Source organism: Lemur catta, chromosome 1 (genome assembly GCF_020740605.2).
Source record: "Lemur catta isolate mLemCat1 chromosome 1, mLemCat1.pri, whole genome shotgun sequence".
NCBI classification, from domain to species: Eukaryota; Metazoa; Chordata; class Mammalia; order Primates; family Lemuridae; genus Lemur; species Lemur catta.
In genome coordinates, this window is record NC_059128.1 from 274,533,522 (window position 1) to 274,635,066 (window position 101,545).

A 101,545-nucleotide genomic window follows, 5' to 3' on the forward strand; every position below is an offset into this window, starting at 1 on the left:
GAGCGCCCTAACGGTGTCGCTTGAAGAACTTGATTCACACCCAACAGGATTGGATACTTTGCCAATCCTGGGCCCAGCGGATCGGCGGGAAGGGTGGATTCCCCCTGGCTAAATGTCAGGCAGGCTTATTGCCGGAAGGTCCTCCCTCCAGCACCTGTGCCGAGGGCCGTGTGGGTGCCCCAACCCGGACCCTTAGCTTATGTCACAACCCGATTCAGACCGGCTTGTCTCCTGGGATGTCGTCCCAGACTGTCCACCCAGGCTTCTCCTAACTGATGGATGAGAGCGCTTGCACTCTGTGCCCTGCAGGGTGGGAGGAGAGGGTCAAACGACGTCTGTGAAAACCCTTCCTGGACAGCGTAGGGCCTCCACATCTAAGTTCCCGTCATTAAAATGGAGACAGCAAAGCCAGCCCTACCCAATCCTTGGGGCTGTTATGAACAGCAAATGATGGAATGTATGAAAAACTGCTTCGACCGGGAAAAAAATACAGCGTGGTTTTGTAAGATGTTATTAATGGACTTGTGAGTTGCATTAAATGATTTGAAATAAAATGGAGATAAAAATGAATACAAGCTGGTTCATTTTTTTAATACAGCTTCAATCAATACTTGAGTATGTGTTCAAATAAATCATGAACCAGCTCATTAGATGACTGATTTGGTGATTCCTGGAATTCTCCACGTTATTATCTAGTGTGATGAAATACTGTCAGGTTTTCTGTAAGCAGATGTATTTTGAGCATCTGAGGACTTCGGTCTTTTGTGGCCTGTTAGGGTCTCAGAGTTTCTAGCAGGAAAAGCACATTGTGTTCACCCTGAGTCTCTGGCCTGGTGAGAGGATTGTGCCTGTGGAAATGCCTTTGATGTAGAGAGTTCACACAGGAGTTGCCCCAGCAGATTTGAGCTGATGTGGAAATATTAAGAGAAGCGGATATGCTCAAGATTCAGGCTGTAAAGGGCAATGCTCTTATTAGTAAAGACAGACTTAATTTTGACTAATTGTCCACATTGGTCCTCTTTGGTTAACTGCCAACCACCAACTTTGTTTTCTGCTGTGGTGGGCCCAACCAAAGAGGCAGAAGAGAGAGTTAGGAAAGAGTCAAAAGCCCTGAGTTCAGTTTCTGTTTGTGTGGCTTTGGGCAAATTACCATCTCCCTGGACTGGTTTGCTTTACAAAGGATTAGAGAGGTTGAAGAACTAGCCAAGATTACCCAGCTAATAATTAGTAGAATCAGGACTCATCCAGTGTATTCTAGCCCCAAATTAAAGCAACAGAAGTTGGCATTGCCCATCCCAGCCTTAGCCAGAGGCATAACTGATGGCAAGTGTGGCTCAAAGTGCAAATGGATGCTACAGGCTAACTTAACCCAATGCCATGAATCGCTGATGCCAGGTCACTAGCCCCTAATTCAGATACCAGTCTCACCAACCAACCTCTGGATAGTGACTAGGCTTTCCATATCAAAAGTCTCCATTATTCGCCTCCAGGAGCATTCCGGTCTGTTGAAAACTGAGCTCCACTGTTCCTAGGACAGTCTAAGCTGAAATCCACCTCAGGGCTTTTGCACTTGGTCCTTGAAAATCTTTGCCCTGAACTCGAGTGGCTCAGACTCTCACTTCATGTGAGCTCTTCCCATCCATCCCTCACTCTCTGTCTTCTTACCTTCCTCTATTTTCCCTTATTGCTCTTATCACCTACTGGTGATGTTAGATATTCATTTGTTTGTTAAACTCCTCTACTAAAATGCATGCTAGATAATGGCACAAAACAAAGTCCAGTGCTACATTTGGATTACCTAGAACATGATCATAGGGCATATCATAGGGCTCAATAAATGTTGAATAAATAAATGCCTATATATATGAATATGGTTAAATACATAGATCCTGGTCTTGAGCTTGGTTAATGTTGGTCTATCCTAAAAGATAGGTTCACTCTTAGAATGCTGTCAAAAGTCCTCACGATGCAGGTTTCTGAGCATACAAACTTGAGAACTGGCCTCTGGACTATGGTGAATTAGCCACGGAAAGCATCCAGCCTCTAAAAGCCAACCAGTTCATCACCAGTGGCCACGTTTCTTATTCACACCTGTTAAATGTACATGTTTGTTTATTACCCATTTTAATCTTGCAAGGTTAAATTCAAGTTCTGGAAAGGGGTAAAAAGAAGCTTAATCAGAACTCACATCAAATTCGTATTAAAGCATGTTTATCATAGACGTTCAGAATGTGAGAAGTATACATTATTGTACAGAAAAAGAAGTTATTTGATGGTTTAGTTTGTGTTATTTCATCTAGATAAAAGCTCATTAATGCAATCACATTCCAAAGTGGAGAGGTATGGAATTCTTTTCTCTCTTTTCATACAAGTTTTAATCCCTATATCAATGAGTATTCTAGCGTGTCATTTACTGAGATCAAGACAGTTCCATTATTTGCTTGCTTAGCAGGAAGAATAAAGCATTATTTCAAAGACAGTCACTGTGAACCCCAGTGAAGGACATAGTTTCCATGCAAAGAGAAATCTCTGACTTCTCCTCAGTTCAAGCCAACAAAACACCAATATCCACCAATATCTTCTCTGTACACTGCATTTTACAATCAGCCACAGCAAACTCAAAAAGTGTAACACAGAATACCTACCCCCAAGGGACTTGGAGTATCATTGGGAATATGACACACCTGATAAATTCCATGGCAACAAAGAATTTAACCAAGACTCCAAGATGATATGAGATGTTACAAGTCCAAGTGATAATTAAATGAATTATTTGGGTGATAAGAGCATTGTGTTAGTATAATCCAGTTACATTGCTGTGGGCTTCTTACTGAAATAATAGTAAAGTGGATGAAGAAAAACAGAAACATGAGCTTGTCTTTTGTTTTTTCCCTTCTCTGAGGCAAAATCGAAGAAGTAGAAAATATTCCCCTCTTGTCCAATATGAAATAAAATAGTCATAAATGTGAAGCCAATCTCCATAAGAATCATGACACAGATGAAATGTGTCATCTTAAATCTCCCCAAATCCACTCTCTGCTCACTCACCTCCCCACACACATACGTAGCGCTTTCTCATTGCCCCCATCTTCCCAAAGCCCCAATTGCTGTAACCTTCCCAGAATGAATCTCCCTGGAAAATGCCTGCCCTAGAATTATTCCTTTTCCACCTCCCTCCCTATGCTAACCTCCCCTTCTTTCCCCTTTTCCTCCATAACCTGTTCCTTACAAAAGTGCTTTTCTTATGTAGCCATAAGAAAATGAAGAAATTTGACACATTTACCATAAGGTGTTGAAGCACAGCAATTTTCAGCCTACTCATGAACATTTTTACACTTTAAAAGAGGACATTTGGGGATCACAACTCCCAAAATGAATTTCTAATCACTGTGGCACTGAATGTGGGAGTGAGCAGGCAGGTCATTGGTCAAGGGAGAAGAGGAACTTCTGAACTTTGTGCATAAATCTGCCTGTGAATCCCAGCCATAATTCCATATATTAGTTTATAATTTGGGGACATGACTCAATTTTTAAAAATATACTTTCAAATCCATTCTGAGAAGTACATGTGTTTTGCTGATGACCAGAGTCTCAGAGTGGATGACTCAAAAATGCTACATTGCTGAGTTGATGATCCTGCTCTTTAAACAGAAAAGTGTCCAGGCTGAGCTCAGTGGCTCACACCTGTAATCCTAGCACTCTGGGAGGCCGAGATGGGAGGATCTCTTGAGGCCTGGAGTTCGAGACCAGGCTGAGCAAGAGCAAGACCCCAACTCTACAAAAAATAGAAAAAATTATCTGGGCATGGTGGCGCATGCCGATAGTCCCAGCTATTGAAGCTAAGGCAGGAGGATCACTTAAGCCCAGAGTTTGAGGTGGCAGTGGGCTATGATCACACCACTGCACTCTAGCAGGGACGACAGAATGAGACTCTGTCTCAACAAAAAAAAAAAAGAAAGGAAGAAAGAAAAAAGAAAAGTGTACCAAAATTCATGCCCAATTTAGAGATTAAAATATCAAATGATAAATTTCAAAGCTATTGTGAAGAATGATCTAACATCTTAATCATTAGACAGAATATAAGAAAATGAGGAAAATTTGTATAAAAATGTACGTGAATTAGTAGATAATAGGACAACTTTATGCCCACAAACACAAAGACAAGTTCTTTTTAAGTCAGTAAGGAACAGTCATAAAAATTGACCATACTCTAGGCCATAAAAGAGGCTCCAATCAATTCCAAAAAATCAACATCATACAGACCATGTTCTCTTATTATAAAGCAATAATAGACTTTGGTCATAAACAGATAGGGTTTCTTTTTAAATCCCATAGATCTAGGGGGGGAAGTTTTCTACTAAATAATCCTTGGAAAGCATAAGAGAACTTATGAAGACTTGGAATGCAACAAAATGAACACTTTATGTAGCAAAACCTGTGGGACACAGTGCTTACAGGAAAATTTATTGCTTTGAATACATTTACCAGAAAGCAAGAAATATTGAAAACAAATGAGCTAATAATAAATGTTCAAATCAAGAAATTGGAAAAAATACAGTGGAAACAGCCCCCCAAAATCATAAGGATTAAGAAACAAAGAACAGAAATCAATTACAAAAAGAATGAAAAAATCACTAGAGAATATTCACAAATCAAAAGCTGGTTATTTCTGTTTTTCAGATTAAACATTCTGACTGAGGACCATAGAAAAGACAGAGATGCCCACTACGCCGCTATTACCAGAGGTCTTAGCTAGTGACAGAAAGCAAGACAAAGAAATAAGAGATAAGTCTGTCATCTATTAATACTTAGAAAATTCAACAGAAATACAAACTAAATAAAAGTTTAACAAGGTTGTCAGATATAAGATCAAGTTACCAAAATCAGTAGGATTACCTCTACTTTAGCAATAGCTATTTAAAAATATAATAGAAAACAAAACGCCATTTTTTAAAGGAAAAAACCCCACAAATTATCTCAGAATTAAACTAAAAAAGACTGCACAACACCCTTAAGGAGAAAATTGAAAAAGAAGATCCGACTAAATGAAAAGTCATACATGTTCATGGAAGAATGTCTTCCCATTGCAAAATTGTTAATGCTTCCTAAATTGAGCTGTAAAATCATTGCCACGCCAATAAAAATTAAGAAACTCCAAAAAATCATGATACATTTATATGGAAAAATAAAGGTCCATGAATGGCTCAGTCAGCCTGACAAGACTAAAGGGGGTCTTGTCTTATGCATGAAGACACACCTCAAAGTTACAATAATCGAATTAGAATGGCAGTGATGAAAGAATAGATAAATAGCCCAGTGGGATGGAACTCAGACCCCCAAACAGACCTGTGTCATGGAGGTATGGGTTTACAAGTCTGAAACTGCTTTTCATGTAACCTGAGGTTGAAAAATAAGTAAACAGATGAGGGAAGGTAAGAGCCATCTCACTATTGGAGAGGGAAGTTACATCTAAGCAAGAGGGTAAGACTAGAATGAACCGTGTGGTACTGGATTAGAGTTAGAACCATCAGTATGATCTCATGTTTAGCTTAATATGGATAGAGATGGACAGATACAGAAATAAGTGTAGGTATGTATTCTACCTGGGTTTGTACACATGCGTGTATTTCTTAGCTATGTTCACGGACAGGATCTAGAAGCAGTGACATGCCAGTAGCAGTTAGCATGCCCAGTGTCCAGATCTTGGTTTCTAATACGATTATTGAAAGAATCAGGCTCCTTGGAGAAATGGCTGATTCTGGGGCTGAGACAAGGAACACATAATATGAGTTTGGAGCATCTTATAGTACCAGAAAGTAAGAAAAACTTCAAAAACAAAAGAATGAAGGTATGGCAAAGGGACACAGGAACCAACTCGAAAGAACTCCCAATGGAACAATCTGAGTGACAAAATAACCAACATAGTATTGGATTATAAACTGAGGTATAAAATAAATATACATAAGTCTATACTGATATAAAAATGATTGCATAAATAAATAGAGGAAAAGAGATAACTCTTCTTTACAAAATTAATCCAAATAATATAGGTACATACTCCCTGCTTCCAGAGTTGGAGCTTAATTTTCACACTCCCTCCCTGCTTCCCCAGCATAGGTTCAGTGACCTACTACCAACGATTATAATATGAAAAAGGAAAACTAGTAACTTTATAGTCGAGAAACATGGCAAATGCTCCTTTATCCAAGCGATCAAGGTTAACGTCACGCACATGCCGTTACATGTATGTAAGTCATGTTGCACCCCTGATGTGATGGGATGAGAACACGTCACTTCTGTATGTCCTTCCCAAAACCCATAAACCCACACCAATCACGGGAAAAGCACCAGATAAACCTGAATGGAGGGACCTAAAAAATATGTAAGTACTCTTTAAAACTGTCAAAGCCACGACAAACAAGGAAGGACTGCAAAATTGTCGTAGACTCAGGGGAGACACGAAAACTAAATGCACTGTAGTGCCCTGGAACAGAAAAAGACCACTGGGGGAAAACTGGTGAAATTCGAATAAAGTCTGGAGTTTAGTTAATTGTGATGTGCCAATGCTGGTTTTTCAGTTTTAACGAATGTATCATACAACCACGAAAAATGTAAAACATTAGATGAAACTGGGTGAGAGTGTACTGAATTTTTTAAACTCTTCTGTAAATCTAGAAATATCCCAAAATAAAGTGTAGTCAAAACAAAACAAAGACCTATGCATAGATAGGAACTTTTTATTTATTTTTTTAAAACAACTGTATTGAGCCAAAACTGATCTACAATAAACTACACACAATGTACAATTTGATGAGCTTGAACATATGCACACACCTGTGAAACCATCACCACAATCAAGATAACAGACATACTCATCACCTCCCAGGGTTTCCTTGTGTCCATCTGTGGTGTGGTTTGTTTTGTGTTGTAGTAAGAACACTTAACATGCTATTTATCCTCTTAACAAATTTTTAAGTACATAATATAATATATAATAGGCACTATACTATATGGAAGATCTCTAGAACTAATTCTTCTTTGCAAAACTGAAACTTTGTACCAAGTGAACAACAATTCCCCATGTTCCCCTCCCCCTGGCTCCTGGTAATCACCTTTCTAGTCTCTGCTTCTGTGAGTTTGACTATTTTAGGTACTTATTATTATTATTAATACTTATAAGTGGAGTCATGTCCTTCTGTGACTGGCTTATTTCAATCAGCACATACCTAAAAGAATTGAAATCAGGGTCTTGAAGGGATATTTGCACTGTCATGTTCATTGCGGCATTATTCACAACAGCCGACTTACAGAAATAACCCATTGACGGATGAATGAATAAAGAAAATGTGGTATGTACATACAATGGAATACTATTCAGCCTTTAAAAAGCAGGAAATTAGCAGGGGTGGTCATTCAAGTTTGTAATCCCAGCACTTTGAGATGCTGGGATGGGAGGATCGCTTGAGTCTAGGAGTTCCAGACTAGCCTGGGCAACATAGTGAGACCTCATCTTTAAAAAAAATTTTTTTTTAAGTCATCCAAGTGTGGTGGCACATGTCTGTATTCCCAGCTACCCTGGAGGCTGAGGCAGGAGGATCTCTTTAGCCCAAGAGTTCGAGGATGTAGTGATCTATTATAGCGGCACTGCACTCCAGCCAAGGTGATAGAGTGAGATCCCATCTCTAAAAAAAAAAAAAAAAAGGCAGAAAATCCTGCCATTTTCAGCAACATGGATGAACCTGGAAGACATTATAGGAACTTGATAGAGGATAAAGATAGCACCAAAAATCAACGGGAAAAGGATAGTATGGTAGATTGCAAAATATGGCCACAAATTCCTCCCATGCTGATACGCATGCCCCTTTGCAATTTGACTTTGTAGTTTGCAGTTCTTCCCATCAGGAGGTGAAGTTGTTTCTTCCCTTGTCAGTGAGCAATTTGGATTATTGGGTCTCCAGGAGTAACTGAGTGCCAGTGTCACTATGTTGTCATCATTTCTTCATTTAACGTCTTCCCTCAGAGTATTCCTGGCTTGCTAGTTTAAATTGTGACAATTTCATGAATTTGCATGATTTTATTTACTTCTTTTGGTCTTTACTACTCAGTTTGCTTCCTTTTTGTGCATTCACATTTAAATTACATCAACTCTGTACTTTTGTTTTGTTGCTATTAAAGTAATCCTGGAATACTAATTTCAAATGTAGTTATGTTTTCAGAGAGGCTTGTTTTGGGCAAATCACCCCTGAAGGTGCAGGAAGACTGATAGAATGGCAGGCGGGTCACCACTCTGCAGATGAGTAAAGTGGGTAAGTGTACCTGGGGAGGGCAGGGGCCAGCAGGCACCCCAATGAGTTAGGGAGGAAAACCAAGGCAACCTGTGGGGAAAGAACGTTCCAAGTAGAAGCTACAGCAGATGCAAAGGCGCTGAGGTGGGACATGAGCAGAGTGGACAAGGGACAGCAAAAGGGCCAGTGTGTCTGGAGGTGAAGGAGTGAAAGAGCCATGGTTCGTGTAGTGCCTGGTTGGCCAAGGTAAGGTGTTGGTGACATTTGAATTGTCTGGATTTTCAGTTCCCAAACTGGGCACCAAAATGCCCAGAGCACTGCAAGAAACTCACAATTTACCTTGGAATATTTTTACAAGTTGAGGGAAATGCAGCAATTCTTGACATCTATTGATACCAGGCAAACTACCAGCTAGAAGTAGTTCACATTTTCACCATTACTTCCCTTTAGGTGATGCCACAGCTTTGCAAAGCTGGGTTTCCAGTGGTTACCATGATAAAAAGCAAGTCCCAAGTAAAGGGGGAGGAAGTGAGGGTGGTGGTGTCCAATCTGATTTCAAGGTTGAAGAAATAGTGACATGGCCAACAGGTGTACACAGCCCATTAGTAAATAACTGTGCTTATTTAAAAATAAAATGAATCCTATTCCTGCAGCTGTAATTTAAAAAAGGAAAAAAGTTTTTTAAAGTAATAATAAAAATAAAATCAAGGCTGGGTGAGGTGGCTCACGCCTGTAATCCCAGCACTTTAGGAGGCTGAGGCTGGAGGATTGCTTGAGGCCAGGAATTTGAGATCACCCTGGGCAACATAGCAAGACCCATCTCTACAAACAATTTAAAAAATTAACCAGGTGTGGTGGCTGGTTCCTGTATTCCTAGCTGCTTGGGAGGCTGAGGCCGGAGGATCACTTGAGCCCAGGAGATCAAGGCTACAGTGAGCTATGATCACACCACTGTACTCCAGCCTGGGTGACAGAGTGAGACTCTGTCTCAAAAAAAATGTATTTTTAAATAAATTAAATGAAAATATTTTTTCTTTCAATTTATGTGTATTTTTTCAATCTGCTACTTAATTATTAGAATATAAATACTTATTAATTTTTTGCATCTAGCTATTTAATAAACATAATAGTTTAGATTTTTTGTTTTCATTTTGTCCTGGGGCACTGCAAAAAATGATTGAGACACTAAGGATGCCATGAGCTGAGGAAGTTTGAGAACCTCTGGTCTAGACCCTTAATCAGAGCTCACTTTTATTAATTCTAAATTTTCTTTTATGGACTTTGATTCATTTTCTTTTCAATAGCTTTAACCTTTCCCTTGAGAATGGTCATTTAAAATTTTTCATTTGTTTGTACACTCATGTTCATAGCAGCACTATTCACAACAGCCAAAGGGAGAAGCAACCCAAGTGTCCATCAATGGAGGAAGGGATAAACGAAATGTGGTGTACACATACAACGGACTATTTTCCAGCCTTCAAATGGAACGAAATTCTGACACATACTCCAACCTTAAAGACAATACCCTAAGTAAAATAAACTAGTCACAAAAGGACAAATATGGTATGATTTCACTGAAATGAGTTGACCTAGAGTAGTCAAATTCATAGAGACAAAAAGTAGAATGTTGGTCACCAGAGGCCGGGGGAAGGGAGGATGTGGAGTTAGTATCTAGTGGGTATAGTGTTTCAGTTTGGGAAGATGAAGAGTTCTGGGGATGGATGGTGGTGATGGTTGCACAACAATGTGAATGTACTTAATGCCACTGAACTGTACACTTAAAAATGGTTAAAATGGGCCAGGAATGGTGGCTCATGCCTGTAATCCCAGCACTTTGGGTGTCCGAGGAGAATCACTTGAGGCCAGGAGTTTGAGACCAGCCTAGGCAACATAGCTAGACCCTGTATCTCCAAAAAAATGGTTAATATGATAAATTTCATGTTATATAAAATTGTTTCGTTATGTCATATAAAATTGTATTGTTTTGCCACAATAAAAAATTTATTTTTGATAGTCATAGGCCGTTGTCACTTTTCGTAAGACATAAATTAAGATTCCCACCTACAGAGGGCGCCATTGACAGTTCCCAGTGGCATTTAGGGGTTGGGTGGGCAGGACCTGTAACTGCCTGAAGCTCCAAGCTTCCCCTTCTGTAGTCGCCCGCCTGTGCAACAGTCCTCAGCCTCCAGCCTCTCCCTCGCCTTCCTGTGACTTTTGTTGAGGGGATTTCACTGCTGCTAACCAAGGGGAAGCCAACTGGGCATATACGTGGCTACTCTTCTCTTTTCTTCCTTTCAGGAGAGATGAAATCACTAGAGGGGCTAACGTGGTATCGACATACAGCAGAATATCATTTGCCTTGGACAGGGAGGAAATTCTGACAGATGCTATAACAGGGATGAACCTTGAGACATTATACTAAGTGAAAGAAGCCAGCCTAAAACGACAAATACTGTACGATTCCACTCACACGAGGCACCCAAAGTAGTTAAATCCATAGAAGCAGAATTAGAATGGTGGCTGCGGGGGGCTGGGGAAGAGGAGAATGAGGAGTTGAATGGGGACAGAGTTTCAGTTTTGCAAGACAAAAAGGGTTCTGTGGACACATGGAGGTGATGGTTGCACAATAATGTGAATGTGCTTAATACCACTGAACGGTAACCTTAAAAATGGTTAGAACAGTAAAATTTATGTAAATTTTACCGCAATAAAAAATAATTTTAAAAAGAAAAATAATTTTTGAAAAGATGTGTGTGTGTGTATGTGTGTGTGTGTTTGTGTGTGGACTTGAAGAGCTCAAGTGAGATTTGGCTGGCATTTCAGAGGAAAGCCAGGTCCCAAAAACTTAGGTATGTCACAGGGGCTGGGGCAAGGGACATCGCTGGGCAGAGGAAGCTGATGAGGAGGTGACCCAGGCCTGTGGGGACCAACAGAGTGGACCAGGGGTGGGGAGGGAAGCAGGTATTCAGAAAGCAGTGCTGGGGAGAATGTCCCAGACAGTTCATAGAAGAAGAGAAATACAGAAGTCCGGTGGAAATCCACATTGCAATGTCCCACCAGAGGATCAGGGCCGCTGTCATTCAGAGAAACAAGCTGAAAGCTGCTCCCATCAATACCTAAGAAGGCAAAGTGTATTTGATCACAGAGACATTTCTAGGGGTTCGAATTAAAGCCAAACACCATCTTATGCTCAGTGAAAAATAACAAGCGAAGTCCATAAAATGATTGCATTTACCGTCATAGCTATGTATGTCCGAAACGTCTACTCTGACCAGCTCTTCAAGCTCTGATCTCCACCACAATCCACAATCCACGTACCAGACTTGGCAGAACTGGGATTTGGACCTTGAGCTCTGACCACAGAGCCCATACTGTTAACCACTGACTGCCCTGTGCTATGCCTGCGTGCAGGGCAAGCTTGGTTTTCTAGAACCAGAGCTGCCACTTCCCAACATACTGGGGTGCTTCCTTCCGCCAGCACACTTTCCTTTCAGATGGCAGAGAACTCGGTAGGAAGAATGCCTGGTCCCCCAGTGGAAAAGAAGGTGGAAAGAGGGAATAGGAGTTTCTGGAGACAAACTGCTCCTTGCTCTCAGACAGGGCCAGGACAGCCCCGCTCCCTGGAGGCAGCAGGTCACCGGCAGCAGCCTCAGGACTTCTGTTAGAACCAACACCTTCCAGCCTTGGAGGGGACAATGCTGGTGCTCCCTCCAGGACGGAGTCCATGCTGTCCTCCAGAAACTTTGAAAACTTGGGAACTCCCACACTGAAAAATTCCCACGAATCAGAATTCAATCATTCACAATGCTCTGAGAACCTCCAAAGGTTTGCTTGTGCTGAATTCTTCTTTTCCAAAGAGAAAACTATGATTAACATATAAACAAATTGATAGCATGTGCAAAAGTAAGTGCAAATATTTATTTAAGAAAAAATTATGGAATTTCAAGGAATCAGTATAGATTTAACCCAATTTTCTGAAATCCTACATCTATTTTAAACGGGTTATGAGCTTCTAGAGCCAAAGTGGACTTTAGAATTCAGCCTTCTCATTTTGCAGATGTGAAAAAGTGAGTGGCAGAGAGGTCAAGTGCCCTTGTGGGTGGCTCTCTCTCAGTGGGAGAGCTTGGGCTTGACCTGAGGTCTCCTGAGTGGATGTTGAGTATGAGTAGACACTATTGGACTTGATGCCTTTGACCTTCAATGCTACAGACATCAGTTGACAGCTGGGTACATGTTCTTAAAGGCCTCCCTTGTAGGCTTTGGGGCCAAATCTTCCTCATACAACCTTTCTAGTGCATCCCCGGCTTTTGCAGTCCTCACCGAACAGGCTCCTTGCTATTGATGTGGCTCCGTGGTGCCAGCTCTATAAACAAACCACCATTTGTTGCTTTCTAAAAATAAGCCTTTTTAGTTCTGGACAGCATTCAGCCTTGCTCTTCCTGAGCTGAAAGGTTGGTTTCTTTGAGGCTGACCGATGATGGCTTATGTCTTCTCAGAATGGCTACAGCTCATCTGTTGGAAGCCAAAAGCCTTACCTTGATGGCCCAGGTGAGAGGGCATGCTCAGGGCTGGAGTTTGAGCACAAAGTACACAAACCTATTTCAAAATAGGCTTGAATATTTGAGGAGGGCAATAGCCAGGGTCTCAAGGAAGAAGGAAAACAGAGTTGTCACTTGGAGCTGGAAAGGAGCAAGGATTGCTTTAGAAGAAAACAAGAGGCAGGAAATAAGACCTGTAACTGACAATGTCCTGTAAGTGTGCCTCTCGCATATAGAATGAACGCAGCGGACACAGAAGAACTTTTTAAACTCATGCAAGAAAGGACAAGATTGCCCAACAGTGCCATCACATAAAAGGGAACACTTTCATTTTACCTCCACTTCAGTGTCCATCCCATAATTGCTATGTCTTTGCAGTATAAGAGGGCATCAAATCCTGGTCTGGATGGTCCATGTGAGTTTGTGTCCTCAGTTTCTCCATCTGAGAAATGGAGAAGCTGGTAGTACCTAGGCCATCTTCATGTGACCTGGGCAATTGCTCAGGGGCCAGTGCTCAAAGAGCCCATGCTTGGTTTAATGCTCTGCTGTTACCATCTTGGAATTCTTAATGATTTTTGAACAAGGGGACCTGCATTTTCATTTTGCACTGGGCCAGTAAATGATGTAGTCACTCTTGGTTAGTATCTCTCTTAATGGTTGTTATGAGTATTAATGTTCTGGGAACACTTTACTATCTGGCTCACCCTTCATCAGACTGAATTTAGTTCAATTCCAGCTCCTGTAACTGTGCTGAATAACCAAATGGTTATGTCTTTTATTATTCACATTCCATCACAGAAGAAAGAGTTTAGGGGAAAACTGCCTTGGTGGAAAAGATCATCCCTTTTCAGTTCCCAGATTGATTTTACAAGAGTCCCCCTGCTTTGCAGCATATAGTCCCATCCCCATTTTCCTGGCCTATGAGTTGTCATAGAGCCTCAGGGTTTAGGTATTTGAATCTGTAATATTTAGAGAGAAGGAGATAGGGTAGGGGGTATTGGTTTCCATTTGGTTGGGAGCACAAAAGCACTCAGAAGTGTGGGGAGCACAGAGGAAGATAATGGAGTAACTTGGTTTTCTTGCAAAATACCAAAATTCTTAAAGAGATAAAATTAGGACTAAAATCTCCTGATTTAAAAGCAAAGGGCCATGGGGCAGAGCAGAGGGAAGCCAGGGAATTGTCCTTCATGCTTCTCTCTCTTATGCCCACAACCACTGGGTCACATCGGGCTGTCCACCCATCTCCTACACGTCCCTCCAATGTGGCCACTTCTTCCCTTCTCAGCAAGCCTGCTGCACCCACACAAAGCCCGGCCATACACTCTTGACTGCACCCCCGTCTCCCCACATCCACTCTTTGTTGTCCGATTTTTTTTAAACTGCTTTATTGAGAGATAATGAACATACCATACAACTTAGCCACTTAAAGCATACAATTCAATGGTTTGTGGTATATTACATTACTAATTCTTTTAAGTGGTGGTAAACGTATATAACATAAAATTTGCCATTTAACCATTTTTAAGTGTATGATTTACTGGTGATAATTACCTTCACAATGTAATATAATCATTGCCATTATTTCCCGAACTTTTTCACCACCCCAAACAGAAACTCGGTACCCATTAAGCAATAACTCTCCACCCCCTCCTTCCCAACTCCTGGTAACTTCTATTCTACTCTCTGCCTCTATAAATTTGCCTATTCTAGATATTTCGTATAAGTGGAATCATACAATATTTGTCCTTTTGTGTCTGATTTATTTCACTTGGTATAATGTTTTCAAGGTTCATCCATGTTTTAGTATGTATCAGAACTTCATTCCTTTTTCCAGCTAAATAATGTTCCATATTTTGTTTATCCACTTGTCCGTGGATGGACACTTGGGTTTCTTCTGTCTTTGGGCTATTGTGAATATTAGCATACACATATTTGTTGGAGCCCCATTCTTTGGGGTATGAACTTCCAGGACCCCCTTCTGACTCCTCCAGTCCATGTGCACTCAGCAGTCAGAGTAACTTTTCGTCAGCACACCTCCAATCATATCAGTTCGCTACTCACGATTCTTTGCCAGCTGAAGATAAAGATGGAAATGCTCAGCAAGGTCTCCAGGGCCCTGAACTTGGCCTGCCGAATTTTCCAAGTCTCCTTGCGCTGCACTTTGCTCTGCTCCCGCCACCTCAGACTTGTCTCCATCCTTCTACGGAGACAGACTCCTTTTGGATTTCAACATGCTGGCCCCTTTTTCTAGAATGTTCATCCTCCCCAAACACCCAGCTTTTGCTAGCTCTTGCTAGGCCAATTCTTCCTGTCTTTCACATCCATCTTGCCTTAAAATTTTCGCTAATGTCTCCCTTCCTTCCTCGGGCTTAGCTTCTCCACTACCCTCTTTTGCTCCTATGGCCCTTTGTCTCTCGTGACGCTCTGTTCACTCGGCATTGTTGATCGCTGTCTTCCTCCCTGCTGTAATATGACCCATATGGACTGAGCACTACCTTGGTCCAGGCCCTGTCCTGTGCACATCTCCGGTATCAACTTACCGAATCCTCACATGTCTGAGGACTTTGCCAGAATCAGTCCTCATCATCTTTACAGGCAAGGAAACCTGGGGATGCCGTCACCGTTAGTAGCAGTGCCCACTCTGGCGTCTGGAAGCCAGCGCGGACCCATGGGGCGCTGCTGCCAGCCCCTAGCGCTCGGCGAGCCAGACTCTCTCCCTGTGCTGGAACCCCGGGGCCCTCGCTCGGAACCTGGCACACGCTAGTACCCAGTTCATATCTAAGCTGGCTGAGTAAACAGATAGAATGGGAAGTACAGGACAGACCTGCATTTTGAGCAAACATTACTTACCGAGTGGCTCCTAAGTGCTGGGCATCCTTGCCTACCCTCCTAGCCTCAGTTTCCCCAACCTAGAGAGAGCACTCTAATACATGGTTTATTGAGAAGGTTGGGTTTTTATTTTAATGCAGATTTTTAAAATCTTTGTGTCTGGCCGACTGGGTCCCTCTTGACAAACACTGGTGTTTTAGCATTTGCCACTCCATCCCCAGACTGGGAAGACGGGGCTGGGAATCCAGCCCCCACGGAGCACCAGTAGGACTCAGTGTCATCCACCTCTCCGGGATCTCAGCGGCCCACCTCTAAGAGGGTCCCGCGGGAGGCCAGCGCGTTCACGTTTTCTTTCTCCAGGCCTCCGGGCCACACTCTGGGCAGTTCACAGCCCTGGAGCCCCGCCCTTGGGTCTCATTATCTACGTTTCCGCGTCACGCCCGCAGCGAACTTGGCAGGCCCTCCCCGCGGTGTCAGGAACACTTTGTGCCTAGCGCCCGCCTGCCGGGCCCCCCTCCCTCCCGCCGGCCCCGCCTGGCCCGGTCACGCCGCGCGGTGGAAGGAACCCGCACCAGGCGCTCAGCCACCGGTACCCCCAAGCACTTGACCTCCATACCCTCTAGTTGGGGCCACATAGGCCGATCCTCGCCCACGGGCTGGGCGTCCAAACGTGGGTCATAACCGCGCGTAATCTAGAGGTTCAGAAAGATGCTATGGCCCAATTTAAAACAAAGCCCAATTATTAGCGCTCGGTGGCTATTTATGCAGGTCCAGTGTCAGCTCCACTAGCGCTGCGGACGACCAAAGGAAATGTAGTCCGCGCGAAAAGAAACCGGTTCTGGAGCCACCTGACCCGTTTGAGACCTCCAGGTCGTTGCCATCCTGGCTGCGTGAGCTTGGGCAAAGTGCCAGCACTCAGTCTCCTCTTCTGTGAAATGGCGAGAACTGTGCATGCTTGGTGACTCTGCACGTGGCTCGAGGCGGGTGGCAGGGACGGCAGTGCTGCGATCCACGCCTCCAGGACCCCACCTTCCCGCGGTCCCGGCTCGGCCCCGCCCCGGGGGCGCCCCAGCCTCACGCTCGGCGCTGGCTCCAAAGTGCGTCACGGGCACCGGGCGCGCTCCTCCTGCGGCCAGGGCGAAGCTGGCAAGCGGCCAGCGCGGGCAGGGCCGGGGGTGTCGGGCCCTCTTCGGGGCTGGGACCCGGGCGTGGAAGGCGCTCAAGTTGCGGCCCCAGGCACGCTGTTGGGGGCGCCCTCCGCAGCGGGCAGCGCGCCAGGTACCGGCCTCGGCAGCCTCCGGGCGCGCGAAGGCTACGCTTTCCCTCCTGCCCCCCTCGCTTCCTCCTGCGCGGCGACAGCGGAGATTTCCTCTCGGGGAAACTACGCGGATCCTTCCCGGGGCTCCTCGCCCCGCCCCAGCTCTCCGCCCCCTCCCCTTTGCTGGGGAGTCTGGGCTGGCCCGCGCCGGGGAGTAGGCTCCGGCTGCCTGGGCCGGGAGGCGGCGGGGGGCCGCGGAGACGCTGGCCACAGACTCGCCCCGCCATGTGACGCAGCCCTCTGCCCGGCGACCCCCAGCGTTCCCCCGGCCCGTGTCCGCGCCCTGCCGCGCGGCGCACCATGCTCCTGCCGGGACACGCGCGCCCGCCGCCCGCGCCCCAACCCGCGCAGCATCCCGGCCTCCGCAGGCAGGTAGAGCCGCCGGGGCAGCTCCTGCGCCTCTTCTACTGCACTGTCCTGGTCTGCTCCAAAGAGATCGCAGCGCTCACGGACTTCTCCGGTAAGAGCGCCCTCCCTGGCCGTGCGCCCCCGGCACCGCGGTGCGCCCAGGTGAGCCCTGGGCTGGGGACAGCAGCCCCTGCCGGCGCGGCCAAGTTGGATCAAAGTTGAGGCTTGCTCATAGCCACTTTTCTTGTCTTGTGTGAGCCGTTGGCATATAGGTACTGCGTGCCGGTGGCGGCAGGGGAGCCCCCCACCCCCAGAAGGAAGGGTGTATGATATATTTAGAGTTTCTCTCCATGCTGTTGACCTCGTAGGTTTCCCAGCATAAGGGACCCAGCCTGACGCACGCGCGTGCTCGCCGGAGGCTCCTAAAGCTGAGTCCTGTGCCGCGCCCAGTGCTGTTAAAATACACGTGTTGTGGTCGGAGGAGTTGCACTTGGTTTGCCACCGCGTAGTCTCGGTGCCCATGTAAGGAGAGTAGCCAAGCGGACACCTGTCCTGAAGTCTGCGTCAGCAGGCAGGAAGGGAAGCCCTCGGGGACTGCAGGTCTGGTGAAAAGGCGGTAAGAGATGACGAGAAGCTTACAGTACAGAGGAGACTCAGGGGCGTGACTTTATCGCCAAAAGGTATTAATACCAGCCTCACCCCTCTTCAATCTCAGTTTCCTTCTCTCTCTCTCTCTTCTCCCTCTCTCTCTCTCTGTCTCACACACATACACACACTGACTCCCTCTTCTCCAGTAAACGATGAGGTTTTTCTTTTTGGGAACTTGAACCCAGGCTCTTGCAGCGAATTTCAGGTAGTTTGAGGTTGCAGGGTGTGCCGCTGCAAAGTGAAAAAAGTTTAGGTTGATGATGGGCTATAGGAGTGCATGCTTGTATCAGTGCTGCACTTGCTTAAGATCACAAACCTCCTTACAACTGTAACAGCCCAGAGTCTCCCTCTAGCAAGGCTGGAGGCTCTCATCCTTTCCCAGCCCAGCCCAGGAAGCAGCTCTGAGCCTCCACTCCTCCGCCAGGGATCTTCTGCCAAGCCCAAGCTTTGCATAGTCCCTGTAGGGCCCTGAAGTGCAAGGTGTTTTGCAGTATAATTGTGGTAAACTGAGTCACTTCTCAGTCCCGTTTGTGCAGTAGACTAGTATTAAAACATGGCAAAGGTCAGGGGCAAACCAGTTGAATTGAGTTTCTAGTTTACTTAAAGAGAATGTCATTGTTAGTTGAGAGCCCTTAGGTCAGAGGTTCTTAGCTTTGAATATTTAATATCAAGGCAGTATTCCTGCCTAGCAAAGGAAACCAAGATATGGCTATTTGGCAAGCAAACCGTGGCCCTTAAAATCAAGCACCACAGGATCAGGACTATGTGGTAAATGTTCTGGGGAAATGCATCGAGCTTTTCAAGTGCTATTGACTTTTTTTTTTAAATAGAAATTTCTTGGCTGCTAGAAAAGTTCTGTATTTTCTGATTTAAGCTATGGAGAGCAGGTCTGAGTTCAGCCACAGTCTAGCTCTGAATCTAAAGAAAGAATTAAAAGCTGACAAGCCCTTTTATTTTGTGACATCATTGCAACTGAACAAATATTGCTTTAGGCAATTTGTGGTGTAACCATTAGATTGTTTTCACAGATTATAGACACTCAAGAGTTTTGTTTCTTTAGGGAAGCAGTTGCAATACTTGTAACATTCTAGAGGTTACCACCCAAATTTGGAATTGTCTGTGTGTAGCAACTGTTACATACAGTGGACTTGAGCTATCAAACAAGCCAGCTATATCCTTAGGAAAATGAATGCTCTGATACAGGTTCTTCTAAATAATGTAATGATAAAAGCATTTCCTTCTGCTTTCTGTGCAAACTTGAGTTCCCGGGTTTAAAACTCTCGGAGCCAGCGGCAGGTGGTGATATTGCCACCCACAGCCAGTCCTCATGCTCCCTCTGATCAGTGATGCTCTCCAGAGATCTGAAGAGTAGGGAGACAGTGTCAGGGAGCCTTTTGGGGAGAAGAAAAGAAATACAATGTCTTCCCAAACCACAGATACATTCAAGTTTAAACCTTAATTCTATACAGGGTGAGATCAGGGGAACATTAGGAAACTCTCAGGGAGAAAGAGAGATGAAGTCTTCCAAAGTTAGCTAGTTTGACTTGAAACTTAACGAACCTTCAGGGACCCCCAACCATGTGATATACAGCATGGAGGAAAATTCCTAAACTCCAAAGATGACACTGTGAGTGTTCAGTTCAGTGTTTTAGTTGAAGCAGTGGGTGCTAATCACGTAACTCCAAACCACCTGGGGCCTCAAAGCTTGCTGCCCGCCTTCCTGGGGACAGTCGGTCCTGTTCCTTTTTATGAACTTGGAGGAGTGTATAGAAACCAAAGGAGAGCTGTATAAAGAGACAGTGGATCCTCCCCCGCGGAGCCTTACAACAATAGCCAGGCTAGAGAGCAGCGTTTGACAATGCAGATACTTGCTTGTGTTTCTAAATAAGGGAAACACATCAAAAACTAGTAGAGGATGAAGGGAACTTGGGACTCCTTTGCCCTGTGGAAAAGGAGGGAGGATGGTGTGTCCATGTGGAAGAAAGTACCAGAATGTCAGGGGTCGAAGCCATTGTCTGCATAGTATAGGGCCTCCCAGGAGATTAGCAGTGCAGAGTTTTGAAAAGTTACTTAAGCCTTTCTCTTCTTTGCAACTCTTCTTCGAGCCTTTTGCTGAGGCTGTCAGCTGGTATAGTTTTCCTGGGTCATTGATTTTTTTGCCCCGGGGATTCCAGCATCAGTCTTACTCTTAATAACCCTGAGGCTGTATCGTGGCCTCCTCCTCCTCCTCCCTCTCCACACTCACGACTTGTTCTAATCACCCCCAATCCTGCTGGTAAACAGGCTCCCCAATCACCCCCTTCTGTCTCATCCCTGGAGACATTGAGATGCTGCCAGCAGCCACTGGAAGGCTATCATCACTGCATTAAAAATGTATCCCAGCGAAGGCAAGAGCATTTCATGCAAAATTAGTGCCTCTGATCCTTAATCTTGTACTCAAATGTGCTTGGCTTTAATCCATTTTTGTCTTTGGGATGGAGTTCCGTTCTTTTGACTGCATTCTCAAATTGAGGATTTGGGCTGAGATGTCCAAATTGATCGTTGATTTAAAAAACAAAACTAAACAAACCCCAGAAGTATAATGTCACGACTATGGTCTTTGTTCAGAGAGCAAGACAGGGAGCTAGAGCTTGAAGTTGAGAGGAGGGAGGGAGGGGTGCCCTCTTAAGTTCCAGTTGTAAAAAGCAAGGGATCCTTTACATGTTGCCTTGCCACAAGAGTGACATTTCAGTGTGTCTCTCAGACTTAGTGTGCAGTGGTCCCGCAGTACTTGATTTTTTTGGTGCTGTTACTCTGTGTAGTTTCTCTGCTGAGGACAAGCTGGGCCTTCTTTTCCCTTCCTACTTCTTTTCTTTCTCTCCTTTTCTTCTTCTTCCTTTTCTTTTTTCTCAAAGAAAGTCAAGAGATTGATGGACTTATGGGTAGGGGTGTGAGGGAGGAAGGGAAGGAAAGGGTGGAAAATTGTTCTAGTTCCCCCCTGGAATTCCTGGAGAACTCTTGCCTTTGGACAAAATCGTCATGTTTGTATGTGTCCACACTCGGTTTTGCCCTAAGGCACATAGTGGTGAGTGTGGGAAGCGGGTAGGGCAGGCTTTAAAGTCTTCCTTGTACCCAAATGTCTCCAGACCTCAAAGAAAGGTCACTATATGGAGGAAGTTTTTTGTTTTTTTTTTTAAGGATGAGATCTTGTTAAGCTTGTCAGCCAGAAGTGCAGTGGCTATTCCCAGGTGCGATTATAGCTCACTGCAGCCTTGAACTCCTGGCCTCAAGTGTTCCTCCTGCCTCAGCCTCCTGAGTAGTTGGGACTACAGGTGACAGTACAGATACTTGCTTGTTTTTCTAAATAAGGGCCTGGGCCAATGTTCTGATCCCTGCTGTTGGTTGCCCAAGTGTGCAATAAGTGGTACTTGGTACCAGACTGTATTAGTTTGCTAGAACTGCCACAATAATGTACCACAGAAGGTTGCTTTTAAACAATAGAAATTTATTTTATTGCAGTTCTAGGGGCCAGAATTCCAAGATCAAGGTGTTGGCAGGGTTGGCAAGCCTCTCTCCTTGGCTTGTGGATGGCCGTCTCCATCCCCACCCCATGTATAAATATGGTAATTCAATTGATCTTGGAGGCCTGGGGGTGGGGACTCAGTCCTGGTGGACACAGTTGTCCATTTTTGGAGAGGTTGAACCTTGCGATTCTGCCTTCAGATAAGCACTGGGTCTCAGCCTGGCGCCACAATAGAATCACTTGGGGGTGAGCAAAAAACGTGTGGACGTTCAAGCTGCACCCCAGGACTTCCGATTTAATTGGCCCTGGGAGACCCAGACACTGACTACTTTTTAAAGGTCCCCAGGTGATTCCAATGCGCAGCCAGAGTTGCGAACCACTGCTCTGGTATTCAGAGGGGAGGGTGACCTCCTGCCCATGCGGCAGTTCATCCAGGGGCACAGAAGCGTGGCTGGGTGTCCCCCTCCCCCACTCCCCAGGGCTCATCACCAGGGAGACCAGGACTAGATTTTCCTAGCCTGTCACTACATCCCAACACATACACACGTGCAGGCACACACGCAAACACACATGTACACACGCACACACTTCCCTTGGCATTGTATCATGCCTCAGTCACATCATCTTTTTATTCAGGAGTTATCTTCACTTTAAAAAAATTTTATGGAGTAAAGGCGAGCTTGTAAGCAAAGAAAAACAAACTGAATGTCTGAGCTGAATGTTCATCTGCCACAGAAGAAGGGAGATGAAGAGCAAGCGTCTGAATCCGCTCGTCTGTTTCCATGGAAAGTCGCTGCATCTGAAAAATGTCCCAGCAGCTCTTTCTGCAGCAGAGGGGAGTCCCGGCTGGCAAGTGGTTCCGTTATTGATGGCTTTGGTCTCCCAGGTGCTTTATTGGAAAGGCAGCATAGCAGCAGTTTCAGGGAAAGAACAGAAAGGAAGGAATAAAAATTAATTGGGCTCAGTGTTGTCTGATTTCATCCTCATAGCAACCCTGTGAGGTGAGGATTAGTCTCCTGTGCAGACTCAGCCTCAGAGAGGGTAACTAACTTGCCCAAGACCACCCAGCTGGGGAGCAGAGGCAGAGGTGGAGCCAGGCTGGGGGACTCAGCCTGCGGGGTATTGAATGGGGAGCAAGGCCATAGTTCATGGAGTGACCACTGCTGTTTCAGGTGTCCTTGGAGTGGACTGACCCTTCCCACCCTTTCATCAGCATCTTCTCATCACAGTCATTACAAAGTGGGTGCCCTCCAAAGTGATCCAGTGGGAGAAGAGAAAAATGTTAGACCTTCTGTTTGTCTATTTGCTTTTCCATCTTAAAAAAAAAAGTTCAGTTTTGATTATAATTAACATGTAAATTGACAGCGAACAGCATATCATTTATCAATTTTTGTTTTTTTTAAGAGAGAGGGTCTCACTTTGTCACCCAGGCTGGAGTGCAGTGGCATGATCATACCTCACTGTAACCTCGAACTCATGGGCTCAAGCGATCCTCCTGCCTCAGCCTCCCAAAGCGCTAGGATTACAGGTCTGAGCCACCACACCTGGCCCAGAACAGTATATAATTTATAAATAAATGTACATATATTGGAGATGTGTTCTCAAAATGTTTTTTCTGATGGGGAGGTCACTGGTCTTCACAGCCATCTTGTCGGCTTAGTACTTTAAAAATTCTTAAGAAGGCACTGCTTTGAGGATGATGTACACTGAAAGAACAACTGCTTCCCTGTTACCCACCCCCGCCACCTGCCTTGCCTACTCCTCTCCCCAGCTCCATAACTGCTAGTAAGATTTAGAGGCAGGATTTGAACCCAGTACCTGTCTGGTTTCAAAAATCCATACTCTTTGCATTCAAGCTGAGCAGTGGACCAAGAAAGTAGGGGTGTGGGTGCTCTGACATTTTATTGTATTCTGTCACTATTTTAATGAGGCTGGTATGTTTGCATCTTTCTGTAAGGAAATAGCTTCTCATAATATTAATAACACAAATCCTAAAGTTACCACGATTTTAGCACTGGAAGGAGAATCTCAGATTGCAAGGATGGCTGACCAAGTGAGTTGGGTCTGGTCTGGTCTGAGTTTTCCCTTGCCCCTTAGGGATACCTCATTCTGCCACCTTTTAGCTGTCCTCTGCGTGTGTACAATCTCTAGTTAAAACTCTGCCCAGCACAGGCAGTAACTTCCTTACTTGGTGTTCCTAAGTGCAAGTAGGAGAAGTTGGTTAAATTAAAAATACTATTAGTTTATCAAGAACATAAAGCTCTCTGTGCCAGACACTGTTCTAGGAACTTCCTGTTAACTTATTTAACCCTCACAATCGTAGCTATGAAAGAGATGCTATTATAAAAAGTTGAAGAGGAAGGTTATCAGCTGCTTCAAGATGAAGCTGAATATCTCCTTCCCAGCCACTGGCTGCCAGAAACTCACTGAAGTGGATGGTGAACACAGACGTTGTCCCTGGGAAGTATATGGCCACAGAAGTTGCTGCTGACACTCTGGGTGAAGAACAGAAGGGTTATGTGGTCCCGATCAGTGGTGAAACAGCAAGTAAGGTTTCCCCATGAAGCAGGGTGTCTTGACCCATGGCCGTGTCCACCTGCTTCTGAGTATGGGGCATTCCTGTTATAGACTGAAGAGAACTGGAGAGCGAAAGCCCAAATCCGTTCAGAGTTGCATTGTGGGTGCCAGGCTGAGCATACTCAACTTGGTTATCATGAAAAAGGAGAGAAGGGTATTCCTGGACTGACTGATACTCCAGTACCTCATTGCGTGGAGCCCAAAAGACCTAGCAGAATCTGCAAACTTTTCAATCTCTCTAAAGAAGATGATGTTTGCCAATATGTTGTAAGGAAGCCTTTAAACAAAGAAGGTGAGAAACCTAGGACCAAAGCACCCGCGATGCAGCGTCTCGTTACTCCACGTGTGCTGCAACACAAATGCTGGCACATTGCTCTGAAGAAACAGCGTGCTGAGAAAAATAAGGAAGAAGTTGCAGAATATACTAAACTTTTGGTTAAGAGAATGAAGGAGGCCAAAGAAAAACACCGGGAACAGAGTGCCAAGAGAGGTAGGCCGTCTTCTCTGAGAGCGTCCACTTCTCAGTGCAATCAAAAATAAGAGTTTTTGAGTAGCAAATAAATAAAATCAGACCCCTCCTCAAAAAAACTTGAAGAAACTGAGGCAAAGGGAAGTTAACTTTGGGGGACTTGAATCCAGGCAGCTTTTCTAATACTAAGGTTAAAATAAAAAAGTAAATAAATAAATTATAATAAGTTAAAGCAATCTCACTTCTGTCATTTTTTTTTTTTTTAAGATAGAGTCTCACTCTGTTGCCTGAGCTAAAGTGCAGTGGTGTTGTCATAGCTCATGGCAACCTCAAACTCCTGGGCTCAAGCAATTCTCCTACCTCAGCCTCCCCAGTAGCTAGGACTACAGGTACACACCACCACACCTGGCTAATTTTTTTATTTTTTGTAGAGACAGGGTCTGGCTCTTGCTCAGGCTGGTCTGTCATATATTTTTTTTTTATCTTAACATATCAGAGCCAAATCTTTCCCAGAACTTACCTGGTGTTGTCCGTTCCATGTCCTGTCTAAAGATAGTACCATCCAACCCCTAAGAACTGATTATAGACTTATATCTATAATCTATTTCTGGGAATATGGTGAAACTGGTGTTCTGAAATTATTTCCCTGACAAAACACTTAGAAATGCTGAATAAAATATAACAGACAACCTTTAAGTGCATAGGCAAGTGATTAAATATAAGAACTATCCAGGGAACAAAGATGAAGAGAGAGAACCAGAGAAGTTAGTTGGCACTGACACTATGGCTACACTGGGTCTGTTCTGTGGTCTTGACAACCAGAATTTAATAGGTACACGTGGACAGGAGATAAGGCATTAGACCAATGTAAAGTGGGGAGGTGGAATAAAGATCTCTATGTAAAGCCAGAATCTTAAAGGGCTAAACCTTCAGAAAAAGGCAGATGAAACAAATCAGCCTTCTTGCAAGGAAAGGTGACAAGATAACTTGTCTCAGTCTGGGCTCAGGATTGGAGAAAAAAATAATTTCCCTTGAGAATGTGTAACCAGAGGCCTGCCTTTTTGAGAGTCGGTTTTGAATTCATGTTACCTTTTACTGGGAAACTCAAGCTGAGAAACTAATAAAGTTGTCCCATGGTACCTGTCAAAAATAAATGCACAGATACTGCCTGCATGGAAACATTATCAACACAGGCCCCTCAAGAATCCTGTAGATGAAATTCTGCTCATTATAAACACACAGTCCAAAATTATATTATATGAGTAGTAGTCAGCAGCAACAATAGAGTTCTTAAGAAATAAAAAAGGGAATCTAAAACATAAAAAGAAATAAGAGAGGGAATATAAGGAACAAAAAGGCTATCAAGAAAGAGTATGCATATTTGTAAAAGAACCAAATAAATCTACTAATATGAAAAATATATTCATCAAAATTAAAAGCTTAATGGATAGGTTAAAGAGCAGATTAGATATAGCTGAAGAGAGAAACAGTGAGCTGGGAAAATAAGCTGGAGAAATTCTCCAGAATGAAGCAGAAGAGAACAAGACATGGAAAACGTGGAAGAAAATTTATAAGACCTGGAGGATGGAATGAAGACTGAACATACATCTGATCAGTCAGCATTCTAGAAAGAAAGGATAGGGGAAATGAGGAAAAGGTAACACTCAAACTAATAGTATCCTAAAATTAATTTTTAAGAATTGATGAAAGATGCAGATTCAAGCATCCCAAGGAAGATAAATAAAATAAATTTATACCTAGATGTATCATACTGAAACTATAAAATACTAAAGACAAAGTGACAGTCCTAAAAACAGTCAGAGAGAAAAAAAAATACTGTCTATAAAGTCTTTGCAACAACAACAGTGGGAGCCAGAAGATAGTAAAATAATATTTTCCAGATTCTGAGAAACAAACAACAAACAGACAAACAAACAAACAGGAAACAACTGTCATCCCAGGACTATATACCCAACTAAACTATTTTCAAGAGTAAGTGTGAAATAAAGACAAATTTACCACTAATAAATCTTTACTGAAAGAACTACTAAAGGATGTACTTCATGAAGAAGGATACTGAGTCTAGAATAAATGCATAGGATAGAAGGGAAAAAATTATGGGCAAAAGAATGGTACAACTTCTAATGCACTTTACCTACATGCCTTGCTCTGTCTTCCTACTTAGGGAGTGTCATCTCCTTGCATTGAGAGGGATGTTCTCTAAGATACTTTGCTCTTTTGGTGGTTAAAGTCACCTGATGCTTTCTGGACCCCCACTTGAGCTCTTACACTGACTTGTGACTTCTAACCTGAGATATTCAAGGCCCTCCCGAAGTAGGCCTCAGTTCTATGGTGATTACACACTGGTAGTTCAGTGGGGAAGAATGGAAAACATTCTTGAGTTTCTAGGCACCAAATGCTGTGCTAGGTATGGTAGAGGGCTCCTCCAAAGAGTCAGTGTTGACCTGGGGAAGCTTGCTTTCTAGTGGGTTTACAGACACACAAATAACAAAGGAGTATGAGGAACAAATGATAGATTTGGCAGGTCACATTCTCCAAAACTAGTAACTAAACCACAGAGCCAGGAACTGAGGGTTTATTCATATGTCTGCAGGCCTTCCAGACAACTCTGCCCATGTGTAGGTTTTACATTTCCACATGTGAATTTCTAACCCTTATGTTCTCTCTGCACAGGTTATGACACCTGTATCACTTGCTCACTCAGGCCCCTGAAATTGAATTTCTCCTGTGTTAACAAGTTAGAGAATGAAGCGATGCTTGGGGTTGGTTTTGACCTGAGAGGCAAGTTTTCCACATACAGAAAACCAGGGAACATTAAAATTCAAAACTCAGCCCAACTGAGACTGAAACGTGTGTTTGCGAACAGTCTGATTTCATGTCTGCCTCAGATGTCCTGTGAATACAAATCGCCTCATTTGGGATTGGAGGAACAGGGAGGACGAAACCTAAGAATGATCTCCAAAGCAAATCTTTAATTCGGATGAGTATAATAGAGTGTAATCCCATTTCAAGTCTGTCAGCATTCCTTTGATGATTACAAATGAGTCCCTTTTCCCCAGCAATGTGGGGGAATAACTGGATAAAATAACTCTTTTTGTCTGCGAGGGCCCGTGCGATGCATACTCGTGACAGTTTTCAGAGTCGTGTTTCAGTCTGAGAAGAGCACACTGTGCTACCAAGTCATCTCCTTTCTTTTCTCTTGACTTGGAAGATTTTTCACTCTTTTCATGTTCCGTGGCTTCCCAAATTCTCAGGCTTAGAAATCATAAATCATCGTACTGTAACGAGGAACAAGAGAGACCCAGGTCGCCCGGTCCCTTTTCCTCCCTGCCTGTGTGACAGGGGACAGGTGGAAATGAGAATGTATGATCTTATCTTGAAGGCCAATTTGTACAGCTTTTGAGGGATATACTTTAAGGAATGCATGCAATTTTATGGTCCTTTTTTTCATTAAAAAAAAAATGCACACTGAACCCAAGTTCAGGCTGACATACTTCTTTTTATCAAGTTGGCTGTAAAATTAAGGGACATCATTTTTACATACCTCCCTCTATTTTCTGAGGCCTGAATGACTAAACGCTCCTTCCAAAGCTAACAACGTGGAAGGCTGTGTGGCCAGGTCAGACTGTACACAAAGACTCAGCCCCGTCCACAGCCTCAGAATGCAAAGAGGCTTCAAAGACCCCGGAGCTGCATGTCCTGAGTGTGGAATTGTCACGGCAGGAGATCCACATTGAGCGTATCTTGTGGTCTTGCCTGTTCTGCTTTTTTAAAACCCGGAGTTCAAGTGCAAATGTTCCTATTATCTGATTTCCCCTTTTTTCTTAAAGTTAGGTACCCCAGGATTATTTTAAAATAGTGTGATTGCTTCTGAAAGCCATACATCAGCACTTTGAGTCAAAAGTGCTGTCTTGGACATCTTTGTTTCTCTGTAGCTATTCAAGGTAGGTTATTTGGTTTTGTTAACATGGACCAAAAATGCCACTTGGTCTTTACAGTTGCTGGGTATCTTTACCCAGTGAAAATTTAGTTTTTCCAAATGTTCAGTTGAAACCAATGATTCTTGGTCCAGGGCAATCTTGTCCCTCAGGAACATTTTCCAATGTCTGGAGGCCCTTTTAATTGTCACCACTGTGGGAGTGCTGCTGGCGTCTGGTGGGTCAAAGCCCAGATGCTGCTAAACATCTTACAACGCACAGGATAGCCCCCCACAGCACAGAACCTCCCATCCTTGTGCTTAGGTTCAGGAACCCTGGGCTAGACTTGTCCTTGTTTTATTTTTGGCACTTTTTGGAACCCAAAGAAAGTGAAAGCATTTTTTAAAACCCAGAGTTGAGTCTGGAGTCCCCGGACTCCAGCTCTAAGGCCCTCGTCCTCAAGTCCAGCTTGCCCGCCACAGCCCAGAAAGGAAATGAAAAGCCTCCCATTGCACTGCTTCTCCACATTCTCTAGCCTGGTGGGCTTTTTTCCTCCTCTTCCTTTTCGCTAAGGAACTTGCCTGTGACTTTGGCCCTTTTGCTCTTCTCATCTCAGGCTACACTATTTGCCATCGTTAATGTCAAACTGAAACATTACTCCAGAGAGGTGTTCAGACTTGAAGTCGCTTGCTCGCTCGCGGTGCAAGGATGCATTTGCAACACATCTCAATTATTTCGAAATCCCAATTAAGCAATTGCCAATTGCTTCGGGGGTGGGTAATTGGATTTGAACTTTAAAAAGGGAGAGAGTGAAAGTCATGAAGACTGTGCAGGAATCTGCTTTCCCTTGGTGTCTCCCAGGCCCTCTGCTCCCTCCTGTGACTCTGTCTACCGCCCGCCGGGCCCCACCTGCCTCCGTGCACCCTCGCGCAGACGGCTGGCGCGGTGCTTGTGCAGGAGTGCGCTCAGCTCTGTGCGCTGTCATGCACGCCTTGGGACACATGTGGGCGTGGGGTGAGTGTCACTGTGGGGCCCACACTGAGCAGAGGGAGAACCCCATCAGTGGACTCCTCTGACATGGTGACTGCCACCCCTGCCCGGAGGCCACGAGGCCGTGGGAGGGTCCCCACTTTCAGAGCACGCCCTCCCCTCAGTCACCCCTCTTTCAGACAAGTCGCAACTCTACTTAAAATATTTCTCTCCTTCTGCCAAACAGAGAGAAAATGTAGTATTGTTTCCAGGAGAGCAAGCAGGGGCACCAGCGGGAATGGGTGTGCAGTATTTGTACAGTTTTGTGACTCAGTCCATTTGAATTTCCAAGCATTTTAAGAGCTTTGTCCAAAAAAAAAAGGTCTATTGTGTGGCTCTTGGCACTGAAGAAAATAGCAGGCCTGTCAGAACTCTGTTTCAGATCTAATTTTCAAGTGGGTGATGTAAGAATGCCGTCCAGCGGGAGGGCTCTGCTCATTTTCTCGTTCCTGCTCACTTGGGTGCTGTAGGACTTCAGTTTTCAGGATCAGCTCGCGTTAAGAAACCGAAGCATCTTATCCCTGGATGCCCTTTTAATTAAAAGGCATCATGTTCTTAAGCCAAGATTAGTATGTCTTTTAAATGAATACGGCTTCCTGCAATACAAGTAAAAACATTTCTGACTATGTATGTATTATATATGTAATATAATGTAATACACTATATACTTATTTTTGCAGGGCATCTTCTTGCAAGACCTTACTACCCTTTTTTTCAATACAGTTTTGAAAATGCCTAAGAGACATCATTGATCTTCTCAAATGCCTCACGCACTCAGTATTTGCTGCTGGGTACAGATGGTATAAAAAATAAGCAGGAAAAACTTGCTTTTGAAGATGCTTTTGCCTAGTTGTTTTCTTTCCTGGACATTGAAACAGTGAACAGTGATTTTTCTCATCACATGTATATTTTATGTAGAGTACACATTTTGTGCTGACTCTGCCTTCTCTGGTTAATAAAGATTATGTATTACATTAAAAAAAAAAAAGAACTGAAGCATCATATTTAACCCCTGGATCCCTCTGAACCGTGAATAGATGATAGGTTTCTAGGCTGGGAAGTTTTTCCACAGTGTGGCCAAGTGTCAGTCCATGTTGTGGAGGCGACTTTCTACTCAAACCACTCATTTGGGTCCTGTGGCCAGTGTCATCCATCCTCAGCAAAACAGCCTCTGTTTTCTTCTTCCTGGTTTGCAGAAAGTTACCCGAGAACCCTGGGGAGTCACTGAGTGTAAGGAGCTTTTTTCGTAACAGAAAACTTAACATGGAGACCCCATGCACACACCAGGCTGGGTCCAAGGTAAAACCAGACTGTGGACAACAGAACACACATAAAACCCCCCTGACTCGCCACTGCAGCAGTCTGTTGCGCTAAGGGAGATCTGACCACAAGGAATGTCTCAGTTCCTTGCTGCCGTGTGCGTGACTAAAACACCAGCCAGGGGCCTTCATCTTCACAAGGCGTCAGATGGGGACTTGCAAACCGGCCCTAAACTGCAGCCTTCTGTGGGACCTTCAGGAACCTTCTGGAATGCGACTCATTTCTGTCAAAGGGTCTTAGATGAAAGTCTACTCTGCCATTTATCTTCATTACCTACATACTCTCTTTCCGTGGGGAGGCAAATTATTAGGTAGAGTTTATGCAGTCTGATATACTAATTGAGAGCTTTAAAGAATGTCAAATGTTTGTGATTCGGTCTCACAGGCTGGATTAAAATTGCAGTGTTGAGTGTTGTAAATTAGTATAATTACCGTTGTTATTATTGAAGCAAGCTGTGAGAAATGAACGTTATCTGACAATATCTGCATTTCACTGTAGGGAAGAGGGAATTTGCTGGAATTACAGAAGCCTGAGAACCACAGAGGAATTCTCACTGCAGGGTATTTGGGGCCCAGAGTTGATTCCATTGCATACTAAATCCTTCCTCAATTTAATTTTAATAAAATCATTACCAGGGAAATAAGTCACAAAAGGACAATATGCAGACTTTAGAACAGAGCTGTCCAATAAAAATATAATGTAATCCGCATATGTAATATTAAACATTCTAGTAGCCACATTAGAAAAAGTGAAAGAAAGGTGAAATGAATTTTCATAGTCAATTTTATTTCACTCAGTATATCCAAAATATTATCATTTCAACATTAATCACTATTAAACAATGATTAATGAGATATTTTACATTCTTTTTTGCTTATGGAGACTTGGAAGTCTAGTGTGTGTGTATTTTACATTTGCAACACATCTCAGTTCAGACTGGCCACGTGTCCAGTGCTCAGTAGCCACATGTGGCCTGTGGCCACCATTCCGGGCAGTGCAGCTTTGGGTGAGTCTAGAGTAGGGCAGAGGTTGGCGTCTGGGATCAGGGTGGAGCCTGAGCCTTGTTTAGCACTGCTGGGTGAGGGCACCTGCTTCCCACGGAACCCGGGCCAAGTGTGCCTCACGAAGGAGCCAGTGGTGGTGCCTCAGTTACCCTTGGGAGCTTGGCCTCCCTTTTGCAAGAACCCACCCAGAATGCAGTCCTTGTGAAGGGACCAGGGGTGCAGGGAGTCACCCCATGGGACCTGTCAGTAATAACAGAAATCGGTCAGCCCTACTCTTCCAAATCCCTTTCTGCCACCAGATGTCACAAGATTTCAGGCAGTCATCCTGTGTAAACCCTGCATTGGGGTCCAGTTAGGAGCTGTGGGTCCTCCTAGAATGCTCCTTAGCCTCGGAGGCAATTCTTGGTCAGCCTCATTCTACGGCCGAGAAAACCCAGGCTTGGCACAGGCAAGGATTTGACCCAATGTCTCCCAGCTTATCAATGGTAGGACCAAGACTGGACCCACAACTGTGCTGCTATTTGGAGTCACCATGCTGCCCCCAAGATCAGGTCTCCAAACAAGCAGATGTGGGGTGCTCAAAGAGTCCCAGCCTAGAACTCTCCTCCCAACTGACCATACCAAGGGCTGAACTGACTGTTCATTATTCTTCTGGGTTCACACTAGCATCACCTTGGGGTGTGTTTCAAATACACTGATGTCTGGAGCTCCACCCCCAGCTAATTGAATCTGAATCTCTGGGTTGGGGCCTAGACATGGATATTTTTTAAAAGCTCCCAAGGTAATTCTAATATACAGCGAAAGTTGAGATCTGCTAGAAAACATGGCATATTTTCCATCTATTTATTAAATACTAAATATTAATTATTATTTTCCCAGACACCAGAAAGTGACAAGAATAGTATAAAGACATCCTTTGTAATCTTTGTCCAGATTCCCAGTGTTGCCATTTTACCACACTTGCTTTATTCTTTTCTAAGTGGCAGAGAGGTATCCTTTACTCCTAAATATTCCTGTGTGTTCCTTAAGAACAAGGACGTTCTCCCACATGACCACGACGATGAACAAAATCAGGAAATTTACCCTGCTATAACACTGTTTTCTAATCTATAGCCTTCATTCAGGTTTTACCAGTTGTCCCCATAATTTAATTAGAGAAAAAGAAGATCCTAGCTAGGTGTGATGGTTCATGACTGTAATCTCAGCACGCTGGGAGGCTGGGATGGGAGGATTGCTGGAAGCCAGGAGTTTGAGACCAGCCTGGGCAACACAATGAGACTCCATTTATTAAAAAAAATTTTTTTTAATTAGTCATGGTGACTCACACCTGTAGTCCCAGCTACTCAGGAGGCTGAGGCAGGAGGATTGCGTGCACCCAGGAGTTTCAGTCTGCAGTAAGCTATGATTTTGCCGCTGCACTCCTGCCTGGGTGACAGAGCAAGACCTTGTCTCTAAAAAAAAAAAAGAAGAAGAAGAAGAAAAAAGAAAATCCCAGATCACGCATTATTTTTCAGTTGTCATGTCTTTTTAGGCTCATTTCCTGATATTGTCATTCTTGAAGAATGCAAGACAGTTATTTTAGAGAATGCCCCTTCGTTTGGATTTGTCTGATGTTTCTTCATGGTCATGTTCTTATGCATTTGGGACAGGACTGTCACGGCTGTGGTGCTGTGTTCTTGGTGCATCACATCAGGAGGAACCTGAGGCTGGTTCACTTCATTACAGTGAGGTGAACGTTGCTCATTTGGTGAAGGTGTGCATGGGCCTCTTTTGCATCACAGAAGCCATCATCAGCCATGCTTGCTCAGATTAAGGGATCACCTTGCTTAATTATTTATCCCGCAAGGCTGTCAGGGTCTTGAACTCGCGGGACAAGCAAGTGTTAAAGCAGAAGAGGAGAAAGGAGGGAAGGTTCTGGAAGCTGGAGTTTTGGCAAGGGGGGCTGGTCCAGGGACAGCACCTCCAACATTGCTCCTAGTGTTAGGAGGAAGCGGCAGGAGAGTGCTCAGCCCGGAAAGGGCTTCCGCTTAGGGAAGGGAGGCGTGGAAGAGTCAGACTGCTCACCTGTGGCTTTGTTGCGGGCCACACTGCTGCCAGGGGGTCTTTCATTGCTGCATTTTTTAAAAATTTCCTCTTCAGTATTCCATCTGAAACAGAGCAAACTCCTGTTTTCTAAACTTTGGCCCGCCCTCTATCTGTCTGTTTGTCGGGGATCGATGTCTTCGAACTTAGCCCCAGGAATAACTTCTGTTAAGGTGATGCCCAACCTGTAACTCCATTCGTTTATTCTCTGTTGCCGTCTCCAGATGAGGGGCGGTGCTTGCCATTTCAGAGAGCACCAGAACGGGTCGGCTTGAGCGCATCCCCTGTGCTGCTGCCAAAGACCTCTCTACCCCACAGCTTAAACCTGTTATTTGTTGTCACAGATGGTCAATACGTGGTTTGCCTTCTGTGTGTCTGTGTTGGCTGAGGCTGAGAAGGGCTGGGGTTTGTTCTGTCCACCTGGGGCTCAGGGCTCCCGCCGGCCCCAAACACAAGTGGGAGGACAGAGCCGGGAGCTGTTCTCCCTGTCTGCCTTGGTCAGTCTCTGCCTGTGGCTCTTTGGCTCCTTATCAGAGTGTCATTCCTTCTTCTTTGTTCCCTCTCCTGACTTCATGTGTTTACCCTCACCTGGGCTGCTGGAGGAACATCCCGTTGCTGTGGAGATTGTGGCCACAACAAATTAGGTTCCTCAAACTCAGGCTGTCCCTTGCTGGTCTCTTCCTCATACCTTTGAAGAAAACGACAACTAACGGAGGTAACAATAACAAAGACGGATGTTTATGCAGAGCTCACGCCGGGCGGAGCAGTTGTCAGGGATTACATGTGTCCCCCCCAAAAAAGGGTATGTTGGGGTCCCAACTCCAGTGCCTCAGAATGTGACCTCACTGGAGCCAGGGTCTTCACAGAGGTAACCAAGTTAAGAAGGGGCCACTAGAATGGGCCTCACCCAACATGACTAGTGTCCTTATCGAAAGGGGAACTTTGGACACAGATGCACACAGGGAGAAGGCGCCGTGAGGACTGGACTTAGCTGCCACGAGCCGAGGGACTACGAGAATCTGGGCGGGAGGCCTGGAACAGATCCTTCCCTGGTCACTTCAGAGGGAGCGTGGCCCTGCCGATATCTTCGTCTCAGACTTCTGGCCTCCAGAAGTGTGAAACAATACATTCCTGTCATGCTAAGCCACCCGGTTTGTGGCACCTTGTTACGACACCCTAGGAAATGAATACAGCCGAGTTCTGAGCACCTGCCCTGTAATCACTCATTTAATCTTCCCCACAGCCCCTGAGCTGGGCGCTGTTGTTATTATCTTCATTTTGTAGGTGATCATAGGGAGCTTGAACAGTTTGCTCGAGGTCACTTGAGCTAAGAAAAGCCCACTCTAGGCAACCCCCTAACACCTGCCTCTGGCTGTTGCCTTAGTTCTCCTCTTGTCTCCTGTCCCCTTCCTCTCAGTCTCCTTTACGGGACCTTCTTTGTTGCCTCATCTCTCCAATGTCTGCCTTCCCCAGTGCCTCCCTGGCCTCAGCCCGTCCAGAACGGAGTCACAAACCCTGCTCCAAACCGCAGCCACCCCAAGTCCTCCCTCTCCCTACGCCTCGTGTCCCCACCACCTACCCCTACTGATTCTATGGCTAAATCGCTGTCTCTAAAGTCAGGGCTGGCAGCATAATCTGTAAGGCCCAGTGGGACATGAAAATGTGGGCCCCTTGTTCAAAAAGTGGAAGAAAAGTGCTGTTAAAGATGCTAACATATAAAGCACTTTCCCTTCTTCTGTGGTCTCTCTGTCTCTCAACTTGCCATGATGTTTTTCACTTGCTATTTAATGCCCTTCTAAATAAAGAAAAATTACCATTTTAAATTATTAGCATGGATTCTACTGTTCCTCTTTATATTGTGCAATGCCAGTTTTAAGTGCAAATATAAGAACATTGAACTCGCACGTGGAATCACAGAAATGACATAATTTGTATTTTGCATGTTTTTTTTCCTTGTGAGAACAATGAGAACTCCGCTGGAAACTATTAATAATTCAGCTGTTTTTTATTTCACTGTTTCATACCTGCACCTTCTACCACTGCTCTCTACCTTTGGCTGGCTGACGTGGAAAGGACTGAAAGGAAACAGATCTATGGATTCCCCTACCTTTCCCTCTCCTGCCTCACCATGCCCAGTGGAAGTGGTTGGCTGCTTACAGGGAAATCACACAAGAAAGAAAGGCAAGCATGGGGCTCCGTGGTTGTTCTTCTTTTTTTCTTTCTTTTCTTTTTTTGTTGTTGTATTGTTTTGGAGACAGGGTCTTACTCTGTCACCTGGGCTAGAATTCAGTGGCATCATCATAGCTCACTGCAGCCTCGAACTCCTGAGCTCAAGCGATCCTCCTGCCTCAGCCTCCTGAGTAGCTGGGACTACAGGCGCTCACCACCACACCTGGCTAATTTTTGGTTTTTTTGTAGAGACGGGGTCTCGCCCTTACTCAGACATGTCTCGAACTCCGGGCCCCAAGTGATCCCCCCTCCTCAGCCTCCCAGAGTGCCAGGGTTACAGGCATGAGCCACCATGCCCAGCCAGTTGTTCCTGTTTCTTTAGTGCCATTGCCTTTGCTTTGCATTTAAAGCAGATTCTGACTCTAACAGAAAGTGTGGCCTCTTGGTGCCGTCAGCATCTCCTGTGTACACAGTTGTGGGCGTGGCACGCTCTCCTTCTGCTCACTCGGAGTCTTGCTGGGCCCCCATGCACCGTGGCCCACCAGGGTTCTATGCTCAGGCATGGAGAACACTCCATGGGAGTGCGGTGGCAAGGAACGGGGGGATCTCACATTGTGGGTGTCTTGTCTGCCAGCAAGTTCTAATGTCCCGTTGGATTATAAAACATAGGTTCAAATATAGGATGATGAAGAGTTTCGAGAGAGGGACAGGGGAACATTAAGCCAAGCTTGGGGCCCTTCTCAGTGTGGGGCACCATGGGACTGCGCAGGCTGCATACTCATGGATTCGTCCGAATTTCCAACCCTCCCGCCTCTCCCACCCCATTCCCCACTGCCACTGTCTCAGTTGGACCCTTCCTCATTTCTCACCCCCACACCCAGGACTGCATCTACCCTGCTTTTTCCAAGGGTCTCCCCAGTCCCTCCCACACAGGCCACCCCAGGATTTCTCTGCGTTGCGAGTCCGACCGGCGTCACAGCCCTGCACTAGCTCCCACCTGCCTTCAGGTTAAAATTTGGACTCCTTAGCAAGGCACTGCTTATTTCTCCAGCCTCAGCGCCAAGCGCACACCCAAGCTCCTCAGAGCCTTTGCACATCTGTCCCTGCTGCCCAAGGGTCATGTCCACCTGGTTACCTCCTGGCTTCACCTCCCAGCAGCACTTACCTGATGACGTACAAGAAGCAATTGGCTGTCTTATCGTCAAGGCCAGCTCCACACCTGGTCTTCTTTGTGTTTAATGAGAGAACAGTGAGCGCTTTAGCCCTCTAATGGCATTTGCGGATCACTAGTCAAGAGCCCTTAGGACTCCAACAGCCAGGCTATACAAGGGCTAAAAATAACATCACATGCCCCCAGTCTTTCCTGTTTCCTTCTCACATCTATGGAGAAGGCAAGGCTGGTTTTTGAGGCCCTGCTCCCTTCCCACTGCCTTGCTCACCCCCACCCTGCCTGGCCTCCAAACTCGGAGCCTGGACTTCCTGTAAATGCAGTTTCTCTTCAACTCCACTTTATTCATTCACACAAAGTCCTGGGTCCTTATTTCTCTCCTCTCTTTTTCTTTCTCTTTCTCCCCCACCCTCCAATTCTTCTCTTTCTTTTACATTTACAATAACCCCAAGCGCACTATTATAACAACCTGCATAGAGAGAGGTGGTAAACGTTCCCTCCTTTATTTGGACATCCTGGACCCAGGGCTTAGAGAGGAGCCCTTGAACCTGGAAAGAGACTGGACAGGAAGTTGGGGTTCACTAGAACTCGTGCCTGAGCCAAGTGTCTCTAACACATCAGGTGTATCATTGTTTTCTTGTGCTTGGGAACCTTTGACAGCACTTCAGCACTACGCACAGGGGCCATTTTAAACAGTGAAATTACCACCAAAACCCCCCACAAAATGTGGAAAAAATGGCACTAAATAGACCGTGAAAAGGGCACTTATGTTTGATGTGAGAGCTGAAACCAGAAGGCAGAGTGTCACCTTGTTGGATCTCATTTAGGACCATGAATTTCAGGTGACTCAACTTCTTCCCCACTCTGCACATGTCCAGGAGAGCCCCCAAGTATGGATTTTGGGGTTATGAATAAACGTTCGTGAGTAGGCGGATTTGCAAAGACCGAATCGGCAAATAAGGAGGCCTGACAGTATGTATATACACCAACTTAACCATTCCAAAGATGGCCGGGAACCCAGAACTAGAAAAAAATGTTCTTGGATGGTGGTGAATAAATTAGATGCCCTGGGAGCTCAGAGATGCGGGATGTTGTCCCTCAGCTGTCCCCAGGCTGTGGTGTATGAAAGGAGGCAGCAGATTAAGAACAGTGAGCGTGAGACGAGGGTGGTCGGAAGGAAGAGCTGTCAGCAAGGGAAGGACAGGAAGAGTGAGCAAAGGGCCCAGGGGAGGACTGAGGACGTGTGGGCCCCCGGGGCCAGTCTGTGCAGTGGAGCCAGGTCACCCTGAGCGTGCCAGGGAACCAATTAAGGCTGAATATAAAGCCCGAGGCCAGGCCAGCCTAATTGCTGCTGGGGCGCCTGTATTCCTTTACATTTGCCGACTATCAGTCCAGCCTCCCCTGTTTCTGTGAAATACAAGGGAAGAAATGCCGTGACTTCCCCTTATTCCAAGGCGAAACCAAAGAAGGGGAAGTTAAATGACCTGTCCAAAATCCTCCGCCAAGCCAATGAGGAGGCTGAAATGGATATAGCCAAGTCACCCAACCTGTTTTCTGTGCCTAGCCTTTTGGATACGCTGTTTACATCTGTTTCCAGTTTTAGAAACTCCCAGGCTCTAGCTTTTTAACTGCTTAGGGAACAAAGTGTGTTGGGTCAGGAGTACAGCAAACCTGTCCCGCTCCTAAATCCAGTCCTTTTCACCTTCAAAATAGATTTTTGGGGTTTATAGTGCTACTCTCCAAACATTGTCATCCCTGAAGTGAGAAAAAAAAGGTTTTATTATTTTGAGCAGTGAAATTACTATGTAATCTTCCAATTAACTGAATAAAGCACGAAATAAATGCCCTCCAGTCCTAATTTCTACCTTGAATGTATCATGTCTACCTTGATCGTCCTACACATGCTACAAGTGGGCAGAGTTGAAAGGCTGTCGTCAGCGGGTGGGTGGAGAGGCAGGGCCTTCCCGCCTCCATGTCTGTGTGCCGGGCTCCGTGGGTCCTGCTGATTGGTCCATGACCCTGAGTGTTTCTGAAAGCCTTTTGTTGTCCATGTGGAGAGAGCCACTAATTTGGCCAATTCCAATCAGAAAAGATCAAGGATAGATTTCATATCTGAGTTTTAAGTGCTAGTAAAAAGTTGCATTAGGTTATCAAATGCACCATGCTCCCGGCTTCATCGCCAAGTGGCTCTGGAGTTTGGGCTTTACTCTGCATCCCAAAGAAAAGAAAAAGTGTTCCGTTTAAATGCTTGGGGTAAATGGGAATTGATCCAGTTACTTTTAAACTAATCTAACCCAGATGGTGTTTGATGTATAACTTTCTGGGGTTGGTACCTGGTCGCTGAACAAGGTGTTCATTTTTATAGGACTTGAAACCTTTGGATGAAAAGGCAGAAAGGAACTCCTTCCAGACCTGTTCGAAATAAAATAGTAGCATAATCTAAAGATAGTAATTTAAGCCCAATGCAGCACAGCACATTTAGAGTAACTTTTTAAATCGTTTGATATCCTCTTTCTCTATACACACAGACACGCACATACACACACACACACACACACACACACACACAGCATATAATATAGAGAAATCTATAAGTCCTAGGTGATGTTGGTTACTGATGAGGATTAATGAGAATCTACTAGTCGCTCATTCACCTTTGCTCTGGCTTTGCTGGTCTTCCTCACTCATTCATTCAAAAACTATTTGTTGCCCTATATGATGACATATTATTAATACTATATGACAAACTCTAGGTGCCAGGGATATAGCAATAAATAAAAGTCCCTGCTCACATTCAAAAGGGAAGAAACAGGCAATATGTCTCTGGTAGGGCAGGAGGAGTGCCATCTTACAGAGCCACCAGCAAAGGGGCAGAAAGAAGGGAGGGAAGGAGGGGGCAGATATCCGGAGGATGAATGCTTCAGGCCAAGAGAACAGTCAAAGCAAAGGTCCTGAGGCCAGAGTAGACTTGGCATTTTTGAGAAACAAGAAGATCACTGTGGCTGGAGACAAGGGGGAGAATGGATGAATTAGAAGGACTCTGATGGCATAAGGACTTTGGATTTTTGTTTGAGTGAGCTGGGGGGGCCATATAGTGGCTTGATATGTGTGGACCAATGTCTAGACAGGCACAAGGATCTGAAATCCATACACGTAAATACACACGTGGCATCTACACAGAGAGATCCACTTAAAATATATATGAATGTGTAGGGGAAAGTACAGTACTTGATGAATCAGTGGGTGTACAGAAAGGGAAAAGTAGGAGATGCTGGGAGAAAAAGCAACATGGTAATTGGTTAAGTGACCATCAGATGTCAATGCTAAGTACAAGAATTGAAAGCCCAGGGGAAATGGAAAACAGTTTCCTGTATGTGTGTAGGAAAAGGCAGCTGGGTGCCAGGTGGTACTCCCAAAAGATGTAAAAATGTTCATTTCTCAAGGCGGAAGAGCCGCAGAGCCAGGAACTGTTGTCACTCTACTTGTCAAATGTTAGCAGCCAATTTCCAGGATGATTTTTCCATTATTGAGAAATTTGGAAGTATGTTAATCACATATACTTTGGAATTGATTCTTTTAAATGTTTTTGAAATGGCGTGTATAGAAGGCTTAGCAGTATTATTTTGTTTTATGCCTTTGGAAGTGGTATTATTATTTGGCTTTAAGAAAACCAAGCTGTTTTATTCTCAAAGAGAATAACTGAGTTTTTTGAGAAGGAGTGCTCAGAAACTGGATTTCAAGAGTTTGTAGGCTCAAAAGCAGCACATCAGCAAGAAGCCAGCAAACTTATCCAAGTGCACAGTTAGCTGGATTTTTTCCGTCAGCATTGTGCTCTTGTCCGTGAAAAATGCCTCCGTGACATCCTCAAACCTGGGGGCAAATGATTAATGGTATAAGCCCCTGTGAAGATGAGCCCTGCTTTGGGGGCAGTTCTACAGACTGTGAAAGCAGGCATTATCTACTCTTTTTCCGGACGTCTTCATCCTAAGGCCAAAACCAAGACTGAGCTGGGAAGCAATGGATTTGGGGCGCTCCTGTCTTGGGCTCCCTTTTCTACAGAGACTGGATGTCCGATCTCTTTGTCTTCTAGTGCCCTCCTGGGCTCCCCAGGGAGTGAAATTGATGCACCTAGCCTCTGCTTAAGGTGCTGTGCTTATGCTGTTTGTTCCTTATCACCTACACGTTAACTCTGTAAGGTAGGCAGAAATCCCCCACTTTATAGAGGAGGAAAGTGAGAGCTAAAGAGGTTACACTGAGCATGCCCCAGTAAGCAGCCGACCTGAGGGATTCCAGAGCCCGAATTCCCTCTGAGGCCTCCACCTGCCTGCCCGGGGAACTTCTCCATCACCTCTCCCACACGCGGTGATATCTCCAAACTTGCCTGTCCCTCCAGCCTCGGCTTTGCACTTTTGCTCGTGCAGTTTTTAACTGTGAAGAGTGATGACTGGTAGGCTAATGAATGAGGCCTCTGATCCCTTTTATCTCCTTAGTAATTTAACTCACTTTAATTGTAGCTTTTCGGTAGCAAGGTCTTAACTCAAAGAAATGATTCTCCCAGTGAGAGAGAATCACCACCATTGCAAACCTGTCAAATGTTTGGGGTACTTTCCAAAGTCCTACCATCTTTCTATATAACATATAAGCACCAGTTGACAGAATGCTGGAGTGTTAGTCACCGTGGGCTTGCTGCTGAAACAAAAACTCCCAAATCTCCATGGTACGTAGAACAGAATGAAGGATCATTTCTTGCTCATGCCAAAGTCCAGTGCTATTGGACAAGGCGGGAGGCTCTACTCCATGCAGTCATTCAGGGACCCAGGTTCCTTCTATCGGGTGTCTCCACCATCTTCTGGGGCCTCAGACTCTGTCCTTGTCCCTCCCATCATCCACATGTGACAGCAGGCAGGGGAGAGAGGGTGTGGAGGATCACACAGGGTCCCAAGGGCCACACCTGCAGGAGACAAACATCACTTCTGTCCTCTTTCCATTGCCCAGAACTTTCCACTGGCCCACTAAACTGCAAGGTGGTACAAGGTGGGTGGTGGGTGGGGGGGCTGGATAATATACCTGTCCCATGTGTTTGGGAAGACAATGTGTCATCTCTGCCCTTGACACTCAGTTCCCCTTCATTCCTCTTCTAGTTTTTTTCAGGACCAGGACCTGGGCTTATCACTTAAGAGCAGTCATGGCTACCCTTTGGCCATCTCTGCATCTTGGGGTTCCCCCTCAGATATCTAAGGAACAGGCTGATGGTTCTAGTTTTCTTTATAATTAGCCTCAGGTTCACCTTTCTGGTGCCACACCTGGGACCAGAGGAAGGACTTCAACTCAGGCTTAAACTTACTTTGTGATCCCAACGCTCCTGGGTGTGTGGTGCCCAGTCCTGGCCCCTTTATCTGTTGTGGGGCCTTTGCTGCCCCCTCAGGAACCCTGACTCATGGCTGCACCCCAACCCCACACTTTTTTTAGTTCTCTAAACACACTTACATACAAAAGAAAAGAACACCCTTTTCTGGAAGAGGACTTCAAACATGTAGAAACAACTTTGAGTATTTGTGAATAAAAGGGTGTGGTCTCTTATCTAAAGCATTAACCTTGTGGAAGGTGCCACTTGATTTAAAAAATGAGTGGAGGAGAGGCAAGGCCGTAACAATGGAATTCCATTCCCTTCCCAGAAGTAAGGTTGTGAAACTGGCCCCTGGTGATTAGGGGACTTTAGCACTCGGAAGTGTGGGGCCGGTGACTGATGTTCTTATATCCTGTGCTCAGGGCAACTCAGGCCATGTCAGCCTTCAGGAAGCCTGGACCCCGTGGGAGAGGCTCTGGCTTCAGAAAAGAAAGAGTGGACAGACAAATTTATAGCCCCTTTGGCCTCTTCTAAATATTAGTAACTTTTTAGACCTTAATTATTAGGAAGGAAGGAAGGAAGGAAGGAAGGAAGGAAGGAAGGAAGGAAGGAAGGAAGGAAGGAAGGAAGGAAGGAAGGGAAGGAGGGAGGGAGGAAGAGGGGGAGGAAAAATCATGTTTTCCTCCCAGCTCGGCAGGACATTCTGGGCTGTGTGCTTGTCTCTGGGTTGCCACCTTATACCAGGATGTTCAGAGCCGAGAGGCCAATTGGGAGTGTAATTGATTAGATGGGTTGTTCAGCGTTTCACCAATGGGAGCTCTGTGTTAATTAGTGTTCTTCAAGATTCACAGTACAGTAGTAATACCTTACGGTTGTGCAGGGGTTTATGGTAGACAAAATATGCTTATGCCCATTGTATCATTTGATCCCCACAGCAAAACATGAGGACGCCAATTCTGAGAGGTGACTGTCACAGTCACGCCCCTGATCCCAGGTTGAACCTTAGTCTTGGGACTTTGAATCTTCTGCTCCCCCGTCTTCCTCCCATTCCACCTCTGGCCTTCCCATGATGAGGAGACATATGGGATCCTGAAATGCCTTCTAGAATCATCCAGGCTAGATGTAGCTCTTGGCGCTGACCCCATGGTTTATGAAGCTCAAGTGAATCTTCCCTTGAGAGTGATGTGCTTAACACCAACCCTCAGAGGCCCCATGCAAAAAAAGGGGGGGCTGGTCAAATGTCTGGGGGACAGACACTCTGCCTGTTCCATCCACTACTGGAGAATCCCAGTGCACCTTGGCGTGGCTGGGGCTCTGAGGAGCCTGGGGGGAAGAACTGTGTTGATCTTGGTTAACTGATGACGTCCCAGGCTCATTTTGTCATTGATCCTCTTTTTGCCCTGTCCCCTGCATAACACCTGTTACTGCTGCCCCTGTCTTCAAACCTGGATTCCTTCCTTCAAAAGGATGTACAACTGAAAAGATACTGCCACGTTACTAGAATCCCATCCAGTTGTTAATAATTAGTCCAGTCCTTCATCATATTGTATACATGTCTCCCAGGGTGAGGCCGTTGAGGTTTGTGGGCTTCCATCTTGTCAGGCTCCAAAAGCAGAAGTGGTTTCTATAGCTTCACCCTGTCAGGCATCTGGGATAATTGAGCTAAGAGACAATGTCTCTGTCTCTTTTGCTGGCAGACATCTCTTGCTCTGAACCTCTTTCAAGGTGTTCTTATAATATTGTATTTCCCATTTATGTATTCCTTTACCCTACTACCCTACTATTCTTCCTTCTCTTTAATTAACAACCTCTGGAACGGGGGCATTAGAATTGCCACTGTGCTGGTCCAGATGGTCAGCAGCAATACTAGGCTAGCAAGTACCTCCTCCTCAGTCCTCTCCTATTCAGATAGGAGAAAGTCACGTAGGTGCCAGATTAGTGGGCCATTTTTGCCATCAGGCTATAAAACTGTTTTCACTGTTAACCCCAGTTTTGCACAACCCACCTCCATCAGGGCCTTAGAAATTCCAGCATAAGGCTTAAACACACAATTACAGTTTCTTGCATAGGAATCATCCGTGTTTCCAGTGCTTGTAGTTGCAGCCCTGGTCCTAGAACCACTACATCAGGTAGGGGAGAGGAAAAAAAAAGTTGAGGTGATGTGGGAAAAGAAGAAAGGAAAAAGAATAATCATTGTACCAGTGTACTCCTCCCTTGGCAAGATTTACCTAGTCACATCAGCATCCTCCCCCAGCCCCTCTTCCCCACGTCAACCAGAAAAATGGAGAAAAATCTAGTGGGACGCTCCTTTAGTCCAACTCATGTTGAGTGTGAGCACACACTCATGAAGGTGTGTGAGTACCCTTCATGCTTTTCTCTCCCCCTGTCTTAGACAACCAATGTTGTAATGGTATCAAACTATTGCTCTAAGGAGGGTATCTCCCTTCCATTGGTGGACATTGTGGGCTATACAGTGTGTTGCTTGTTCTGAAGAAGTGATGGTTGGCCGTCCAAATCTGTGCAATAGCTTCTGTCCTATTTTTTTTTCTTTTCTTTTTTTTTTTTTTTTTATGGCACTCTGAGCATTTGCATCTTCCACATGGCAAGCAAAGCCCAGTCCACAATTGGTGTCTATTCCTGTGAAGACCCCTCTATTGGCCCCCAGGACTACCAGCATCAGCCTCACTGGCCAGCTACATCCAGGGCAGTCTCTGTCTCTTTTGCAGGCACATAGAGCAGTTCTTACTGGCATTTTGTGCCTGAGAGGATGCAAGGGGAACACGTCTAGATTCAGCCATCTCTGCACTGCAACAGTTCCAATGTCCACTCATTTCATGGACCAGGTGGCCAACCCAAAGGAGTGCACCAAAGTTCCACTTGGTGGTCTCAATCACCTTCCAAGCCTGGAAGGGAGATCTGATGGGCGTGGACATGTCCTACTTCAGCCACCCCTCAAATTTCCGTAGGGCTGTGTCCCACGTGGGCGTCCCTTTAATAAGCCAGGTTTCCACTGCCCTCGTGCCTGAGTGTATGGCCAGCCCATTGGTCACTGCCCACAAGTCAGTAAAATCCCAAACACAGGGGCTTTTACCACTATTCAGTTCTTCCATCACTGCTAGCAAAATAGCATGCAAATCAACCCATAGAGCTGATTTATTTTTACCTTCTTCAGTGAGAGTAGCAGCCTTCCAGAATGGGATGTTTTCCATTGCCCTTGGAACTGCCATCCACAAACCCAACAACTCTTTGTTGCCTAGTTGAGAGCTATTTCTAAGGCACTGTCCGAGTATTGATAGGATCCAGCAGCATCTCACGCAGTTCCAGAGTCAGTCCTAGGGGAGGAGAGGCTCCCTGCTTGAGAGTATCTCCTCCTTGCACTCCCCAGGTAACGCGATCCTGTATAAACCATTTCCATTTTATTGTGAAACTCTTCTGGGCACTGCCATCCCCATTAGCGTGTTTCTCTGACATCACCTGAGACACTATGGCTATTACGGGTGTCAAGATCATACTATGTCCTTCAGTCATGGGGTATCTTCAGTTAATGCCCATAACAAGGCAGTAAATGCCCCTCAAGTGGAAATTCTCATCTAAGTCCCATAGTCATCGCTGGGGGCCACTCCTAGGCCTTTGCCATAAACACTCCACAGAGAGCTATCAGGTGGAGAGCCCGTCCCCACCGCACTCCAGCTTCTACTCTGCACATGGGCTCCAGCAATGTACCCGTTCCCCTATGGAATGTCCAGTTCATATTGCTTGAGGGGCAGATTTACACACCTTCTGTTTTACAATACTAGGTCAGGGGAATGTCTTCCAGTCAGATACAATGTCCTTTCCTATAAAATAGTCAGGAAAAAGAGACACAACCACTTCACATGAGGCGTATTCAAAGGCACCAACTTTCATAATCCCACCAACCCTCACATTTTTATGTTCTAGTCCCAGGAACTTCTCCTCTCCACCCCCAGACCATTTAACCATCTCTTTGGGACCCCAGCAGGGAGTTGAGCCAGGGGACCCTGACCCTTTTGTCAGTCTTTATTGTGATTAACCTACCCCAACTTGGTCAGCTTTCTCATTGTAATCTCTGCCTTCTGACCCTTGAACTTTCTCCAAATGCGGGTAAATCCAGCAAACTTATTTGGAACTCCTTAATGCTGGGGGACCAGCAGGGGCTCCCTTTGGTCCACCCAGCCTTTGATAGTGTTGTACTGACTTTTGTTTTAACCCCACCAATGTGTATTCCCGTTTCTTAATAATCATCTGAAGATTTCCACCCTCCTGGAACAAGCCCCAGGATTCTCCTCTTTCTTTTTCCTCTTAGTTTCACTTTATCAATATTTTCTTTATTTACCTTATTTCTTAATAGCTGTTTAAAGATTTCCACCTTCCTGGGATGAGTCCTGTATTAGTCCATTTTGCATTGCTATAAAGGAATACTTGAGACTGGGTGATTTATAAAGAAAAGAGGTTTATTTGCCTGGCAGTTCTGCTTCTGTTCAAGGAGCATGGTGCCAGCATCTGCTTCTGCTGAGTGCTTCAGGAAGCATCCAATCAAATTGGAAGGTGAATGGGGAGCAAGTGTCACATGGCCAGAGCAGGAGCAAGAGAGGGAGGACGTGGTGTCAGGCCCCTTTAAACAACCAGCTCTCCCGTGAACCAATAGAAAGGGAGAACTCACTCATCATCTTCGGGAGGGCACCTAGCTGTTCTTGAGGGATCTGCCCCCATATCCCAAACACCTCCCACTCAGCTCCCCTCCAACACTGGGGATGGAATTTCAACATGAGATTTGGAGTATCCAAGCATCCAAACTGTACCACGTCCTTTGACTCTCCCCTCTGCCTTTCTGCATGCTCTTGTTAATTACCCTAATGTTTTTATTAGCATCTGCAAGACCCATGAGAGGAAGCTAAGGCAGAAAATTTGATAAGGCTTCTCTGACCATAGCTTGATTTTGCAGCAGGAAGATTAAATGAGATGCCCATGCAAATGGGGCCCCCATAACCGCGGCACATACTATGACCTGGGTAACAGGCACATTCAGTGGGTGAATATCCCAGCCACCGTAAAGCCAGTCCTGCATAGTTTGTGTACGAAGCATATCAGCTGTTGCATCAGGGGCACTCACTTGGCATTTTATAGGCGGAGTTGGGCATTCCCCCTTCTCAGGGTAAACAGATCTTACAGTGGCTTTTATCCAGTTTCCTGGTTGGCTGTTCCCTGAGGAATAACCTCCTGTGTATCTGGATCATGCATAGCCATTTGTCATTGCTCCATAGTGAGCTGTGTATCCTGCAGCAACCCAGACATGCTTTTCCACTCTGCAGCATTTAAAGCCAAAGATACTGCCCCTATATTAGTTACTCTCACAGTCCATTTTATTAATACTAATAGCAAAGTTTCCTCAGGGAGCTGCTGAAATGGGTTTACAAAATGAAACAATTCCTTTACATTATACCCTCTGGTTTCAATAGTTACTTGGTTTTTCCTTTCCCCCACATTGACTGTGTTCTTGGTAACCACAGGTCTTAGAGGTATTTGTTGTCTCTTGCAAGCTTTCCCTTGGGGGTCAGCTTTGAGGCTAGGGGCCAAAGCTCTGACTCACTGAAATCTAAGCTTAGTGTAACATCAAGGTTGGACTCAGGATTCTCTTTTAATTTCATTTTAGTTATTACAGATAACAAAAACCAAGAGATTGAATATTTTGCTTCTTTATTATTATTAATAGTTTGTATTTCCTTATGCATCCAGTGAACCAACTCCCTGGGAGTTGGATCCTTCTCTAAATTCCACTGGTATCTGAGCTTGGCACAGCTGTGGCTTCATACCATGGGTGACCACGTGGCCATCCAGGAATCAAAGGTTTCTCACCCCCCACCCTTTCATCCTTTTTCATCTCAAAGCAGTATATCTGTAAGCCATGGCTGTTCTAGCAAATCCCACTCTGACACCAATTGTGTGGGGGAAAACCACATTCAAACTCAAAGTGCTTTTTCTATTCTCTCACTTGACCATGACAATCAACACAGAAGACTTGTGTGACCAAAGGTGTGGGGCTTTCTCCCCACCAACAAGCAAGCAATCAGTTCTGCAGCAGACACTAGCTGGGTATCCTCCAATTCAATTCTGACACTATCTACATGGAGATGTACCAGATCCCACAGGGTGAGGGCTCAGTCCCCAGCGCTGCCCTCTCTTGCCAGTCGGAAGTCTGGGCCTCCGGAACTTCTGACTGACCAGCTCCAAGTTGGGGTTACCATGGTCCCCTCTTTGGGTTCAATTAATTTGCTAGATCGGTTCACAGAACTCATTGAAACGTACTTAAATTTACCAGTTTATTATGAAGGACATTGCAAAGGATACTGATGAAGATATGCACAGGGCAAGGTATGGGGAAAGGAGCATGGAGCTTCTGTGCCCTCCTAGGGTGCACCACCCTCTGGGAACTTCCCCGTGTTCAGCTATCCGGAAGCTCTCTGAACCCAGTCCTTTTGGTTGTTTATGGAAACTTCATTACCTCATATGATTGATTAAACCATTGACCACTGGCCATCAACTTAACCTTCAGCCCCTCCTCCCTCCCTGGAGGTTGGGGGTTGGGCTGAAAGTCCTAACCCTCTAATCCTGCCTTGATCTTTCAGGAGGTCAGCTGCCATCCTGAAGCTACCTAGGGGCTGCTAGTCATCAGTCGACTCATTAGTGTACAAAAAGATGTCACTTTGGAGATTCTAAGAATGCCAGGAGTTATATGCCAGAAAACAGGGTTGAAGATCAAAGCTATATTTCACAATATCACACTCCTATAGAACACTTTGGGGCACACTCCCTGAATCTTTGAACATCGGTTATTTACGTCATTCTGGTCATTATCTAGTCACTGGATTATTTGTATATAAATGGATTTTCATTGTAAAGATGATGGGGCTGGTGACACCAGGAATGGCTTCCCTGGTCTTTCTCAAGACAGAGGAGAGCTCCTGCCACTCTGAGGGGTTCATTTCCCATGAACTCGTTATCTACATTTTAAAAAGGAAAATGTAAAAAAGCTTTATCTGAACTATTCTAAGATTTGCTCAACCCAAGCCTTTCAGACATTCCTTTGAGGAAGGTTCTAGCCATGGTGGTAGCTGCAGGAGCCTTGCCTGATACGATGGGTTTGTCCACCAGGGAAGAGGGTGTCTTGAAGTTAAACATGAGCTGTATCAAGGCCACTGAGCTACATGAAGCTGATGAAGAGGGTCTACGCCCTCCCATATCCCCTCCCCACCAGTTTAACAAGGATGAACAGAGTGTCTCCAGGCTCTACTGGACTCCAAGGACTAATTTCTTAACAGAGTGTACATTTCTGTCTTCTCAAAGGATAGTGATTACTTGGCCACAAATTGAGTTAGACTGTAAAAGCTCTGGCTGAGACCGTTAAGAAATAAGGCATTGTTGACTGGTCCAACGTGATGGAGAATTTGATCCAGAGAGAACCATTAATAAAAAGCTGCATTAGTAGTTGGTTTTTAAAAAGGATCTCTTTTGAACCAGCCAAAAAACCAAGGTGTGGGGAAGCTGAGTGCTGTGTTCACCTCCCCCGACACATTGGGAAGCCTGTGCTTGCCCACCAGGACGAGGGTGCTGGGAAGGGCATTAGACTGGGAGCGGCTCATCTGTCGTCTGCCTTTTGTTCAAGGACACTTTGGCAGTAGCCTCCTGCTCCAGCCACTCCTACCTTCTTCCTGGGAGATGCCTGGCCCAGAGGGCATCTTCACTCTCAGTCCTGGCATCCTCATTTCCGGCAACCTTCCCCACCTACTCCTTATACCCTCTTCCATGGCCACTCTTGGACATTTCCATCACCTGCAACTGTTCCACCTTGAAATCCCTATTCAGACAACTCACAGGCACAGCCTCCTGCCTCTCCAGGCTGCCATGTGATCGCCCCAGTCAGACCTTGCTGCTCTCAGCAGGACCTGTAGTCCCGGGGGCCTTTCCCACTCCTGCACTCATATGTTTCCTTATATTTAGCTTGGATCCCATGATCCATCATTTTGAGCAGCCTCTTGGCAGTACCCACTTTCAAATTTGTTGGACCACAAACCACCGTAGGAAATATACTTTGTGTATGACCTAGGGCTCATCTGCATATATGTTTATATATACATATATGTATGTGCATAGACCTCTCCCACCTTTAACCCAATCATAATTATTTAAAAACCTCTCCCTGAACATCAGCTCTTACAACGCTAGCCCCATTTCTCTCATCTTCATCAGGGTGTTGCAGAATCATCTGTGTCAGTCAACTGTATTGGTTTCCTATCGCTGCTGCAACAAATCACCACAAACTTAGTGACTTAAAACAGCACAAATGTATTGTCTCATAGTCCTGGCAGTCAGAGGTCAAAAGCTAAGTGTGGGCAGGGCTGCATTTCTTCTGGAGGCCTCAGGGCAGAATCTGTTTCTTTGCCTTTTCCAGTTTCTGAAGGCCGCCTGCATTCTTGGGCTCAGGCTGAATGGCTCCAGTGGCTGGCTCCGTTGTCACACCTCCCTTCTCTGACTTTGAATCTCTTGCCTCCTTGATTATATCAGGCCTCCCAGATAATCCCCGAGAGCCGCCCCATCTCAAAATCCCTAATCACATCTGCAGAGCCCCTTTTGCAGCATAAGGTAACATAATCATGAGTCAAGGGGATTAAGGCCTGTGGACATCTTTAGCGGTCATTATGCTGCCTGCCACACGAACCATCTTTGATTTCTCAACTTCCACTCACTTTCCAACGTTTTACTGGCTTCTGTCCTCACCCACCATCCCAAATGGCCTCCAAGTGGTCCTTGCTGACCTCCATGTTGCTGACACCAATGGGTAGTTTTAGTGTCCTTCTTCCTGAACTTTTGACACTGTAGACCAAGAAGAATGAGGCACAAGAGGAGGGCACCTGCGGAGGACCAGAGCACGCGGGGTGACTCTGGGGCCTGTCCCAGTGGCACTGTGGCTGGCTGCAGAAGAAAGCGTTCCACACTCCCCTTGCTCCACAAATCGCCCAAGGCTCTGCGGTGTCTAGACTTTCTTTATTTGTTTAAAACTATCGGTCAGATAACTTCAGGTGGAGTTCTTTTAAACAAACACTTTTACTTACAAATCCCAAGTGGGTAGCTGGGCGAACTTTGACAAAGTAAAGCATGTGTCCACCATGCAGATGAAGGACCAGAGCATTGCCTGCTCACCTGAACGCCCCCAGGTCTAAGGACAGGGGTAGCAGCCTGGGGCACTTCTGAGTGGGAGCTGGCTTAGGGGTAGCATCACGGTGACCCTGATTTTCCTGGGGCAGAGTGTCACTCGGGACGGGTGCTGAGATCCCACAAAGGAGGCCGGAATCTCCAGTGTTCGTGGCTTTATCAGGGCCCTTCTGTGTGCCCTGCAGGAAGACGATGACCCACAGCTCTGGGCCATGGAGGGGTCTCAGGCCGGCCTCGCTCGGAGCCCGGCGGGCACAGTGTGACAGTGATGATGCCCCAACAGCAGGACCCTGCCCCACACTCCTGGTGTCTGATGTCCCTTTTGCCGCTCGCGTCAGATTTTGCTTCTCTCAGTGAACTTAGGGTAGCTGGTTTCTTGGCCATTCTTCCGGTGGTTTCCAAAGATGAAAAAGAAGGCGTTTCGGCAAAAGTCCAGCAGAGGCGTGCAGGGGAGCACGAGCAATCCTCGCCCTCGGAACACTGAGTGGAGAGTGTGAGGCCCCCGGCCGCCCTCTCGGTCCCTCTGACCGCAAGTTTCAGGGAAGCCCAGGGAGCAGGACTGGGCACTTTTTTCCGTGTGAGAGGATTTTGAAACCCAAACGGGATGAACTCAAGCACAGACCGGCGTGTGGGAACTGGGGAGCCCTGAAGCCTCCCCCTTCCTGCCACCCCCTCCATCTCTGAAGCCGAGGCTGCCAAACCCGCCCCCGCTCCCCTCAGCAGAAAGGCGCTGGCGGCCCTCCCAGCCGCTCCCCGTGACCTCGTGAGGTGTGAGGAGGAGGAAGGGAGCCTACATTCGGGGCGAGCCTTCCTTTCTCCTCTCTGAGGAGCAGCAGGGCGGCCCCGAGCTTCTCAGAGCCGGGCGGTGACACTCCTCCAACCTGCCTGAGAAGTGGCCGGGAGCCTGGGACCGGGGGCCTGACTTATTTCCTGTGGCTGCTGCCACAAATTCCCAAAACCTGCGCGGCTGAAAACAGCAGAAAGTCATTCTCTCGCGGTTCTGGAGGCCAGAAAGCTGAAATCAAGGTGTCGGCAGGGCCTTGCTGGCTCTGAGGGTTCCGGGGAGGAATCCTTCCTTGCCTGGCCCGGCGTCTGGTGTGGCCGGCAGTCTCGGCTTCCCGGGCTCCCTCGTAGCTGCGTCGCCCCGTCTGCACCTGGGTGTCTTCCCTGTGTCTCTTCTCTTCTCTGAAGGACACCGGTCATATGGTGTTAAGGATCTACTTTACTCCAGTGTGACCTCATCGTAACTAATGACATCCGCAAATAATGAGGTCACATTCTGGGGTTCCTGGTGAGCAGAAGTTAGCGGGGGACACTGTTCAACCCACCACAAAGCCCCCCCGTCTCCCCCCAACCACACACACACACACACACACACACACACACTTCAGAGCCCGCGTCTACTCAGCACAGGGGGCCCCGCCTGGCTTTCCTTTCCAGGGTGAGGCAGGCCAGGGGGGTTTCCTGAATAAAACTGCATCTCCGCACTGCAGGAGGGCATGGCCTCACTAGCGGGAGGTCAGCGAACGCAAGTCTCCCTCCGGGCAGGCACGCACACGCCCAGCGGACACCCACTCACAATTCTTTCCTCTTTAGAGAGGCACTTCAGGACTCCTTGGCTCCTGGCCCATCCCCTAGTGCAACCTGAAGGGGAACGAGCCCCCCGAACCTCCCAGTGGGCCACCCGAGACCCGGGGTTCTGGCACCTTCTCCTGCAGCCCCCTCTCAGGGCCTGGTTTGGTGACCTCTCCACCAGAGCTGCCAGGAAGGCCCCACCCGCACTGTCCCGCCTGAGCGGCCCCCGCCCCTGAACCTGTGAAGGAGCGGTGGGTTCCTGGGCCTCTTGTAACCAGGCTGAATATTTTCCAGGTTACCTAACCAAACTCCTGCAAAACCACACCGCCTATGCCTGTGACGGGGACCATTTGAACCTACAGTGCCCTCGGCATTCTACGATAAGTGTCCAATCGGCATTTTATGGGCAAGATTACCAAATGTGTAATTCCCAGCAGCCTGCCTCCCAGAGGGAAGACAGCTTAACCTGTGTGGCGCCCACCACCTTCCAGGTATTGCCTTTTGTAGATGTGCTAAGATGATAAAATGGTTTCCACACTCTCTTTCTCTCTCTCTCTGGATATACATTTGTGATTATATATAGTTTGCTCCAAGCAAAACTGATCCATGAAAATGCCCATTTATGCAACCGTTGGTTTTGCAGATGACCTATTATTTGCTTTTCAAAAGGATTCTCTACCAAACAAGTTTAAATAGAGTTGCTTCCTATTGGAGGGCTCCCTTAGTGCACCTGCACTATGAATTTCTTCATGAGCGAACTTCTTACTGCAGTCAAAGTACAGTCATGTTGGGCTTCAACCTCTGGGCCCACATCTCCCATAAATGCCCCAGTAGGAGAGAAAGGCTGTGGATTCTTTAATGGAAACCGCAAGTATCTCTATGAGGCAGACGTCTGAGGTCATGACCCACTTCTTAGAAAATGTACTTGAGCAAGGGAAATATCTATAATGGTCTTTTGCTTTTTTATGGTTTGCTTCTCCAATTGTAGATGATCACATTTTTTATTCTTGCTTGGAGCTATTTTGGGTGGCCTCTGCTGAATTCATCTTTCTACTGCATAATACCAGCAATGAGGTGAGAGGGAGAGGCTTTTAAGTCATTCTTTTTGTGGTTGGCATATTTAGGGAAAGATTTGGCATATTTAGGTTAGTATTTCAGTGATGGTTTTAGACTCTTCATGGCTTTCAGTTATGTAAGCAACTTCTACTCCACCATCCCCGGCCCCCTGACATTTATAACTAGCTGGTCACGATGAATGACCGAGTCACTTGGCCTTGGACTTGTTTTAATGCCTCCCTGGTTTCATGTGAATGTGTGGCAGGCAGGGAGTGTGGAGCAGGAGGCACATTAGAAGTCAGTTTGATTTTGTCAGCCATAGGCATGTGGACAAAGATATTATAGAGAAAAAGGGTTGAATTTTTTAAAAATGATAAATTTACTAAGGAAGACTAAGGACACATAGAATTAGCTTTAGTGCTATGTAGCTCTCCCTAAGGCCCAAAAAGGAGAAACAAAAATAAGATGATGATGTCAGGATTTTTCTGTTTCTCACACCATTTATTGCTTCCATTCCGAGCATTGTCGTATCTGAATAGCCATGTGATTGGTAAACACCGGCTGAGTAGCCAAAAAGAATGTGTTTGAATAAATTCCCTGGACGTGGTTTCCAGCCCTGAGGAGAGACAGCATGTTTCTTGGGGAGGCAAGGAGTTGCTTTCCTCGTGTGCCCCACTGTCTTAGGATGTTTCGTGTTGCTATTACGGAATACCTGAGACTGGGTAGTTTATAAAGAATAGAAGTTTATTTCTCATGGTTCTGGAGGATGGGAAGTCCAAGATGAAGGTGCTGTTTGGTGTTTGGTGAGGGTCCCATCTCAGCTTCCGGGGTGGCAACTTGAATGCTGCTGCATCCTTCTGGGGGGCAGTGGGGTGGGGGGAGTACCAGTCCTCATGTGGCAGAAGGAGGGGGGCCAAACTTGCCCTTTTATAGCGAGCCTATGCCCACTATAACAACCTACCCCGCAATAACAGCATTAATCCATCCAAAAGAGTGGAGCCCTCAGGGCCCAATCATCTCTTAAAGTCCCTACCTCCTAATACTGTTACAGTGGCAATTAAATTTCAACGTGAGTTTTGGAGAGGACAAACATTCCAACCACAGCACCCACCCCACCCCCAATTCTCCCCCTTGGTGCCATGTCCCTCTTAGGCCACCCCCCATCCTCACCCACCCACTCTGCCCACCCATCCCTGGTTCCCAGGGCATCTGCTGCCCTCCTAGGCTCATGAAAAGAACATTGCCCAGTGCCAAAAGGGCAGAAGTGCCTACTTTGTGCAAGTATGAACTCTTGGCACACTGGAGTCCCAAAGCATGGGCACCACCCACACCCTTACTCTGGTGCCTGCCTCTACCAGGCACCCCTGAGGGATGTTCCCTAGCCAGACTGACAAGTTAGCATTTGTGAACACAGTTCTGATGTTGTTCAGAGGGTTTGTTTGCCAGAAACATCCCCATGCCCAGCTCTTTCAGCCAGAGATCAAGAGATCCTTCACTTTGTGTCTTTTAAGCTGCCCTGGGAACTGAGGCAAGGTGCTTCCTTGGAGGGAGGTTGCTTAAGGCAGGGAGACTACAGCTGACCCAGCCTCTGACTAAATGCCAACAGGAAATCCCCTCTCTGCATCTTTCTGCTCTTAACACAGTTTGGAAATAGCCCTGCCCTGGAGCCTGCAGTGACATCTGAGAGCTGAGTCATTTCACCATGACCTTGGCCACACCAATGTGCTCAGTCATCTGAAAACTGCACCTGGGGGGAGTGGTTCAAGAGGTTTACCTGGACATTTTTCCTGATTGATGCATTTCTGCCAGGCCCCTGCGGTGACAGGTGACATCTGGTGGGGCCGGCATTGTGCACGGAAGTATTCCATGAGGAGAACGTGGCCACTCAGAGAGGCTCGTGAACCTGCACTAAAGTCTAAATTCAGGCCTAAAGTAACAAGTAGATTCTTGGGACCTTTTTTTTTTTTTTTTACTGTGCTTGGTGTCCTTGTTACCAGAACCAAGTCCAGGACCTCAGTGTTTCTCACAGGCAGGGCTCGTTCCATTTGGGAACTGAGACTTGAAAGTACAACAACAAAATGGGGGCCTTCCCCCACCCCGCCATCCCCCCCAACCACACCCCAGCCTAGGAGAGGGTGTTCTGTGAGCTTTGCCGGGGCAGATTCATTAACAAATCAGGAAGTTGCCCAGAAAAACATTGGGGTTGGAGGGAGAGAAAGAGAGAGAGAGACTGAGATTTGGAGGGAAGCAGAAAGTGTGAGTATTCCGCTAAGAAAATTGCTGACCGAGGGAGAAGGGGGCCCTGTACTCTTGAGTTTTGTGAGGGTAGGAATCAGCTTTTTAATTTTTATTTGTTGGCCTGGATAATGGGTCCCCCCAAGGCTTCCCCAAATGCCCATCTCTCCTGTGGCCTGTCTAGGGCTGTTTCTAAGGATGAGGGGCCAGGACTGTGATTTCTGATGGCCGAGGCTGTCAGCTAGAAGCGAGGGGACGCCTTCTCGAAGGGGGACCTCGAAGGCCCCTGTAGCCCAAGATGCAAGGACACTCTGGAGCCTCAGCAATGTGGCTTTGCTGAAAGTGTGAGCAGCGGTGCCGGTCATGGTGGATCGGAGGCTGGTTTTCTGATGGGCCCTCGTGCTGTTGGGTCAGTTTTCTCCTTTGGGAAAGAGGAGACGACCAGGAAGCCAACCGATCACCCGCCTGCCTGTGCTTTGGCCTAAGACATGGTGCAGGCCAACACGCACCCCGGCCAGGCCCTCACAAAGCCCAGAGCAGCTCAGGTTCAGGGTCTGGCGGACACTGAGTGCGGTTTTCAAGCCTATCCCTTTTCTACCCCCTCATTCTAGAAGGTGCTGGACGAATGCCAGAACCAGCGGGCCTGCCACCTCCTGGTCAATAGCCGTGTTTTTGGACCTGACCTTTGTCCAGGAAGCAGTAAATACCTCCTGGTCTCCTTTAAATGCCAACCTAGTAAGTAACTTCTGAGGGGAACCGTGTGTTTGGGGTGCGGTTCCCTGTGTCATTCACGCTCGAGGTGAAAATTCCCTGTGGTCTGCGTTTGTCTGACTTTGAAATTCTCGTTAATAGGAATGTCCAGCCTCGTAGAGAGAATGTGTGTGCCCGCATATGTGTGAGTTCTTATAAATGCCCGGATTTTAAAAATCCTTCCTAATATAAAAAACTCAGTTGTACTGATGCTGAAAATATCAGGGGTGGTGAGAGACTGCGATTTCTGTTCCTTAAAATTGTGCTGGTCAGAGGCCGTCCTGTGCAGAGGCAGAAAGAATACCCTTCCTGAGGAGGCCCTCGTTCAAGGTGCTCACAATCAGAGAACCTAGATGGTGGGAATGTGACTGGTTATTGTGATATTCTTTCACATTTTCTATATATTTGAATTTTTCATTTTTCATAATAGAAAGTTGGGAAAAACCAGCCCTAAGAGAAATCAAATGGCCTTTGTAAAATTGGCCCACCCTGGCTTAAGTCAGGGACACAGCGTCAATACTACAGTGTGCTATTTGGTCTGCTGATTAATTTCATTTTAGCAAGCACTTAATCAGCGCCTGCCGTGTGCAGCGTTGGGCCAGGAGTTGGATATAAGGAGAACTCACATCCTGGAGAGGCTTCCCCCGGATGGCGGTTCCATCTCGGGCAGTTGCCACACCCCTTCCAGGGCAGCTTCCAACCTTCCTTCACCCAACAAGCCTTTAGTGGAGTCTTCACAGAGCCCGTTCCTTCTCCGCGGTCAGGCTCCAGCCCAGATGGCGCCTTTCCAGAGAGACCCTCTCTATCCAAGGAATCTAAGGCAGCGCCCACTTCCTCACGCCCGCCATGCCTCTAGCACACCATCCTATTTCATCTTCTCACAGCACCAGCATGACCTGGGCTTACCTTATTTGTGACTTATGTCTTATTTACACACATGCTTACAACGTGAGCATGACTCTGTGTTGTTCACTCTTGTAACCCCAGATCAGTGGGTGCTCTATACATATTCATGGAACAAGTGTACACCCAAGGTGGGTCCGGTGGCTCACACCTGTAATCCCAGCACTTTGGGAGGCCGAGGCAGGAAGATTGCCTGGGGCCAGGAGTTCAAGACCAGCCTGGGCGATAGCACAACTCTATCTCTACAAAAATTTTTTAAAAAAATTAGCGGGGTGTGGTGGTACTTGCCTGTAGTCCCAGCTACTCAGGAGGCTGAGGCAAGAGGATCACTCAAGCCCAGGAGTTCGAGGCTGCAGTGAGCTGTGATCCGGCCACTGCATTCCAGCCTGGACAACAGAGAAAGACCCTGTCTCTATTTACAAACAAAGACAAATAAACAAAATAAAAGCCAGTGTTCACCCAGCAGGAGCTAGGTACCGTGCTTAGCGCTGGGGAAACACAGGTGAGCACTTCCTAAGTAACCCGATCGTGCAGTCCAGTGGGGGCCGGATAGCCATGTGGATCACACAAATGTGCAAGATTCCAAGCGGGGCCGGGGCTTCCATGGGGAGGCCCTGGGAACCGTGTAAGTAGCTCCCGTACTATGTAAGTAGCATCGCCCTCAGTGGGGTTCAGGAGCGGCTCTTCTGAGCAGGTGATGATGGAGCTGAGAGCTGCAGGGGTGGGGGACAGAGAGCGCTCCATGCAGTAGCCTGTGGCTGGGGGTGCAGGGGCGTTGGCGCAGCCAGTGAGGGGGCCAGGTTGGGGAGTGGCCTCAAGGGAGTACCATCCGGAGAGCTGGAGCAGGGTCCAGGGCCCTCGCGGCCAGGGAAGGAGTTGTGCTCTACCTGTAGGGCAGCGTCTAAGCAGGGAGGGTGCTTGAGAAGGTCAGAAAGCCCCTAGGGCTGCTGTCCCATGAACAGATCAAGGGGTAGACCCTTGTGTCACCTGGACCCTGGTAACCCGAGGCACTGCCCTGTGGGAAGTGGTAGAAGTGAGATTGTCTCCACACCTTGCTGCCTCTTTTCCTGCAGCTCTCCCACCTCCCGAGGTTCTTCTCCTCCATTTTCCCAGAGGCAGCGCCTGCGTGACACCCTGATTGTCTGTCGGCACCACGGCTGCCCCTGTGGGTGTGGGAGCCGAGTCTCATCGTGGGAGCCGGTCACGTGCGTCTCTCCCCAGCTCTGTGCTCTGTGAAATCTGCCATGTGGGAGAGCTTGCACCAGGGAAAGCAGCAAATGCCACGAATCAGGGTGCATTTGTTTGTTTGTTTGGAGAGCTAGGTTACTGGCAAACCTCACCGGAACCTTCTTTTTGCTAGTGTGCACCGTGCAGCCCTTCAGGGAATTTAGGTTTCAGCGAGGCTTTGCATATCCTTTCCTGCTATGTAGCCACTGTGTGGCCTTGGGCAGTGTGGGGACACTTCCCGAGGCACCAGGACTCCACTGAAACATGAAGATAATGTCCCTTCTGCATAGAGCTGTTGTGGAGACTGTGAAAATACAGTGTTGTATGTAAAATGCTTAGCTCGGGACCTGTCATGGAGTGGGGCTCAGTGATTGGTAGCTATATTCCAATAAGCAGATGAAAGTCATTCTTGCTAAAGATGTGAATGACTGAAACACAGAGATACAGCAAGGGTTGGGGGAGGGGTGTGGTCTGCCCTGGGGGCAGGCAATAGCAGGGGACACTGTCTATAGAGAATTTCAAAACACAATAAAGGTGACTAAATGTCTGCATTTTGATACCACCACACAGTGGCAATTGCAGGCAAAGTCAGTAATAAAATACTGTCGTCACGGCAGATCCTCCCCTGCGCACCTTTGCAAGGCCACTGCTGGGGAACTGAATGACCCACGTAACCCCCTAACTGGTAGAATGAGGAGCTGTTGTCCTGTAAGCAGAGTCGTGGTTCTGCCTTCCCAGGCTCCTGTCACTCTCCCCATCTAAACCCCCAGGAGCATTGGCAACCTGCTTCTGGAAGGCTGCCCATGCCTTCTCTGATCTGAGACCAACTGGGAACTCTAACCCAGCTCTAAAACACATTCTCATCCTCTGAGAAAAGTAGCAATGATGTTAGTAGTCCCATTGTTTTTTTGGAATCCAGAAATGTCACTCTTAGGTAATCGTGAATTAGCACATTCCCAAGGAAGCAAACGACTCAACATAATACAACAGCCACCCCGAGGACATAACGTGACATACACAGACCCCCTCTACTCCCCTCTAGGACAGGATCTGCCCACAATCTGGGGACGCAATCCCTGGAGGCCTTGCATTCAGGTGTTGTGTTACTCTGGGAGGGTTTTATTGGCATCAAGGCTGCCTTTAATGAATGGGCTTTAATAAATCAAAGAGATGTGGCTAATAAATGCATTTCATGACAGGCCTTAAAAAAATATTCTAGTTTTTTTAAAATTCTGAATAAAAAAGAAAGAAAAAAAGTAAGCCTGTCAAAGAAGGTTCCAGTCTGCCGAGATAAAGCTTGGGTTTGTCCTGCCTTCTCCCGCCCCCCTTCTGGAGCAGCTCTGCCCCAGAGGGCATTCTTAGCATTTTTTGGTGCTCTCCCAGTTGGAAGGGTGCTTTGGCTCTTGTTTCTATCTGTGCCCTCTTTTTGCATCAAAGGCTCCAAATCTGGCAAAATTTCGGTGTTGGTGGGATTTAGCATCTACTCATAAACAGCACTGAAGAACTCATGCCAGTGCGGATGTGACTCACCAAAGAGAATCAAACCCTCCGATGTTGGGGTCAGACCTAGTGTTCTTTTTATTTAGGAAAAAAAAACCCCAAAACTATCCTTAGCTCTAAGTTTAAGCTGCTATATTAAGATTCCAATCAGTGGGTGAAGAGCCTTCAGAACATTTGCTTAGTCACCATTTTAATGTGCCCTCCTCCTCGTGGTGGCTTTTTGTGTATGTTAAACCACTAGCGAGGAAGGGGACTTGTGAGCATCTGTAACCTGGTTTCTGCTCCGAGCCTTTCATTCATCTTGAATGTTGCATCGTCATGGATAGAAGGGCCGAGGTTCACCAGCACCAAAGCTGGAGATAATCTTGGGATCCTAAAAACTTTTCCTTCCTGTCGTTCAAAAGTTTGGTCTCACTGCTGCTCCTCTGTTTTTGATAGAAAGTTGTGGGAATTTACAAGTAACAGAAAACTGGGGTTTATATTTGGGAATTATTTTTTTTCATGATTTAAGTGTAGGGCTTAACATGATGGATTCCAGGAGATGAAGACCCGGCCGGCCGCTGTAGTAGCCGGTGTGTCCTGTTCACGCCCTGCTGTGAGGTTTAAGGTGGGAGCTTGCAAACTGCTGTGACTGCAGCCACAGTGTGAAAAGCATTCTACCTTGTAGCCCAGCGTAGCACATACTCGCATACATACAACTGAAAAAAATGTTTTAAAGTGCAAAACAGTGTTTATCCTTTCTTCACGTATGCCCTTTGATGTTTTCTAAGCTACTTTACTCTTTATTTTTATTTATTTATTTATTTATTTAGAGACAGAGTCTCACTCTGTCTCCCAGGCTGGAGTGCAGTGGCACAATCATAGCTCACTGTAACCTGGAACTCCTGGGCTCCAGTGATCCTCCTGCCTCAGCCTCCCAAGTAGCTGGGATTGCAGGTGCATGCCGCTATGCTGGGCTAATTTAAAATTTTTTTTTTGTAGAGGCAGGATCTCGCTATGTTGCCCAGGTCTATCTCGAACTCTTGGCCTCAAGTGATCCTCCTGCCTCGACCTCCACAGTACTGGGATTATAGATGTGAGCCACCATGCCTGGCTTTTATTTTTTTTAAATCGCTAGTCACAAGTCACTAATGATTTCAAGACTCATTAATGGGCCTCAAATCACAATTTTGGAAAATTTTGGCTTGAGGTGTGTCAGGGACCTGGCATCAGCCTGCACTTCCCATCCAGGAAAGAAACGTGGAAGGAAAACATGAATGAATGGGAAGAGTGAGAGGCAGGGGTGCGTGGGGGGCTAGTTTTTCTCCCCCCACCTGGCCCCCACCAGGCCAGCCTGTGACAGCCCGAGCAACTCCTGACGTTTAGCTCTTCTTTGCAGTTGACTCCGATGCTTGTTTGGCTGAAAGATGCACCTTTCTACTATGCGGTTGCCCTTTCAAAGTAGAAAACCCAGAGCAGGGGGTGATAGGGTGGTGCTGGCATTTTTTTCTAATTTTTCTTGACAAAACGTTGGGGGGAGGAGAACATATGCAAATAAATGACCACAGTCTGCTTTATGTTTTGCTTAGCTTTTATTTTGCAAAATTTAAGATAAGTGACAAGCTAGGACAAGATTTGCTAACACATAAAAGGTAAAAGTTAGTATCCAGAATACACGAGTCACTCCTACAAACGATTTCTAAAAATCCAACCCACGACATGCAAAGGATTCAAAGAGGTCGTTCACAGGAGAGCAGTTTTGCGTGTTAAATTCATTAATACATTTGAAGTTCTTAGCACAGGGCCTAGTTGAGAGCAAATACTCAGTACTCAACAAGTGTTAGAGATTGTTACTTTTAAAATAATTAATATTATTTTTAAAATTTCTTTATTGAAGTGTAATTTACATAGATAAAATTCACCCCCTTTTAAGTCTATAGTTCAGTGATTTTTTTTTTTAGTAAGTTTACTGACTTGTGCAACCATGACCACAATTCAGCTGTAGAACATTCCTACCATCTCGTAAACTCTCCTCGTGTCCATTTGCTCTCACTCCTTAATCCCAACTCCAACCTCAGGGATCCGCTAATCTACATCCCGCCCCTGTAGGTTGCCTTCTCTGGATATTTCACATAAATGGAATCATACTATATGTGGCTTTTTGTGTCTGGAATATTAGGTGTCATTGCTTTTAAAAATCAAATCATTATTAAACATTTTTACTAATTGAATGGGTTGGGGGTACATTCTTTTAAAAAAAAACCCAATAAATTATGTTTTCCTCAGCAGTGCATTTATAAGGCTAACTCCGTATGACATTGCAAAGAAAGATTTTACTATGGTAAGCAGATTAAACAAACAAACAAATTTTTCCCTAAATTCTTTGGGAACAAAGTACGACATGATTCAGATCATCCTAACCTAGAATGCGCCGTCAGCGTGAGGGTCAATTGTTCCTGGATTACCAGATTTGGGACGGACTTCTCCTACTTCTCTAAAGAAGGATTCTTAACAGACACAGTGCTTTGTTTTTGCCCCTTTCCCTGGAAATAATGTGATTTTATATCATCTTTCTCCCTTTTTAAATACATAAATGGGAAAGCTAGTTGTGGAGACGGTGGTGAGGTTTAACCGGGCTGTCTCTGGGGGTCTAATGCTTCTTTCAGGTAATCCCTGGTGTTTACTTGTGTGGATCCCAAGCCAACGTTTGAGAAAAGGCTCCCTTCAATTAAGGAACATGTGACCTCAGGGGAGGAGAGAGAGAAACTTCCTTACGGCCAGTCCCTTCCTGGGACCCAAACCAGCCAGCGCACCTGCCTTCACCCCGGCCCCTCTGCCCGCTTTGCCCCTGCGTAGACCTCCTGGGGTGTTTGCGCTTGTCCACAGGCTGCCTCCCACCCCTTCCTGCAGAGGGCTTTATTTTCTAGGGTTAGAGACCCCATGGGCAGGCAGGGCCATCTGGATTGCCCGCTTTTCAGGGTGCAGACCTGGGGGTCGGGGATGAGCAGCGGGGCTTGGATGGTGCTCACCGATTCCTTCTGGGGGAAGCTGATGGTGCTGCCGATTTTTATTTCTGCTTCAGATGAATTAAAAAACAAAACCGTGTGTGAAGACCAGGAGCTGAAACTGCACTGCCACGAATCCAAGTTTCTCAACATCTACTTTGCAGCCTACGGCAGGAGGACTCAGGACAGGGACGTCTGCTCCTTGGGAGCAGAGCGGCTCCCCCCCTTCGGTATGTGTTGTTATATGGTTACAATTGGGGCTCTGTCTGTGTGGATCGGGGCCCTGGCTCCCCCAGGAAGGAAGCCATGGCAGCCGCCAGCACCTGGGTTAGAGAGAATGCCAAGGACAGGCAGGAACCACCGCACCGTGGGTGCGCCTCTTTCTCCTCCACGTTCCTGAATCTGTCATTGTTCAGTCATTCAACACGGAGTGGTTTTTGAGCACCTGCTGTATGCAGGGCCCTGTTCTAGGCATGGGGGAGCCATCAGTGACCAACACAGAGTCTGCTCCCTCACCCTACACAGAGCTGACCTTGCAGCCATGGTTGGGGAGGTGGTGAGAAAACAGATAATAAGTGAGCAAATATGTTGTATGTCAGCTGCAGATGAATAAGTGCTCGGGGTCGGACAAGTGCTCGGTGGGGAAGGCTGAGGGTGTGCTGCAGAGAGGTGCAACTCTGTGGAGTGACGGCATGCTGAGCAGAAACTTGGAGGGGCCGAAGGAGTGAGCCTGCAACTGCCTGGGGATGAGTGTCCAAGTGGAGAGAGGATCAAGTTCAAGGCCCTGAGGCCGGACAGTAGCCAGGTGTTTAGTGGCAGAAGAGCCCAGCGTACCATTCTTCTTGCAGGTGATGGCTGTGATAGGGCCTGAGAGCTTCACCCAGCAGAGCTGTCCTGTATGAGCCAGAGAAACAGAACCATAGCATACGTATATGCCTATTTATATGGAGACAGAGGGGTGTTAAGGAATTCACTCACATGATTGTGGGGCTGGCAAGTCTGAAATCTGCCGGGGAGGTGGGCAGGCTGGAGACCCAGGGAGGAGTTGAGGTTGCAGTCCTGAGTCTGAGTTCTGCAGGACAGCAGGCTGGAAGCTCAGGCAGGATTTTAGTGTTGCACCCTGGAGAAAAATTCCTTTTCAGGGAAACCTCAGTCTTTGCTCCTATAACCTTCAACTGATTAGAGGAGGCCCATCCACATTATGGAGGGTAATCTGCTTTACTCAGAGTCTGCTGATTTGAGTGCTAGTCACATCTTAAAAATACCTTCACAGCAACATCTAGATTGGTGTCTGACCAAACAGCTCAGCACTATAAAAGATCTGTGAACAGAAGGCTCTGTGCCCCTTGCTGAGTTGTTCAGGGTGGAAAGTTTGAGCTCACAGAGCAAAACCCACCAGCTCATCCTCTTCCCTCCCTTGGTCCTCACAATCCACTGCACCTGGTAGACGTGCGAGGGTGAGAACCAGGCCCGCCGCTGCACATGTGAGCCACAGCCACAGTGCCAGAGCCCTCTTGCCCTGCACTCTGCGGCTTGATGAGGCTCTAAGGGAAAACCAAAGGGCCCCAAGAGTGCCCCAATCATTCTGTCCCCGGCCTCATGGAGACCTCAGCTGTGTCCTCACCTTTTAGGTTAGCGCTAAGGGCAGAGCCGTGCATGTAGAAATACAGACCTTTGGCTCCTGTGCTGATATCTTTTCTCAGCCTAGCTGAATGCTAAAAAAATCATTCACCCCTTGGCCCAGGTAGACTGCCATTGGAAGTTTTAAATTGCACTGGGCATGTACTCCCTGCAGAATCATCAGTTCACCCCTCTTGTCTAAGCATGCTTTAATATCACGCACACTCTTGATCTGTCTCCCACCAGCCACCCATCCACTCCCTGCACCAGTCCTGTGGGCTCTCCCCAGTGGTGACACATCTCCAATTTGGCCACTTTGCTCCCAGCCCACTCTGGGCATCTCTGCCCTGGACATGGAAGCTGCCTCCCTTCCTCACTTAGCAGCTGGAGGGATTTTATGTAAATCAAATCAGATCACACCACCATCAGCCCCAAAGCCCTTCCCTCTGCCCACTGTCATTAGAATCCATCCGTCCCTGGCTGTGGTCCTGCCTCTCCCTCCCTCCCCTCACTACCTCTGGAGCACTCCACGCTCATTCAAATCCCCGGGCCTTTGGCCTGGACCGGTCTCACCCCACATCCTGTGTGGCTGGCTCTGTCTCAGGATTCAGAATCAACTCGGATGTCATCGCGGAGAGGTTTCCCAGAGCGTCTGCCAGCACAGTGCCTGGTCCCTGCAGTCCCTCTCACACTGTCCTGATTTTCTTTATCTCGTGGGAACAGCTGATGTTACGTGTGTATGGTCCATCTCCCCAGAAGCTGAGTGCTGCGGGGACGGTTTCTGTGCAATTTCCAGGGCGGTGCCTGGCACAGACTGGGTGCCCATGTGAGTCCTGAGATCCGTGAATGAGTCAGAGCGCTCCTAAGTAAGGTGCCCGCACTTGGCTCCTGGGCATAGACGGTTGTCTGCTTGCAGGCTGGGAACGTGGGCCTGGTGCTGTCATAGCTTCCAGCCTCTCATGAGATGCTGGAAATCCAGGATTTTTAAAAAATGTAAAATGTTCCAACTTTTAAAACACCATGTGAGCCAAACAAAACATGCCTACAGGCCACATCCGGGCCACAGGCTGCCAGTATGTGTGTGATCTCTGCTCTGTGTCCCCAGTTATTACTGTAGCTCAGCCACGTTGCTTTGAAGAAGGGGAAGGGGCTATTTATCCTTAGCCCTAGAACCTGACTGCATAGGGGCCAGGGGCTTGGTTCCCACCGCGGACCTTGGTAAGGGTGCTCTGCAGTCCAAATCCCGGCACGTCTCGTTAGAGAGGCTGATTTGTGTCCTTTTCTCTTGCGTATAAGCTGAAGCCTGGCACAACCCCATCTGCTGCAGATTGTGGGTGCCCCATTGGAAGCACACGTGGTGAAGCCCAGCGGGGCCTCGGAGGCGCTCTCTGTGGTGAGGGACCCCTGGGATTTTCACAATAGCTGAGTGTGGCTTCAGCACTCAGATACCGTGGGAGGACATTTCCGGTTCTTTCTAAAATGTTATCTTCATCATCATCATTACTGTTCTGCACAAACACCATAATGATGTTTAACAGAAATAAGAAAGAGATTTAGCCATGAATTTTATCCGTCAGATGAAAAGATTTTTATTTTTCTGGATTTCTTCCAAGTCCTGGAGTATGAGCATAGCGCGGCTTTACATACGGCAATATGCAAGCAGATACATTTCTTTCTGCCTCTTTCCTTTAACTTCATATCATATGTGTTTTTCCATGTGGCTAACAAGATCCTAACAATGTCAATCACTTCCTAACGTCTTGTTAAAGAGATATATTAAACAATTTACTTAGCCATTCCTTAGTGGCCTGATATTTTTCGTTGTTTCCCACTTTCACATATTATGAATAATGTATCATGAGCTGGTGCTTGTAGCTTTTTCTTTCTTCTGTCTTCTCCCAGAGAAGTTATCCTTGGGACAAATTCCTTGGGATAAATTCCCAGAAGTTTTATATCAAAAGAGGCATGGGCATGTTTGCAGTTCCTCATAGATATCATCAGAGTTTTTTCCAAAACCTTGTTGTATGAATTTATATGTGTAAACAGTGATGTATGGCTGTGGGTTTCCCTGCCACTTTGGCGGCCTGATGTATGACTTTTCTGCATGTTTCCAATTTAAGAGGCATAAAATAGTCCTTTAATATTGTTTTAATTTGCCTTTCTTTGATTAGGAATGACCTTGAGCATTTCCCACGTTTTTGTGGTTATCATATTTGCACTTGCATACCTTGTCATCTCTCTAGGCTTTGCCTTTTTTTTTTCTGTTGGGATCTTTATTTAGTTATTGCACAAACTTTTATGAACTCTTGGCAGAGTAGAGATGGTAACCCTTGGCATGCTTTTCCTGCTGTAAGTGTCGCACCCTCCTCAGTCTACTTGTTTCTGAACGTACAGTTTGAGCTGGTTACTTTTTGATTCTATGTACATCCCATGTAGAATAAGTTCAGGAGGAAGGGGCTGAGTGGCTGTGGCGAGGGGCCCACTTGGTGGAAGTCAGGGTATGCCTGCAACCCCCCAAGTGACAGATGTGACACCATCGTGCCCTTATCTCCAGAGCTGCTCAAGGCCTGGCTGGCAGTATGCTCCGTGTCCCCAGTGGGACACACACTCTTCCTGGGCATTCCCAAGGATGTGAGGGTGCTCACACCTGCCTCAAAAAACCTCCAAGTTCTGGGTCCAGAGGAAGGAGGGAAGTGCCCCATGCTTTGTGTATAAAGCCCTAAGTGGTCCCATCTGAACCGCATTGGGACAGGCCAGGCTGTAGGGAAGCAGGCGCTGAGGTGGTCAGCTTCAGCCACGCGCCCCACCCTGGTTTTGCAAGCGAGTCCCGTCCTTCTCCCCACCATCCCACACACAGACAGTGACATCTGTGGGGGTTGAAGGGAGACAGCTACTCAATGCCAGCATCAGTGGCCTGGGGCAGCTGGGGACATCCCAGCACGCCTGTGTCTATTCACTGTTCAGTTGGGAGGCTCCGCCCTGGTGATGCACTTGGGCTCAGGGCATAAAGATCACAGGTGTGGGATTCTGCTCAAGGCCCTTAGCTCTCCCTAACACCTGCCTCAAGGTCCCCCCAACTCATGCCCACCACCTGATCCCAAAGCCACCCTACAATTTGGGGATTTTGTTTCTTCAGCAACCCCCTTTTAAGAATCAAAATGTGAATTTGTTTTCTATTGCTGTGTAGTGAAATACCCTCAAGCTTAATGGTTTAAAACAAAACATTTTTGACTGTGGGACAGGAATTCACGGGTAGCTTAGTCTGGCTGTTTTGCTTAGGGTCCTGGTGAGGTTGCAGCCGGGTGTTGGCTGGGGCTGCAAGGGGCCTGGCTCACGGGGTGGGCAGGGTGGTGCTGCTTGTTGATGGGAGGCTTCATTTCCCCGCCCCCACGAGTGTCCCTTAAGTGTCCTCATGACATGGCAGCTGTCTTCTCCCAGAGAAAGTGATGCAAAAAGACTGGTGAAAACCATATGCTCTCGCCTCTGCCATACGCTATTGATCTGATTCATGGTGGGAGGAGGCTGCACACGGACATGAATTGCAGGAGGTGAGGATTGGGGGCCAGCTTAAAGACTGCTGTGGGCTAACTTGTGTCCCCCCCAAGTTCATATGTTGAAGTCTTAACCCCCAGGACCTCAAAATGTGACTCAAAAAAGATAATGAAGTTAAATAGAGGTCATATGGGTGAGCCCTAATCCAATCTGACTGTATCCCTAGAAGAAGAGGAGATTGGGACCCAGAGAGGCACAGAGGAAAGGGAGTGAAGACTCAGGGGGAAGACGCCATCTACCCTCTAAGGAGAGAGGCCTCAGAAGGAACCAACCCTGCTGACACTTTGATCTTAGACTTCTAGATCTAGATTCAGAACTGTGAGGAAATAAATTTCTGGTGTTTAAGCCACCCAGTTTGTGGTACACCCTAGCAAACGGATACAAAGACTGATGACCACAACTATTAAATAGAAAGGAAGAGCAGCGAGACTGCAGAGCAATTCTGAGACCTTCAAATAGTGACATCTTACTGTCCTGCAGGTTCAAACAAAGATAGATTTGATGTCCTATCCTGAGGGTGGCTGACCCAAAGGCATTTGTGAAAGATCTTACAGCAAGTTAGATCCGTCAAAACGCATGCCACGTCCAGTGAACGAGAAACCGACAAGAAGACATGACAGTGATCCATCATCGTTGGTCCTCAATGAACACCAGCAGAACAATATTTTAACACAAGAAGCAAGCGAGCCTTTCCGAAGGCCTGGGCCTGAGGACGCAGGGCTTCAGAAAGTTCCCCTGGCTGGGCATTCGCTGTGGTGCATCATTTCCTGCTACAGTTCCATTTTCTGGGTGGGCTCCAGGGAGTCTGCTATTTCCTTAATAAGAGAATGAGAAAAACCACACAATGGGCCTTACAGGCTGGGCTTGGCCTGTCGCAAGGCCAAGTGTGGGCAGGCCTGGACTTTCCAGCCAAAGATCACGGTGCCAGGGGCTCCCGCTGCCAAGACAGCGCCACTTAAGAGCAGCCAGCCCTATTATCTAAATAAACACAGGTTGGAAGGAGTGATTAACTTCAGTTTCAGGGTTAAACAATTGCCAAAAAATAAAAATTAACATGGCTGAGTATCTTGTCATCACATGTATTGGGGGTGGAGGGCAGAATGCCAGAAACAGAAGGTGCAAACAAAACCCGCCTGGGAGGGCAATAACCACCTAAAAAAACCCCAACAAAATCCTGCGAATGGTTCAGCACTCAGTGTCAACAAAGATATGGTCGGACCTGAATTACCTTGGACCTCTTCCTGAAAACATACTGTGGGTTCTTTCACTCTCACTAGGATAAATTCTTTCACTCCCAGGGTAACTTAAAAGCACAAACTCGTGCCCACTGTAAATCACCACGGGTCCCAAGACTTCCTAGATCAAAAAGGGTTGTGTTCTTATAACTAGGGGTCTTTTCTTTTTCTTCTTCTGTTAACCTTAGAGAATATGATCAGGCATATGTCCTTAAAACTCCAAGAAAATGTAAGTTTTCCAGGGTAATTTATGGCGGCCACGTGCATTGATACAGCTTTTCTGGGTACCAGTTTGTCAGTGTGTATCAAAAGCCTTCATGTTTGAATACCCTTTGACAAAGTAATCTACTTCCAAGAATTCCTTTGGAAATAGCGTGCTTGTGTGCAACTATTTAGCTCTAAGGGTGTTCCATGTAGCATTGCTTATAATATTCAAAAATAGAATCATGAATGTCCACCAAGTGGGGATTGTAACTAGAGTTGGTACATTCATAAGAAAAAAACTATGCAGCTTTTTCAAATAATGCTTATTTTAAAATGTTCACGAAGATATTAATAAACAGGGAAGAATAACACACAAAGTAATATGTATATGATCCCATTGAGAGGGAAGGACATTTACACACAGAAAAGTGACTAGAAAAGCGTTCTTTAAATGTTAACAGCTTTTTTTTCTTAATATTGGTTTTTACTGGGTATTTTTGCCTCCCAGTTTTGGCCTATCTGTGTTTCTTAAATATGAACCTGTATTTATTTTGCAACTGGAAAAACAAAAAGTTATGTTTTAAAACATCAGACTTCTAAGATAAATTTTATCATTCAGACTGTTAAGTTTTCCCAATGTAGATAGTTTATATAGAAATCATACATTCCAATCTATGTTCTCTTGAGATTTAAGATGATTTTTTTCTACTTAAGGAAAGGAGTTTTGTAGATGAGGGGCTAGTTTTCAGCCAACTACTTATTATTTAAAGATTTTGGTTTGGTTTATTTGAGAAGAAACAGAACCTTTTTATTTAAACTGGTAAATGTCCTCAGCGAAGAACCCCAAGTAATAATGAGGTACCTAAAAACAACAAAAATATCCTCAATTCGCCCTGTACACCCACGAAGCAATAAAAAATAAACTGGAAGAAAACTTAAAGGATGTATCTTTACTCCTCGATAAACTTTTCGTGGCTTCTGGGACAAATTAAGTTATATGAAAAAATAGTTATAATATTTACAGAGAATTTTACATTTCTGGAACAATTGCTTGAAGACTCTTACTATTCAAAAACTATCTTCTATCCAGGCATGAATTTTATTTTACTTTTTAAGAAAGATCATTTTATACACTTTCAAAACAATGAAAACTCACAAAATCTTGGGAAGTACCTCAAAATCACTAAAAGAGGAAAAACCATCTCTTTCCCACCAGCCAAAAATATTCTTTGCTGCCATCTCAGTGATTCTCCTTTTAATTCTTTTTCTTTCTTTTTTTTTTTTAACCCATACTCAGGTTTAGGGTCTTAGTCATCATACTATATATGCTTGTTTTCACTTCACGGGACCAAAGACGGTGTGTAATTTATACTCTAAGTTGTCAAAGTCCCAAAGGCCTTTTGCAAAAGTACCACTCTCCCATCTGACATTAAGTGCACTGATGACAATAATGGTGACTTGCATGCATTGGGTGCTGGCTTGGGACACTCTGCATTCACTGTTTCATTTAACAGCCACACCAACCCAGGGGTCAGCTCCCAGTATCTTCGTTGTCCAAGTGAGGAAACTGAGGCTTAGCAAGGTCACTCTCTCAGCCACCACTCCTCACAGCTACTGCAGGCAGATGATCTGAAATCTTCACCATAGCAAGTTTCTCAACCCAGCTTAGAGACATCTGATGGAAACAGCCAACGTTTATGTGGGCTTTACCTTCTGCAGTTGCCTCGTACAGACCTCACAGAAATGCAGTGATGAAGGTATTCCTCGTGTTACAGAGGAAGGAAACTGAGTCTCAGAGAGTTCATCAGACACCAAGTGCTGGACAAACAAGAATGAAGTTCAGCCTCCCCTCGCCCTCCAGTAACTAGAGTTGGTACATTCATAAAATGAAAACCTATGCAGCTTTTTCAAATAATGCTTATTTCAAAATGTTCATGAATATGTTAATAAACAGGGAAGAGTAACACACAAAGTATTATCTATATGAGCCCATTGAGAGGGATCCCATGGGAGAGATCCAGGCACCAGCAACTAACAGCACAACATAAGCATCACAACTCGCAAAGGCCCAGCTCCACTGCAGCCTGTTCACGGAGCTTCCACCTGTGCTCTGGGAACCACTGCCCGGGCCCCTTGGGGTTTGGGGGTGCTAACATCTCTAGGCTGTTCCTAGCCCTGGACCTCTGCACCGTGCTCTGTGGCATGCCACATCCTCACCCCACTCCCACCTTTGTAAGCAGTCTCTTTATTAAGCCTTGATTTGAGCCAGAGGTGGCCTGCCAGGCCCCTGATGACACACTGCCTGTGGCTCTTCTTACTAAACTAGTGGAGCGAAACGTAGTCTCACAAACACCGACTTGACTTGACGTTTTTGGCACTCGGTGTAGACAGGCCTTACAGCATCCTCTCACATCTTTATCCACTTCTCCACTTGCTCTGTTTACTCTTCATTCATGAGGACCCTCCAAAGCTGCTCCAGCAAGATGCGCCCCTTAGACTGGAGCGCGGCGTTCTGAAGCAGTCAGGGGAAAGATGGATTCATTCCAAGGTCAGAGTGAGGGGCTGAGAAAAGCCCATCCAGGGACCAAACAGAAGGATGACAGCTCCGTGGCTCCCTAACTCTCCGGAGGCAGCTGTTCTCAGCATAGATTTGAACTCAGAGATCAGGCACCCCCACAAAGCCAGATGTATGGGATGTTTGCATTACCTGACATGCCAGACTGTCCATTAGTCCACTAATTCATTCATTAAGTACTTAATTGTTGGGCGCCTACTGTGCACCTGATTTATCAGGCATTGTGGAATTGTACTTAGCAAAATAGATCAGAACCTTCATGAATATATTCAAATCAAGTGCTTTTATGATAATGTTCCTCACCATTTGTTGTGAGGGGTGTGTATATATATATATATATTTTTTTTTTTTGTCCCTTCCTCAAGGGCATTGCCTTTCCAATTCTTTAGTGTTTACAGTTATTAATAGCTATATACCCACCCTTTCAACTGGACTCTCTGACAGCTCTCCGATTAACATAAGAGAGAAAGGTGGAGTTTCCCCGTGACACTAGCTTCCTACCTTTCTCTACCTGCGCAGTCCCTGGGGTCCCTCCTTGGAGCCCTGTGGCTCCCCAGGACATAGTTTGACGCCAGTGCTCTTGGGACAGGAACTCCCATTTATGTGTGTCTTGAGGGCCTACCTTGCTTCGGACGCTGTGCTGGCCCATTCCACTCACACGTGCAGCCCTTGGCTCTGCCTGTCAGCCCTTTAGCTTCCCTGGGCCATGAATTCCTCTCTGACTTAGAGACTCTTGCTTCTTTTTTCTGACCCTAGTCCCTCAGCTCTAATCTGCCTTCCACGCATGAGCCTTGGGCCGCCGTGAGGACCCAGCATGCCCACCCACCCTGTCCTCGAGCAGCCGGCCCATGGCAGGACGTTCCGGTTCCCTGCTGCCTCCAGATCCATTAAATCCCCACTCACCCCACAGTGGGGGTTGGCTCTTGCCAAACCACAGAAACTTCCCTCACTTGGTGATTTTTTACTCCATAAGCATTATTGGTAATGCCCCCCACTTCCAGAGCCCAGCCCACATTCTCCCATGGCCCATTCTGGAAACCTCGGACAGACACATCGTCCGATGCACGCTTCCTCCCCTGCCCTTGACTTTCTCCCCAACAGACCGTCTGCTCTTGTTTTCCTCCAGCTGGGCCACGTCTTTCAGGTACTGCAACTGTCCTTGCACACCGAAACTTGCCTTATGTCAATCATTTATACTTTCCCTTTTTTCATTTGTTCTTTTTCTTTCATATTCAGACCCACAGATCTCTTCTCTCCTTTAAGAACCTTCTTCCTCTAATCCCCCTGTCCTGTCTCCTTGAGCAGACTCTCAGGATCCAGAGTCCCTCATTTCTTCTTCACCATAGCCCAGCCTTTTATCCTCTCTCTTCTACCAAGTCATTTGAGCCTGCGATTCCCGACATAGCTTTTCCCACTGTTGTCTAAGTAGAGAAATCCTATTCAAGGGCATGGTCTTGAATGCAAGTCAACCAGACTAACGTCCTAGGGCCCACACTACCACCAAATACTGAGACCTTAGCTAAGCAAGTTATGTAACCTTGGCAAGACTTCTGCATTAACCAGGGTACTTAACGTTAACTGTTAGAGCAAATAACTCAGTGGCTTAACCCCGTAAAGGGAGTGGCTTAACTCAACACAGTCCAGCAGACCTTGGGTGGTTCTCATGGGCAGTTCACCTCCAGGCAATGACTCAGGGATCCAGGCTTCTTCCACCTTGTGAGATTTCAGCATAAACAGAGCAGGGACATCATCAGAGATGTACTTTTAGAAGTTGACTGGCATCACTGTTTGAATTGATCGCCATAAACAGACTAATGGAAGAAAGGATGGATGGGGAGCTGTTGATCTTACTGTTGTTCTTGACATCTCACTTCCTCTCTTTCCCTGTGTTCAGGTTTTTACCAGGTGTTCCTGCTTCCTTTATGGCTGTGTGAGACATTTCTGACTCTTCATGCCCACGGATAAATCTATATTTTAAAATTTCCCATAGCATTATTACCTGACTCCTTGCCTCCAGCATCTCCTGTCTCCATTTAATCCTTAAGATTTCTAGGAGAAAAAACCTCTTTGGGAAAAAAACCAGGCTTTGATTGTCCATTTTTATTTTTAAATTTTTAAGTATATTTGATGTAACACTTATGTAAGTTGTAAAAGTGAAACAATATAGTACATTACACCCCAAAGACCTCAAATCCTACAATTGACTTGCCTCTAATGGGTTTGTCCCCATCCCAGCCCCCATCCCTCCCAGTGGTAACTGCTATCCTGAGATTTGTGTCTACACAAATGTATACATACTTATTATTTTTACTATTTAGCATTATTTAGTATTTTTTTACATTTTTTTGGCTCATAAAAATGGTGTTGTAATATTGTGATAAAATAAGAAATATATATTTTAATCTTCACTGAGCTCCTGGCCAGGGCTCCTAAAACTCCTGTAATTTCCTAAATTATAAAAGCAATAGGAACATCTTTTGTTATAATATCTGGACTTTGTCCCTGGCTCCTAAAATAGCTCCAGAATGATGAAAATGACAGGAGCATCTTTTGTTATTCAGAGCAAGTTCTTTTCAGCCACACCTGAGTTTATATTGATGAGGATGGGGTACTGGTTGTCAAGGGAACGGATCATGAGATTAGAGGGTTGGAACATCACCCCTACCCTCAGCCCTCATCTACGCAGGCAGGGGAGAGGGGCTGGAGGTTGAGTTCATCACCAATGGCCAATGATTTAATCAATCACTCCTATTTAATTGGACTTCCATAAAACCCTTCAACAGTGGGGTTCAGAGAGCTTCTGAATCCATTAAGGTACTTGGAAGGTAGAACCCCCCAGACAGGGCATGGAAGCTCTATTTCCCTTCCCAATACCTTGCCTTATGCATCTCTAACATGTGGCTGTTCCTAAGTTGTGTCCTTTTATATTAATAATAAGCCAGTCATCTTATAAGTAAACTGCTCCATGAGCTGAGTTCCATGAGCTATTCTAGCAAATTATCAAACCTGAGAAGGGGGCCGTGGGAGCCCCCAACTTATACCTGGTCAGTCAGAAGTATGGGAGGCTTGGACTTGCAGTTGGCATTGGGGTGGGGGACAGTCTTGTAGGACTGGGCCCTTAACCTGCTGGATCTGTACTAACTCCAGGCAGTGTCATAATTGAATTAAATTGTAGGACACTTGGTGTATTTAAGAACTGGAGAATTATTTCCTTTAGGTATGTACACAGAAAAGGGATTTCTGGGTCATATTCTAGTTCTATTTTTAATTTCTTTAGGAAACTCCATACTGTTTTCCACAGTGGGTGCACCAATCTCCATTCCCACCAACAGTGTACTCGGATTCCCTTTTCTCTGCAGCTTTTCCAACACTTGTAATTTCTTGTCTTTTTGATAAAAGCCATCCTAACAGGTGTGAGATGATATCTCACTGTGGTTTTGATCTGCATTTCCCTGACAATTAGTGATGTTGAGCACCTTTCCACTTGCCTGTTGGTCATTTTTAGGTCTTCTTTGGAGAAATGTCTACTTGTCCTTTGCCCATGTTTTAATCGGGTTATTCATTTTTTTGCTATTGAGTTGTGTGAGTTCCTTATTATATTTTGAATGTTAAACTCTTATCAGCTATATGGTTTGCAAATATTTTCTGCCAGCCTGTAGGCTGCCTTTTCATTTTGTTGATTGTTTCCTTTGCTATGCAGAAGATTTTCAGTTTGATATAGCCTCATGTGTTTATTTTTTCTTTTGTCCCATCTAAGAAATCATTGCCAGACCAATGTCAAAGAGTCTTTCCCCTGTGGTTTCTCTGGAAGTTTTACGGTTTCAGGTCTTACATTTTGGTCTTTAATTCATTTTGGGTTGATTTTTGTGTATGGTGGAAGATAGGGATCAATTTCATTCTTTTTCATGTGGATATTCGGTTTTCCCAAAGCTATTTATTGAAGAGACTATCCCTTCCCTATAGTGTCTCCTTGGTGCCCGTTTCAAAGATTAATTGACTGTATATGCTTAGGTTTATTTCCGGGCTTTCTGTTTTTCCATTAGTCTTATGTGTCTGTTTTTACGCTGGTAAAATAGTGGCATGTAGGAGATTTTGCGATCAAGTAGTGTGATGCCTCCAGCATTGTTCTTTTTGCTCAAAATTGCTTTGGCTATTCAGGATCTTTTTTGGTTCTGTATGAACTTTAGGATTGTTTTTTCTATTTCTGTGGAAAATGTCACTGAAATTTTATAGGGATCACATTGAATCTATGCATCTCTTAGGGTGGTGTGGACATTTTAACAATATTAATTCTTCCAATCCATGAGCATGGATTATCTCTCCATTTATTTGTGTCTTGTTCAATTTCTTTCTTCAACGTTTATGTAGTTTTCTGTGTACAGATCTTTCACCTCTTTTGTTAAATTTATTCCTAGTTATTTTTTTATGCTGTTGTAAATGGGATTGTTTTCTTGATTTCTTTTTTCCAAAAAGTTCATTGTTCATAGTTCATCGTTACAGTGTAGAAACACTACTGATTTGTGTGTGTTGGTTTTGTATCCTACGACTTCACTGAATTTATTTATTAGTTTTAATAGTTTTTGGGTGGAGTCTTTAAGATTTTCTATATATAAAATCATGTTGCCTACAGTGACAGTTTAACTTCTTCCTTTCAGATTTGGATGCCTTTTATTTCTTTTCTTGCCTAATTGCTCTAACTAGTACTTTTAGTACTATGTCAAATAGTAGTGATGAAAATGGCATCCTTGTCTTTTTCTTGATCTTAGAGGAAAAGCTTTCAACTTTTCACTATTGACTATGATATTAGCTGGGAGATTGTTATATATTACCTTTATTATTTTGAGGTTCATTCCTTCTATATCTAATTTATTGAGAGAAAATTAATTTCATCTTCACAATTAAGCCATAGTATTTTAAAAGTTGTGGTAAAAAACATAACATACAATTTACCACCTTAACCATTTCTAAGAGTACAGTTCAGTGGTGTTAAGTATATACACATTGTTGTGCAATCAATTTCCAGATATTTTTCTTCTTGAAAACTGGAACTCTATACCCATTAAACAACAACTCCCCATTTCCCCCTCTCCCAAGCTCCTGGAAACCACCATTCCATTTTCTGTCTCTATGGATTTGACTACTCTAGGTGCCTAATGTAAATGGAATCACACAGTATTTGTCTTTTTGTGACTGGCTTATTTCACCTAACATAATGTCTCCAAGGTTCATTCATATTGCAGCATATGTCATTATTTCCTTCCTTTTCTTTTAGCATGAGAAAGTAAGTTTTACTAACAAATATATATGCTGATAGCCAACACCCTCCTAGAAAGACAAAGAACAAGAAGCATAATGCATCTTCCAAGATCAAATCTGCCTCCTTAGGCTTAACTCAAAGTAGCCCATCCCATTGGACCACAGGTGGCAGAGTCTACTGTGGAGTAGTCTCACTGACACCTGGACAGACAACTAGAAGGGTTTTAGTCCCCAGCTCTAAATATTCACAATGACTCACAACTGGCTTTTAGACAGAGTAAACTGCTTTAGGTGGACTTTTAGACATTGGTACTTGTGCCTTGGTTATTTACATTGCCCATTATAAGTGGAGCACTTTTCACCTTCCTACTATAACACTCGTGCTAGGAATTTAGAAGACTTTGGAACCAATTGCAGATTTTCTTTTTCCCGTTGTCGTTATCTCCATCCTGTCTCATAATCTTGGACAGGTGCTTCTTTCTTTCTGAGGTTTTGATGCCAAAGGATTTGGAAACATTACTGCTTATTGTGCTCATCTTGGGAATAGGGGTGAACTGGAAGTTAGCACCCACGTCAGCTTCTTTCAGGACAGCACCCACCAAAGCCTGGACAGGTTGCTGAAGATCATTCTTCACACTTTCAAGAGCGTTCGTTATCACCTGCACATCATCCTCATGTGCGTGATTCGTGTTTATCCATTTAACTGTGAGTTCTATGAAATTGACGCAGCTGCTCTTAGGAAGGTCTGAGGGCTCTTTAGGAAGCCAAAGCTCTGGGACAATAACTCCCTGATGAGCTAGTTTTTGCCTGTGTGGACCAGGTACTTGCCTGTTTCCTCCAATACCTGGAGGTGGTCGCTGAGGGTGGTTTGCCGGAAGGTCTGGGTGAGTAACAACAGGCCAACAATCTTTGCCCACTCGGTCAGGGCTCCACAGGCCTTGGCTGCCTTGGTGGTGATGTCTTGAATGCTGAGTAGCAACTGGACCAGAAAAGTATAGACCTCATTTCAGACGGTGGCTCCAGGCTTGAATTTGTTACCTGGACATAGAATGTGGCCCAGGGCAGAGGTAGCTGAGATCGTCACCTGGTCCCTCTCCATGTCAATTGGACTCTCAAATATCCTGATCTTACCAACCTCCAAAACCTGGTATACCTCTGCTGGGAAGTCTTCCTGGATGGATAAGGGTGTGAAAGGAAAGGGAAAATGGATGCTATGAACCTTCTGGGTTCTATCAGCCATGGTCCTTTCTAATGCCTCTGGGAAAGGCTTGGAGCTGTCCTCAAAAGGGATCCAGGATGTTGCTTGTAATTACTTTTGCAGAATTCTTCTCCCATGTCTCTACAATGCACATTTGCATGCCAAAACTGCTTTGCTTTATCCTGTTGTGAAGTCCTGTTCCTTTGCATACAGAGATCCAGCTTGAGCACAGCCCTCTGGCATGGCCCATGGCCATGCCTCCTCACCATTGTGCATGTGCTATCAGAATTGCTATCCTTTCTAAGGCTGAATAATATTCCAGTGTATGGATATACTACATGTTGTTTATTCATTCATCCATCACAGGACACTTGAGCTGCTTCCACCTGTGGGCTGTTGTGCATGTGCTGTTGTGAACATGGGTGTGAAGCCATGGTGTTTTTTCTCTTGCTACTGGTTCCATTTGAGTCTCCTTCTTGCACCTTGCAGCCACCAGTTGTCGTGCACCCACGTACTCCATTGCTAATGACCCCTTCTCCTTTCCTCCTCTGAGCAGCTGTCGCAAATGCCTGGTTGTGAAGGCACCAGGTGCAGGTCCCAAGAGCTGAGGAGGAGTTTCAGAGGGATGGAGGTTGTAACCTTACCTTTGTTCATTTGTTCTGTCATTTCTTTGAGCATTTACTGGCCATTGGGCCGTGGTAAGGTGCTGGGAGCAGGAGCTCCCTGTCTAGTCTGGAGACAGACGAGTGAGGAATAAATGGAGCCGCATGGTAAGAGCTGTACTAGAAACAGTAGAAACACAGAGAAGGAAACTTCTCCCTGCTGCCTGGGGGAGGGGACCATGGGGACGTACAGTTGAGAAGACAGGGGAGAAGGGGGTATTTCCAAGCGGGCAAAGGAGCATGTGCAAAGGTATAGGGGCATGAAGGATGGCAGCCTGGCTTTCCAGGGGTGCAGTGAGACCTGCAGGCGCAGGCGGGGCCTGGAGAATGGCAGCAAAGGAAGCTAGGAAGGTCAAGACTGCGAGTCCTGTGGGCCTTGTGCACAGCTCTGAGCAGGTGGGCTTGGTCAGGTGGCAGCAGGGGGTCTCAGGCAGGGCGTGATCCTATGAGAATGAGCACATTGAGGAGCAAAGGGGAGAGCCATTCAAAGGGAAGAAGATGGAAGGAGGGAGACCAGTCGGAAGGTTGCGGCAAAGCTGCCCAGCTTGGAACTGAGGCTGTGGGGGTGCTGGGGGCAGATGTGCACATGGACGAGCTGTGTGGAGTGAGAGGTTCCTGCAAAGACAATAAAGGCCGTCGGTGCACAGGGTGGAGTTCCGAGTGGCCAGGCCTGAAGGTATCGATCCAGTCCTCAGCTCTCAATGTTTCGGAGGCATCAGGGGTAGACTTGGGGCCAGAGGGGAAGTATGTAGGAGTGAAAAGAGAGCCCGGCCCAAAGCACAGGAGCACGCTCACACCAAGTAGGTAGCCCCAAAGAGGGCTCTGGGACAGAGAAACCAGAGACAAACCTGGGTGACAGGCACCAAGGAGCTCAAGTCAGTGAGAAATCTTCAACAGGTGTGTTTAAGCACCAGAAGTTCAAGAGATAGCAAAGGATTAGGACCAGCTCTCATCTCTTGGTTAGGACAGTGGCAGGTCCCTGTGAGCTTGAAGGGGAAGAAGTCAGTTTCAGGGTGTGTGGGACAGAAGCACACTTGGGGGGGCACACAGAGGGGGCAATGTGGCAGAGGCAGGGGGACTAGAGGACCCTTTCTATTAATAGAAGCCTGGCTGGGAAGGAAGAGGTAAGGCTGGTGAGGGGTCCTGGGATATGGGGAGGGATTTTGCTGTTTGTTAGAGAATAGAGGCGTTTGTCATCTTTAAGACATGAGCAGACATGCTCAAGACTTTCTGTGACTGGGGTCCTATCACCATCCCCACTGACATACACACTCTCCTTGAGCCACCCCTTTTTCATCACAGCGCCAGTCCCCGGACTCTCCAGGCATGAACCTCCCAAGGGCATCTCCAGATCTGAGCTTTCTCTTGCGAGGCCCCTCCCATCTCAAATGCAGGACAGTATTGTTATTATTGTTTTCAATGAATGTATCATCCTGTCTTCCACACTCCCCACTCCTGCTGATTTCCCCATCCCTGCCTGCAACACCACTGTCTCTCCAGTCCCACAGCTTAGGCTCCGGAATCATCCTTGGTAGATCCCTCACCCACCCACCACCGGAGACCCGGGGAGTGGAGCTCAGAGGTCGACTACAGGCCCCGCTATCTATTCTCTAGCTGGATGAGACTACAGAATCCCCCTGTGTCCACTTTCTCAGCCACAAAATTGTGTGTGTGTGTATGTGTGTGAGTGTGAGTGTTTTACAAACAGCCTATCTCTCTTGAGGTTGTTGGGAACATTAAATCGGGTAACATACTAGTGCTGAGAACAGAGCCTGGAACAGTGAATGGAACTCCGCAAGGTCTCTGAAATTCTCTCCTCCGTTTCCTGCTCTTCAAGCCCTTAACTCCCACTAGTGTGTGTTCTGAAGTTGCTTCCCAACTGCTCTCCCTGCCTTTGGTTCTGTCTCTCTCTCAGGGCATCCAATACACTGTCCTCAAAGGACAATAGGGTCAGGCCATCTCTTTAGGCTCCCTGTTGCTTGCAGAATAAAGTCCGAACCCTTTAGCTAAGCCTTCAGAAGCAGCCTCTGCCTTGCTGCATGTGTGCTTCCCACCTGTTCACGGAGGCTGCCCTGCCCACTCGGCCCTTCCAGCCCACCGCCAGCCCCCGCAGGCGCTCCCAGCCCACTCTCCTGAGCCTCCCTTCATTTCTCTCTTGCCCGCTGCTACCCAAGTCCTGCTCTTTCTTTCAGGATCCAGCCCCTCTCCTCCTGCCCACAGCGATTTCTCCCTCCCCTGACCCCAGCACCTCCTGTCTGGGTCACTCCCTGCTGACACTCATTCACTGTTTCCACTGTGAGAACCGGCTCTCACCCGCGGGTTTTGTCTCTCCAGCTCCACTGCATGTCCTGCAAGGTGGGCTCTTCGTGCTGGTTTTCTGACAGCACATAGCGCAGCGCCTCATCCTCTGTAGGTGTTCAGTTAATATTTACTAATTAGGGTGGCACTGTGCCAGGGTGCTGAAAACCGTGTCCTCACGTTTATTAGTTTATTTTATTCATTCATTCATTCATCAGTTATTTATCGGGTTTCTACAGGGGGCTAAGCATGGCAATTTGAGGTGGAACAAAACAGAAATAGTCCCTCGTGGAGCTTATGTTCATACAGGAGAGGTGGATTCTCAAAATAAACAAACAAAACATTTCAAAGGGTGGGAAATGTCCTAAAAGAACCAAGAGGCTTCATTCGATGTTCTTCATATTCTACCTCTTCCACGTGCAGGACCCGTGACGTCATTTGCAGTGCAAAAGGAAAATGCGGGGCCCCTTGTTCAAAAACACATCAGAATTCAAGACAGTGCCAGCACAGCATTAAACCCAGCTCAGGGACTTCTAAGACATGACCAGAAGGCTGGCTCTGCCCATCTTGGGGACTTTAATGAGACAGAAAATAAGCAGAGAAAACTCTTCATTTGATTTGAAATGCAGCTCAGCGTATTTATTTTCGGAGAACACCGTAAGCTATGCGGTGGCCATGTGTGCGACACAGCGTGACGTTCTGTGGGTGTTTCCTGCCTTTCAGATTGCTTGTCGTACTCCGCTCTGCAAGTTCTATCCAGGAGGTGCTACGGGAAGCAGAGATGCAAAGTCATCGTCAACAACCAGCACTTCGGAAGCCCCTGCCTGCCCGGAGTGAAAAAATACCTCACTGTGACCTACGCGTGTGGTAAGAACAAACCCTCGCCTGCTGCCTGGAGACCTGCCCCTTGGGCGGGTGCTGATCACGTGAACAGCAGGCGTTTGCGTGGAACGAGCCAGACAGCTCCCCTCCTGATGCTGTTTAGTCATCCCAGATATTCAAGAGCCCTTTCTTCCCCCATCCTTTATTCTTCTTTATGACATTCACATCAGATAAGCCATAGAATTTTCCTTGGTCAAGATTTGTTTTAAAAGCGCTTTTAGCAATCAGATTGGCAGCCAATGGGGAGGGTAGAAAAAGAACAAGCAAATAAGGGTAAAAATTGATATCAGTGATTTTAATCTCGGTCCTTAAGAGGCTCTGAAATTTATTGGGATGTCATGCAAGTTCACAGCAGTATTGTTTGGCTCGCATTTAATCTTTCAGTATTGCTTTTGGGCCCTAAATGACTAACTCGCTGTGCTGCCAACAGTTATTTTATCTACATGCCCACAGCGTTGAGTCAACAGATCAAATGCTTACCCTAAAACAATTAAAAATGTTACACGACAGCATTACTTTGTTTTCCTAGTGTCTTTCAATAATAAAATGAAATGCTTGCTTTGTTTAGATTCTAATTTCATAACGCTACTTAAAAGCAAATCAGCAGTTCGTTATTTTCTGAGGGGCTATTGATTTCCAGTTTGTAATCCTAATATGTTGACTGTGTTGTTTTTTTTTTTTCAAATGAGCATAAAAACAAAGGGAAAGCAAAAAGAGCTAGAACTGAAGAACTTGATCCCTACGCTCTTGGAAACCTCTTTTTCTCCTGCCAAATATCCCTAGGCTTTTTTTTTCATAAGAGCTTTGTTGAGATATAATTCACAGACCACACAATTCACCTGTTAAAGCATACAAATTAATGGTTTTTAGTATATTCAAAGAATTGTGTAACCATCACCACAGTCAATTCAAGAACATTCTCATCACCCCAAAAAGAAGCTATCCTTTAGCAGTCGTGCCCCCCAACCCACCCGTCATGCCTGCTCCCAGCCCCAGGCAACTGACAATCTACTTTCTGTCTTTATGGATTTGCCTCTTCTAGACATTTCATGTAAATGGGATCATACAATGCATGACCCTTTGTGTCTGGCTTCTTTACTTAGCGTATGTTTTCAAGGGTCGCACATGTGTATCAGTACTTTATTCCTTTTTATTGCCTTGCATCCCAGGCTTTTACATCCTGAACTAAAAGTTTTGTTCTCTGCAACATCAATGCTGTAACAGGCTCAATGAAGCACCTACATAAATGTATTCCCAAAATACTAGCGTCCACACTGACGTCACAGGAAGGATGACTTTACCTGCGCTCAGTCTTTATCCTGCTGCCATGTCCAGGCAGCTGTGGGTAGCAGTGAGCCCTGTCTTGCTGAGGTTACCTTAAAAGCCCACATAGGTCACTCTGAGGTTCCAGTAACTTCAGGCCTCTTCAGCTGAGTGTTGCATGAGGAGCAGGATGTCAGCTTGCAGATAAGGTGCATTTTCTAGTGTGTTTTCAGGGATGAAGCAAGAGCAGTTCCTAAGGCTGTGGCTCCTTGTAGCTAATGCTGAGATGAGCTTTCAGAGCCTGGGGTCACATGTCCCAGCTCAAGCTTCTTTGCCCTGAGTCACTCATTCAGCATGTTGAGGCCATGTTCTGTGTGTCAGCAGCTGTGCCAGGTGCTAGGGATTCCGCAGTAAAGGAAAAGACATGGTCCTGTCCTGGGTTTAACAGTCTGGGGAGAGACACAGGCATTAAACCAACAGGCAGGCACATCTATCATTACCCTTTGTGATAAAGCTATTTTAGAAAAGGGCAGGATGCTACGAGAGGGGATAACAGTGGAGGGGCCCTAATTTATCCAGGCAGAGGTGGTTTGAGAAGTCCTGCAAGAGAGCTCTCCTCTGGGGTGAACTTTCACCTGCACGCGAGGATGGGCGGGTGGCCGCAGAGATGCTGGGTGCTGAGGTGGTGGGGAGAGGAGCTGGTGGGGAGGACGATGGTGCTGGAGAGGACAGGACCAGGTCTGTAGGGTGGGGGGAGGGTGCCAGTGGCAGGTTTTAAGTGGGGCAGTCATGCAGTCAGATTCTGGGCACACAGAGCACCAGGATTCTCCACCTGCTTGATTTTGGAAATGGAGTTGTGACTCCATGTGACGAACAGCATCGGTTCTAGGCCAAAGCGTAAAAGAGAGCCTGTGAGGTCTTCACACGCACTTCCTCTCCGCGGTGGGAACTGAAAAGACCTCTTGGCTGTAGGGCGGAGAATGGACGGGAAAGAGTAGCAGCAGGAAGCCCAGCTAGGAGGCAGCAGGCAGGGAGGACCCAGCCTGGAGTGGCACCAGGAGACACGGTAAAAACTGGGTGGCTTGGAGAACTCTTTGGAGAGTAGAAACACGAGATGCTGAAGAGACCAGGTGTGTTGGAAGAGTTGGGGTCCAGGAGAAGCTGAGAGGGTGAGGTTGACTTTTGATAGGAGGGAGGGGTGCTTCCTTTCTCATAACAGGAGGGCAGGGGGCTGTGGGAACGGATGGAGATAGTTCCTATCGCACGGCCTCTGTCTTCCCCAAAACAGCGTGAGGTGAGGAGCTCAGCTGCGGGAGTGGGGGAAGAGGAGAGGGGTTTGTGGAGATGCGAGGAGGTGCGACTCGCATGCGGTGGCAGCGGGAGGCTGACTTGGGAAACCGCGGTGGCGACCTTGCTGGGTGTGGTGTTAGCACCAACCTGCGCCAGGTAAGGGGCAGGGCTCTCAGGGACAAGTGGCCTACCCAGCTGTGTGGCTCCCTCCAGGGCCGTGTGGAGAAGGGGCTTCCTCCAGGTTCAGCCGGCAACGACAAAGGACAGAGAGAGGGCTAGAGTCGAGGGGTTTCCAGGGTCGTGAGAAGGGGGGGGTGCAAGATGGAGAGAAAGCAGTGGGAAGGAGGCAGGAGTGTTGGGAGTGTCCTCCTCTCCCCATGGCAGTGTCCCTTGTTCACCATCCTGGTCCCCAGGGGTTATTCGAAGGGAGGGGGTGACTCTACTGTGAGGCAGGTAGTATCCCAGCACCCCCCGTGACAGACACCTTCCAATCGCCTTCTAAGTAGCCGACATTTTGAAAACATCCCCCACTCCCACCAGATGGCTCTTAACTGTGAGGTGTGAATCATTGAACAATGATCTTCAATGTCTACACATTTTGTAGATCACCAAACGCGCATGAAGGTTTGTACTTTTTTTTTTAATTCTCCCAACTGATATGGAAGTTGATAGGAAGATTCCAGAGGATGCCAGTGGTTGGTTTCTGAGTGAACCTGCCTCACAGTTAGGACTCGGGATGCAAGGGAAGGAACTGAGTTGATCTGGTTTAAGCTGTGAGGAGGTGGGGAGGCCTCGCGGTGGGGCCGAAGCCCAAAACTTGAGGGCCCCGGGAGCATCTGTCCCGTGTCTCTTTCCATTCTCACTTCCTTATTCTCTCTCATCCTCTGTCTCTGGTTCCTTGTTCCATCCCCCGGCCCCTCCCACGGCAGAAGCCTCCTCTGAGCCCGGGCAGGATGTAATATGGCCACCTGCAGCCCTGAGTAGTATTTAACGTTATGGTCCCACTAGCATGAAGACTTGTAGTCTTTCCGTCTTAATTCCACATTGTTGACAGAAAGATAGTTCACCGGCTGGGCTGGGGTCAGGTAACCGCCTCCTTTGATCAGCCCTGGCGCTATAACTATAAACATAGTTACGTCAGGGGGAGCCCAGCCAACCCTCCCACCCACGTCAAGATATTCTCAAACAAGGCCACGGAAGACCCACCCCAACAGCTATCTCTTCCAATGCCGTGCTTCTAACCTCTGCGTCCCACCAGGCATTGCTATTTCACCCAGCGAGCTTGCTCTGCTGACATGCGGAATACCCCCAACCCGTGAAGGCAGAGTGGCCTTTCAGGGACAAGTGCTGAACCACAACAAGCAGGCCTTGTTGTGGGGAAATTCATCTCTCCAGGAACACATGCCACCATCTCCACAATGACCCAGGCTGGGCTGGGCAGGGCTGGGGGTGTGGTGGGGGCGGGGGTGCCTCAGCCACGACTTGCCCTTGTTGCACGGCCAGCTAGGATACTCTGGAAGAGAGAAGGAAATGAACATCTGTCTCTCAGAAGGACGTTGGTCTTCATCAGGCTGTGGACCACTGCTCTGCAGTTGGACCCACCCGCTGGCTGTTCTTAGGCCATAAAGGGACGGGGCGATGGGGGATGCTGTTGTCTTGTGGCCTTAACTCAAGCCACATGTGTTAATTGAGCGCCAGCTGCAAGCCAGGCATGGAGGTAGTGGCTAGGGAAACTGTGAGCAGTAGGGCCCCTGCCCTCACAGGCTACAGGACAGGAGGTGAATCCTGTCCTGTGGGGCCATGAAAGGGGCCCTGGGGACTCAGGGACCAGGGGGGCTTCCCAGAGGAGGGGGCATCTGAGGCAAGGGAGACCTGACGTGTGTGTGGGGTTGGCAAGGTGGAAGTGGGTGGCAGGGAGGGCAGAAGCGAGGGCCTATGCAGAGGCTGGGAAGTGAGCTCCGAGCAGAGACCGCAGGGACCTGGGATGGGCACTTGAAACTTGGCTTGCATCCAAGGGCGATGTGGAACCATTGAAAGGTTTTCTTAGGAGACATATCAGTTTGCATTTTTAAAGAGATCACTCCTTCCTATTTTATAGAGCTTCGTTTAATCACGGTTCTGTATTCTCCCACACCACCACTGCTTTTAGGCTGAGTAGAGAATTTCAGCATCCTCGAATAGCCTCAGGGGAGTGACTCGGGCTGGGGGCTTTGCTTTTCTACCTGTAGGCGGCAAGTCTGGCTGGTGGCAGGGCGCTCAGAGCACAGCATCTGGTCACTGGGTTTGGAGACGCATCGCTCAGGTCTTCTTTCATGTACTGCCAAAGGTTCACCATCAGCCAAACTTCCTGGAAATGCCGGGTTTTCGGCTTTCCTCCTCACAGGGACGGCAGACCTGGAGAATTCAGAGGGCTCTTCCCCAAGGCCACACCCACTGGTCCTCGAGCATCACCAACACAGAGGCACAGCCAGCGTCCCCGCCCTGACAGTTTCCTGGGGCCAGCGTGATTCTCCCAGAGGGTGGGGGCAGGCAGGAGGGTGTCGCAGGATTTGGAGGTGACTTTGCCATCTGGGCACTTACCGAGGAGGAGAAGCAGCTAAGTGAGATGATTTTTGTCTCTGAGGTGAAGAATTATTTTGGATGCAAAATCCAACCTGTAGAGATTCTTTTCCAAAATTAGCACTGACCCAGGCTTGACCCAGATTTGTTTGGCAAAAAAATAGATAAATAAATCAAGGTGGGGGCCATGCCAAATTTAGCAAACCGTTCGAGTCCATTAGAATGGTCAGCTCTGCTTTCAGCTGCATAGACTCACACAGGACTGCCTGAGTGGGAGTCACTTTGCCATCTTGATAGTCCTTTAAAATCATCTTTTATCCAGTTCCCAAAGGCCGAATGTTCCACAAACAGCGTAGCTTCATGGAACGAGCAGAGTGTAAGCCACACCAGGAGTTGAAGCTTTGCCTCTTCGTAGGTGAAGGGCTCATCTCCGAGCCTCAGTTTCCCCTGTGCAGGAGTGGGAATGACACACATCTGCACCAGGTCACCAGGGTTGTGTGAGATGCACCGTTTAAACTTCCGAGACCGGGTTCCGGCACGTATTGGGGGCTGCATGGAGAGTGGTTTGCTAGTGTTTTCACGAATGTTCCTAAAGTGGAGAGGGGTGGGCTTGAGGGGTGGTGATCACACCCCGTCCCCGTCCTCGCCCTGAACCAGTTTGAAGCAAGGAGATAAAAGAATCTGACAGATGTGTTGACACCTGTTGATCCTCCCAATATCAGAGTCACTTTCACGTAGAAAATGGGCAGGTTTCCTGCGGTGGCCTGTGTCATACACTGGCAATTTATCCTTTTGAGTGTCTGGTTATTCTGCAAAGCTCATCCTAGAAAGCCCTACCCCTCCCTCAGCTCCTCTATAAAATTCTGACTCTCCCTCAGACTGGTATTTGCAGAGCACCAAGGCCCTCCTCTGGCTGTATTTTGAGAACAAGCCAGGCATGAGACAGGCGTGAGAAAGAAGTGCCGCTCCTGGCAGGGAGAGGCGACACTTGCTGGACTTACTGCAGCCAGGGAAGCAGGAGTGTCCTTCTCAGGGCCCAGAAATGAGAGTGAAGCTATTTAATCAGAAAGCCTTTTGCAACAGCGCAGCTCAGCTCTCTGGGGCCCTGCCACGGTCCTGGGATCAGTGACATGCCCATGGCCAGCCAAGGGGCATTCCTCGGGGACCCTGGACAGCTTCAGCCACCTCCAGCATCTTCGCTGTGACTCCCTGGAAAGTCACCCTCACTGCTGATGGGCACGAAGGCACCGGGGCCTCCTGTCCATGAAAATTCACGATCTAGGAGTCCTCTGTGCCTGCCAATCCTGGGACATCCCAGAAGAATGCAGTTAAGCACTCCGAGAAAGGAAATGAGGTTTTCTTGCTGCCAAAGATGTCTTGGCAGTTCTTTTTGGGAAAGCAGTGCAGTTGAACTTGCACAGTTTGTATTGGCTTCCTCTCTATTTCCTGTTGCCACTTCTGCCCGATCTCCGCTGGGCTAAGAACAAACAAAAATAAGCACTTTTCTGCAGCAAGAATATTTGATTTCCTCTCCCTTCTCCCAGCCTGTGGTCGTGCACTGGGCCTACAGATTTCTCGCTCCGCCCTCTGATTCAGCAGTTGCTGTCACCCCTGGCTGCTCTGCCCAGGGATCCTGACGTGCCATGGCTTATTCTTAGGGTCAGTTTGGCAGAATCTTAAACCACCTTCCAAAGGAGTGGATCGCACTGCCATCCTCTCCTCATCTTCCTATGGTTCTTTCTGATAATATTTAGCAAATCACTCTAGCATAGTCTTGGAATTCTCCCTAGGTTTATTATGGGAGCAACGGGACAGATTGCTTAGAGCTGGGCAGAGGTCAGTGGTGGATTTGAGTTGGTCACAGTCATTTAGCTTTACTAAGTCTCAGGGAAGCTCATGTTCAGAGTTACCGGCTTTATTCAGGTGTTACGTGCCTTAAAATTTCACCGATTTTAAGGGAATACAATTCAGCAATTTTTAGTAAATTTAGAGTTGTGCAACCATCGCCACACTCCAATCTCAAAGCATTTCCACGAACCCAGAAAGTTCCCTCGTGCCCATGTGCCGTCACTCCCCACCCCCCGGCCCCAGGCCCAGGTAACCACTAATCTACTTTATGTCTCTAGATTTACCTTCTCTGGATATTTGGTATAAATGGAATTATACACTAGATGGTTTTTGTGGCTGACTTCTTTCACTGAGCATGGTGTTTCTGAGGTTCATCCCTGATGTAGCATGTACCAGTACTTAATTACTTTTTATTCCTACCTTATATTCTATGGGATGGATATACCGTATCCTGTTTATTTATCCTCCATGTTGTTATTTATTTTAATATTGTAAAATGGGCCTAAAAGTTCACCCCTCTGGGACATTTGATGACCACACAGGTACCATCATGCATGTGTATATAAGTGTATCTAACAGGCAGAGTGATTCTTGTACTGATTTGAAAGTGATTTTTTTAAATCTCATCTACATTACACTTTATAAATATATTAAATGCACAGCTTTTTTCAATATACCAAGTATTTAAAATATTTCTATTTGGCTTTTAGTTCCCAAGAACATACTCACAGCGATCGATCCAGCCATTGCTAATTTAAAACCTTCTTTGAAGCAGAAAGATGGTGAATACGGTAATTTTTATGGCTTACTACTCGCATTTCTCTCTAAGTAAAGGTAAACAGCCCTCTCATGAGCACAGATGGGCACAGCTTGGGAACCAGGTGTGTTTGAGCCCCTAGTCCTGGTGGTGACGGTGCCGCAGCCGATGGTTGCACCATTTTGTTTTGTTTTGATTTTTTAAATCGGAAGTAGAATGAATAAACCTCCCCTGTGTTCCCTCACTTCCTAAAAGAAAAATCACTTTGAAAAAGAGAGCTGCTCGGAAATAAATCTGGGGTTTCCGGATTATACAATGAGCCTGTTGCAAGATGGTCCTGCCAGGAACCTGGGTGGGCCAGAGCCAGCTTGGAGCTGCAGGCTCCGTACACAGACCTTCCTCCTTAGTTTTAGCTTTTATAAATGGGGGCAGGGGGTGAGAGTTATGATTCTATTATGAAACCTAGAATGGAATTCAGACCCACGGGGTTCTTGATGGAAACTGCAGAGACCAAGTCGAGCATCTACGATGTTAGGCTTTGGGTGGTGAGAGTTTTGTCCTGTGTCCAGGCTGCCCCATCTCGGGCTCACTGAGCCCCGTCCCAGCCAAGTAACCAGGCAGCTGAAAGCAGACATGCCTCACATTTTGCTGTCATTTGCAAAAAAGTAACCTCACACAACCTCCCTCCATAATTCCAGGTTTGTCTTATCCCTAGTCAGCAGAGCAGACAGCAACTCCATGGTTAAATAAGACATTATGAAGTCTCCAAGAGGCACGATGAATGCCACCGCCTTCAGGATGGGAAATACATTTGTTCCCTTCTGCAGTGGAGTGGATGAGCCACACCTGCAGTTGGAACCAACACTTTTTAAAATTTCTAATCCCTTTAATAATTTATTAACACTATTTTCAGGGACTGCTTACTAAGCACTCCTACTGGCTTAGTCTTCCATAAATTAGTCAGAGGCCGATTTGTTTGATTTCTGTGACGTTTAATTATTCTGGCAGTCCTGGGTTAGGAGCAGCAGGGGTCTTTTAGGACAGGCGTGCCATAAACAGCTGTGATTAACTGGTCTTGCATTTTTCATGAAACAGGTATAAACTTTGACCCAAACGAATCGAGGGTTCTGAAGAAAGATGGAGTCATTGTTAGCAACTCTCTGGCAGCATTTGCTTACATTAGAGGTAGGTCAATGAATCAAAGCTTCCTAGAATGCTAATGGATTGACTAAAGTTTATTAACAAATGCACTGTTTGCTTACGACACTCAGATAACTAAAGAAAAATGACTTACATTTGATGAGCCAACTGCAGTCTTGTAAGCGCCAGAAACACAGAAACCTGAACTCAGGTTCAGTTGCAACCAGGCAGTCAACAAGAGAAACACATAAATCGATCAAGTTGCTTTATGTATGAGTTGGGCTCCACGGATATTTTCCCCTTTGAAAAGTAGGAACCTGAGAAATGCATTTCCCAGGTCTAAAATTTGGGAAGGGCCTAGGATTATTGAATTCCACTCCTGGCTGGAAGAAAAATGAGCCAGAAGATCACTTAGTAAACAACACAGGTCAGGCGCCATGAAGACAGAGCCATTTTCTGAGTCATGAGTGTCATTTCGACTGGTTGCCAAGGATTCCCTTGTTAATCTTCCCCACAAGGAGTGATCAGACTCAGCCCTCCAGAATTAGCAGAGCCAGAGGGTTTGCACCGAGGCTGGCCGTGCTGTGGGGCCTCTTTGGTGAGGGGAAGGTAGGTACTATCTTTCCCACCACCCCGTCTGCTTATTTTAAGACAGATCGTATTTTGGAATATCCACTGCCAGTTTCCACAATGCCTGCCTGACTCTGGGGAGGCCAAAACCTCTGAGACCGTCGGTAAAATATACATTAATATAGTGCACAACAGTATTACTATTTGAGGCCTGCGGAGATGGGGCTATTTGGGGTAAGCTTGTCTTAGAGGAAAATAAAGGCTTAAGGAAATATCTCACGTGGGAGACAGAGCTCAGCCTTGCTGTCCTCTGCCGCCCCATCAGCCGTCTGCCTGCGTTGGTATTCCTCCTGTGTGTTTGTTGTGTGGTGCGTGGCTGTTGGTTTTCTCTGCGAATCTTCTCTTTTCTAACCGCCCTCCCATTTCCGTGTCTGGCTGTTCCTGGTAATTGTCATTGTTAAGAAATGCAAGGAATCCATATTTGCAGAGTCCCTGGAGAGCTCCTTGGAAGAAAGGCACCATGAAAATCCTTCAAACGGACAAGAACGGTCAGCAAGGAGTGACACATGTCACTCGCTGAGCTGTGGCCGTGCCGTGTGCTGTACCTCAGTTGCCCTGTCAGTCCCTCTCCACACCCACCCTAGTCAGCTCGGGCCACAGTAGCAAAACGCCAGAGTCTGGGCACGTTAAACAACATACATTTATTTTCTCACAGTTCTCGGGGCTGGAAGTCCATGATCAAAGTGTCCACTGATGGGTTTCTGGTGAGGGCTCCCTTCCTGGCTTGTAGACGGCCACCTTCTCACTGTGTCCTCACATGGTGGAGGGGGGGGGGGCAGAGACAGAGACAGAGATCTCCTCTTCTTATAAAACCACCAGTCCTATCAAGTTAGGACCCCACCCTTATGAACTCTTTCAACCTAAATTACCTCCTGAAATCTCCCAGTACAATCACTTTGGGGGCTAGAGCTTCAACGTATGTCCATAGCAACAGCCCTGAGAGATGGGACTCCGGTCGCCCGTTCTGTGCTTAAAGAAGCCAAGGGTCAGAGGAGTTGAGCCACTTGCCTGAGGACACCACGGACAGAGGCAGGGCCAGGATTGAGTCCCCACTAATGTGACACTTGCACTCCCACTTCCCTGAGCAAGGAGTGGCCCTCCTGAGGGACAGAAACCTCCTGGTCCTGAGGTATCTAAATTAGCTTCCCTCCATCCCTGTCTATCCTGTTCTATCCTTTTACGTGCTCATCGCTCCCAAAAGTCGTAGGATAGATTTATTTGTTTAGCGCCTGCCTCTCCTACTAGATGTTAGGCCCCACACGGGCAGGTGTTTTGGCATCTTATTTGTTGTCACGTCCCTGCATCTAGGACAGTGCTGGTACAGAACAGGTGCACAGTAAGTACTTACCCAAATGTGGAGCCCCGATTGGGTGGTATGAGCTGCCCTGTGCCTAATTATCACTCAGTATTTGCTATTGGTAAGATACCAAATGTTTTTTAAATGTAAGGACTCGATGGGCTGTTATTTGGTTTTATTGAGGGATATTTAGGGACATTGAGCTCAGCAAGCCACGACCAAGCCTGGATATAACGCCCAAGAGAACGAGGTCCTAAATGCACCCTGTCGGGTATTAGCTAAATGAAGGCACCAGAAGATGCTCACGACTTGAATCACGGAGGCTCAAAAAGTCCCAGTGGAACCGGTGCCTGCAGACTCGTCTGCGGGTCTCCTTGTGTGTCTGTGTCGCTCTCTGGGTGCTCGCTGTAGCGGTGGGCAGCACGCGGCGCGTGGGCAGTGGCCCCGGAAGCCAGCGCTCTGCAGGGGTACACACACATGGCCATGCTGAGCCGTTTCAGCCTACACAGGCGGCCGGACCACAGCCAGCGCCAAACAGCACTGAGCGCCGTCCCGTTGCTGCCGGAAAGAGGTGCCCGGCCAACCCTGAGTTTCACCCTCCACCCTGCCGTGGGGCTGTGATCCCAGCCCGGCTGGGGGCCCTGGGCAGCCCTGAAGGAGAAGCTTCTGGCAGGAGCAGCCGGGAGCGAGGAGCATCCGCAGGGCAGGTTCCCGCCCAGAGCAGCCAAACAGGCAGTAAATCGAGCGACTCCAAAAGGACATTTCCCCCGTCTGGCTGCACGTAGCTTTGACGCGTTAGTGCAGTCAGGTGCACGCGGAGGACGAGTTGGCGAGAAACCAACGTCGGGAGGTTTGTCCTGTGACACTGAAACACAGAATGAGCGGGAGGGACTTGAGGATGCCCATGGGTGCCGAATGGCCGGTTTCTCCTGCGGCCATTTGAGTCATCTGTGAGGTTGTTTTGTCAACAGTGGGACAGCTTCTTAGGCGTGTTGGGATTTGCCGTCATTGCAATAGTACAGACCAATTCCTTGATTCGTTCTGGAATCTGGAGACCATGGGTCTGAAGAAGCTCATGGAACGAGTTTGAAACTAGAGAAGTTGAAAGGGGGAGGTGGCAGGAGAGAGGGAGAGAGTGTGTGTGTGTGTGTGTGTGTGTGTGTGTTGGGGGCCTAAGAAGGCAGCTCCCTGGCTGGCTCCACGGGAGCCACTGTGCCCTGGCAGACTGTGCCCAAGGGGACTTATTTATTTAGACAGTTTTGCCTCTGAACATGACCCCTCTCATTCCACCCAATTAGTGTTTTATTGGCATCTGGCTCTGTGTATTTGCCTCATGTGTGCCTGCAGCATGCCTTTGGTGGCCTAAGAGTTCCGACACTGTCCCTACCCCTGGGGACAGTGACATGTGTGTCTTCAGCCTCTGGCAGACCCTGCTGTGGACACTCAGGGTGTGTGGGGTTTCCGGGGCCGGGATAAGGAAGCAGAGCAGGAGGGGACAGGCTTACAGCCCATGATGTCCCAAGTTGGGGAGGCATCATCGTTTCATAGGAAAAAAACTCTAGGATATCGACAAGCCCACCGTGCAGTAGAAGTAGAATAACACACTCCAAAGTCAGAGCCACATGAGTCCCCTGCCAGGGAGGACAGTTGGAAATCAGCACCCCCTTGTCACTAGGTGTGGATTCTGATGTGTTCCCACGGCCTCCAGTCTCTGGTTTCATGGCAGAAAGTTACCGTCATATCCCTAAGTGCTGTCAGACCAGGGCCGGGCACATGTCGTGCTTTCTCCTGGAGGGCACTCCGGCCCTGGCTGCCGCCTGGGTCCTCCCGACAGCAGCAGGGCCCCTGGCGGTGGAGCCCTCGTCGTGGCTTCTGGGTTTCCGATCTGGACAAAAATAAGTTTGAGCTGGAGCTTGTATTGGCCCCAGCTCTGGGATCTAAGGGTCATAAAAGGTCTTAAAGGCCACTGGCCACATTCTGAGGCTGCCAAGGGCATGCTCCAGCCGATAAAACTCAAGTCATTCACTCTAGGCTGGATGAGCCAAGGCTAAATTTGGAACAATACCAACAAAGCCACAGTGTGAAGATTCCCTACACCCATGAAGAGAACTTCTGTGGGTTTTTTTTTTGTTTTTATTTGAGACAGAGTCTCACTCTGTTGCCCGTGGCGTCAGCCTAGCTCACAGCAACCTCAAACACCTGGGCTTAAGCGATCCTACTGCCTCAGCCTCCCAAGGACCTGGGACTACAGGCATGTGCCACCATGCCCGGCTAATTTTTTCTATATATATTTTTAGTTGTCCATATAATTTGTTTCTATTTTTAGTAGAGACGGGGTCTCACTCTTGCTCAGGCTGGTCTTGGACTCCTGAGCTCAAATGATCTGCCCTCCTCGGCCTCCCTGAGTGCTAGGATTACAGGCGTCAGCCACCGCTCCTGGCCGAGAACGTCTTTATTTTTCCAGTATATATAATAGAAAAAGGGGTCACAAAAGGCCAAAGTGGTACAAATGATTCTAGAAAACAGATAAAGTGCCCTTAGTGTAAAGCCTGGGGCTGTGGAGAGAGCCCTGGCCTGAGCTTGGGGCCCCAGCCAAACGGTGGCTTTGAATACGTGACTCAGCTACAGCAGGAGGGATTGGGCGGCTTATCTCCAAGATTCCATCTAGCCAACATCCGGTGATTCTGTAATTCAAACTAGTCAATTCGGATGAGTAGGAAGCCTCTTTCCTAGGGGCTGGCCAAGAGCTGCCCACGTTCTCTGCCTTTGGTCGCTGGAACTCAGCGGAGTCAATGTGGACACGCCCCAGACAGTGCTCACTTAGCAGGAGGCGACTGAGCCAAGAGGCACCTGGAGTGTCACGAACCAGAGATGCTCTCCTGGCCACAGAACCCAGAAGCTCACCTGCCGGGAGGGGAGGGCGAGGGGAAGGAAGGGAACTGACTTTATGGTGTTCCCATCCCAGGGCACCAAGCCTAGCGCTTAAATCCGTGATCCCCTCCTTTCATGCACTCAGCAAATATCTGCGCAATACACGCTGGGCACGGGGGCTTTGGAGAAGGACAAGGACAGTCCCACGCCCTGCGCTTGGGGAGCTTACGTCCTATGGAGAGAGAAAGGATGAAACACACTCAGCGAGTTAGTGACAACTGTGTGTTGGGCTGTGAAGGAGACATTTAAGATGCTCTGAGACTAAACAACGATGGGGGACTTGGCCCAGGCTGAGGCAGGGGGAGGCACGGAGGACTGGATGAACAGGGAGCAAAGAACTTTCTAGGCCCAAAGAAGAGCACATGCAGAAACGCCAAGGCGTGAAGGCATCTGACACATGTGGGGAATGGGAGGCCCGTGCAGGGGGCAGAGACTAAAGGGAAGACTTGGGGGTTGAACTTGGGGATGGTGGTAGCAAGTTTCACAGGCTGTGATCAGGACTTGATTTCTAGCCCATGAGAGAGGAAAGACCATCTATGAATTTTAAGTAGGCCAGTGATGTGACTTGATGTGTGTTTTTTAAAGATTATAATGGCCAGGCAGGGTAGATGGGCCTGTCTCAAAAAAAAAAAAAAAAAAAAGAAAAGAAAAAGAAAATCAACTATATAAAAAGGCAAGCAGGGGAGTAATGACCATGGCAGTTAGGTGCTAGTCACCTTGATGGGGAGGCCAGGGCATGAGGAAGTGCAGGTTAGACACAGGTGTTGTCAAGGTCCTCGCTCCCAGGCGGGTGCTCGTTCACAGCACAGGTGCTTGTTATTAAAGGTAATTCACCAACTACATGAACATAAAGGAGGCTATGTATGTATTGACCGATGAAGAGAGTGGCTCATGTCCTAAGGGTTATGGCTAATCTAATTCTGTCCACCTGGAGTCCTTAAAAAATAAAAAGAGAGGTAGAGTAATGAGCCTGTAGTTACCCGCCTGTGTGTGGCAGCCCGACTGTGCACCCACCTCCGTCCGCAGAGGACCCGGCCCTGCCTGCACACGGCCGCGGGGAGAGCGCCAGGCGAGGGTGATCACTGCTCCCGCAGGCTCGGCCAGGATGCGATTGTTCCAGTCCGGAACTGGCCTGACCGTACATAGCTGGGAAAGGTTATAAACGGATGGGTTCAGTTTCCTCACATGCAGCACTCCTCGAAGGCGGTGGCATCGCTGCCGGCCGGGCTCAAGGGCTTCTGTTTTCCAAAGAGGAGTTGAGTAGCGGTCGCCTTGAGAGCCCTAGGAGAGCGCCACAGCAGAGGAGGGTCTGGAGGGACAGTGGCCGGAAGATCGAGGGCAGAGGGGCTGCCGCAGGGAGAGGAAAGGAGAGGAAGGAGAGAGTGAAGTCAGGAGAGCTGAGGCTTTGATCTGCAGCGGGGAGAAGGAGAAAAGACCTGCCCTGTTGGGTCAGAGCCTCCGGTCTTGGTGTCATTTTATGCATTACTATTTAATGACTGTCCCAAGTGCCAGTGTCCCCAAATCCCCATTCTGCCACCATCCCCAGAAATAAACAGAGCCCCCGCTGCTCTCACAAAGGGTACCTGTCTGCATTCAACCAAATTTGCTAAATACCTTGGACCTTAGGAAAAATGTCTGGTTATTAATAGCATTACAAACGTGACTTGCTGCCCCTCCCCCAGCCAAAACAAATTTTGAATGAAGACATCAGTGTCTTAAAGAGAGTGATGGGATTGTACCAGCAGGGGCAGCTGCAACAAAAAACAACACTTCTGAGTCCAGTGACAACACCAGTGACTTGAGCTGCAAGTGAAGGAAGCCGAGTGAGGAGGTCTCAGGTTTCAAGAAGATAAGCTGTCCCAGTTCCATCTCCAGGCAGGTCACAGCAGCCCGTGCCTTGACTGTACATGACACTCAGCCCTCGAGGTTTGAAACTCCAGTCTGGAGCTCTGGGCGGGGCAAAGGCAGCGAAGACAACAGTCTCCCTTATCTGCCTGGAATCAAAGGGAAGGAGGATCCATTCGGGTGAGATGCACTGAGAAAATGCAGGGGCCACCAACTCTGCGCCCCACAGGGAGCCCACCTAGAACGTGAGTTCCAAGACTGGATCTGCCCAAAGAGGCCACCTGACCTCAGGCAGTGGCTTCCCCTCTGGGCCTCAGCTGGAGCATCTGTATCAGGGTCAGCAAACTGGCCCTTGGGCCACATCTATAAATAAAGTTTTATTGGCACACAGCCATACCTTTTGGTTTATGTGCTGCCTGTGGTTGTTTGTGCATTACAACAGCAGAGTTAGATATTTGTAACAAAAGACTGTGTGGCCCATAAAACCTAAAATACTTACTGTATCTGGCCACTGACCGGAAAAGTTTGTCAATTCCTGATCCATGTTATGAGGGAGTTAAATGGATCATTATTTCCCAGAATAGGGCAGGTAACACCCTTAGGGGCACACACCATAACGTGGGGGTCAGGATAGGAGAAAAGCAGCACAGTCCTTCCCACACAGGCTGATGCAAGGACATAGGTAGGACACATGGCGCCTCCTAGCATTGTTTGTATTTCTATCATTATCATACAGACAGTCCATTTGGATCCAGGAAAACTTATTGGAACTTTATATTACATTTACATTTATTGTCTTTTTATATTTTATTATATTTTATTTTTACATCTTATGTTACATTTGGTCCTCTGTATCTATGGGTTCTGTATCATGGATTCAACCAAGTGCAGATTGAAAATATTTTTTTTAAAAAATGAATGGTTGCATCTGTACCAAACATGTACAGACTTTTTTCCTTGTCTTTATTCCCTAAACCTTACAGCATAACAACTACTTACATTGTATTAGGTATTATAAGCAGTCTAGAGATTAAAGTATAGGGGAGGATGTGCATGGGTTGGGGCAGGGGGTCCTGGAGTCAATCCATCATGGATACTGAGGGACAACTGAATATTTATATTTTTTAATCTAGAAAAAGAATGGAATTAAGCTTTGCTAACATCTATTATATTATTAAGTTCAGACAGATACTTTGTACATAAATTAATTTTTCATAATCTACTTTCCTACTACTAATAGCTAACACTTTTATTGAGCATTTACTATATGTCAGTGAGTATTCTAAGAGATTTACAGGAATTAACTCATTTAATTATAACATCTCTATAATAGGAAGGTACTGTAAGCCTTAATTTACAGATGAGGAAACTAAGACACAGAGAGGTTATGTAACTTGCCCAAAGTCACACAGCTAGAGAGTGGCAGATCTGTGTTTGAACTTGGCAGGGGATCTGGCTCCTGAGTCCCTCTGCTATGTATGTTCTCATATGCATACATATATTCACTGTATATGCTCAAAAACTTTAAAACTGTCAGTGGGGATGTATGATCAGTTAGGTGTGGGTGGTCTCAAAGATGCTGGACTGGTGTTCTTGGTTAGCCATCTACTCGGGCAGACGTTTGTTTTTGTGGGGCTTTGAACTGATAAAAACTGACAGCTCCTCGCAGCTCCTGACGTGTCCTCTTCCTCCCACAGCCCACCCTGAGAGAGCTGCCCTGCTGTTTGTGTCCAGTGTTTGCATTGGCCTGGCCCTCACACTGTGTGCCTTGGTCATCAGAGTGTCCTGCACCAAGGACTTCCGGGAGCTGCATCTGGGGAGGGAGCACCTGGTGCCAGGAAGTGACCAGGCCGAGGAGGACAGCGAGGATGAAGAGGAGGAGGATGGTTCCACCGACTCGGATTTTCCAGGAGAACTGTCAGGGTTTTGTAGGACTTCATATCCTGTCTACAGTTCCACAGAGGCTGCAGAGCTGGCAGAAAGGATTGAGCGCCGGGAGCAAATCATTCAGGAAATATGGATGAACAGTGGTTTGGACACCTCACTCCCGAGAAACATGGGCCAGTTCTACTGAAAACCAGACACATCTTGATGCCATTGCACTTTCTGAAGAGGGAAGGATCCATAATGCCCCTCCGGTTCTGATTCACTTGTACCTTCTATGAAGGAAAATTTGTCATGTCATCCAACCTGGTGAGGCCAGGAAGCTATTAAAGGGATGTTTCAAATTGTTTCCAGCACATTCCAAAATAAATTAGGAGGGAAGGAGTCTTTGTTTTCTGTATTTATTTGAATTTGTGTCTATACACTATTAGAATTCACATTAATTGAGCACTCATAATGCCAGGTGCTATTTTAACTGCTTTACTGTTACCTTCATTTTATGGATGAGTAAATAGAAGATGCTTATATATCTGTAAAATATTTATGTTGATACTCAGGACAGCAAATGTGAGCTCAGGAGTGATTTTAAT

The 101,545-nt window shown here is 46.8% G+C and overlaps 1 protein-coding gene and 1 pseudogene across 6 annotated transcripts; both read left to right on the top strand.

Annotated features, from left to right (window-relative positions):
- Positions 1-16,751: 16,751 nt before the first annotated feature.
- EVA1C (eva-1 homolog C) lies at positions 16,752-101,342 on the top strand. Of its 6 annotated transcripts, none has more exons than XM_045540547.1 (8): positions 16,752-17,430; positions 53,669-53,865; positions 57,277-57,400; positions 64,110-64,259; positions 83,353-83,496; positions 91,182-91,262; positions 92,324-92,413; positions 100,769-101,342. In XM_045540547.1, the coding sequence occupies exons 1-8, from the start codon at positions 17,271-17,273 to the stop codon at positions 101,143-101,145; spliced, it is 1,323 nt and encodes a 440-aa protein (XP_045396503.1). In that variant the 5' UTR covers positions 16,752-17,270; the 3' UTR covers positions 101,146-101,342. The 6 variants fall into 6 exon arrangements, with proteins under 6 accessions (XP_045396503.1, XP_045396502.1, XP_045396501.1 ...); XM_045540546.1 differs by having other exon boundaries at positions 57,280-57,400; positions 64,107-64,259; XM_045540545.1 differs by having other exon boundaries at positions 16,753-17,430; positions 64,107-64,259.
- On the top strand, positions 23,791-24,679 carry LOC123630686 (annotated as a pseudogene).
- Positions 101,343-101,545: the final 203 nt, after the last annotated feature.

What these genes read in the sequence shown, in the direction of transcription:
- EVA1C (XM_045540545.1), top strand. Translation starts at nt 17,271, where the DNA reads ATGCTCCTGCCGGGACACGCGCGCCCGCCGCCCGCGCCCCAACCCGCG. An exon ending in CTCCTTTAAATGCCAACCTA is followed by an intron (nt 57,401 to 64,106) that starts GTAAGTAACTTC and finishes TTTCTGCTTCAG; the next exon opens with ATGAATTAAAAAACAAAACC. An exon ending in AGCATTTGCTTACATTAGAG is followed by an intron (nt 92,414 to 100,768) that starts GTAGGTCAATGA and finishes TTCCTCCCACAG; the next exon opens with CCCACCCTGAGAGAGCTGCC.